Raw genomic sequence first — 143,169 nt, 5'->3', positions numbered from 1 at the left:
GTGTCCATTCCTTTATTCCTAGCTCAGGTATTAAAGAGACAGTGTTGCACTCTTTACTTTTGCATAATAAATGATATTGACACTTGTTGTACTACTACAGGATGTAGAGTGAGCAAGGCCTTAAGGAAAATATATTTTCATACTCAAATTCTGATCATTATTTTGAATTATTTTAATTATCTCAATGGAGTGTTTTTTGGAGACAGACTTATGTGGTACTGCATAATGAAGTTGTAGTCATAGGGAGTTCCCTGGTTGAAGTTGTACTTCATGTCTATAAATAAAGCAAACCCAACCCAAATGGTTAAACATTTCATAATAAAACATTCACTAGAATATATTTTTGTCTGAGAGTGGTTAGTCTTGGAATTGTACCATCAATAATGTTCTCCCAGACAACACAGATGTAGTTGTCATGGTCACTGTAGGTCTGTTCATGGTTGAAACCCAGAGAATGAAGCAGCTCATGCTGGATTGTGCTGAGGTAGATGCAGCCAAAATGAACCATCTGATGGTAATCTTGTCTTCCAACTGAAGAGTAGCATCTGCCAGGTAAACTGTCATAAAAAAATTGCATTCTGAGAAATGTTGCTTTTCAACTATTCTTGATCTATCCTGAAATCACCAATCTAACATTGAGAACTGATAAAGCATTTCAAGATCAGTCTCAGGAGGAGCACCACCTGCATTCAGATGTGTCGCCATTTTGCCAGCTCTCAATAAACTTAATTGTTCAAATCTCTGCAGATTATATGCACCAGTGTTGGGGTCATGTGCAAAATGATCCTCTTGTGGCTGAGGGGACCACTGGGAATCAGTTTGTCGTCTGGGCATGTTAAGCACCTGTAGACAACAATCAGTTTACAGCTTCTGAAGCTTAGAACATGCATTCCAAATGTGTTTGAAAGGAAACAGATAAAAGGCCACAGAACTGAGACAGTTTACCCTCTATACAGGAAAAATTGTGCTTAAGGGCATTATTTCAGAACATTTCTGGGTGAAATCCGTTCTCACAGATTATGAGGCTGCTTGAGGAAGCAGACAAACTGAGAAACATACATCCTGAACCAAAAAAGTCTATAGAAATTAAAAAACCCAACAATGTCTTCACTCTTAGTGATTTAGAGTGCTGTGAAGTTGTTGCAGTCTCTGGTGAGACAGAGCACGGGGACAAGATGTTACTCTGTCGTGTATATGATCGACTTGAGCCATACTTCATGCAACCCTGTGACTCAAGGTTGATTGGTGTCTACACAGCCAAAGACAGTCACACTCGGATGAAAACACTATCTGAGAGGCATTTGGGCAGGCAGGCATTTATGATTGAGGCAGACAATGGTTTGAGGATTGTAGTTCCTGTGCTCTATTCATTGTAAGGAGTATAAATACATAGTTACATAGTTGTTTATGTATGATTCACCAAATATTTTTCTGAGCAATGGATTTCTAATTAATATTGATAGAGGACACATTTGGCTGTGTGGCTTACAACTGCCAGTTGCCATTTTTTTGTGGTGTAAGCCACCCCAGACTTCCACGTAATGCCATGTTTCCTCAAATATACTTTTTGCTCCTGTTTTCCAACATGTGTAAATAAAACAATGTCAAATCCCATAAATCCAAGCGGTAAGTATATGAAAGTATATATGAATATAAATCATGGGTGTGCACGACAGGAAGACTAGAATGTGACAACATGATTTTATTTTCCTTCTTCCAGAACACTGACAAACATTTTTTTGGTTGTGAAAATCCTGAACACCAATACAGTGGATGCTGTGCCATTTAACTGGCTAGAGACAACTGAAAAGGTATTTCATAACTTCTGTATGTAATATATAATGTATGCTTGTACTGTCTTCAAGAAAATGATGCTAACTGATGATCATTTATTCTTCATTAGCATTCACATGGATTCAGCTTAATGTTTACTATGATTTAAGTTTCCTCTAGATGTGACTGTATAATTTTACCTAGCATTATATCGCCACTGTTGGGTAGAACCATCGTATCTCCCTATATCGTCTTTTTTTTTTTTTTCATAAATCATTGCTATTGGTCACGCTTTTTGTCTGTCTGTGGGCTTTACAAATATTTAACCAATAAAAACCATTAAACCTCTTTCCTGCAGTTTTAATGAATATGCCCAGAATGTAAACATTTTGCCAATAATTCTGCAGTTTATACTGATAGGTGGTCAGTTAGCCTCTTTCACAGCAACATTATACTGAAGAATAAATTCTGGAACACCTGCTGCTTGCCCAAAACTGGGATTTAACTTGGCATTTGACATTTCGACTTTGTATTTGACTTGAAACTGACTTGGGACTCAGGTAAAGTGGACTTGGTCATACATCTGATCTATTGTTTATTGTACCAAGATATATATTGTTTTTACAGTTTATATTTTCTGTAGTGTGTGTTTTGCTACTGGCCACAGAAGAATGTTACTGCCATCAAAAGGAGAGAGATGCCAGACAAAACATGTTGGGCTAAATGTAAAGTCTATGTTTTAACATACACAGGTATTGTTCCACGCTGTTTCATCTTGAGAACTAAGCCAACGAACATCTTGTAAAAATGCCCTCATACGTCCACCGAAATTATAGCAATGACTTTGAGGACAGCAAACTTTGTTCACTCTCCTCAAACTCAGTGATCTCTATGAAAAAAACTCAAACGCCAACTCCATGAAATAGCCAGCTGTGCTCCCTGCTTTATTTGACAAAAAAATGTTAAATTACTGTACAGGGTACTTTACTAATCTTTGCAGTATTCTGCAGACTAAACATTACTACACTTTTTTGGCCTTCTGGGAAGCTGGTCTCACTGTGGTGGAAAGTTGGTTTGGTAGGTCAACACCTAAGTCCAGATGGGCATATCTCAAAATCTATTCAGTGGATAGACATAAAATATTTTGACATTTTGCTTAGAGGATGAAACCTGTTAATGTTGGTGACCAACACAATTAATCGCATATATCAATATTTGCTTGAAAAAGCCCCCAAAATGAAGATATTTCAACTCAAAAACATTACATTATTGTGGCACATAAGTAAAGCATTGAATAGAAATATCAAAAGGGGACATTACAAATCAATAAATTGTTTTATTTCCAGTCATTTTTCCAAATATATGTCTTTTTATCATTGAACTATTTCACATAGTATTTACATACGCAACTAACGCAATGACTGGTTGGAATTGTGCAACACATGATCTCAGGGGTGCTTTCGTAAATTCACTCCGGTGGTGTCAGAGGCACCCTGAGTGCTCTCTTGTCATATATATATATATATAAAACGGGTGACATGTGTGTGTGTGTGTATATATATATATATATATATATATATATATATATATATATATATATATATATATGCTGTATATATATATATATATATATATATATATATATATATATATATATATATATATATATATATATATATATGTATGTATATATATACACACTTAATAACTCATATTGTCTGCCTTTCTGCTCTGATCTCTACCCATATTTTGTAGACACCTACAACAAGGTCAGAGACAAGGTCAACCAAGCAACAATAACTTCAAATTTGGAGAGTGATCAGAATGTGCAAACAGGCACTTCCACTTGTAAAATGAACTTGATGGATCCCATTCATTTAGTTGGCCGTACAATGAGAAAAGTTGAAGATGATTTAACTTTATGCAAATTAATATGAAATTCTATTGTACTGACGTACCTCCTATCAGTACTGTAGTCACCTCAACATCTTTAGACGACCTATGCTAGCTCTCATGATCTAACGTTAGGAGTTCTAAAAATTCCAGAATAATCTGGAGGCATGGTCAGCAAAACAATGCTCACTGAGCAAGTGTCACACATTTTGCAAGACAAGAAGTGAACATTACAGCAGTACGTACCTGTAGCTGACACTGCAACAGCACATTAATCAGCATATGGGATATAGCTCTCCTTACAACTTAAATTTCTTTTTAATTGTTATTTTGGTTCCCGAAACAGGCCTTTATGTTGGTGTTAACATGTTTCCAACACAGAGCTTCTGCAGGTCTTAAAAAGTGCTGAATTCAGTTTCCTTAAGTAAAGATCTTAGGAATAAGTCTTCAATAGTCTTGTAAAACTCAAATATATTTAATTTACCTTTGTATAGGACCAAAAATCTTTACATTTCTGCAGCTAAAACCAGCAAGTATTTGACATTTTTGCTTGAAAAATGACTGAAACTATTAATCAAAACAGTTGCTGACGTCCTTTTTTTAATCACTGCAGCCCAAACATGTGATGTAAAAACAAATGATTGTAGGCCTTTGTCACCTGGTTATAGGATATCCTGTAACATTTTTTTGTTTCCGACTTTGGGTAGCACTCGCTTTTTTCACCAGACATGTGTGTGCATACCTGAAAAAAACATAATTTGTGATAAGCAGTGAGCAGATGTGCATAGACGTGGCAAATGTAATGCACAGTGAGATGGCTTCTTGTCAGTAGGCTTGCATTTGGGCTAGTATTGCATGAATTCTAGTTCCAATGAAATAATATTTCGAGCACTGATACGCCACAAATAAGAATGTGTGCAATAGTGCAGCATAGTTTTTTGCTTAGAAGGAAGTTGAGTTTGCAATGTCATTGCAGGTGACTCTGGAGATGATAATGTACATTTAACAAATGACATTTTTGATTTGTTAAAACCAAAGAAACTACTCCTTTGTCAGAAAAATTGCCACCAAAGCTGCCTTGCCCAGGACTAGAATGGAGTTGCCAGTTTTAACTGTTAGGTTCATTTATCCGTCTTTTTTTAGTTGTAAATATAAATAAGTCATTTGTACAGGATTATAAGGAAGAATATGTGAGGAATTATTCACTGCCTTAGTCCATAATCGCTATTGAAGGTTTGTGTGATGTACAGCATACACAAAAGGCAACAGCATCCACTATTTATGCGTAGTACGTGGCACAAATCGTTATTGCACCCTTCAGACTTGAAACTGATAGACAGTAGAACTGACCAACTGACTTGCACTAGCTTTAAAAAAGCTTGGACTAACTTTAAAAAAAAAACTTCTTAGGAATCAGAAATTATACTGATTTTAATTAATGTTTTTGTCATAATGCAGATGGATAATGGAGGACCATCCATGACTGAGGGCAATGAAAGTCCATTGATGCTTCATCAAAAAGATGCAGCAGCACCTGAGGGGAGCGGCCCCTCACTGTTGTCTGAGTCTGAGAGCTTTGACTAAATCAAAAACATGAACACAAATGTTTTAAAATGTTCTTAGAAATGTTCTTAATCTTGTTGTTTCTTCATGTCTTCTATTTTGTAATATCATCGCCCAAGACTATTTTGGGCCAGTTTGTCCTTTTTTAAACATTTATTTCATTCAAAATAATTATGACATATTCTGTCAGCAGTCCACTTCTGTTTGTGATCTTGAACATACAGCCAGTACATGGTTAGAGCATATCTCCTGAGTATCTTTTGTGATTTACATATATACATATATATATAAATATGTAAAATTGTATAGTTCATATGCTAACTGCCCTCTGAGTATGCTAAACTGCCAAATGCATATGCTATGGTTAGACATTATATATTTTGACATATACAGATTCACTCAAGAACCACTTTACTAGGAAGACCTGTTCAGCTGGTCATGCCTGCAATTATCCAATGAGCTAATCACGTGGCAGCAGCACAATGAATAATATCATGCAGATACTAGGCAACAAAAATGCACAGCTGAAGACTGGAAAAATGATGCACGGTCTTTTCCTATTCTTTAATTGTGCCCGCTGAAGCCTTACATTCCTGTTCATGGTCTCAAGGAGCATTTTCTGCTCGTCACAGTTGGAAAGAGTGGTTATTTGAGTTACTGTAACTGTCCTGTCAGGTCAACACTCTCTGACCATTCTCCCCTGATGTCTCTCATCAGTAAAGCATTCATGCAGAACTGCCACTCACTGGATGTTTTTTGTTTTTTGTACTATTCTGTGTAAACTTAACAGAGACTGTTGCACAAGAAAATCCAAGAATCCCAAACCAGCCCAACTGGTGCGAACAACCATGTCACTGCCAAAGTCACTGAGATCACAATTTTTCCCCCCTATTTTGATGTTTGGTCTGAACATTAATGTATCAGTTTTATTTGGCCAAGTATAGATGAGCACACAAGGACTGTGTGAGTCACTGACAGTTACTTTGAACCACTGTGACTACTGTGGTTCACAGTAACTCTAACAGCCATACACTCACTTTCAGTAACCACTTTATCCTTGTTAGGGTCGTGGGAGATCCAGAACCGATCCCCTTATCCAAGTCTTCTTGGACACGTCTCTACTAGCTTTGCACGCCTGGATTTTGGGCAGATTATCCCCTTCTTCATGGTAGATCTTCTCAAGGTGTTTCCCCCTTCCACCTCCTGGGATAGGCTCTGGATCCAACACAATACTGACTATGATTACTGAGGTTACTGCAGATGAATCAACAATATATTGTAATTTTTTGTAATTCATTTAGAATAATCAGTATATATTCAGTTAAATCATGTGTTCCTTGTTTGTGTATTCTGTTCAGTCAAATCAATACATCATCTATAAATACAGCACCAAAAAGTTATAAACAACAAAAATAAAATGAAAGATTATGTGAACAGTCTACGTGAACATTACATTTTTAAAAATCTTTTTGTCCCCTGTAATTTATCACTCCATGCTGATCAGTGGGAAATCTGCACCTGCTTTCTATACAGCAACGTTTCATTTATTTAAACTTGAGAAACTGTTGCTGTATGTTAACAAGTTGAATGATAAGTTTTTCATGATCCAGCAGCTCCTGTTCTACATGTGTTGCACATGTGTTTTGTGTTGTGTACACAGTAAACGCTATAAAACCCCTCTTTCATGGTAGCACTGTACATCGCTTCTTCTTTCTGGAAGTGTGAGGTATGAGCACCTACACGACTAGTTAGTTTAATCCATTTGTTAGTTATGCGAAGAACTTTGACTTTCTTGTTTCTGTGTGATCATTTGTTTCATATCTGATGGTAACTGTGCTGCTGGATTTTGAAAGAGTCATTTCTTATATTTTGTATAATAATGGTGTTACAGGATTTTGGCTTTTCCTACAGAACACTGGCTGTCATGTTTGTGTATAAGGTGACTGTGGGCCTGCTGGCCCTGCTGTTCATCTGCTCTGTTAGAGCTGAGGAGGTGAGATACACACATACACATATGCATTTTCCAGAGTTCAAGAGGCAAAAGTGTGAGCTTACCATTATTCACTGAGCACATTACTCGGTCATTCTTTATCAATCACTGTAAATTAACAAATCAATTTTGTCTCTTTTTTCATGTACTATGTTTCTTCTAATGTGTCCTGGTAAGGAAAATCTAAATATGTTGTACAAACATTTACTACAACTATGCAGAAAAATATATGAGAGAAAAAAGCAATAAAAACTAATAAATTTCTGCATCATTATTAAATATATTGATGTGTTACACAGCTGCTAAGGAGTTGTCTGTTGGGGAGTTGATCGAAAGAGCTAACAGAGCAATCAGTACGTGCATACACATAAACACCAAAAAGTTTTATACAGACTAACTATAATACTAAAATAGTGATGCATATTACACATCTATAAATAATTCAAATGTCTAACTGATATGAAATGTCTTTGAATATTTGTTATTTGCTCCCCCCGCCCCCCATTTTTTAGGTCGTAATGGTGATGGGCCTAAGCTGATTGAAAGAGACATTGTTGTTCCTGATAACAGTGAGAGGAATGCTGATCCCTGTACCTCTGCTGCTTGCCTGTGGCCAAAATCCTCTGATGGCTATGTCTATATTCCCTACCTCATTGCCAACCAATACAGTATGTAATTAATGTGCAAAATAATAAAGTAGCTGATAATGTAGGCTTTGATATTGCAAACTGATATAATCCGTGCTTGTAGATAGTATAATAGTAATAGTGTGCAAATTTTAATAATAATAATAATAATAATAATAATAATAATAATAATAATAATAATAATGGGACTACAGTCTAAATTATACAGTCTAACTTTTACTGACATTTGATCTTTTCACCTTTAGCTTCCAGTGAACTGCAGGCCATCCAGCGTGGTCTGAACTCCTTCTCCTCCGTCTCCTGCATCCGCTTCATACAACGTACCAATGAGAGGGATTACATCACCATTCAGTCCCTTAATGGGTATGTTTTATAAGTGCACCCATATTTCAAAAGCAAGAAGTGAATATCAACTGAGAGTATAATTGTTGTTTACTGTTTACCTGGCAGATGCTACTCTCCAGTTGGAAGACAAGGTTACAGTCAGACGGTTTCTCTGGCCCGTTTTGGCTGCATCTACCTCAGCACAATCCAGCATGAGCTGCTCCATTCTCTGGGTTTCAACCATGAACAGACCCGCAGTGACCGTGACAACTACATCCGTATTGTCTGGGAGAACATTATTGATGGTATAATTCCAAGACTAACCATTGTCAGCTAGTTAATCATTTGAATTTTCATTTGAATTGTTTAATCCTTTGGTTTGGGTTTGCTTCATTTATAGACATGAAGTACAACTTCAACAAGATCAATACTCTGAACCTGGGAACTCCCTATGACTACAACTCTGTTATGCAGTATGAAAAGTCAGTCCCTCACCAAACTACACTCCACACCTTTTTATATATAATATTATACTTGGGAATTAATATCAACTCAGTGTCATGGGTATAAACATCTACAGATTTGATGTGGGAAAATGATAAAATACTCATTTAGTCATTCGTTATTTCAGAACTGCTTTCTCTAAGAATGGCCTGCCCACCATGGTCCCCATCCCCAACAGTAACGTGCCCTTCGGCACGGCGACACAAATGAGCCAAAATGACATTATCAGACTCAACAAACTCTACAAGTGCTGTGAGTATTTGACATCAGGTTACACATTTTATTCATTTTAATATAAAAAGTAGTAGAATGTTTCATGTCCTACCAGACTCATGAGTAGAATAGTATGTTCTAAAAATTATGTCTGGTTTCCCACTAAAGATTCTTTTTTCTTTGTTCAGAGACTGATGAACACTGCAAAGGCCTTTCTTCCTGGTGCCCCTTTAAGACTTTGCCTACAAGGATATAAGAGATGTTTCAAGCAGCTTGACTCTAACAATAAAATTAGCAACTTTATGTCACACTGTGTTGTTATTTGGTTTATGTAGTCAATTATCAATTGTTATCAGAGTGAATAACTATGTTTTGTGGTATCCTGTTGCATAACAGGGTTTTCAAATGAATTAATGCAATACACCATTAATTTTCTCTAACATTCTGAAATTGTTAACAATTAAAAATTGTAAAATCACTGTGGTATAAGGAAAATGACACACTTTGGACCTTGTTGTCATGACAAAACATATTCCACTTCGCTGTGGTGAAGAGGAATTACTTCGGAATGGTTATGAAGGTACTTTCCTAATATTTAACATGAGCACATGAACTATATGCTGAAGCTAGCTAACATAAGATAAAAACTGTAACCACCACTTTAATCTGGTAAACTAAATGGCAAGGCATTATCACTTTCAAGTCAGAATAAGGAGATATTTTCCCATCCTCCCAAATTCTTTTCCCTGATGTGAGTGGCTACGTTTACATGCAGATCCATATTCCCATCGGAATTGGGCAATATTCTAGTTAGTATTGAGTCATGTAAATGCTGCAATCCACTTGCTCTATTCAGATTAAGACAATATTCTGATTACCCAAATTCCCACCCCGAAATATGCCTGGAAATTTGTTGCATGTAAACACCTTATTCAGAAAATCCACTAAAAGGAGAATTATGCGCATACTCAGTCAGCAAGGAATTGTGGGTGCTAACAGATGCTTAGCTGTAAGATAGGTATTTAAGAATGGCAACTCAGGCATACTTAGAACAACCATGAATGCAGGAATATTCCGATGCCTGTACGCATATCGTATTCGAATTTGGCTGCAACCCAAATATAGACCTTAAATGGAATTTGATGTGCATGTAAACGTAGCCAATGAAGCGTAAGGGTACATGTAACTTTTCTTGTCACAAACCCACATTAGAATTCCAATGTAAATGTTTATTAATAGCCGCTTTTTGGAATTTAACTCTAGATTTAAACTGGTAGCAATTTTTAACATTCAAATGACTTTTTTGTTAAGTGTTCTTTTAGTGATATCGTACAAGCCAGAGTGCTGTTGACTGAATATCAGCACGGCTGTGATTCAGCTGCAGGCCGAGTGCTGAGAGCAAATAATCACAGCCATGCTGTTATTCAGTGCAACAGAATGATTGCGACTGTGGTATTGCGTTTATACAACAGTTCTATAAACAAGAAATTAATATCAAGTAACTAACAGTTCAGATACAACTTGGCTAAATATTTTGCGTATTTTTGCTTAGTCATTGAAAATAGTTCCCAAAAAGCCACAATTGCGTGTTTTCATGCAACGCGCAGACTCACTGACAGCCCACTGATAGTAAGTGTAGTAACAGTTTCAACATAAGGACCTACTGCAAAAATGTTAATGTTATGAAGCGAATACAGACAAGCTGAATGATACAAACAGTAAAATATCCTAGCGCAGTTATAATAAATATCAGCACTCTTCAAAATCCGCTTGTCCAGTCAAATTAGTGGACTGCAACTAATTGTTGTATAAAACAACTTTTATTTAAAACTGGTTATTGTTTTCTAAAATCCCACAGGTTTCAGTTTTTTTGTCTCTCAGAAAATCGTGTACTTAAATGTTGGCTGGCAAGAGATGACTAGCTGGTGATATTAGTCCTGGGGTGACAGTCCTTTGATACTGCAGTTAACAAGTTTAAAATTAACTAGCCGGGCCCTTCATCTCAGTGTCTTCACTCTATGACAAACTTATTGCAGACTGCAAGCACACATTGTATACTGGTGGTGATTTGGTGGGTACTTTAATGCAAATTCTGGGCTAATTATTGTTCCCAGTCCACCCCAGTGTCGTCCTTCATTCTTGCACTGAATATGCACATGTCCTCTAGGGGTCAGAAAATTAAAAGCTTGATGAAATGCTTGTATTTCTATGCAGAATGGAGAAAAAGCGATAGTAATAGTAATAGTAGCTGCGATAATGCTGAAGATCACTAAACTTTGGGGAAAATAGTGAATCATTGCTTATAAAGTGCCTTGCATAAGTATTCATGCCCCACATTTGTAGGGTTACAACCTCCCGGGTCAGGCTCTTGCCATGAGGCTTCTCTCTCGGCCATTTCGAAAGTTCAGCAGAGTGGAGCCACAATTGAAGGGCCAAGATAATAGGCTCAGGCTGTTTTTTGAACCTGGCCTATATGACAGGACAAAATCGAACCTGCCAAAAAACAAAGCCCATATTGTTTGCTGGGGTTGAGGCGTTTGGCCTGTTGGATATAGGCCAGGTTCTTGTGATTGGTTCAGACCACAAACTGATGCTTAGCTACCTCCAACTCAAGGTCTGGGTCCGCTCCCTTCCCCTCAGGCAATTATCTACCTGGATGGCAGTTAGTAGAGAACCTCTAAGGTGAGTCTTGGTTAGGGAAAATTACCATGAATGGAAGATGGAAAATTGCCATTAATGTCTCAGAATTCCAGCCAATTACGGTGGTCATGGTGCGGAAGTCCACCATATAATCAGCCACTGACTTGCTCTCCTGTCGGAAGCACAACAGTCGAGGCATCATGGTCGGGGTCATGTATAAGGCCTGGGTGAGCCGAGTCATCAGCTGCACTATTTCTTGCAGCAACTGCTCATGGTGCCCTATGGCCGCCCATGACTCTGGAGGGCGTGCCGGAGAGGATCTGACTCTGATGGGTCCCTGGACTCCGTGGGTCCATTTCTGGTCACACCTTTCTGTAATGGGAACCCTGCTTGCTTATAAATAAATGGGCAAGCAGTTGCAAGTTGCTTTCTACAAAAGAAACCAAAGGAATCTTTTAATTAACCAGCAAAATAATTTTAAAGACAGCAGAATCCAGTATCCATTCCATTATTCCTAGCACAGGTATTAAAGACAAAAGCAGACTGTGTTGCAATCTTTACATTTGCATGATAAATGACACTTTCTGTACTACTACAGAATTCTGAGTGAGCAAGGCCTTAAGGAAGATATATTTTCTTACTCAAATTCTGATCATTAATCTAGCCATGGGGGTCACAGTCCAGTGACTTCTGCGCCGGGCCCAATCCCGGATAAATAGAGAGGGTTGCGTCAGGAAGGGCATCCGGCGTAAAACATTGCCAAATTTAAACATGCGAATCATCAGTACTCTGAATTCCATACCGGATCGGTCGAGGCCCGGGTTAACAACGACCGCCATCGGCGCCAGTGACCTACAGGGCACCGGTGGGAATTGGGCTACTGTTGGTCGAAGAAGTAGAGGAGGGAGGAGAGTGCATAGACAGAGAGAGAAGAGGAAAGGTAAGAGTGTAGGACTGAGAATAGGAACTCTGAATGTTGGTACTATGACAGAGAAAGGTAGAGAGCTGGCTGATATGATGGAGAGAAGGAAAGTGGATATACTGTGTGTACAGGAGACCAGGTGGAAGTGTAGCAAGGCTCGTAGTATAGGAGCAGGATTCAAGCTGTTTTATAATGGTGTGGATAGTAAGAGAAATGGGGTAGGTGTGGTCTTGAAGGAGGAGTTTGGGAGGAATGTTCTGGAGGTGAAGAGAGTGTCAGACAGGGTGATGAGTCTGAAGTTAGAGATTGAAGGGTTGATGTTGAATGTTGTTAGTGGTTATGCCCCACAGGTAGGTTGTGAGTTAGAGGAGAAAGAGAGATTCTGGAGTGGGAGAGAGTGTAGCCAGACAGCATAGAATGGTGGTGTGTAGGATGTCTTTGATGGTCTGTAAGAAGAAAAGGTCAAAGATAGAGATAGAGAAGAAAACCAAGCGGTGGAAGCTGGAAAAGGAGGAATGTTGTGAGGACTTTAGACAGAAGTTAACGCAGGCTCTGGGTGGTCAGGTAGTGCTGCCAGATGACTGGGAAACTACAGCAGAAGTGATCAGGGTGACAGGAAGAAAGGTGCTGGGTGTGTCATCTGGAAGGACAAAAGAAGATAAGGAGACTTGGTGGTAGAATGAGGGAGTTCAGGATAGTATCCAGAGGAAGACGTTAGCCAAGAAGAAGTGGGACATGGACAGGACTGAAGATAATAGACAGGAATACAAGGAGCTACAGCGCAGAGTGAAGAGGGAGGTGTCCAAGGCCAAGCAGGAGGCATTTGGTGAGTTGTACACTAGGTTAGACACTAGAGAAGGACAGAAGGACTTATACAGGTTAGCTAGGCATAGGGATCGAGATGGGAAGGATGTGCAGCAAGTTAGAGTTATTAAGGATAGAGATGGAAGCGTGCTCACAAGTGAGGAGAGTGTACAGAGGAGATGGAAGGAGTACTTTGAAGAGCTGATGAATGAGGAAAATGAGAGGGAAAAAAGAGTAGAAGGGGTGACCTCTGTGGAACAGAAAGTTGATAAGACTAGAAAGGATGAAGTCAGGAAGGCTTTGAAGAGGATGAAAAGTGGTAAGGCAGTGGGTCCTGACGACATCCCGGTGGAGGTCTGGAAGTGTCTAGGAGAGGCAACAGTGGAATTTTTAACTAGTTTGTTTAACAGGGTTTTAGAGAGTGAGAAGATGCCTGAGGAATGGAGAAGTAGTGTATTAGTGCCGATCTTTAAGAACAAGGGTGACGTGCAGAGTTGCAGCAACTAAAGTTGATGAGCCATACAATGAAGCTATGGGAAAGAGTAGTGGAAGCTAGGTTAAGGAAGGTAGTGGAAATTTGTGGGCAGCAGTATGGCTTCATGCCCAGAAAGAGCACAACAGATGCAATTTTTGCTCTGAGAATTTTGATGGAGAAGTATAGGGATGGTCAGAGGGAGTTGCACTGTGTGTTTGTAGACTTGGAGAAGAGCTGTGGTACTGTATGAGGAAGTCAGGAATAGCAGAGAAGTATGTCAGAGTGGTGCAGGACATGTATGAGAGGAGCAGGACAGTGGTCAGGTGTGCTGTAGGTCAGACAGAGGAGTTCAAAGTGGAGGTGGGACTGCATCAGGGATCGGCTCTGAGCCCCTTCCTGTTTGCTATGGTGATGGACCAGTTGTCAGAGGAGGTCAGACAGGAGTCTCCTTACACAATGATGTTTGTGGATGACATTGTGATCTGTAGTGAGAGCAGGGAGCAGGTGGAGGAAAACCTGGAGAGGTGGAGGTTTGCGCTGGAGAGAAGAGGAATGAAAGTCAGTCGTAGTAAGACTGAGTACATGTGTGAAATGGAGGGAAGTGGAACAGTAAGATTACAGGGTGAAGAGGTGAAGAAAGTACAGGAGTTTAAGTACTTGGGGTCAACAGTCCAGAGTAATGGAGAGTGTGGGAAAGAGGTAAAGAAGCGAGTGCAGACAGGTTGGAATGGGTGGAGGAAGGTGTCGGGAGTTCTGTGTGATAGAAAAATATCAGCGAGAATCAAGGGGAAGGTGTACAAGACAGTGGTGAGACCGGCCATGCTGTATGGTTTAGAGACAGTGGCACTGAGGAAGAGACAGGAGTCAGAGCTAGAGGTAGCAGAGCTGAAGATGTTGAGGTTCTCTCTGGGAGTGACAAGGTTGGATAGGATTAGGAATGAGTACATGTTGGAAGTTTGGGGGACAAAGTTAGGGAGGCCAGATTAAGATGTTTTGGACATGTTCAGAGGAGGGAGAGTGAGTATATTGGTAGGAGAATGTTGGACATGGAGCTGCCAGGCAGGAGGCAAAGAGGAAGGCCAAAGAGGAGGTATATGGAGGTAATAAATGAGGATATGAAGCTAGTGGGTGCAAGTGTTGAGGATGCAGAAGATAGGGATAGGTGGAGAGTGATGATTCGCTGTGGCGACCCCTGAAGGGAAAAGCCGAAAGAAGAAGACTCAAATTCTGATGATTAGTTTGAATTATTTTAATAATCTCACTGAGCCAATGTTAATTCACAGATAGAATATTATATGTAAAAAGGAGTGGAGTGTTTTTTTGGAGATGGACTCACATCGTATTGCATAATGAAGTTGTAGTCACAGGAAGCTCCCTGGTTCAGAGAATTGATCAGGTTGAAGTTGTACTTCATGTCTACAAATAAAGCAAACCCAAACAAAATGGTTAAACACATTTTTGTTTGAGAGTGGTTAGTCTTGGAATTGTACCATCAATAATGTTCTCCCAGACAATATGGATGTAGTTGTAACGATCACTGTGGATCTGTTCATGGTTGAACCCAGAGAATGGAGCAGCTCATGCTGGATTGTGCTGAGGTAGATACAGCTATAACAGACCAGAGAAACCGTCTGACAGTAATCTTGTCTTCCAACTGAAGAGTAGCATCTGCCAAGTAAACAGTTATAAAAAGAAACACTCTGAGAAATGTTGATTTTCAACTATTGCTTTTAAAATGCATGTGTAATTATAAAGTGCATCAAGGGACTCAACACTGATGTATCCCTCTTGTTGGTACATGGTATGAATCAGCTGCAGGAGACAGAAGAGAAGGAGTTCAGACTATGCTGGATGACCTACAGCTGACTGGAAGCTTTGTACTGGGTGCAAAGTTCAAACGTCAGTAAAAGTTATCGATCCTTTAGACTGTAGCCACAGTATGATTATCATAATTTGATGCAGAACAAAATGTTAACCATACTTAAGGTTTATTACTGTTATTATACTATCTACAGTATAAGCACTGATGGTTTAGATCATATCAGTTCGCAATATCAAAACCTACATCATCAGCTAGTTTATTATTTCAATCAATTACATGCTTTATTGGTTGGCAGTAGGATTGCCCTGTATTGATAGGGCACACAGACATAGCCTTCAATGAGTTTTGGCGACATGTAAGTAGCAGTGGTACAGGGATCAACATTCCGCTCACTATTATCAGGAATAACAATGTTTCTTTCAATCAGCTTAGGCTCATCAGCATTACAAGCTAAAAAAAAAAGAGGATGGGAGAATTAACAATTACTCAAAGACCTTTCATATACCAAGGACATTTCAGTACGAATATTCTTAAATTTAATACAGAACACTGCAATTACTCTTATTTATTATTTATAGATGTATAAATATGCATCAAAATATTTTATTATTATAATCCATAACAATGAGGTTTTATGTGTATGAACATACCATTAGCTCTTCTTATCAGCTCTCCCACAGAAAAAGTCAGCAGAAGTGTTCTTAGCAGCTTAGCAGCTATGTAATGGTGATGCAGTAATTGCATTGTTTTTAATTCTGTCATTGCTTTTAATATATATCACCATATTAAATTCTGTACAACTGATTTTAGGACTTTAGACATTTAGGACATACCAAGGTACGTGAGAAGAAATGTGATACGTGAAAAGCAGAAATAAACTTAATTTTCTAAATTACTAGGAATAAATGATTGATTGATTGATGGTCCCTGGTGGTTTAGCAGCTAAGGATCCCGTACTCTCACCGCCACAGCCTGGGCCTGTGAACCAACCGAGCCACTGAGAGTGTACTCTCAGTGCCAGTCTCAAGCCCTGATAAAATGGGAAGGTTGTGTCTGGAAGGGCATCCAGCATAAAACCTGTGCCAAATCAAACATTCGGGCCAATGATTCACTGTAGCAACCCCTAAATGAAGCAGCCAAAAGAACAACAACAACAATGATGATGATTGATTGAATAGTATGTACATAGTATCTTGTTAGTATAGTACTATAATTGTACTATAGTGTCACTTCCTCAGCTCTAACAAAGCAGATGAACAGCAGGGCCAGCAGGTCCACAGTCACCTTATACACAAACACAATAGCCAGCGTTCTGTAGGAAAAGTCAAAATCCAGCATTACAAATTGCATTATATGGAGCAAGTTCTCCAAGACAGAAGCAACAGTTGATAGTTACAGTATTGTTGAATTGGATAAGAGTCCAGTTTTTTGAGAAACTGCAATTTAAAGCTTTCAAACAATATAAAATTCACTTCAAAGTTAAAACACAGTTAACTCATGAGATCTGTGTAGGTGTTCTTAGCTCAAATTTTAAAAAATTCAAAGTATAGTGCGTCAAGAAGAGAAGGGTTTTTAATATACTCTACTGTGTACTTAACAAAAAGGGTAAGTGAAGCATGTTGAACAGAATCTGCTGACTCATGAAAAAAAAAAACGAATAATTATCCAAGTTTACATGTAGCAGCACTTTCTCAAGTTTAAATAAATGTAGCCTTGTTATGCAGGTGCAGTGTTCCCTGGTTTAGTACACAGAACAAGTGCACGCACACACACACACACACACACACACAGATTGTTTCACACACAAGTTTCACATATGCATCACTATGGGGTATCACATGTAAAAAGCTTAGTTCTGTTTTCTGCCTGACTGTTTTTGAACATTTGAGCCCTTTATGATACATTTAGATAGTGATTAATGTAAAATAAAATAAAAACTTTGATAAAAATAAGTTTCAGTGAAAATTAAAAAAAAAAAAATCAAAATGTTAAATGCAAATAGTAAAAGTAAAAAATTTATATAACTGTTACATTTAAATGCAAATATTAAATGTAAAATTTTACTGTATAATTCATATGCTAATTGCCCTTTCATTCTAAATTAAGAAATTGCCAAATGCATATGGTATGGTTAGACATTATATATTTTGACATATACAGATTCACTCAAGAACCACTTTATTAGGAAGACCTGTTCAGCTGGTCATTCCTGCAATTATCCAATGAGCTAATCATGTGGCAGCAGCACAATGAATAAAATCATGCAGATACTAGGCAACAAAAATGCACAGTTGAAGATTGGAAAAATGATGCACGGTCTTTTCTTTAACTGTGTCTGCCGAAGCCTTACATTCCTGTTCATGGTCTCAAGGAGCATTTTCTGCTCATCACAGTTGGAAAGAGTGGTTATTTGAGTTACTGTAACTGTCCTGTCAGGTCAACACTGTCTGACCATTCTCCCCTGACCTCTCTCATCATTCATGCAGAACATGCAGCATTCATGCAGAACTGCCACTCACTGGATGTTTTTTGTTTTTTGCACCATTGTGTGTAAACTTAGAGACTGTTGCACATGAAAATCCAAGGATCCCAAACCAGCCCAACTGGTGCCAGTAACCATGAACCATGACTCTCTTTCACAGTAACTCTCACAGCCATACACTCAGTGACTTTCAGTAGCCACTTTATCCTTGTTAGGGTCGTGGGAGATCCAGAACCGATCCCCTTATCCAAGGCTTCTTGGACACGTCTCTACTAGCTTTGCACGCCTGGATTTTGGGCAGATTATCCCCTTCTTCATGGTAGATCTTCTCAAGGTGTTTCCCCCTTCCACCTCCTGGGATAGGCTCTGGATCCAACACAATACTGACTATGATTACTGAGGTTACTGCAGATGAATCAACAATATATTGTAATTTTTTGTAATTCATTTAGAATAATCAGTATATATTCAGTTAAATCATGTGTTCCTTGTTTGTGTATTCTTTTCAGTCAAATCAATACATCATCTATGAATACAGCACCAAAAAGTTATAAACAACAAAAATAAAATGAAAGATTATGTGAACAGTCTACGTGAACATTACATTTTTAAAAATCTTTTTGTCTCCTGTAATTTATCACTCCATGCTGATCAGTGGGAAATCTGCACCTGCTTTCTATACAGCAACGTTTCATTTATTTAAACTTGAGAAACTGTTGCTGTATGTTAACAAGTTGAATGATAAGTTTTTCATGATCCAGCAGCTCCTGTTCTACATGTGTTGCACATGTGTTTTGTGTTGTGTACACAGTAAACGCTATAAAACCCCTCTTTCATGGTAGCACTGTACATCGCTTCTTCTTTCTGGAAGTGTGAGGTATGAGCACCTACACGACTAGTTAGTTTAATCCATTTGTTAGTTATGCGAAGAACTTTGACTTTCTTGTTTCTGTGTGATCATTTGTTTCATATCTGATGGTAACTGTGCTGCTGGATTTTGAAAGAGTCATTTCTTATATTTTGTATAATAATGGTGTTACAGGATTTTGGCTTTTCCTACAGAACACTGGCTGTCATGTTTGTGTATAAGGTGACTGTGGGCCTGCTGGCCCTGCTGTTCATCTGCTCTGTTAGAGCTGAGGAGGTGAGATACACACATACACATATGCATTTTCCACAGTTCAAGAGGCAAAAGTGTGAGCTTACCATTATTCACTGAGCACATTACTCGGTCATTCTTTATCAATCACTGTAAATTAACAAATCAATTTTGTCTCTTTTTTCATGTACTATGTTTCTTCTAATGTGTCCTGGTAAGGAAAATCTAAATATGTTGTACAAACATTTACTACAACTATGCAGAAAAATATATGAGAGAACAAAGCAATAAAAACTAATAAATTTCTGCATCATTATTAAATATATTGATGTGTTACACAGCTGCTAAGGAGTTGTCTGTTGGGGAGTTGATCGAAAGAGCTAACAGAGCAATCAGTACGTGCATACACATAAACACCAAAAAGTTTTATACAGACTAACTATAATACTAAAATAGTGATGCATATTACACATCTATAAATAATTCAAATGACTAACTGATATGAAATGTCTTTGAATATTTGTTATTTGCTCCCCCCGCCCCCCATTTTTTAGGTCGTAATGGTGATGGGCCTAAGCTGATTGAAAGAGACATTGTTGTTCCTGATAACAGTGAGAGGAATGCTGATCCCTGTACCTCTGCTGCTTGCCTGTGGCCAAAATCCTCTGATGGCTATGTCTATATTCCCTACCTCATTGCCAACCAATACAGTATGTAATTAATGTGCAAAATAATAAAGTAGCTGATAATGTAGGCTTTGATATTGCAAACTGATATAATCAGTGCTTGTAGATAGTATAATAGTAATAGTGTGCAAATTTTAATAATAATAATAATAATAATAATAATAATAATAATAATAATAATAATGGGACTACAGTCTAAATTATACAGTCTAACTTTTACTGACATTTGATCTTTTCACCTTTAGCTTCCAGTGAACTGCAGGCCATCCAGCGTGGTCTGAACTCCTTCTCCTCCGTCTCCTGCATCCGCTTCATACAACGTACCAATGAGAGGGATTACATCACCATTCAGTCCCTTAATGGGTATGTTGTATAAGTGCACCCATATTTCAAAAGCAAGAAGTGAATATCAACTGAGAGTATAATTGTTGTTTACTGTTTACCTGGCAGATGCTACTCTCCAGTTGGAAGACAAGGTTACAGTCAGACGGTTTCTCTGGCCCGTTTTGGCTGCATCTACCTCAGCACAATCCAGCATGAGCTGCTCCATTCTCTGGGTTTCAACCATGAACAGACCCGCAGTGACCGTGACAACTACATCCGTATTGTCTGGGAGAACATTATTGATGGTATAATTCCAAGACTAACCATTGTCAGCTAGTTAATCATTTGAATTTTCATTTGAATTGTTTAATCCTTTGGTTTGGGTTTGTTTCATTTATAGACATGAAGTACAACTTCAACAAGATCAATACTCTGAACCTGGGAACTCCCTATGACTACAACTCTGTTATGCAGTATGAAAAGTCAGTCCCCCACCAAACTACACTCCACATCTTTTTATATATAATATTATACTTGGGAATTAATATCAACTCAGTGTCATGGGTATAAACATCTACAGATTTGATGTGGGAAAATGATAAAATACTCATTTAGTCATTCGTTATTTCAGAACTGCTTTCTCTAAGAATGGCCTGCCCACCATGGTCCCCATCCCCAACAGTAACGTGCCCTTCGGCACGGCGACACAAATGAGCCAAAATGACATTATCAGACTCAACAAACTCTACAAGTGCTGTGAGTATTTGACATCAGGTTACACATTTTATTCATTTTAATATAAAAAGTAGTAGAATGTTTCATGTCCTACCAGACTCATGAGTAGAATAGTATGTTCTAAAAATTATGTCTGGTTTCCCACTAAAGATTCTTTTTTCTTTGTTCAGAGACTGATGAACACTGCAAAGGCCTTTCTTCCTGGTGCCCCTTTAAGACTTTGCCTATAAGGATATAAGAGATGTTTCAAGCAGCTTGACTCTAACAATAAAATTAGCAACTTTATGTCACACTGTGTTGTTATTTGGTTTATGTAGTCAATTATCAATTGTTATCAGAGTGAATAACTATGTTTTGTGGTATCCTGTTGCATAACAGGGTTTTCAAATGAATTAATGCAATACACCATTAATTTTCTCTAACATTCTGAAATTGTTAACAATTAAAAATTGTAAAATCACTGTGGTGTAAGGAAAATGACACACTTTGGACCTTGTTGTCATGACAAAACATATTCCACTTCACTGTGGTGAAGAGGAATTACTTCGGAATGGTTATGAAGGTACTTTCCTAATATTTAACATGAGCACATGAACTATATGCTGAAGCTAGCTAACATAAGATAAAAACTGTAACCACCACTTTAATCTGGTAAACTAAATGGCAAGGCATTATCACTTTCAAGTCAGAATAAGGAGATATTTTCCCATCCTCCCAAATTCTTTTCCCTGATGTGAGTGGCTACGTTTACATGCAGATCCATATGCCCAATTCCGATGGGAATATGGATCTGCATGTAAACGTAGCCACTCACATCAGGGAAAAGAATTTGGGAGGATGGGAAAATATCTCCTTATTCTGACTTGAAAATTTCCAGGCATATTTCGGGGTGGGAATTTGCGTAATCAGAATATTGTCTTAATCTGAATAGAGCAAGTGGATTGCAGCATTTACATGACTCAATACTAAATGCTGCAATCCACTTGCTCTATTCAGATTAAGACAATATTCTGATTACCCAAATTCCCACCCCGAAATATGCCTGGAAATTTGTTGCATGTAAACACCTTATTCAGAAAATCCACTAAAAGGAGAATTATGCGCATACTCAGTCAGCAAGGAATTGTGGGTGCTAACAGATGCTTAGCTGTAAGATAGGTATTTAAGAATGGCAACTCAGGCATACTTAGAACAACCATGAATGCAGGAATATTCCGATGCCTGTACGCATATAAATATCGTATTCGAATTTGGCTGCAACCCAAATATAGACCTTAAATGGAATTTGATGTGCATGTAAACGTAGCCAATGAAGCGTAAGGGTACATGTAACTTTTCTTGTCACAAACCCACATTAGAATTCCAATGTAAATGTTTATTAATAGCCGCTTTTTGGAATTTAACTCTAGATTTAAACTGGTAGCAATTTTTAACATTCAAATGACTTTTTTGTTAAGTGTTCTTTTAGTGATATCGTACAAGCCAGAGTGCTGTTGACTGAATATCAGCACGGCTGTGATTCAGCTGCAGGCCGAGTGCTGAGAGCAAATAATCACAGCCATGCTGTTATTCAGTGCAACAGAATGATTGCGACTGTGGTATTGCGTTTATACAACAGTTCTATAAACAAGAAATTAATATCAAGTAACTAACAGTTCAGATACAACTTGGCTAAATATTTTGCGTATTTTTGCTTAGTCATTGAAAATAGTTCCCAAAAAGCCACAATTGCGTGTTTTCATGCAACGCGCAGACTCACTGACAGCCCACTGATAGTAAGTGTAGTAACAGTTTCAACATAAGGACCTACTGCAAAAATGTTAATGTTATGAAGCGAATACAGACAAGCTGAATGATACAAACAGTAAAATATCCTAGCGCAGTTATAATAAATATCAGCACTCTTCAAAATCCGCTTGTCCAGTCAAATTAGTGGACTGCAACTAATTGTTGTATAAAACAACTTTTATTTAAAACTGGTTATTGTTTTCTAAAATCCCACAGGTTTCAGTTTTTTTGTCTCTCAGAAAATCGTGTACTTAAATGTTGGCTGGCAAGAGATGACTAGCTGGTGATATTAGTCCTGGGGTGACAGTCCTTTGATACTGCAGTTAACAAGTTTAAAATTAACTAGCCGGGCCCTTCATCTCAGTGTCTTCACTCTATGACAAACTTATTGCAGACTGCAAGCACACATTGTATACTGGTGGTGATTTGGTGGGTACTTTAATGCAAATTCTGGGCTAATTATTGTTCCCAGTCCACCCCAGTGTCGTCCTTCATTCTTGCACTGAATATGCACATGTCCTCTAGGGGTCAGAAAATTAAAAGCTTGATGAAATGCTTGTATTTCTATGCAGAATGGAGAAAAAGCGATAGTAATAGTAATAGTAGCTGCGATAATGCTGAAGATCACTAAACTTTGGGGAAAATAGTGAATCATTGCTTATAAAGTGCCTTGCATAAGTATTCATGCCCCACATTTGTAGGGTTACAACCTCCCGGGTCAGGCTCTTGCCATGAGGCTTCTCTCTCGGCCATTTCGAAAGTTCAGCAGAGTGGAGCCACAATTGAAGGGCCAAGATAATAGGCTCAGGCTGTTTTTTGAACCTGGCCTATATGACAGGACAAAATCGAACCTGCCAAAAAACAAAGCCCATATTGTTTGCTGGGGTTGAGGCGTTTGGCCTGTTGGATATAGGCCAGGTTCTTGTGATTGGTTCAGACCACAAACTGATGCTTAGCCACCTCCAACTCAAGGCCTGGGTCCGCTCCCTTCCCCTCAGGCAATTATCTACCTGGACGGCAGTTAGTAGAGAACCTCTAAGGTGAGTCTTGGTTAGGGAAAATTACCATGAATGGAAGATGGAAAATTGCCATTAATGTCTCAGAATTCCAGCCAATTACGGTGGTCATGGTGTGGAAGTCCACCATATAATCAGCCACTGACTTGCTCCCCTGTTGGAAGCACAGCAGTCGAGGCATCATGGTCGGGGTCATGTATAAGGCGTGGGTGAGCCGAGTCATCTGCTGCACTATTTCTTGCAGCAACTGCTCATGGTGCCCTATGGCCTCCCATGACTCTGGAGGGCGTGCCGGAGAGGATCTGACTCTGATGGGTCCCTGGACTCCGTGGGTCCATTTCTGGTCACACCTTTCTGTAATGGGAACCCTGCTTGCTTATAAATAAATGGGCAAGCAGTTGCAAGTTGCTTTCTACAAAAGAAACCAAAGGAATCTTTTAATTAACCAGCAAAATAATTTTAAAGACAGCAGAATCCAGTATCCATTCCATTATTCCTAGCACAGGTATTAAAGACAAAAGCAGACTGTGTTGCAATCTTTACATTTGCATGATAAATGACACTTTCTGTACTACTACAGAATTCTGAGTGAGCAAGGCCTTAAGGAAGATATATTTTCTTACTCAAATTCTGATCATTAATCTAGCCATGGGGGTCACAGTCCAGTGACTTCTGCGCCGGGCCCAATCCCGGATAAATAGAGAGGGTTGCGTCAGGAAGGGCATCCGGCGTAAAACATTGCCAAATTTAAACATGCGAATCATCAGTACTCTGAATTCCATACCGGATCGGTCGAGGCCCGGGTTAACAACGACCGCCATCGGCGCCAGTGACCTACAGGGCACCGGTGGGAATTGGGCTACTGTTGGTCGAAGAAGTAGAGGAGGGAGGAGAGTGCATAGACAGAGAGAGAAGAGGAAAGGTAAGAGTGTAGGACTGAGAATAGGAACTCTGAATGTTGGTACTATGACAGGGAAAGGTAGAGAGCTGGCTGATATGATGGAGAGAAGGAAAGTGGATATACTGTGTGTACAGGAGACCAGGTGGAAGTGTAGCAAGGCTCGTAGTATAGGAGCAGGATTCAAGCTGTTTTATAATGGTGTGGATAGTAAGAGAAATGGGGTAGGTGTGGTCTTGAAGGAGGAGTTTGGGAGGAATGTTCTGGAGGTGAAGAGAGTGTCAGACAGGGTGATGAGTCTGAAGTTAGAGATTGAAGGGGTGATGTTGAATGTTGTTAGTGGTTATGCCCCACAGGTAGGTTGTGAGTTAGAGGAGAAAGAGAGATTCTGGAGTGGGAGAGAGTGTAGCCAGACAGCATAGAATGGTGGTGTGTAGGATGTCTTTGATGGTCTGTAAGAAGAAAAGGTCAAAGATAGAGATAGAGAAGAAAACCAAGCGGTGGAAGCTGGAAAAGGAGGAATGTTGTGAGGACTTTAGACAGAAGTTAAGGCAGGCTCTGGGTGGTCAGGTAGTGCTGCCAGATGACTGGGAAACTATAGGGGGATAAAGTTGATGAGCCATACAATGAAGCTATGGGAAAGAGTAGTGGAAGCTAGGTTAAGGAAGGTAGTGGAAATTTGTGGGCAGCAGTATGGCTTCATGCCCAGAAAGAGCACAACAGATGCAATTTTTGCTCTGAGAATTTTGATGGAGAAGTATAGGGATGGTCAGAGGGAGTTGCACTGTGTCTTTGTAGACTTGGAGAAGGCGTATGACAGGGTGCCAAGAGAAGAGCTGTGGTACTGTATGAGGAAGTCAGGAATAGCAGAGAAGTATGTCAGAGTGGTGCAGGACATGTATGAGAGGAGCAGGACAGTGGTCAGGTGTGCTGTAGGTCAGACAGAGGAGTTCAAAGTGGAGGTGGGACTGCATCAGGGATCGGCTCTGAGCCCCTTCCTGTTTGCTATGGTGATGGACCAGTTGTCAGAGGAGGTCAGACAGGAGTCTCCTTACACAATGATGTTTGTGGATGACATTGTGATCTGTAGTGAGAGCAGGGAGCAGGTGGAGGAAAACCTGGAGAGGTGGAGGTTTGCGCTGGAGAGAAGAGGAATGAAAGTCAGTCGTAGTAAGACTGAGTACATGTGTGAAATGGAGGGAAGTGGAACAGTAAGATTACAGGGTGAAGAGGTGAAGAAAGTACAGGAGTTTAAGTACTTGGGGTCAACAGTCCAGAGTAATGGAGAGTGTGGGAAAGAGGTAAAGAAGCGAGTGCAGGCAGGTTGGAATGGGTGGAGGAAGGTGTCGGGAGTTCTGTGTGATAGAAAAATATCAGCGAGAATCAAGGGGAAGGTGTACAAGACAGTGGTGAGACCGGCCATGCTGTATGGTTTAGAGACAGTGGCACTGAGGAAGAGACAGGAGTCAGAGCTAGAGGTAGCAGAGCTGAAGATGTTGAGGTTCTCTCTGGGAGTGACAAGGTTGGATAGGATTAGGAATGAGTACATGTTGGAAGTTTGGGGGACAAAGTTAGGGAGGCCAGATTAAGATGTTTTGGACATGTTCAGAGGAGGGAGAGTGAGTATATTGGTAGGAGAATGTTGGACATGGAGCTGCCAGGCAGGAGGCAAAGAGGAAGGCCAAAGAGGAGGTATATGGAGGTAATAAATGAGGATATGAAGCTAGTGGGTGCAAGTGTTGAGGATGCAGAAGATAGGGATAGGTGGAGAGTGATGATTCGCTGTGGCGACCCCTGAAGGGAAAAGCCGAAAGAAGAAGACTCAAATTCTGATGATTAGTTTGAATTATTTTAATAATCTCACTGAGCCAATGTTAATTCACAGATAGAATATTATATGTAAAAAGGAGTGGAGTGTTTTTTTGGAGATGGACTCACATCGTATTGCATAATGAAGTTGTAGTCACAGGAAGCTCCCTGGTTCAGAGAATTGATCAGGTTGAAGTTGTACTTCATGTCTACAAATAAAGCAAACCCAAACAAAATGGTTAAACACATTTTTGTTTGAGAGTGGTTAGTCTTGGAATTGTACCATCAATAATGTTCTCCCAGACAATATGGATGTAGTTGTAACGATCACTGTGGATCTGTTCATGGTTGAACCCAGAGAATGGAGCAGCTCATGCTGGATTGTGCTGAGGTAGATACAGCTATAACAGACCAGAGAAACCGTCTGACAGTAATCTTGTCTTCCAACTGAAGAGTAGCATCTGCCAAGTAAACAGTTATAAAAAGAAACACTCTGAGAAATGTTGATTTTCAACTATTGCTTTTAAAATGCATGTGTAATTATAAAGTGCATCAAGGGACTCAACACTGATGTATCCCTCTTGTTGGTACATGGTATGAATCAGCTGCAGGAGACAGAAGAGAAGGAGTTCAGACTATGCTGGATGACCTACAGCTGACTGGAAGCTTTGTACTGGGTGCAAAGTTCAAACGTCAGTAAAAGTTATCGATCCTTTAGACTGTAGCCACAGTACGATTATCATAATTTGATGCAGAACAAAATGTTAACTATACTTAAGGTTTATTACTGTTATTATACTATCTACAGTATAAGCACTGATTGTTTAGATCATATCGGTTCGCAATATCAAAACCTACATCATCAGCTAGTTTATTATTTCAATCAATTACATGCTTTATTGGTTGGCAGTAGGATTGCCCTGTATTGATAGGGCACATAGACATAGCCTTCAATGAGTTTTGGCGACATGTAAGTAGCAGTGGTACAGGGATCAACATTCCGCTCACTATTATCAGGAATAACAATGTTTCTTTCAATCAGCTTAGGCCCATCAGCATTACAAGCTAAAAAAAAAGAGGATGGGAGAATTAACAATTACTCAAAGACCTTTCATATACCAAGGACATTTCAGTACGAATATTCTTAAATTTAATACAGAACACTGCAATTTCTCTTATTAATTATTTATAGATGTATAAATATGCATCAAAATATTTTATTATTATAATCCATAACAATGAGGTTTTATGTGTATGAACATACCGTTAGCTCTTCTTATCAGCTCTCCCACAGAAAAAGTCAGCAGAAGTGTTCTTAGCAGCTTAGCAGCTATGTAATGGTGATGCAGTAATTGCATTGTTTTTAATTCTGTCATTGCTTTTAATATATATTACCATATTAAATTCTGTACAACTGATTTTAGGACTTTAGACATTTAGGACATACCAAGGTACGTGAGAAGAAATGTGATACGTGAAAAGCAGAAATAAACTTAATTTTCTAAATTACTAGGAATAAATGATTGATTGATTGATGGTCCCTGGTGGTTTAGCAGCTAAGGATCCCGTACTCTCACCGCCACAGCCTGGGCCTGTGAACCAACCGAGCCACTGAGAGTGTACTCTCAGTGCCAGTCTCAAGCCCTGATAAAATGGGAGGGTTGTGTCTGGAAGGGCATCCAGCATAAAACCTGTGCCAAATCAAACATTCAGGCCAATGATTCACTGTGGCAACCCCTAAAGGAAGCAGCCAAAAGAAGAAGAACAACAATGATGATGATTGATTGAATAGTATGTACATAGTATCTTGTTAGTATAGTACTATAATTGTACTATAGTGTCACTTCCTCAGCTCTAACAAAGCAGATGAACAGCAGGGCCAGCAGGTCCACAGTCACCTTATACACAAACACAATAGCCAGCGCTCTGTAGGAAAAGTCAAAATCCAGCATTACAAATTGCATTATATGGAGCAAGTTCTCCAAGACAGAAACAACGGTTGATAGTTACAGTATTGTTGAATTGGATAAGAGTCCAGTTTTTTGAGAAACTGCAACAATTTAAAGCTTTCAAACAATATAAAATTCACTACAAAGTTAAAACACAGTTAACTCATGAGATCTGTGTAGGTGTTCTTAGCTCAAATTTTAAAAAATTCAAAGTATAGTGCGTCAAGAAGAGAAGGGTTTTTAATATACTCTACTGTGTACTTAACAAAAAGGGTAAGTGAAGCATGTTGAACAGAATCTGCTGACTCATGAAAAAAAAAAAACGAATAATTATCCAAGTTTACATGTAGCAGCACTTTCTCAAGTTTAAATAAATGTAGCCTTGTTATGCAGGTGCAGTGTTCCCTGGTTTAGTACACAGAACAAGTGCACGCACACACACACACACACACACACAGATTGTTTCACACACAAGTTTCACATATGCATCACTATGGGGTATCACATGTAAAAAGCTTAGTTCTGTTTTCTGTCTGACTGTTTTTGAACATTTGAGCCCTTTATGATACACTTAGATAGTGATTAATGTAAAATAAAATAAAAACTTTGATAAAAATAAGTTTCAGTGAAAATTAAAAAAAAAAAAAAAAATCAAAATGTTAAATGCAAATAGTAAAAGTAAAAAATGTATATAACTGTTACATTTAAATGCAAATATTAAATGTAAAATTTTACTGTATAATTCATATGCTAATTGCCCTTTCATTCTAAATTAAGAAATTGCCAAATGCATATGGTATGGTTAGACATTATATATTTTGACATATACAGATTCACTCAAGAACCACTTTATTAGGAAGACCTGTTCAGCTGGTCATTCCTGCAATTATCCAATGAGCTAATCATGTGGCAGCAGCACAATGAATAAAATCATGCAGATACTAGGCAACAAAAATGCACAGTTGAAGATTGGAAAAATGATGCACGGTCTTTTCTTTAACTGTGTCCGCCGAAGCCTTACATTCCTGTTCATGGTCTCAAGGAGCATTTTCTGCTCATCACAGTTGGAAAGAGTGGTTATTTGAGTTACTGTAACTGTCCTGTCAGGTCAACACTGTCTGACCATTCTCCCCTGACCTCTCTCATCATTCATGCAGAACATGCAGCATTCATGCAGAACTGCCACTCACTGGATGTTTTTTGTTTTTTGCACCATTGTGTGTAAACTTAGAGACTGTTGCACATGAAAATCCAAGGATCCCAAACCAGCCCAACTGGTGCCAGTAACCATGAACCATGACTCTCTTTCACAGTAACTCTCACAGCCATACACTCAGTGACTTTCAGTAGCCACTTTATCCTTGTTAGGGTCGTGGGAGATCCAGAACCGATCCCCTTATCCAAGTCTTCTTGGACACGTCTCTACTAGCTTTGCACGCCTGGATTTTGGGCAGATTATCCCCTTCTTCATGGTAGATCTTCTCAAGGTGTTTCCCCCTTCCACCTCCTGGGATAGGCTCTGGATCCAACACAATACTGACTATGATTACTGAGGTTACTGCAGATGAATCAACAATATATTGTAATTTTTTGTAATTCACTTAGAATAATCAGTATATATTCAGTTAAATCAAGTGTTCCTTGTTTGTGTAATCTGTTCAGTCAAATCAATACATGATCTATGAATACAGCACCAAAAAGTTATAAACAACAAAAATAAAATGAAAGATTATGTGAACAGTCTACGTGAATGTTACATTTTTAAAAATCTTTTTGTCCCCTGTAATTTATCACTCCATGCTGATCAGTGGGAAATCTGCACCTGCTTTCTATACAGCAACGTTTCTTGAGAAACTGTTGCTGTATGTTAACAAGTTGAATGATAAGTTTTTCATGATCCAGCAGCTCCTGTTCTACATGTGTTGCACATGTGTTTTGTGTTGTGTACACAGTAAACGCTATAAAACCCCTCGTTCATGGTAGCACTGTACATCGCTTCTTCTTTCTGGAAGTGTGAGGTATGAGCACCTACACGACTAGATAGTTTAATCCATTTCTTAGTTATGCAAAGAACTTTGACTTTCTTGTTTCTGTGTGATCATTTGTTTCATATCTGATGGTAACTGTGCTGCTGGATTTTGAAAGAGTCATTTCTTATATTTTGTATAATAATGGTGTTACAGGATTTTGGCTTTTCCTACAGAACACTGGCTGTCATGTTTGTGTATAAGGTGACTGTGGGCCTGCTGGCCCTGCTGTTCATCTGCTCTGTTAGAGCTGAGGAGGTGAGATACACACATACACATATGCATTTTCCACAGTTCAAGAGGCAAAAGTGTGAGCTTACCATTATTCACTGAGCACATTACTCAGTCATTCTTTATCAATCACTGTAAATTAACAAATCAATTTTGTCTCTTTTTTCATGTACTATGTACTATGTTTCTTCTAATGTGTCCTGGTAAGGAAAATCTAAATATGTTGTACAAACATTTACTACAACTATGCAGAAAAATATATGAGAGAAAAAAGCAATAAAAACTAATAAATTTCTGCATCATTATTAAATATATTGATGTGTTACACAGCTGCTAAGGAGTTGTCTGTTGGGGAGTTGATCGAAAGAGCTAACAGAGCAATCAGTACGTGCATACACATAAACACCAAAAAGTTTTATACAGACTAACTATAATACTAAAATAGTGATGCATATTACACATCTATAAATAATTCAAATGTCTAACTGATATGAAATGTCTTTGAATATTTGTTATTTGCTCCCCCCGCCCCCCATTTTTTAGGTCGTAATGGTGATGGGCCTAAGCTGATTGAAAGAGACATTGTTGTTCCTGATAACAGTGAGAGGAATGCTGATCCCTGTACCTCTGCTGCTTGCCTGTGGCCAAAATCCTCTGATGGCTATGTCTATATTCCCTACCTCATTGCCAACCAATACAGTATGTAATTAATGTGCAAAATAATAAAGTAGCTGATAATGTAGGCTTTGATATTGCAAACTGACATAATCCGTGCTTGTAGATAGTATAATAGTAATAGTGTGCAAATTTTAATAATAATAGTAATAATAATAATAATAATAATAATAATAATAATGGGACTACAGTCTAAATTATACAGTCTAACTTTTACTGACATTTGATCTTTTCACCTTTAGCTTCCAGTGAACTGCAGGCCATCCAGCGTGGTCTGAACTCCTTCTCCTCCGTCTCCTGCATCCGCTTCATACAACGTACCAATGAGAGGGATTACATCACCATTCAGTCCCTTAATGGGTATGTTGTTTAAGTGCACCCATATTTCAAAAGCAAGAAGTGAATATCAACTGAGAGTATAATTGTTGTTTACTGTTTACCTGGCAGATGCTACTCTCCAGTTGGAAGACAAGGTTACAGTCAGACGGTTTCTCTGGCCCGTTTTGGCTGCATCTACCTCAGCACAATCCAGCATGAGCTGCTCCATTCTCTGGGTTTCAACCATGAACAGACCCGCAGTGACCGTGACAACTACATCCGTATTGTCTGGGAGAACATTATTGATGGTATAATTCCAAGACTAACCATTGTCAGCTAGTTAATCATTTGAATTTTCATTTGAATTGTTTAATCCTTTGGTTTGGGTTTGCTTCATTTATAGACATGAAGTACAACTTCAACAAGATCAATACTCTGAACCTGGGAACTCCCTATGACTACAACTCTGTTATGCAGTATGAAAAGTCAGTCCCTCACCAAACTACACTCCACATCTTTTTATATATAATATTATACTTGTGAATTAATATCAACTCAGTGTCATGGGTATAAACATCTACAGATTTGATGTGGGAAAATGATAAAATACTCATTTAGTCATTCGTTATTTCAGAACTGCTTTCTCTAAGAATGGCCTGCCCACCATGGTCCCCATCCCCAACAGTAACGTGCCCTTCGGCACGGCGACACAAATGAGCCAAAATGACATTATCAGACTCAACAAACTCTACAAGTGCTGTGAGTATTTGACATCAGGTTACACATTTTATTCATTTTAATATAAAAAGTAGTAGAATGTTTCATGTCCTACCAGACTCATGAGTAGAATAGTATGTTCTAAAAATTATGTCTGGTTGCCCACTAAAGATTCTTTTTTCTTTGTTCAGAGACTGATGAACACTGCAAAGGCCTTTCTTCCTGGTGCCCCTTTAAGACTTTGCCTACAAGGATATAAGAGATGTTTCAAGCAGCTTGACTCTAACAATAAAATTAGCAACTTTATGTCACACTCTGTTGTTATTTGGTTTATGTAGTCAATTATCAATTGTTATCAGAGTGAATAACTATGTTTTGTGGTATCCTGTTGCATAACAGGGTTTTCAAATGAATTAATGCAATACACCATTAATTTTCTCTAACATTCTGAAATTGTTAACAATTAAAAATTGTAAAATCACTGTGGTATAAGGAAAATGACACACTTTGGACCTTGTTGTCATGACAAAACATATTCCACTTCACTGTGGTGAAGAGGAATTACTTCGGAATGGTTATGAAGGTACTTTCCTAATATTTAACATGAGCACATGAACTATATGCTGAAGCTAGCTAACATAAGATAAAAACTGTAACCACCACTTTAATCTGGTAAACTAAATGGCAAGGCATTATCACTTTCAAGTCAGAATAAGGAGATATTTTCCCATCCTCCCAAATTCTTTTCCCTGATGTGAGTGGCTACGTTTACATGCAGATCCATATTCCCATCGGAATTGGGCAATATTCTAGTTAGTATTGAGTCATGTAAATGCTGCAATCCACTTGCTCTATTCAGATTAAGACAATATTCTGATTACCCAAATTCCCACCCCGAAATATGCCTGGAAATTTGTTGCATGTAAACACCTTATTCAGAAAATCCACTAAAAGGAGAATTATGCGCATACTCAGTCAGCAAGGAATTGTGGGTGCTAACAGATGCTTAGCTGTAAGATAGGTATTTAAGAATGGCAACTCAGGCATACTTAGAACAACCATGAATGCAGGAATATTCCGATGCCTGTACGCATATAAATATCGTATTCGAATTTGGCTGCAACCCAAATATAGACCTTAAATGGAATTTGATGTGCATGTAAACGTAGCCAATGAAGCGTAAGGGTACATGTAACTTTTCTTGTCACAAACCCACATTAGAATTCCAATGTAAATGTTTATTAATAGCCGATTTTTGGAATTTAACTCTAGATTTAAACTGGTAGCAATTTTTAACATTCAAATGACTTTTTTGTTAAGTGTTCTTTTAGTGATATCGTACAAGCCAGAGTGCTGTTGACTGAATATCAGCACGGCTGTGATTCAGCTGCAGGCCGAGTGCTGAGAGCAAATAATCACAGCCATGCTGTTATTCAGTGCAACAGAATGATTGCGACTGTGGTATTGCGTTTATACAACAGTTCTATAAACAAGAAATTAATATCAAGTAACTAACAGTTCAGATACAACTTGGCTAAATATTTTGCGTATTTTTGCTTAGTCATTGAAAATAGTTCCCAAAAAGCCACAATTGCGTGTTTTCATGCAACGCGCAGACTCACTGACAGCCCACTGATAGTAAGTGTAGTAACAGTTTCAACATAAGGACCTACTGCAAAAATGTTAATGTTATGAAGCGAATACAGACAAGCTGAATGATACAAACAGTAAAATATCCTAGCGCAGTTATAATAAATATCAGCACTTCAAAATCCGCTTGTCCAGTCAAATTAGTGGACTGCAACTAATTGTTGTATAAAACAACTTTTATTTAAAACTGGTTATTGTTTTCTAAAATCCCACAGGTTTCAGTTTTTTTGTCTCTCAGAAAATCGTGTACTTAAATGTTGGCTGGCAAGAGATGACTAGCTGGTGATATTAGTCCTGGGGTGACAGTCCGTTGATACTGCAGTTAACAAGTTTAAAATTAACTAGCCAGGCCCTTCATCTCAGTGTCTTCACTCTATGACAAACTTATTGCAGACTGCAAGCACACATTGTATACTGGTGGTGATTTGGTGGGTACTTTAATGCAAATTCTGGGCTAATTATTGTTCCCAGTCCACCCCAGTGTCGTCCTTCATTCTTGCACTGAATATGCACATGTCCTCTAGGGGTCAGAAAATTAAAAGCTTGATGAAATGCTTGTATTTCTATGCAGAATGGAGAAAAAGCGATAGTAATAGTAATAGTAGCTGCGATAATGCTGAAGATCACTAAACTTAAAAAATAGTGAATCATTGCTTATAAAGTGCCTTGCATAAGTATTCATGCCCCACATCTGTAGGGTTACAACCTCCCGGGTCAGGCTCTTGCCATGAGGCTTCTCTCTCGGCCATTTCGAAAGTTCAGCAGAGTGGAGCCACAATTGAAGGGCCAAGATAATAGGCTCAGGCTGTTTTTTGAACCTGGCCTATATGACAGGACAAAATCGAACCTGCCAAAAAACAAAGCCCATATTGTTTGCTGGGGTTGAGGCGTTTGGCCTGTTGGATATAGGCCAGGTTCTTGTGATTGGTTCAGACCACAAACTGATGCTTAGCTACCTCCAACTCAAGGCCTGGGTCCGCTCCCTTCCCCTCAGGGATTATCTACCTGGATGGCAGTTAGTAGAGAACCTCTAAGGTGAGTCTTGGTTAGGGAAAATTACCATGAATGGAAGATGGAAAATTGCCATTAATGTCTCAGAATTCCAGCCAATTACGGTGGTCATGGTGCGGAAGTCCACCATATAATCAGCCACTGACTTGCTCCCCTGTCGGAAGCACAACAGTCGAGGCATCATGGTCGGGGTCATGTATAAGGCCTGGGTGAGCCGAGTCATCTGCTGCACTATTTCTTGCAGCAACTGCTCATGGTGCCCTATGGCCGCCCATGACTCTGGAGGGCGTGCCGGAGAGGATCTGACTCTGATGGGTCCCTGGACTCCGTGGGTCCATTTCTGGTCACACCTTTCTGTAATGGGAACCCTGCTTGCTTATAAATAAATGGGCAAGCAGTTGCAAGTTGCTTTCTACAAAAGAAACCAAAGGAATCTTTTAATTAACCAGCAAAATAATTTTAAAGACAGCAGAATCCAGTATCCATTCCATTATTCCTAGCACAGGTATTAAAGACAAAAGCAGACTGTGTTGCAATCTTTACATTTGCATGATAAACGACACTTTCTGTACTACTACAGAATTCTGAGTGAGCAAGGCCTTAAGGAAGATATATTTTCTTACTCAAATTCTGATCATTAATCTAGCCATGGGGGTCACAGTCCAGTGACTTCTGCGCCGGGCCCAATCCCGGATAAATAGAGAGGGTTGCGTCAGGAAGGGCATCCGGCGTAAAACATTGCCAAATTTAAACATGCGAATCATCAGTACTCTGAATTCCATACCGGATCGGTCGAGGCCCGGGTTAACAACGACCGCCATCGGCGCCAGTGACCTACAGGGCACCGGTGGGAATTGGGCTACTGTTGGTCGAAGAAGTAGAGGAGGGAGGAGAGTGCATAGACAGAGAGAGAAGAGGAAAGGTAAGAGTGTAGGACTGAGAATAGCAACTCTGAATGTTGGTACTATGACAGAGAAAGGTAGAGAGCTGGCTGATATGATGGAGAGAAGGAAAGTGGATATACTGTGTGTACAGGAGACCAGGTGGAAGTGTAGCAAGGCTCGTAGTATAGGAGCAGGATTCAAGCTGTTTTATAATGGTGTGGATAGTAAGAGAAATGGGGTAGGTGTGGTCTTGAAGGAGGAGTTTGGGAGGAATGTTCTGGAGGTGAAGAGAGTGTCAGACAGGGTGATGAGTCTGAAGTTAGAGATTGAAGGGTTGATGTTGAATGTTGTTAGTGGTTATGCCCCACAGGTAGGTTGTGAGTTAGAGGAGAAAGAGAGATTCTGGAGTGGGAGAGAGTGTAGCCAGACAGCATAGAATGGTGGTGTGTAGGATGTCTTTGATGGTCTGTAAGAAGAAAAGGTCAAAGATAGAGATAGAGAAGAAAACCAAGCGGTGGAAGCTGGAAAAGGAGGAATGTTGTGAGGACTTTAGACAGAAGTTAACGCAGGCTCTGGGTGGTCAGGTAGTGCTGCCAGATGACTGGGAAACTACAGCAGAAGTGATCAGGGTGACAGGAAGAAAGGTGCTGGGTGTGTCATCTGGAAGGACGAAAGAAGATAAGGAGACTTGGTGGTAGAATGAGGGAGTTCAGGATAGTATCCAGAGGAAGACGTTAGCCAAGAAGAAGTGGGACATGGACAGGACTGAAGATAATAGACAGGAATACAAGGAGCTACAGCGCAGAGTGAAGAGGGAGGTGTCCAAGGCCAAGCAGGAGGCATTTGGTGAGTTGTACACTAGGTTAGACACTAGAGAAGGACAGAAGGACTTATACAGGTTAGCTAGGCATAGGGATCGAGATGGGAAGGATGTGCAGCAAGTTAGAGTTATTAAGGATAGAGATGGAAGCGTGCTCACAAGTGAGGAGAGTGTACAGAGGAGATGGAAGGAGTACTTTGAAGAGCTGATGAATGAGGAAAATGAGAGGGAAAAAAGAGTAGAAGGGGTGACCTCTGTGGAACAGAAAGTTGATAAGACTAGAAAGGATGAAGTCAGGAAGGCTTTGAAGAGGATGAAAAGTGGTAAGGCAGTGGGTCCTGACGACATCCCGGTGGAGGTCTGGAAGTGTCTAGGAGAGGCAGCAGTGGAATTTTTAACTAGTTTGTTTAACAGGGTTTTAGAGAGTGAGAAGATGCCTGAGGAATGGAGAAGTAGTGTATTAGTGCCGATCTTTAAGAACAACGGTGACGTGCAGAGTTGCAGCAACTAAAGTTGATGAGCCATACAATGAAGCTATGGGAAAGAGTAGTGGAAGCTAGGTTAAGGAAGGTAGTGGAAATTTGTGGGCAGCAGTATGGCTTCATGCCCAGAAAGAGCACAACAGATGCAATTTTTGCTCTGAGAATTTTGATGGAGAAGTATAGGGATGGTCAGAGGGAGTTGCACTGTGTGTTTGTAGACTTGGAGAAGGCGTATGACAGGGTGCCAAGAGAAGAGCTGTGGTACTGTATGAGGAAGTCAGGAATAGCAGAGAAGTATGTCAGAGTGGTGCAGGACATGTATGAGAGGAGCAGGACAGTGGTCAGGTGTGCTGTAGGTCAGACAGAGGAGTTCAAAGTGGAGGTGGGACTGCATCAGGGATCGGCTCTGAGCCCCTTCCTGTTTGCTATGGTGATGGACCAGTTGTCAGAGGAGGTCAGACAGGAGTCTCCTTACACAATGATGTTTGTGGATGACATTGTGATCTGTAGTGAGAGCAGGGAGCAGGTGGAGGAAAACCTGGAGAGGTGGAGGTTTGCGCTGGAGAGAAGAGGAATGAAAGTCAGTCGTAGTAAGACTGAGTACATGTGTGAAATGGAGGGAAGTGGAACAGTAAGATTACAGGGTGAAGAGGTGAAGAAAGTACAGGAGTTTAAGTACTTGGGGTCAACAGTCCAGAGTAATGGAGAGTGTGGGAAAGAGGTAAAGAAGCGAGTGCAGGCAGGTTGGAATGGGTGGAGGAAGGTGTCGGGAGTTCTGTGTGATAGAAAAATATCAGCAAGAATCAAGGGGAAGGTGTACAAGACAGTGGTGAGACCGGCCATGCTGTATGGTTTAGAGACAGTGGCACTGAGGAAGAGACAGGAGTCAGAGCTAGAGGTAGCAGAGCTGAAGATGTTGAGGTTCTCTCTGGGAGTGACAAGGTTGGATAGGATTAGGAACGAGTACATGTTGGACGTTTGGGGGACAAAGTTAGGGAGGCCAGATTAAGATGTTTTGGACATGTTCAGAGGAGGGAGAGTGAGTATACTGGTAGGAGAATGTTGGACATGGAGCTGCCAGGCAGGAGGCAAAGAGGAAGGCCAAAGAGGAGGTATATGGAGGTAATAAATGAGGATATGAAGCTAGTGGGTGCAAGTGTTGAGGATGCAGAAGATAGGGATAGGTGGAGAGTGATGATTCGCTGTGGCGACCCCTGAAGGGAAAAGCCGAAAGAAGAAGACTCAAATTCTGATGATTAGTTTGAATTATTTTAATAATCTCACTGAGCCAATTCACTGAGTGAATGTTAATTCACAGATAGAATATTATATGTAAAAAGGAGTGGAGTGTTTTTTTGGAGATGGACTCACATCGTATTGCATAATGAAGTTGTAGTCACAGGAAGCTCCCTGGTTCAGAGAATTGATCAGGTTGAAGTTGTACTTCATGTCTACAAATAAAGCAAACCCAAACAAAATGGTTAAACACATTTTTGTTTGAGAGTGGTTAGTCTTGGAATTGTACCATCAATAATGTTCTCCCAGACAATATGGATGTAGTTGTAACGATCACTGTGGATCTGTTCATGGTTGAACCCAGAGAATGGAGCAGCTCATGCTGGATTGTGCTGAGGTAGATACAGCTATAACAGACCAGAGAAACCGTCTGACAGTAATCTTGTCTTCCAACTGAAGAGTAGCATCTGCCAAGTAAACAGTTATAAAAAGAAACACTCTGAGAAATGTTGATTTTCAACTATTGCTTTTAAAATGCATGTGTAATTATAAAGTGCATCAAGGGACTCAACACTGATGTATCCCTCTTGTTGGTACATGGTATGAATCAGCTGCAGGAGACAGAAGAGAAGGAGTTCAGACTATGCTGGATGACCTACAGCTGACTGGAAGCTTTGTACTGGGTGCAAAGTTCAAACGTCAGTAAAAGTTATCGATCCTTTAGACTGTAGCCACAGTACGATTATCATAATTTGATGCAGAACAAAATGTTAACCATACTTAAGGTTTATTACTGTTATTATACTATCTACAGTATAAGCACTGATGGTTTAGATCATATCAGTTCGCAATATCAAAACCTACATCATCAGCTAGTTTATTATTTCAATCAATTACATGCTTTATTGGTTGGCAGTAGGATTGCCCTGTATTGATAGGGCACACAGACATAGCCTTCAATGAGTTTTGGCGACATGTAAGTAGCAGTGGTACAGGGATCAACATTCCGCTCACTATTATCAGGAATAACAATGTTTCTTTCAATCAGCTTAGGCTCATCAGCATTACAAGCTAAAAAAAAAAGAGGATGGGAGAATTAACAATTACTCAAAGACCTTTCATATACCAAGGACATTTCAGTACGAATATTCTTAAATTTAATACAGAACACTGCAATTACTCTTATTAATTATTTATAGATGTATAAATATGCATCAAAATATTTTATTATTATAATCCATAACAATGAGGTTTTATGTGTATGAACATACCATTAGCTCTTCTTATCAGCTCTCCCACAGAAAAAGTCAGCAGAAGTGTTCTTAGCAGCTTAGCAGCTATGTAATGGTGATGCAGTAATTGCATTGTTTTTAATTCTGTCATTGCTTTTAATATATATTACCATATTAAATTCTGTACAACTGATTTTAGGACTTTAGACATTTAGGACATACCAAGGTACGTGAGAAGAAATGTGATACGTGAAAAGCAGAAATAAACTTAATTTTCTAAATTACTAGGAATAAATGATTGATTGATTGATGGTCCCTGGTGGTTTAGCAGCTAAGGATCCCGTACTCTCACCGCCACAGCCTGGGCCTGTGAACCAACCGAGCCACTGAGAGTGTACTCTCAGTGCCAGTCTCAAGCCCTGATAAAATGGGAAGGTTGTGTCTGGAAGGGCATCCAGCATAAAACCTGTGCCAAATCAAACATTCAGGCCAATGATTCACTGTGGCAACCTTCACTGTGATTGAATAGTATGTACATAGTATCTTGTTAGTATAGTACTATAATTGTACTATAGTGTCACTTCCTCAGCTCTAACAAAGCAGATGAACAGCAGGGCCAGCAGGTCCACAGTCACCTTATACACAAACACAATAGCCAGCGTTCTGTAGGAAAAGTCAAAATCCAGCATTACAAATTGCATTATATGGAGCAAGTTCTCCAAGACAGAAACAACGGTTGATAGTTACAGTATTGTTGAATTGGATAAGAGTCCAGTTTTTTGAGAAACTACAACAATTTAAAGCTTTCAAACAATATAAAATTCACTACAAAGTTAAAACACAGTTAACTCATGAGATCTGTGTAGGTGTTCTTAGCTCAAATTTTAAAAAATTCAAAGTATAGTGCGTCAAGAAGAGAAGGGTTTTTAATATACTCTACTGTGTACTTAACAAAAAGGGTAAGTGAAGCATGTTGAACAGAATCTGCTGACTCATAAAAAAAAAAAAAAGAATAATTATCCAAGTTTACACGTAGCAGCACTTTCTCAAGTTTAAATAAATGTAGCCTTGTTATGCAGGTGCAGTGTTCCCTGGGTTAGTACACAGAACGAGTGCACGCACACACACACACACACACACACACACACACACACACAGATTTTCACACACAAGTTTCACATATGCATCACTATGGGGTATCACATGTAAAAAGCTTAGTTCTGTTTTCTGTCTGACTGTTTTTGAACATTTGAGCCCTTTATGATACATTTAGATAGTGATTAATGTAAAATAAAATAAAAATTTTGATAAAAATAAGTTTCAGTGAAAATTAAAAAAAAAAAATCAAAATGTTAAATGCAAATAGTAAAAGTAAAAAAATTATATAACTGTTACATTTAAATGCAAATATTAAATGTAAAATTTTACTGTATAATTCATATGCTAATTACCCTTTCATTCTAAATTAAGAAATTGCCAAATGCGTATGCTATGGTTAGACATTATATATTTTGACATATACAGATTCACTCAAGAACCACTTTATTAGGAAGACCTGTTCAGCTGGTCATTCCTGCAATTATCCAATGAGCTAATCATGTGGCAGCAGCACAATGAATAAAATCATGCAGATACTAGGCAACAAAAATGCACAGTTGAAGACTGGAAAAATGATGCACGGTCTTTTCTTTAACTGTGTCCGCCGAAGCCTTACATTCCTGTTCATGGTCTCAAGGAGCATTTTCTGCTCATCACAGTTGGAAAGAGTGGTTATTTGAGTTACTGTAACTGTCCTGTCAGGTCAACACTGTCTGACCATTCTCCCCTGACCTCTCTCATCATTCATGCAGAACATGCAGCATTCATGCAGAACTGCCACTCACTGGATGTTTTTTGTTTTTTGCACCATTGTGTGTAAACTTAGAGACTGTTGCACATGAAAATCCAAGGATCCCAAACCAGCCCAACTGGTGCCAGTAACCATGAACCATGACTCTCTTTCACAGTAACTCTCACAGCCATACACTCAGTGACTTTCAGTAGCCACTTTATCCTTGTTAGGGTCGTGGGAGATCCAGAACCGATCCCCTTATCCAAGGCTTCTTGGACACGTCTCTACTAGCTTTGCACGCCTGGATTTTGGGCAGATTATCCCCTTCTTCATGGTAGATCTTCTCAAGGTGTTTCCCCCTTCCACCTCCTGGGATAGGCTCTGGATCCAACACAATACTGACTATGATTACTGAGGTTACTGCAGATGAATCAACAATATATTGTAATTTTTTGTAATTCACTTAGAATAATCAGTATATATTCAGTTAAATCAAGTGTTCCTTGTTTGTGTAATCTGTTCAGTCAAATCAATACATGATCTATGAATACAGCACCAAAAAGTTATAAACAACAAAAATAAAATGAAAGATTATGTGAACAGTCTATGTGAATGTTACATTTTTAAAAATCTTTTTGTCCCCTGTAATTTATCACTCCATGCTGATCAGTGGGAAATCTGCACCTGCTTTCTATACAGCAACGTTTCATTTATTTAAACTTGAGAAACTGTTGCTGTATGTTAACAAGTTGAATGATAAGTTTTTCATGATCCAGCAGCTCCTGTTCTACATGTGTTGCACATGTGTTTTGTGTTGTGTACACAGTAAACGCTATAAAACCCCTCGTTCATGGTAGCACTGTACATCGCTTCTTCTTTCTGGAAGTGTGAGGTATGAGCACCTACACGACTAGATAGTTTAATCCATTTCTTAGTTATGCAAAGAACTTTGACTTTCTTGTTTCTGTGTGAGCATTTGTTTCATATCTGATGGTAACTGTGCTGCTGGATTTTGAAAGAGTCATTTCTTATATTTTGTATAATAATGGTGTTACAGGATTTTGGCTTTTTCTACAGAACACTGGCTGTCATGTTTGTGTATAAGGTGACTGTGGGCCTGCTGGCCCTGCTGTTCATCTGCTCTGTTAGAGCTGAGGAGGTGAGATACACACATACACATATGCATTTTCCACAGTTCAAGAGGCAAAAGTGTGAGCTTACCATTATTCACTGAGCACATTACTCAGTCATTCTTTATCAATCACTGTAAATTAACAAATCAATTTTGTCTCTTTTTTCATGTACTATGTACTATGTTTCTTCTAATGTGTCCTGGTAAGGAAAATCTAAATATGTTGTACAAACATTTACTACAACTATGCAGAAAAATATATGAGAGAAAAAAGCAATAAAAACTAATAAATTTCTGCATCATTATTAAATATATTGATGTGTTACACAGCTGCTAAGGAGTTGTCTGTTGGGGAGTTGATCGAAAGAGCTAACAGAGCAATCAGTACGTGCATACACATAAACACCAAAAAGTTTTATACAGACTAACTATAATACTAAAATAGTGATGCATATTACACATCTATAAATAATTCAAATGTCTAACTGATATGAAATGTCTTTGAATATTTGTTATTTGCTCCCCCCGCCCCCCATTTTTTAGGTCGTAATGGTGATGGGCCTAAGCTGATTGAAAGAGACATTGTTGTTCCTGATAACAGTGAGAGGAATGCTGATCCCTGTACCTCTGCTGCTTGCCTGTGGCCAAAATCCTCTGATGGCTATGTCTATATTCCCTACGTCATTGCCAACCAATACAGTATGTAATTAATGTGCAAAATAATAAAGTAGCTGATAATGTAGGCTTTGATATTGCAAACTGATATAATCCGTGCTTGTAGATAGTATAATAGTAATAGTGTGCAAATTTTAATAATAATAATAATAATAATAATAATAATAATAATAATAATAATAATGGGACTACAGTCTAAATTATACAGTCTAACTTTTACTGACATTTGATCTTTTCACCTTTAGCTTCCAGTGAACTGCAGGCCATCCAGCGTGGTCTGAACTCCTTCTCCTCCGTCTCCTGCATCCGCTTCATACAACGTACCAATGAGAGGGATTACATCACCATTCAGTCCCTTAATGGGTATGTTTTATAAGTGCACCCATATTTCAAAAGCAAGAAGTGAATATCAACTGAGAGTATAATTGTTGTTTACTGTTTACCTGGCAGATGCTACTCTCCAGTTGGAAGACAAGGTTACAGTCAGACGGTTTCTCTGGCCCGTTTTGGCTGCATCTACCTCAGCACAATCCAGCATGAGCTGCTCCATTCTCTGGGTTTCAACCATGAACAGACCCGCAGTGACCGTGACAACTACATCCGTATTGTCTGGGAGAACATTATTGATGGTATAATTCCAAGACTAACCATTGTCAGCTAGTTAATCATTTGAATTTTCATTTGAATTGTTTAATCCTTTGGTTTGGGTTTGTTTCATTTATAGACATGAAGTACAACTTCAACAAGATCAATACTCTGAACCTGGGAACTCCCTATGACTACAACTCTGTTATGCAGTATGAAAAGTCAGTCCCCCACCAAACTACACTCCACATCTTTTTATATATAATATTATACTTGTGAATTAATATCAACTCAGTGTCATGGGTATAAACATCTACAGATTTGATGTGGGAAAATGATAAAATACTCATTTAGTCATTCGTTATTTCAGAACTGCTTTCTCTAAGAATGGCCTGCCCACCATGGTCCCCATCCCCAACAGTAACGTGCCCTTCGGCACGGCGACACAAATGAGCCAAAATGACATTATCAGACTCAACAAACTCTACAAGTGCTGTGAGTATTTGACATCAGGTTACACATTTTATTCATTTTAATATAAAAAGTAGTAGAATGTTTCATGTCCTACCAGACTCATGAGTAGAATAGTATGTTCTAAAAATTATGTCTGGTTTCCCACTAAAGATTCTTTTTTCTTTGTTCAGAGACTGATGAACACTGCAAAGGCCTTTCTTCCTGGTGCCCCTTTAAGACTTTGCCTACAAGGATATAAGAGATGTTTCAAGCAGCTTGACTCTAACAATAAAATTAGCAACTTTATGTCACACTCTGTTGTTATTTGGTTTATGTAGTCAATTATCAATTGTTATCAGAGTGAATAACTATGTTTTGTGGTATCCTGTTGCATAACAGGGTTTTCAAATGAATTAATGCAATACACCATTAATTTTCTCTAACATTCTGAAATTGTTAACAATTAAAAATTGTAAAATCACTGTGGTATAAGGAAAATGACACACTTTGGACCTTGTTGTCATGACAAAACATATTCCACTTCGCTGTGGTGAAGAGGAATTACTTCGGAATGGTTATGAAGGTACTTTCCTAATATTTAACATGAGCACATGAACTATATGCTGAAGCTAGCTAACATAAGATAAAAACTGTAACCACCACTTTAATCTGGTAAACTAAATGGCAAGGCATTATCACTTTCAAGTCAGAATAAGGAGATATTTTCCCATCCTCCCAAATTCTTTTCCCTGATGTGAGTGGCTACGTTTACATGCAGATCCATATTCCCATCGGAATTGGGCAATATTCTAGTTAGTATTGAGTCATGTAAATGCTGCAATCCACTTGCTCTATTCAGATTAAGACAATATTCTGATTACCCAAATTCCCACCCCGAAATATGCCTGGAAATTTGTTGCATGTAAACACCTTATTCAGAAAATCCACTAAAAGGAGAATTATGCGCATACTCAGTCAGCAAGGAATTGTGGGTGCTAACAGATGCTTAGCTGTAAGATAGGTATTTAAGAATGGCAACTCAGGCATACTTAGAACAACCATGAATGCAGGAATATTCCGATGCCTGTACGCATATAAATATCGTATTCGAATTTGGCTGCAACCCAAATATAGACCTTAAATGGAATTTGATGTGCATGTACCCTAGCCAATGAAGCATAAGGGTACATGTAACTTTTCTTGTCACAAACCCACATTAGAATTCCAATGTAAATGTTTATTAATAGCCGCTTTTTGGAATTTAACTCTAGATTTAAACTGGTAGCAATTTTTAACATTCAAATGACTTTTTTGTTAAGTGTTCTTTTAGTGATATCGTACAAGCCAGAGTGCTGTTGACTGAATATCAGCACGGCTGTGATTCAGCTGCAGGCCGAGTGCTGAGAGCAAATAATCACAGCCATGCTGTTATTCAGTGCAACAGAATGATTGCGACTGTGGTATTGCGTTTATACAACAGTTCTATAAACAAGAAATTAATATCAAGTAACTAACAGTTCAGATACAACTTGGCTAAATATTTTGCGTATTTTTGCTTAGTCATTGAAAATAGTTCCCAAAAAGCCACAATTGCGTGTTTTCATGCAACGCGCAGACTCACTGACAGCCCACTGATAGTAAGTGTAGTAACAGTTTCAACATAAGGACCTACTGCAAAAATGTTAATGTTATGAAGCGAATACAGACAAGCTGAATGATACAAACAGTAAAATATCCTAGCGCAGTTATAATAAATATCAGCACTCTTCAAAATCCGCTTGTCCAGTCAAATTAGTGGACTGCAACTAATTGTTGTATAAAACAACTTTTATTTAAAACTGGTTATTGTTTTCTAAAATCCCACAGGTTTCAGTTTTTTTGTCTCTCAGAAAATCGTGTACTTAAATGTTGGCTGGCAAGAGATGACTAGCTGGTGATATTAGTCCTGGGGTGACAGTCCTTTGATACTGCAGTTAACAAGTTTAAAATTAACTAGCCGGGCCCTTCATCTCAGTGTCTTCACTCTATGACAAACTTATTGCAGACTGCAAGCACACATTGTATACTGGTGGTGATTTGGTGGGTACTTTAATGCAAATTCTGGGCTAATTATTGTTCCCAGTCCATCCCAGTGTCGTCCTTCATTCTTGCACTGAATATTCACATGTCCTCTAGGGGTCAGAAAATTAAAAGCTTGATGAAATGCTTGTATTTCTATGCAGAATGGAGAAAAAGCGAAATAGTAGCTGTGATAATGCTGAAGATCACTAAACTTTGGGGAAAATAGTGAATCATTGCTTATAAAGTGCCTTGCATAAGTATTCATGCCCCACATCTGTAGGGTTACAACCTCCCGGGTCAGGCTCTTGCCATGAGGCTTCTCTCTCGGCCATTTCGAGAGTTCAGCAGAGTGGAGCCACAATTGAAGGGCCAAGATAATAGGCTCAGGCTGTTTTTTGAACCTGGCCTATATGACAGGACAAAATCGAACCTGCCAAAAAACAAAGCCCATATTGTTTGCTGGGGTTGAGGCGTTTGGCCTGTTGGATATAGGCCAGGTTCTTGTGATTGGTTCAGACCACAAACTGATGCTTAGCCACCTCCAACTCAAGGCCTGGGTCCGCTCCCTTCCCATCAGGCAATTATCTACCTGGACGGCAGTTAGTAGAGAACCTCTAAGGTGAGTCTTGGTTAGGGAAAATTACCATGAATGGAAGATGGAAAATTGCCATTAATGTCTCAGAATTCCAGCCAATTACGGTGGTCATGGTGTGGAAGTCCACCATATAATCAGCCACTGACTTGCTCCCCTGTTGGAAGCACAGCAGTCGAGGCATCATGGTCGGGGTCATGTATAAGGCGTGGGTGAGCCGAGTCATCTGCTGCACTATTTCTTGCAGCAACTGCTCATGGTGCCCTATGGCCTCCCATGACTCTGGAGGGCGTGCCGGAGAGGATCTGACTCTGATGGGTCCCTGGACTCCGTGGGTCCATTTCTGGTCACACCTTTCTGTAATGGGAACCCTGCTTGCTTATAAATAAATGGGCAAGCAGTTGCAAGTTGCTTTCTACAAAAGAAACCAAAGGAATCTTTTAATTAACCAGCAAAATAATTTTAAAGACAGCAGAATCCAGTATCCATTCCATTATTCCTAGCACAGGTATTAAAGACAAAAGCAGACTGTGTTGCAATCTTTACATTTGCATGATAAATGACACTTTCTGTACTACTACAGAATTCTGAGTGAGCAAGGCCTTAAGGAAGATATATTTTCTTACTCAAATTCTGATCATTAATCTAGCCATGGGGGTCACAGTCCAGTGACTTCTGCGCCGGGCCCAATCCCGGATAAATAGAGAGGGTTGCGTCAGGAAGGGCATCCGGCGTAAAACATTGCCAAATTTAAACATGCGAATCATCAGTACTCTGAATTCCATACCGGATCGGTCGAGGCCCGGGTTAACAACGACCGCCATCGGCGCCAGTGACCTACAGGGCACCGGTGGGAATTGGGCTACTGTTGGTCGAAGAAGTAGAGGAGGTAGTAGAGTGCATAGACAGAGAGAGAAGAGGAAAGGTAAGAGTGTAGGACTGAGAATAGGAACTCTGAATGTTGGTACTATGACAGGGAAAGGTAGAGAGCTGGCTGATATGATGGAGAGAAGGAAAGTGGATATACTGTGTGTACAGGAGACCAGGTGGAAGTGTAGCAAGGCTCGTAGTATAGGAGCAGGATTCAAGCTGTTTTATAATGGTGTGGATAGTAAGAGAAATGGGGTAGGTGTGGTCTTGAAGGAGGAGTTTGGGAGGAATGTTCTGGAGGTGAAGAGAGTGTCAGACAGGGTGATGAGTCTGAAGTTAGAGATTGAAGGGGTGATGTTGAATGTTGTTAGTGGTTATGCCCCACAGGTAGGTTGTGAGTTAGAGGAGAAAGAGAGATTCTGGAGTGGGAGAGAGTGTAGCCAGACAGCATAGAATGGTGGTGTGTAGGATGTCTTTGATGGTCTGTAAGAAGAAAAGGTCAAAGATAGAGATAGAGAAGAAAACCAAGCGGTGGAAGCTGGAAAAGGAGGAATGTTGTGAGGACTTTAGACAGAAGTTAAGGCAGGCTCTGGGTGGTCAGGTAGTGCTGCCAGATGACTGGGAAACTATAGGGGGATAAAGTTGATGAGCCATACAATGAAGCTATGGGAAAGAGTAGTGGAAGCTAGGTTAAGGAAGGTAGTGGAAATTTGTGGGCAGCAGTATGGCTTCATGCCCAGAAAGAGCACAACAGATGCAATTTTTGCTCTGAGAATTTTGATGGAGAAGTATAGGGATGGTCAGAGGGAGTTGCACTGTGTGTTTGTAGACTTGGAGAAGGCGTATGACAGGGTGCCAAGAGAAGAGCTGTGGTACTGTATGAGGAAGTCAGGAATAGCAGAGAAGTATGTCAGAGTGGTGCAGGACATGTATGAGAGGAGCAGGACAGTGGTCAGGTGTGCTGTAGGTCAGACAGAGGAGTTCAAAGTGGAGATGGGACTGCATCAGGGATCGGCTCTGAGCCCCTTCCTGTTTGCTATGGTGATGGACCAGTTGTCAGAGGAGGTCAGACAGGAGTCTCCTTACACAATGATGTTTGTGGATGACATTGTGATCTGTAGTGAGAGCAGGGAGCAGGTGGAGGAAAACCTGGAGAGGTGGAGGTTTGCGCTGGAGAGAAGAGGAATGAAAGTCAGTCGTAGTAAGACTGAGTACATGTGTGAAATGGAGGGAAGTGGAACAGTAAGATTACAGGGTGAAGAGGTGAAGAAAGTACAGGAGTTTAAGTACTTGGGGTCAACAGTCCAGAGTAATGGAGAGTGTGGGAAAGAGGTAAAGAAGCGAGTGCAGACAGGTTGGAATGGGTGGAGGAAGGTGTCGGGAGTTCTGTGTGATAGAAAAATATCAGCGAGAATCAAGGGGAAGGTGTACAAGACAGTGGTGAGACCGGCCATGCTGTATGGTTTAGAGACAGTGGCACTGAGGAAGAGACAGGAGTCAGAGCTAGAGGTAGCAGAGCTGAAGATGTTGAGGTTCTCTCTGGGAGTGACAAGGTTGGATAGGATTAGGAATGAGTACATGTTGGAAGTTTGGGGGACAAAGTTAGGGAGGCCAGATTAAGATGTTTTGGACATGTTCAGAGGAGGGAGAGTGAGTATATTGGTAGGAGAATGTTGGACATGGAGCTGCCAGGCAGGAGGCAAAGAGGAAGGCCAAAGAGGAGGTATATGGAGGTAATAAATGAGGATATGAAGCTAGTGGGTGCAAGTGTTGAGGATGCAGAAGATAGGGATAGGTGGAGAGTGATGATTCGCTGTGGCGACCCCTGAAGGGAAAAGCCGAAAGAAGAAGACTCAAATTCTGATGATTAGTTTGAATTATTTTAATAATCTCACTGAGCCAATGTTAATTCACAGATAGAATATTATATGTAAAAAGGAGTGGAGTGTTTTTTTGGAGATGGACTCACATCGTATTGCATAATGAAGTTGTAGTCACAGGAAGCTCCCTGGTTCAGAGAATTGATCAGGTTGAAGTTGTACTTCATGTCTACAAATAAAGCAAACCCAAACAAAATGGTTAAACACATTTTTGTTTGAGAGTGGTTAGTCTTGGAATTGTACCATCAATAATGTTCTCCCAGACAATATGGATGTAGTTGTAACGATCACTGTGGATCTGTTCATGGTTGAACCCAGAGAATGGAGCAGCTCATGCTGGATTGTGCTGAGGTAGATACAGCTATAACAGACCAGAGAAACCGTCTGACAGTAATCTTGTCTTCCAACTGAAGAGTAGCATCTGCCAAGTAAACAGTTATAAAAAGAAACACTCTGAGAAATGTTGATTTTCAACTATTGCTTTTAAAATGCATGTGTAATTATAAAGTGCATCAAGGGACTCAACACTGATGTATCCCTCTTGTTGGTACATGGTATGAATCAGCTGCAGGAGACAGAAGAGAAGGAGTTCAGACTATGCTGGATGACCTACAGCTGACTGGAAGCTTTGTACTGGGTGCAAAGTTCAAACGTCAGTAAAAGTTATCGATCCTTTAGACTGTAGCCACAGTACGATTATCATAATTTGATGCAGAACAAAATGTTAACTATACTTAAGGTTTATTACTGTTATTATACTATCTACAGTATAAGCACTGATTGTTTAGATCATATCGGTTCGCAATATCAAAACCTACATCATCAGCTAGTTTATTATTTCAATCAATTACATGCTTTATTGGTTGGCAGTAGGATTGCCCTGTATTGATAGGGCACATAGACATAGCCTTCAATGAGTTTTGGCGACATGTAAGTAGCAGTGGTACAGGGATCAACATTCCGCTCACTATTATCAGGAATAACAATGTTTCTTTCAATCAGCTTAGGCCCATCAGCATTACAAGCTAAAAAAAAAAGAGGATGGGAGAATTAACAATTACTCAAAGACCTTTCATATACCAAGGACATTTCAGTACGAATATTCTTAAATTTAATACAGAACACTGCAATTTCTCTTATTAATTATTTATAGATGTATAAATATGCATCAAAATATTTTATTATTATAATCCATAACAATGAGGTTTTATGTGTATGAACATACCGTTAGCTCTTCTTATCAGCTCTCCCACAGAAAAAGTCAGCAGAAGTGTTCTTAGCAGCTTAGCAGCTATGTAATGGTGATGCAGTAATTGCATTGTTTTTAATTCTGTCATTGCTTTTAATATATATCACCATATTAAATTCTGTACAACTGATTTTAGGACTTTAGACATTTAGGACATACCAAGGTACGTGAGAAGAAATGTGATACGTGAAAAGCAGAAATAAACTTAATTTTCTAAATTACTAGGATTAAATGATTGATTGATTGATGGTCCCTGGTGGTTTAGCAGCTAAGGATCCCGTACTCTCACCGCCACAGCCTGGGCCTGTGAACCAACCGAGCCACTGAGAGTGTACTCTCAGTGCCAGTCTCAAGCCCTGATAAAATGGGAGGGTTGTGTCTGGAAGGGCATCCAGCATAAAACCTGTGCCAAATCAAACATTCAGGCCAATGATTCACTGTGGCAACCCCTAAAGGAAGCAGCCAAAAGAAGAAGAACAACAATGATGATGATTGATTGAATAGTATGTACATAGTATCTTGTTAGTATAGTACTATAATTGTACTATAGTGTCACTTCCTCAGCTCTAACAAAGCAGATGAACAGCAGGGCCAGCAGGTCCACAGTCACCTTATACACAAACACAATAGCCAGCGCTCTGTAGGAAAAGTCAAAATCCAGCATTACAAATTGCATTATATGGAGCAAGTTCTCCAAGACAGAAACAACGGTTGATAGTTACAGTATTGTTGAATTGGATAAGAGTCCAGTTTTTTGAGAAACTGCAACAATTTAAAGCTTTCAAACAATATAAAATTCACTACAAAGTTAAAACACAGTTAACTCATGAGATCTGTGTAGGTGTTCTTAGCTCAAATTTTAAAAAATTCAAAGTATAGTGCGTCAAGAAGAGAAGGGTTTTTAATATACTCTACTGTGTACTTAACAAAAAGGGTAAGTGAAGCATGTTGAACAGAATCTGCTGACTCATGAAAAAAAAAAAACGAATAATTATCCAAGTTTACATGTAGCAGCACTTTCTCAAGTTTAAATAAATGTAGCCTTGTTATGCAGGTGCAGTGTTCCCTGGTTTAGTACACAGAACAAGTGCACGCACACACACACACACACACACACACAGATTGTTTCACACACAAGTTTCACATATGCATCACTATGGGGTATCACATGTAAAAAGCTTAGTTCTGTTTTCTGTCTGACTGTTTTTGAACATTTGAGCCCTTTATGATACACTTAGATAGTGATTAATGTAAAATAAAATAAAAACTTTGATAAAAATAAGTTTCAGTGAAAATTAAAAAAAAAAAAAAAAATCAAAATGTTAAATGCAAATAGTAAAAGTAAAAAATGTATATAACTGTTACATTTAAATGCAAATATTAAATGTAAAATTTTACTGTATAATTCATATGCTAATTGCCCTTTCATTCTAAATTAAGAAATTGCCAAATGCATATGGTATGGTTAGACATTATATATTTTGACATATACAGATTCACTCAAGAACCACTTTATTAGGAAGACCTGTTCAGCTGGTCATTCCTGCAATTATCCAATGAGCTAATCATGTGGCAGCAGCACAATGAATAAAATCATGCAGATACTAGGCAACAAAAATGCACAGTTGAAGATTGGAAAAATGATGCACGGTCTTTTCTTTAACTGTGTCCGCCGAAGCCTTACATTCCTGTTCATGGTCTCAAGGAGCATTTTCTGCTCATCACAGTTGGAAAGAGTGGTTATTTGAGTTACTGTAACTGTCCTGTCAGGTCAACACTGTCTGACCATTCTCCCCTGACCTCTCTCATCATTCATGCAGAACATGCAGCATTCATGCAGAACTGCCACTCACTGGATGTTTTTTGTTTTTTGCACCATTGTGTGTAAACTTAGAGACTGTTGCACATGAAAATCCAAGGATCCCAAACCAGCCCAACTGGTGCCAGTAACCATGAACCATGACTCTCTTTCACAGTAACTCTCACAGCCATACACTCAGTGACTTTCAGTAGCCACTTTATCCTTGTTAGGGTCGTGGGAGATCCAGAACCGATCCCCTTATCCAAGTCTTCTTGGACACGTCTCTACTAGCTTTGCACGCCTGGATTTTGGGCAGATTATCCCCTTCTTCATGGTAGATCTTCTCAAGGTGTTTCCCCCTTCCACCTCCTGGGATAGGCTCTGGATCCAACACAATACTGACTATGATTACTGAGGTTACTGCAGATGAATCAACAATATATTGTAATTTTTTGTAATTCACTTAGAATAATCAGTATATATTCAGTTAAATCAAGTGTTCCTTGTTTGTGTAATCTGTTCAGTCAAATCAATACATGATCTATGAATACAGCACCAAAAAGTTATAAACAACAAAAATAAAATGAAAGATTATGTGAACAGTCTACGTGAATGTTACATTTTTAAAAATCTTTTTGTCCCCTGTAATTTATCACTCCATGCTGATCAGTGGGAAATCTGCACCTGCTTTCTATACAGCAACGTTTCTTGAGAAACTGTTGCTGTATGTTAACAAGTTGAATGATAAGTTTTTCATGATCCAGCAGCTCCTGTTCTACATGTGTTGCACATGTGTTTTGTGTTGTGTACACAGTAAACGCTATAAAACCCCTCGTTCATGGTAGCACTGTACATCGCTTCTTCTTTCTGGAAGTGTGAGGTATGAGCACCTACACGACTAGATAGTTTAATCCATTTCTTAGTTATGCAAAGAACTTTGACTTTCTTGTTTCTGTGTGATCATTTGTTTCATATCTGATGGTAACTGTGCTGCTGGATTTTGAAAGAGTCATTTCTTATATTTTGTATAATAATGGTGTTACAGGATTTTGGCTTTTCCTACAGAACACTGGCTGTCATGTTTGTGTATAAGGTGACTGTGGGCCTGCTGGCCCTGCTGTTCATCTGCTCTGTTAGAGCTGAGGAGGTGAGATACACACATACACATATGCATTTTCCACAGTTCAAGAGGCAAAAGTGTGAGCTTACCATTATTCACTGAGCACATTACTCAGTCATTCTTTATCAATCACTGTAAATTAACAAATCAATTTTGTCTCTTTTTTCATGTACTATGTACTATGTTTCTTCTAATGTGTCCTGGTAAGGAAAATCTAAATATGTTGTACAAACATTTACTACAACTATGCAGAAAAATATATGAGAGAAAAAAGCAATAAAAACTAATAAATTTCTGCATCATTATTAAATATATTGATGTGTTACACAGCTGCTAAGGAGTTGTCTGTTGGGGAGTTGATCGAAAGAGCTAACAGAGCAATCAGTACGTGCATACACATAAACACCAAAAAGTTTTATACAGACTAACTATAATACTAAAATAGTGATGCATATTACACATCTATAAATAATTCAAATGTCTAACTGATATGAAATGTCTTTGAATATTTGTTATTTGCTCCCCCCGCCCCCCATTTTTTAGGTCGTAATGGTGATGGGCCTAAGCTGATTGAAAGAGACATTGTTGTTCCTGATAACAGTGAGAGGAATGCTGATCCCTGTACCTCTGCTGCTTGCCTGTGGCCAAAATCCTCTGATGGCTATGTCTATATTCCCTACCTCATTGCCAACCAATACAGTATGTAATTAATGTGCAAAATAATAAAGTAGCTGATAATGTAGGCTTTGATATTGCAAACTGACATAATCCGTGCTTGTAGATAGTATAATAGTAATAGTGTGCAAATTTTAATAATAATAGTAATAATAATAATAATAATAATAATAATAATAATGGGACTACAGTCTAAATTATACAGTCTAACTTTTACTGACATTTGATCTTTTCACCTTTAGCTTCCAGTGAACTGCAGGCCATCCAGCGTGGTCTGAACTCCTTCTCCTCCGTCTCCTGCATCCGCTTCATACAACGTACCAATGAGAGGGATTACATCACCATTCAGTCCCTTAATGGGTATGTTTTATAAGTGCACCCATATTTCAAAAGCAAGAAGTGAATATCAACTGAGAGTATAATTGTTGTTTACTGTTTACCTGGCAGATGCTACTCTCCAGTTGGAAGACAAGGTTACAGTCAGACGGTTTCTCTGGCCCGTTTTGGCTGCATCTACCTCAGCACAATCCAGCATGAGCTGCTCCATTCTCTGGGTTTCAACCATGAACAGACCCGCAGTGACCGTGACAACTACATCCGTATTGTCTGGGAGAACATTATTGATGGTATAATTCCAAGACTAACCATTGTCAGCTAGTTAATCATTTGAATTTTCATTTGAATTGTTTAATCCTTTGGTTTGGGTTTGTTTCATTTATAGACATGAAGTACAACTTCAACAAGATCAATACTCTGAACCTGGGAACTCCCTATGACTACAACTCTGTTATGCAGTATGAAAAGTCAGTCCCTCACCAAACTACACTCCACACCTTTTTATATATAATATTATACTTGGGAATTAATATCAACTCAGTGTCATGGGTATAAACATCTACAGATTTGATGTGGGAAAATGATAAAATACTCATTTAGTCATTCGTTATTTCAGAACTGCTTTCTCTAAGAATGGCCTGCCCACCATGGTCCCCATCCCCAACAGTAACGTGCCCTTCGGCACGGCGACACAAATGAGCCAAAATGACATTATCAGACTCAACAAACTCTACAAGTGCTGTGAGTATTTGACATCAGGTTACACATTTTATTCATTTTAATATAAAAAGTAGTAGAATGTTTCATGTCCTACCAGACTCATGAGTAGAATAGTATGTTCTAAAAATTATGTCTGGTTGCCCACTAAAGATTCTTTTTTCTTTGTTCAGAGACTGATGAACACTGCAAAGGCCTTTCTTCCTGGTGCCCCTTTAAGACTTTGCCTACAAGGATATAAGAGATGTTTCAAGCAGTTTGACTCTAACAATAAAATTAGCAACTTTATGTCCCACAGTGTTGTTATTTGTTTTATGTAGTAATTGGTAGCTTTTTTATCATGGATAACTGTGAAAAAAGTTTTCAAATGAATTAATGCAAAACACCATTAATTTTCTCTAACATTCTGAAATTGTTAACAATTAACATTGTAATTTTGGCAAATTGCTGTGGTATAAGTTGAATGACACACTTTGGACCTTGTTGTCATACCAAAAATATTCCACTTCGCTGCTGGATAAGATGGACGGTTATAAAGATACTTTGCTAATATTTAACATGAACACAGATTTATTCTAATGCTATCTAATATATGATAAAAACCGCAAACAACACTTTAATCCGGTAAACTAAATGGCAAGGCATAAACGCTTTCAACTCAGAATAAGGGGAAGTTACTCATCCTCCCAAATTCTCTTACCTGCTGTGAATGAAGCCTAAGGGTACATGTAACTTTTCTTGTAACAAACACATTAAAATTCCAATGCAAATGTTTATTAATAGCCACTTTTTGACTTTTTAATCTAAAATTATATTAAAGAGAATATATACGTGGGGAGTTTGGTCAGAAGAGAGGATGCACTTAAAGCATATACAGATGCGTATTGGTTTAATTACAACTAACTGTTAATTAATTAACTGTTTCTCCATCTAAACATAGTTTTTATTAAATAAATTACAAATCGGCTGCTAGTTATTGTTATGATGATCAGCATTGAAAAATCAGGAACTCAGTGATATACCTTAACTATGTTAAATGTTCTTTTATTTAAGTGATATTGCACAAGCCAGAGTGCTGTTGTACTCAATATCAGCACGGCTGTGATTCAGCTGCAGGCCGAGTGCTGAGAGCAGATAATCACAGCCATGCTGGTATTCAGTGCAACAGAATGATTGTGACAGTGGTATTGCCTTTATACAACAGTTCTATAAATGGTAACAGTTCAGACACAACATGGCTAAATATTTTATTTATTTTTACTCTGTCAATGAAAATAGTTCCCAAAAAGCCACAGCTGGGTAGAGCATTGTGTGTTTTCATGCAACGCACAGACTCACTGACAGCCCATAGTAAGTGTAGTAACAGTTTCAATGTATCGACCTATTGCTAGAATTTGAATTTTATATAGTGAACACAGACAAGCTGAGTGATACAAACAGTGAAATGTCCTAGCGCAGTTATACTAAATATCAGCACTCTTTGAAAGCCACTTGTCCAATCAAATTAGTGGACTGCAACTAACTGTTGGATAAAACAACTTTTATTTAAAACTGGTTTGTGGTTTGCTAGAATCCCACAGCTTACATTGTTTGTCTCTCAGAAAACTGCGGACTTAAACGTAGGCTGGCAAGAGATGAATAGCTGGTGATATAAGTCCTGGGGTGACAGTCCTTTGATACAACCTGTTAAGAGTTAACAACCTGTGCAAGCTTAAAATGAACTAGCCATCTCAATGGCTTCACTCTGTGACATACTTATTGCAGACTACTCACACACATTTTATATTGGTTCCCAAATACCATGATGGGAGCTTTAATGGAAATTCTGGGCTGAGTTTTGTTCCCAGTCCACCACAGTGTCATCCTTCATTCTTGCATTGAATATGCACATGTCCTCTAGGGGGCAGAAAATTAAAAGCTTAGGAAATTCTTGTATTTCTATGCAGAATGAATGGAGAAGATGTAAAATAATAGCTGTGATAGTGCAGAGGATCACTAAACTTTGGGGAAAATAGTGATTCATTGATTATAAAGTGCCTTGCATAAGTATTCATGCCCCTTGGAGTTTTCCGCATTTGTAGGGCTACAGCCTGGAAATGAAATGGTTAGGAGGGCTACAGCCTGGAGGGCTACAGCCTTAGAATTACTGCTTGTTACTAACACAGCTGCATGTCTTCTGGGATATGCCTCTCTTAGCTTTGCACATCTGGATCCTGATATTTTGAACTTCTGGCCCAGTCTCGAGTCTCAGGTATCTTGCAAAGTGGAACAGGTATTTTTTTAATTCTAGGATTGCCAACCTCAACTCTGATCAGTTTCCCAGTCCATGCTGACTAAAGAATCTACACCACCGCTTCACTGTGGGGATGGTGTTGTTCATTGACAGTTGACTGTCAGATGAACAGTGTTGTGTTTTTGCCAAATGTAGCCCTTTGAGCCAAAACTGAAACGTTCAGTTTTGGTCTCATCCAGCATGCATGTTAAGTCCATGTTAACTTCATATGGCTTGCCACTCTTCCATAAAACCCAGTTTTGTTCAGTCTATGTTTTGTTCAGCCTCTTGAGTACTTCTCTGCCTAATGTCCTCCTAAATCGTTCACTGACTTTTGGTGAGTGGCCTCTTCTAGGCATGTTTGTGCCATATTCTTTCAGTTTTTTAATAGTCGATTTAACGGTGTTCTATTGAATAGCCAAAGTTTCGTATATTTTTATAACCAATTCCTGGTTGAAACATTTCCTGAACTTGTTTTGCTAGCTCTTTGGTCTTCATGATGCTGTGTGTTTAGGTATGTTCTCTGGCAAACTCTGGGGCCTTCTCAGAACAGGTGTATGTATACCGATTTCACGTAACACTTTAATTGCACATAGGTATATTCCATTCAACTAATTATGAATGGTTGGTATGGTTGTACCATGACTAATTTAAGGGTTTCGCAGAAATGGGGGTGAATACTTTTTATGGGGGGTGAAATCATTTTTTTTTTACTTTCCTTAGTTGTAAATAATTTTGCAAAATGTACTGATGCCCTCAAACAGTTTTGTTTTTGATATTTAATATACTTCCTTTGTATATACCCACTTCAAATTTACATAATGTTGTTTGACTTTGTACTTATAAATATGAACAAAAATATATTCATAAGTATAAACAAAGATATGTTTAAAAATGGAATTGGTAGGAAAAAAGTATTCAGACACTAAAAATCACCAGCATTAGTCCTTTTTCGTTGCAAAGGTGTTGTTGGCAATTACAGCTTTGAGATGCAACTGTTATAAGTAATGAGAATTGTGGTTCATTTTAGAACTCTTTCTACTTGGCAATTGATTTCAGTTCCCAGTTACGATGGGAACTGAAATCAATTGTCCAGTTACGATGGGCCCGTCTTTGCTCACTACAATTGTAAGGAGTGGTTGGGTAAGTAAACTTAGCCTTAGTGAGCTCGAAAGTGTCTGGCCATTTTCCTCTAACCTCTGAAGTGCAGCTCACTAGATGTGTGACACACATTACCATGGGGACCATATGACTAATGAACATGCGTCATTTCACAATGTTACAGCACATTCTGTACAACAAACAGGGAGGACAAGGACTTAATGTAACCCTTTAAAAGTATAGTAAATCTGTTAGGAATAGCTTCAATTACCACAGCAAATTCTCTTTTAGTATTATTTTAATGATTTAATGACACTACTAAGATAAAAATATTAAACGATATATTGACCTATACAGCTGAGAAACTAAGAAAATATGGTTCACCTATTTTGGAATATAGATTTATTTTTAATTGATGATCCTGGTCCTTCTCCATATATGAGCAATATAGAGAGCGTTTTTCAGCTCTGAACTCTCAGCGTGTGCTTACAAGCTGGCCTGGTTTCCATTGTCACTTGCAGTGCATCAGTAGTGGCCTTGCCAGATAAAGCACTATGCTCAGAAACACAACACCAAATGCTATATATCAGTGTATTGCCGATATTCTGGTAAGCCGAATGTATCAGCCAGATGGCACCTTTGAATGGCCACAACCTCTCCTCCATCTCATTAAGCTAGTTAAGCTAGTTGAGGTGGCTTAGTGGTTAAAGCTTTGAGTTAAAGGGCAGAAAGTCATGTGTTCAAATCCTAGTACCACCAAACTGTAATGGTTGGGTCCTTGAGCAAGACCCATAACCTTCAGCTCAATTGTATCCTGCAACAATTGAAAGTCAATTTTAAAAGCATCAGCCAAATGAGCAAATGCACTGTATTATGTGCTGTTTTATATTATGTAAGATATTACAGTACTTTACTGTAAATATGTTTGCAGTTGTTTAGTGTAAAAAAAAAAATACAGTACTTTATTGGCAACCCTGTTGCTAGTAAATTATTGTAAATTTTGTAGTAAATTTTTTACAGTGTACTTAGGGATTGCCATGCACCTCTCCATGAGTTCATTTAAAAATCAGCCACCTTAAATGAACGTCCTGCAAGTCAGTCTTGTGGTGGCTTGGTTCGTTGTGACCTTCTGTTACACATTATCCAGGTGTTAAAATCCATAGCAGTTACGAGGGATGAAATAAAATGTTATGTTACATATGTAACCCTATTCTATGAACTCCGTGAAACCATACTGCAATAAGAAGCCTCATTGAGAGGCTTGGATGCTGTATATTTTGTAATTGATTTATTTATGTCTCTGTCAATTTTGGGGTTTTGCTTGGTACAACTCAGTGTAGGCACTGAAGGTATTCTTCATGTATTTTCCTTTTTCTTTATTATAATTTGTCCCTAGTTCCCACTTGCCAAGTTGGCTAAACCTCCTCCAGTGTATGGAGTTGAGTGCAGCCTAGTGCATAGGCTAATCTATTGTATGTAGCACCCCTTCCCTGCCTTCACTGTGTTTATTGTCACTGTCTTGCTGTGTGTACAAGAATGTAGTGTGGTTTGCCCTAAACAGCCTGCATCCCAGTGAAAGGCCGCAGCCCTGCTTGGTAGTGTGTCTTGCATTTGGATTGTTCTTTTTGTTTTGTTCTTTTGTGATTCCTTTTGCTTGGGTATGTGTTGCATGTCTTTGTGTGTATTCCACTGCTTGTGCTTGATACTGTCTTAACCTGACCAGTAAGTGTGTGTATTATTTCATGTCTTTTTTTGCCTGGTGGCTTACAGTTTCTTTTTCAATAAAATACTACCCTGCATATTTCAATTAATTACCTGCAATAGTAATTATATTACAATAACATGTGATCACTCAAAAAAAAAGGAAAATTAAAAATGGTCAAGCAACCTGCATTGGACCACTTGAGATGGAATGACCCTGTTTTTACAGTATTTGTAGCAGAAAAAGTAAACAGTCTGGAGGGCACTGGTACAGCTGATAACATTATTAGGTTATTGACTCTAACTTTTAGCATTTCTAATAAGGTGGGTTTAAAGAACTGCCGTAAAATTTCAAGACTAGTTGCATTTTTGAGCTCTTTAGACAGAGTCAAAGAACTCTCAAAGTCATTTCAAAGTCGTGGAACTCTACAGCAAAAGGCTCTGTCACCCATCATTTTCAGCCTGCTACAGGGTTGGTGCTAAGTAGATAGGCTGGCTGTGCAAAGTGGCTGGTAATGGGGTGCTGAGCCATGGACAGCTTTGTAGGTAAGTAGGAGGATTTTATAATCGATTTGTGAGAGCGAACAGAAAGCCAGTGTAAGGTATAAAGAATATGAGTTATGTGTTGTTGTGGGGAGGTGTGCAACAATTTTGGAAGTATTGTAACAGTTGTTGAAAAACCAAAGAGTAATTCATTACAGTAATCTATCCTGGAAATGACAAAAGCATGAATTAAATTTTCAGTATCAGACAATGACAAATTGGTCTAATTTTAGCAATATTACAGAGATGAAAAAAGGAGGTCTTGGTAATGTTGTGAATATGCAATTGCAATGACAGCGCGCTGTAAAACATGACACCAGGGTTCCAATCTAGACAGGATGGAGATATAGGAGAGGGGTCTAAGGATAGGTTAAAATTGTTTACATTACAAATGGATGAGACTGTCCCAATAAGTATATGCCCCCAGTGTGACAGAATGAGAGCAGTCAGATAGATTCCGTGCTGTTCTTGAAATGCCCAGAATTTTATTGTGACCACAAAATAGAAAAATACAGCAAGTCTGCTATGTCACTCTCGAAATAGCAAGAAAAAAAATAAAGAAAAAAGATCAGTCCAGACATAACTCACCTTATAATAGGGCAGAAAAGAAGCAGTTTCAGTGTATCTCATACTGTGGAAAAAATGCATAACACATAATCTTCTGCATGACCTACTTCTACCCATGAGAAAAAAAAAAAACTCCCATGAACATGCTGTAGCTGCACCTGTAAGACAGTTTCTTTATATACCTAAAAGACATAAGCTTTCTGTCTTTTTACTTTATTCAGTCTTACACATTTTGCTAGAGATAAGGCATGGTGGATGATTAAAAAACACCTAAAAGGGTGATGTATTTGGATTTAAGGTGACAGCAATGCAGTGCAGATGACAGCTTTATTCACTATGGATGGTTTCACGTAGAAACCATAAAGATGGCTATGGATGTTCTTACTTGGATAGCCGTAGGACTGCAATTGCTAAGAACAGTTTGCACTCAGGTCTCCATCACTGAACACTTAATAACTGCAGTTCAATACAACATACTTTAAGTTAAAACTATACTGAATTCAGAAATGACTCTGATGTTTATATTCATAAGCTCAAAAGTTCCTGTTTAAACTACTGCACTTTTTGACTATATAGTATATAGTTAAAGAAGAGAAATTATTTATAATCTCACTATCCAGTATCACCCAGACGAGGATGGGTTCCCTTTTGTGTCTGGATCTTCTCAAGGATTCTTCCTCATGTCGTCTCAGGGAGTTTTTCCTTGCCACTGTCACCTCTGGCTTGCTCATTAGGGTTTAACATAACTTTAAATTTATATCTGGAATTTATATATTTCTGCAAATTGCTTTGTGACAATATCCATTGTTAAAAGCGCTATACAAATAAATTTGTATTTAATTGAATTGAATTGACTCCAAAACTGCTTGTAGTTTGAATTTTGGTGTAAAGAAAAGATAAAAGATCAAGAATTCAGAATTCAGATAGGAATAAGGAACAAATTAATGAAGTATTATTTCTAAAATATTTCTAAAAATGTTACTTAGTGTTTAGATATTTATGTGTGATTATTAGTATAGCTACAGTATATTGCTAAAAGAGAATGTGTAATTCTGCATTTAGGGAGAAGTCATAATATGTAATTATGTAATATGTCATCTAAGACAATGAATCTATACATCAGTGTATATCATACACTGAGGACAGATCTTTTTTTGGAAGAGGTTTGTACTGTGCTCTTCAGAGAGGACATCCTACGATATGAGGGAATGTACATATGGGTGTGTTTGGTATAAAAGGAAGGTACACATTTTCTCCAGGAAGAAGGTGTGAAACTCATGTGCACTGAGAACGTGTGAGATTCTATGTGGTAGACAGTCAGTTTCTTAGCAACAGCCCACATACAGCCCACGAGGAAAAAGAGGAAATAAGGAAACCGAGAATCCTCTAGTCTGATTCTATCTTCAGGATGACATCCCCCTGCAACTGATGCACTGATACCATCATGATATATTTCTCCGGCAAAAACCTGTAGTAGGAAAAAAAAATCTTTTAACAATGACTTATACCCTTGAAATATACTCTGCAGCTATTGTGTGCTGGCATTAAGTCCCACTGCACTAACGTTACGCGCCGTATCAAGAATGGAATTTCTTTATTGATTTTCTTAAGAAAAAAAAAAGTGTGTTCAGGAGGACCATCAAAATCTCCTAACAAATCATTACTTTAATCTTACCATGCCATTGTGAGGACTAAAAAAAGTTCTTTTACTTTCACACCACACACATATACATTTGTGTGATGTAGCCTATTTACACCTTTATAGCATGTATCACACAGTCTTTCCTCACCTCTATTCAGTGAAAATCAACCATGATAATTCAGTCTTCCTCTTCACTGCCTCAATGGTCATTGCTTTCTGAACAACCCTGTTTGCCAGATTGTTGGATTCCGCTTCCTTTCCTCTCCCCCATCTGTCTCCATGCTCATCGGGAGGTGAGAATGGATTTGAGATCTCCCTCGGGCTTGGCACCACACCCTCCTTCTCTCATGCTTGCTCTTTTGCTCTTTCTCTCTCTCTCCCTCTCCATCGCTTTCTCTGTGCCAGATGGCAGTTTATCAGAAAGAGTATCAGAGCAGGACTCAAACAAATGTCCATTCACTTTCAGGCCTTCGAACTCTGTTTTGCTACACTGAGCCTGAAACTATCATTGGTTTTAAGGTCATTCCCTTGTCTTTTAGGAGAAACATTGTCAAAGCTTGTAGCTAGAATCAGTTATTTTGTAATAGAATCAGAGAATATGTCAGAATCTGAGAGTATGTCAGTTGGCCTTTTAGAGTTCCCTCAGATTTCAAATATTACAGTTTTATTTGGCTTAAAATATATGCTCTTCTGTAACTGTGTGCAAACATATTCATTCAGTTAAGTAATTACATCTAATAGAATTGGAATGGAGTTGTTCTCTATATTATGACACTAAAAAAATGTATCTCATGTTAAAAGTGACCAATGACTCTTAGTATCAAATCACAATAAACTTGAAAATTTCCAGGTTTGAATCCCCCCTGATTTTAATTATTATATTATACTTATTATATTATACATTATATTATACTAAATGTTTATTCACATAGTGCACATGAATACATACATGTCAAATAATATGTTTTGTGCAGGAATTGTGGTATAATGTTGTTCAAAACAGATCAAAGAAGTCATCATTACAGTTCCATTTTTAACTACGAACATCAAGTGCTTGCACTCCTTAGTGTGTTTAACCACATTTTACTGCTTCTACTACTATCTACTACAGCTCACACAGTGTTATTTAGCTTATACTAAAATTCCTGGCTACATCACTGCAGTACAGAGATAAAAATGATCTTGGAGGGAAGGGGTATGGGGGGTTTATGTCTGCTTCTCCTCCTCCTAAATCTATTCATTCTTACTACTGTATATTCTGCTCTTATTACTGCAACATACAGGTATGCAATGATATACACACACCCACACACACACACACACACACAAACACACACACACACAAAATTTGTCAATTTGTCACAGATGTCTCAAGGTTGCAAGTTTGTCACATAGTGTCCCACAGCAGCTTGTCAGGAGCTGAGCATGAAATTGCATGCATTCTTGATTTCATGTGCTTCAGTTAGCTTCTGGCTAGGCTGCCAGACACATGTCACAGTTACGCTGTCATTACTAAGGAGCTAAACTCTGCTTTAATTCCACGCCAACAGCTAACCAGCAACAGTTTCGCTCCTCGCCACAATCCAAGAAATTTGCCTTTGCTTTCTGAGGATTTATAAAAACAAAAATTATAAAAAGAGCATTCTTTACCCTGTGGCAGATGATTACTTATAACAGGTATATTTTGATGTTTTACTCTTTCTATATGCTGTGCTTTTCTTTTTATTCTTGTTGTACGATTTTTGTTACGATTTAAACATACCAATGACTGTTTAGGTGGATTTAAGGGATGGACGAATTAGGTAGAACTGGACGTATTGAATTAGGTGGCTTATATAACCTCATTAGGGGTGGGTGGATGTGGTTTTGAATGTAAGGCTGTGTGTTTCGTGTTTGTGTGTGCTTGTGTGTGTGTGTGTGTATATGAACAGGCAAACAACTGATCTAAAAATAGCCACAATTATGCCTACCCACTGCCGCACACACAAACACAACGCAACAAATAAAATACATCATGAAAGGCGTCTGAACATTATGGCCGTGCTTCTATATTATCCTTTAAATATACAAAATGTTTTGCTAGTGCACATCATTGTATTATCATCCTACGTCTCTTTCCCCATTAAAAAAAAATCTATACTTCAATTATAATATTTGCTGAGGCATAGCACAGCACAATGCAGGCACAGCACAAAGCAATAATGGAATCTAGGATCTGTTGTTTCTTGCCAAATTAATTATATTCAATTTGAGATGAGAATAATCTGGGAAGCAAAATCTAATTATTTATTAGTAGTCACGATTTTGATACATAGTTCTTCAGCACACAGTCATTTCAATCTGGATGCACAAAATGTTCTCAGTATAGTCAAATGAGATTATTTATGTCTTAGAGCTGAATATATTTACATAAACAGCTCAAATGAAAGATTTGCAAACTGAACTGGAAAAAAAAATCTGTTAAATTGATGAGCTCTGTCAACAGTTGCAGTATCACCGTTGAGACACCTGTCCAAGAATAATACCTTACCCTTGAGGGACATTACGATTAAAGCAGCACAATAAAAAAAAAAAAAAACCTTCTAAATTCCTAAGCACAGAGATTTATTGGAATAGCATCTCATTTCACTCTGTCACTGAATCTCAGACTGTGGCTGGGGACATTCAGTGTGAGGAGGATTCAACGGATTACGTTTCACACAGAACATGCCTGTGTTTTCCCATATTGGAGACTGAGAAACAATGAGATGCAAGCAGAGCAAGAGCTTTCACCATGAGATTTGTTGATGAAGGTCATTTAAGTCTTGATTAATTCAACAGCAATTCTCTCACAGGATGTCAGAACAGCACATTAATGGTCTGCAAGACAGGCTGCTGAGCCATTGATTTCAGCATCATTTTCCAAAATGCAATAGGTGAAGACAGTTGACCACATGAGAAAGAGAAGGACAGAGATTTAAATGAGAGAGTGAAAGATACATTGATATCATACAGGAAGTGATGGATGTTAGTATACTGTTAGACAGCTGGAACTGTGAATTGAAGTGCACTTATCCAGCTTGCCTCTTTAACATCTTTCACCTCAGGGGTTGGTAATGACTGGATAGTGTGAAGAGGTGTAATGCTGTCATATTCCTTGTGATAAAAAAAAAAAAACAATTGTGCCTGAAAGATACTGTTTACTTTTGATCATTTCATGTTTCAGTATTATATCCAGATGAAGATTATAAGCATAAAAATGAAAGAGTAAATGTGTGTTTGAAACAGACAGTCCAATCCACTTCAGGAGCTGGTCTGAGATGCGTTTTAGTCACATTATACAGTTGTGAATGCATCTGACAAGCAAAACCCATACTAATAGATGACACACTTCCTCTGTGAATGCTGATGTCAGTGCTTTTAAAAATGTTACCAAGATTACAAACAGTACACAAAATCATTATGTTTGACGCAGCAACCATCTTTTTCATGAAGTAGGTACAAATAAAGGAACACCACTGGAAGATGGTGTTTGAATGTAATGAGCTGATTTGCATATTAATAGGAATACATCTATCAGATTTCAGTCTGGCCAACTGGAGATCCATTTGGCTATGTGCGTAAATGTATGTGCAAGATGCATGATATAGCCAGGTGTGAATGAGGTTACAGTTTCCTCTATTCCTAGAACAAATGCAAATGATGTCAATTAGTTATCTGTAGTTTGCTTGCAAAATGCCATTAGTGTAAACCAAATGAATCAGTTTAAATATAAAGTACTGTTTGGTACATATGTGTATCTTGGTAACAATACACACAATGTCAGTATTGTATTTTTTGCTAATGCTGAATATCCACTTTCAAACTGTAAATTTTTTAATGCTCATTCCTGTTCATTTTAATCTGTACATTCTCATCTGCATTATACTCATCTGCTTAAGAAAAGATGAATTTAATCTTAATATGTGACTCTGTACACATACACATTCTCCCCCTGATGTCACCCCAGATGGCCATTTCTTTTGTTCGTCCTCTCCAGAGTCCCCCGATCAGCTCGTAGCCCCCGATTTCTCTTAGATCCTCCAATGAATGTATGACTCTCGGTGCTTATGTGCGTGTGTGTGTGTGTGTGAGTGTGTGCTATGCCTGCAGTTTGCCAGACATCAGCAGCAGGTTGAGAACAAACACGCAGAGAAGAGAAGAGAGAGAAGGAGAGAAAGAGAAGGACAACACACAATACGACTAACAGAACTTTATGCAAACCTCCTTCTAACTACAAGTCAGTGGTAAGCAAAAAACAAAGAATATAATCTCTCTATCTGTGTATCTGTGAATCTATGAATCCATCTTTTCATGTATTTGTGAATCTATGTATCTGACTCTATGTGTTTCTCAGATCTGATGCGATGTGGATCACAGCATTGTGTGCATTTTTGGATGGTCTGCATAAACATACAATCAAAGCAATTACCTGGTCATGTATTCTTTTTAGCACATTTAATTCGAACTGTGAAGCTGATTAGAATCTCAAACAGCCATACGATGACAGGTTATCTGTAGACCTGTTTATGTCTCTGCATGCTATGTGATCTCCACTGCTTCTTTATCTCAACATCTTCTTTTCTTCCTTTCTCACAGTATCTCTCATGTGTAGTACTTAGTTGCCCATATTAAGTACTATATTAGAAACCAGGTTGAAGCACAAGGTGAACCTGGGCTTTGTAATGAAAGGGATTTGAACATATACACGACATGTATAGGGGTGATATTAACAAATGTGATACACTCTCATCTCTTCTATCCCTCAGGCAAGACAATAAAATTGACCTAAACACCACAAAGAAGCCTGCTTAGCTCACAGGTGTGTGTGTGTGTGTGTGTGTGTGTGTGTGTGTGTGTGTGTGCGTGTGCGCACGAAAGATGAGACAGTGTGAGACTGCCAGCTCTCAAAGGACTGATGCTATTTTTAAACAGCAGATATTGTGTTGCATCTTTTTCAGAGAAATTGTGGCTTTGGTTAATAATCACATTACACATGTGCTTAGTATATATTGATCTAAATGAGGAAGTGGAGCGGGAGGCAGAAAAGGATAACTGTATGTGATCTATGTCTCATTCCTTGTTTCTACTCTACTCTGCTTTTCGTTTTCTTGTTCTATGATCCAACCCTCTGTACCGTTAATATACAGTCCAATGAGGTATTAACTGCATTGTGCACTAAAGATGAGGAGCAGTTGTTACGTATTACTTCCCAATATTTGGGTCATTCAAAACAAGAACAAAATAGTTCTATGCCTAATAAATATGAGACTATCCTTAATTTTCCCCTAGGAAGGGGTTAACCATGAGAGGAAAAAATAATACAATTTGATACAAATAATACAAATAATACAACTGTGAATAATAAAATTAGTGAAGCATATTTATTATCACAAATTAGACCATTAGAAAGCATACTGCTCTGGAAAATTAATAGCTGAATTGAAAATGTGTGGTTGGGTGGGTCGCTAAGTGACTGTGTGTGAATGACTTTAATGACTCCATTTGTCTAGCTCAAACTCTCAGAGGATGCACTTGTTGCTTGATCATGTTAGCACTGCCTTTTTTTTTTCTTTAAATAAGGGCACATCCACTGCAGTTACCAAAATTGACCATATCAAAATATATATATATACTTTTTAATAATAGTTTGGGATTTGACTGGATTTATAGTTTATTGAATGGTCTGCTTTAGAGGTTTATACAATGACCAGCTTGCTGATTTATATAGAATTATAATTATATTCTGGTTTTCTACAAAAAAAAATATAGACTGTATTGTATGTATATACATTTATTATTCATGAATGGTTCTCAATGGTACTGGGATTAGAGCTGTATTCATTTATGGTGAGATGCATGAAGTAAATTTTATTTAACTAGTCATTCTAAAAAAAAAAAAAAGTGGTGAGGTGGGCTTTATTGTTTGTCATTTGATTGACTGTTTATACAACCAATGGTGCATCCAAGGAAGTGGATGCACCACTGGTTATCTTTGTGAACCTGAGCAGTTCATCCTCCCTAAAAAAAAATCCCTCTGGAAATGCATGGCTGTAGCTGTTATACAAAGATGCAGGCTGGGAAGATGTTGTTTTACACCACAATGCACTTTAATTAGTTTGCCCCATTGATTCTATTATTTGTCATACCAAAGCAATATCAGTTTTGGATGAAGACACTAAATAGAGAAACTAGATATCTGACTGCTTAGCTGCATAGTGGCTGGTGAGAGCCAAGCCGTGCTGTCTTTCTCTCCTAATGAGAGTATAGTCAATTGCATAAGGTCAAATGTGAGTGTATATTGGATCATGTAATAATTTTGATGAAACAGTGGGTTACAGTGTTATGCTTTTTGAGAATTACTGATGGTTTCTTTATAGCTACACCTTTAAGATCTTACATACGAATCTGTTCAAGTTACATGTTAAGCAATGCAGCAAAATACGTCTGCTGTAAACAAGGACTGGCATCGCATCCAGGTTGTGTGATTGTGTGAATGAATGAATGAATGAATGAAAACAAATAGGAAGTCAACACTCAGCTGCACAATGAGACTTCAGAAAGCTTATCTTTAGAGTTATATTTGCAACATGACCACCATAATGGTGTAGCAGCAGTGTAGTAGCAGCAGTTGTGTCAACGGGTCATTAAAGCTGTCACAGATGACAGATACCGTGACATCTTCCCTGAATGACAGATAGCCTGAATCTACCACTAGAGCAGCTTGTAAAACCAACAGAAGCACAGCCAATTTCAGAATGAACACAACCACTTCATCTGCATGGCTTCCAAAATTACATTCATTTGTCACATCTGTCAGAGACTATTCATTCCCATTATTTATATCTCCTTATTGTATAAGTTCTGAGCCATTTCTTGTCATGTTCTTTGTCATGTTTTGACCCTTGCCTAGCTCTTGACTATTCTTTGGATTGGATTTGAGTGTATATATTGATATATATGTATACAGTGATTCCATATGATTAAAAAGTCAAGATGTAGGCTATAAAACTAAAGCAGTAATTTCAACTGGTTGATAATGAAAATATGCCAAAACAAAAATAATTCAGGCGTGTACTTGCACATCTTCCTTCTTCTGTTCTGCTCTCTGTTCAGGCTGGGTATTTTCACCATGAACATTTTCTGATTTTTGTTTAAGCCACGTTTAGAAGCTTATTAATAGCGTTTTATACTCTGAGCAGCTTTGAAATGTTTGGGGGGACGAGGATTAGAGTGGGATAAAAAATAGATAAAAATAGAACTCCAGCACAATGAATGAGAAACAGGTTACTATGACAACCCTAAGGTAAACAGACTATGTAGTACAGTCACTTTTTTTTTTTTTTTTTTTTTTTTTTTACAAAGGAATATCATCATAATTCTACTGTGGAATTAGTGATTTTTTTTTTTTTTATTTATAATGCACAATCAACACAAAAAATGCAATTTTTAAAAGTGTGTAGAACTGCTGTCACTGCTCAACATTTTTATGCATGTTCTCCCTGTGTCTGTGTGGGTTTCCTCTGGGTTCTCTGGTTTCCTCCCACCTCTCAAAAACATGTCGGTAGCTGAATTGGCAACACTAAATTGCCCCTAGGTGTCAATGAGTGAGTGAAAGCGTGTGTGGATGGTGCCTTGCTACACTATATGTCCAAAGGTTTGTGGACACTTGACAATCACACCCGTCTGTGGGTCTTCCCCAAACTGTTGCCACAAAGCTGGAAGAATGCAATTGTAGAGAATGTTTTCGTATGCTGTAGCATTACAATTTCCCTGCATTGGAAGTAAGACGCCTAAACCTGTTCCAGTATGACAATGTCCTTGTGCACAAAGCGAGTGTCGTTAAGTACTGGTTTGCCAAGATTGGAGTGGAAGAACTGTAGTGACCTGCACAGAGCCCTGACCTCAACCCCTCTGAACACCTTTGGGATGAATTAGACAGTTGAATATTGAAAAAAAAAAGCCAATGATTTTCCAATATTCAGTTGTCCAGTTTTGGTGAGCCTACGCGTCCTGTAGCCTCAGATTCCTGTTCTTGCCTGATGGCAGTGTATTTGATGTTATCTGCTGCCTCAAGGTTCAAGCTGAGCGGCTTTTCTTTTCACTATGGGTGTAAAGAGTGCTTATTTGAGTTACAGTAGACTTCCTGTCAGCTCAAACCAGTCTGACCATTTTCCTTTGGCCTCTTTCATCACCAAGATGTTTACGTCTGCAGAATTGCTGCTCACTGGAGGTTTTCTGCAACAACAAAAAAAAAAATGTCAAATACAATGGATCCAGCAGAGTTGAGCCACTGTCCAAACAATACCCCTTTCTCCTTAACAGCTAAGAATGTACAACTGTTCCAGATTTTCCGATTGTTCTGACAAAGAGAAAACCATCCTTTGCAACTCTCCCAGTGTCAGTCACAGGACCGATTTCCTGCCCAGTGTCCTGTTCCCTCTTCAGGGCCAGAATCAGTCACTCATCCTTCCCCTGTCTCAGTATCAGCCCATGATACTTCCCTAAGGTCCATCATCAATCCTGAGTCTATATTTATTTAGCCTTTCAGAGCAGATAAGTCCTACTCTTACAGAGTAAAAGGAAGTTATCAAGGGTCCTAATGAGTGCTCAAAGTCAGATACTGAACAGAGACTCAGAAACAGAGAATCTTTGGACAGATTCAATGATAACAGGCTCTTCAAGTGGCACTGTGTAGATAGAAAGAGTATATTTGTTCCTCATGAAGGACTCCAAAAGTTGTTGTGTTTCTTGGCAACAGGGAAGATGCGACAGCACAGCAGTGCTGATTTGAAACCATTAGGCATCCATCAGCAGATAAATCAAACCGTGTTAGCAGATATATCACCTTACATCATCTGCAGATTTATTTCCCTTCCAATTATCAGGAAGTAATAAACAAAAGGGCTGCCTTCATGTGGAGGGCCAGCTTGCCAGGGTTCAAGTAATTGGTAGCACAGTTCTCTCTCTCATACCATGAGCTGTTCATGCATATTAATAATTTTCTGTAAAATCAAAGAGTTTCCCTTCAGAAACAGTTCCAACTAGAGCCTTTTTAGAAAGTTAGGACCATCCAAAGTTCATTAAGGAACTTTTTTTTTTACTGTGTGTGTGTGTGTGTGTGCTTCTTTCACAGTGTTTGCATAATATATCTCAGCAAATCTGTAATGTGGCAAAATATAGCCCACATTTGAATATGTTAAATACACTAAGTAGGCAGAACTGTCTAGAGAACTCCAGCCAGCAGTTACATTATGGTATGATGTTTTAAAACATGAAAAATTTCATTCAAAAATATGAAAATAGAACTCAATTGGTAATGTAACTTCAGGAGGCTCACAATCAGGAGTCAATAAATTACAGGAAAAGATGCTTAATGCCCTTTGATCAAGGATTTCCCCTTGAAGCAACTGAAAGAGCTGGGGACTGAGTGGTTTCTCAGTAAAATGTGATCTGAAAAACTTCATAGTTAATCTCATATTGCTGAGCTCTTCTGGCAAGGTGCACAATCCAAAAATTTAAATCCAGTGGCAGCTCGTCCTGTGGCGCAGAGCCTCACTACGTGCTATAACAGATGTTCAGCAAACGTTAATCTTTATAAAATCATCATTCACAGCTCCATAACTTTTAAATTCCACTGAAATACTAATTATTTGCTCAATAGGTTGAGTAAAAGAAGAAAAATTTGTTTGAAATTTTTGGGGCTGGTTTCGGGTGTGGTTTTTGAGATGTAGTTGGGCTGGAAATTTTGTCGAAACCTGGAAACACTGGATAATATTAGCTCTATTGTGTGCACCTTGCACACTGGTAACACACAAATGCTATATTGAACACACTTGAAAAAGTTATGTCTAAAATGCTACAAACAGGCTGGAAGTTATCGACTATTAAATGCTTATTATGGGGTTACTCTAAAAATTCAAGCGCCTCTTGACTTAATTCTGTTAGAGACTATGTCATTACTAACATTGTTCTGCCCCACCAAAATCTCTGATCACAAGCTGTTGCTGGTTAAAACAGCACAGTGAAACCACATCAGGAATTAATAGCATAACTTCTGTGGGAAAGAGTAACAATAAACTATTAGAATGAGTCAGAAGGATAGAGCCCTTGGCCCTTTGTGCTAATGATGAAATTTTTGATGAATGGTACAGTCTGTTATGCGTTTCATGAGCAAATCTGCAGAAGGCTCAGATAACAGCATTAGCAGAGAACAAGGAGTAAACAAATTCAAAATCTAATTAGCTGTCAAAAATCCTTTAAAATACATTACAAATCAATACATTTTAAACAGATATGATATTGCTTTTGTACCTCAAATAATGCTGTTATGTGTGTAATAATAATATACTTTAGTAATTCTATTTAAAAGTATGCCATCTGATTTAATGTATAAGTATTTGCTTAAAAACAGAATTGGCAGGCAAATATCCTACAGCATATAGCTCCTCCAGAATCCTGGGTTGTCCTAGATCTTACTGACTTTATTTAACTTGATCTTGCAGTCTGAAGCAACGGTTGTGTTTATCTATGTGGTCGCTTGTTCGTGAAATATCCTCAGCTGGGCTACCCTGTGCATGCCTTTACCCTACAGTAATAAATAGCAGAACCACCCCTACTGGTCCCAGCCTCTTTCCTCTTGCCTCATGTCTAGTCTTTATTTAAGACCCAGATTCTATCCCTGCCTTAGACCGAGATCCAGTTCCTGTTTCATTCTACTTGCTGACATCTAACAAATTAAAGGAAAATCCTAAATAAATGAGTGGAGAAACATAAGTGCAAATCCTTTATTCATTTGTACTGCATTATACAATTAAACAGTTAATATCCACACTCTGTGGCATGTATGAAAATGCTGAGAAGGCCCAGTTGACCTTGATTTTGGAACAAGATGGCAGGAGGAAACTATCCAAGTGACTGTGAAAGAGGGTTAATTATTGGGGCATGTGTTGGAGCAGGCACTTCAGTCACTGTTCAGCTGACTGTGTTTCAGTTGGAATAATGGCTATGTTTACATGCACATCAGTATTCCATTATTAACCACAATTTGGCTATATTCCAATTAGTATTGATTCATATAAACACCACAATCTGTGTGATTAAGACAGTATTCTGAATCCCCAAATTCCAGTTCCCACACCAGGATTATGCTTGTCTTAATCAGAAATGTAGACACCTTATTCAGAAAATCTACTGAAAGGAGATATATGCATATGCTCAGTCCCCAAGGAATTGTGGGTGCTAACAGACGCTTAGCAGTAGGCTAGGTATTTAGGAATGGCAATTCAGGCATACTTACAACAACCATGTACACAGGAATACTCCAGTGCCTGTATGCATATAAACATAATTTTCGGAATATGGCTGCAACCCAAATATAGACTTCTCTCTCCTGTCCCAACACTCAACAAACTCATTTTTCTAGAAATACAGAAGTAAGATTTATTTGCAAGTTCAACACACAAAAGGGAAGCTTTCAAAGGGGCTTCAGGAGGGGATCAGCCAAAATAAAGTTCTGACTTTTAGGAGTACTTCTATCAAAAATAAAATTCAAATAAACAAACCTCTTACCTCACTCCCTTTCTAACCAAAAACAGGAGAAAGCATGAACAAAATTGGCATCCACCTCCCTACATCTTCCAAAAACAATCATAACTTAAACCTCTCACCTAGAAGGAGCAATACACATCTAGCAAGTAAAACAGGGAAAAGAAACAGTCATACTTAATCTACTTTAGTACACTAGCAGAGGCAACAGAAAGAACATAACCACAAAGGGCACCAACAGCACACTTGCTAAAATCTGGGACAGGAAAAAAAACATCTCAGCAGCCTGGAGACAAAAGGCCTCTCCAAACTGAGTTTCCTCTCCAGATTTTTCCACAGGCTCTACCTCCAGCAGCCAATCAGAGCAGGCCAGCAGTTGACGGTAACTAGAGTCAGTTGGTGTCCATTAAGCTTCACGTTGGAGAGAGAGAGAGAGAGAGAGAGAGAGAGAGAGTCAAACAGCAAAACAACACCAAAACACTGCCACAATACCCATCACATAAATACAATCATTATTCAGTCCATTACTGCAGAAGTATAATAAACAAATAAAGGAATTATGCCCTGGGACGTAACACTCCATACAGAGGGATGTAATAGTAGTGTTGCAGTGCGTAAACACCTCATTAGTTCAGTTCAGTGGTGCAAAACCATTGGGCTACAGAGATATGAAAAAATTATGCGGTCAGATTTGTCCTCCACCATATTCTTGGACAGAGAGAGAGTGTTTGTGTGGCAGTAGAACAGTCAGAATGCTTAACCGCTATAGTGAGGGGGGTTCAGTGGCTCTGTTATACTGTCTGAGGCATTTTGCTGGCATGGTTTGGGTCCACTTGGACAGTTAAAGGGAGGAATCAATCGAGTTATTCTGACTGATCACCTTTATCCTGTGAAGAAACTTTTTTGTTGGAGAATTTGGAGCAATGTGTTAGACAGCAGTCTCCACCTCCATAATCAAAACACCAATCGCAGGAATATATTTGGAAGAATGGTGTTCATCACTCCAGTACAGCTCCAGACACTTGTAGAATCTCTGCCAAATGCACCTTTTGGTGGCTTGTGATGACCCAACACTTTACTAAGACACTTTATGTTGGTTTTTTACTTTAATTTGTCACCCATCTGTATGTACAGCTCTGTGTATCTGTCTTCCTCTGTCCTATTTGTCTCTGTCTCAATGTATCTGTATGCTCTTTCATGTTCGTAGACTTGCACTTATGTCTTTGGTTGTGATAGAACTTGTGGTATTCCCTGGACTAAGATATTTCATCTATCCTAGTGGCATATGTCTTATCACCACAAAGTCCCTGACACTTAAGTAGTGATCTGTTGTCATGGTAACTCAAGTCTTTCATCTTTGTCTCAGCATTAGTCTTGTTAACCTGTGTGTTTGTTCATGTACCTTGAAAAGCCTTGCAAATGTTTTTCAGCAGCAAGTCAGGAGCAAAATTTTGGTAGTAACATGTAAAAATCTTACATGCCTTTCCCTCCTATATCCTTCTCTTCCAGTCCCTGTGAATGTGTCTACTGGATACTGTCTCTGACATGCATACCTTATTTTCACTAAAAAAAAAAAAAATGTTCACCTAATGTTCATGGTAGCTACCCAAACACGTTAGCTATCTAATTAACATAACGTTAAACAAAATATTGTTATATGTGAGCATGCATTTTGTGCCCATGCTGACACGAAATGCTGACATTACATTAAAGCACTGCATCACCATAATGCTGGTTTGCAGTCAGTACAAAGAATTACCCAGTTTTTATGAGCACATTATTAGTGCGGGATCATGAGACGTGCCACACAATTTGTGTAAAGGGGACAAGTTTGAATTCTTCAAAGAGAAAAAAAAACCTGGTTTAGTATTGGTAAAATTGGATGCATGATTCAATTGTATTCAAATAATCACACAGGCAAGTAGTGAGGTGACTTAACTCAAAACACAACCAAGACACAGGAATGCATTTTACAACACAGAGGTAGGGCTATAAACTCAGCCTGTTAGACTCAGTGAAAGAAAACACACTACTGAGAAGCTCTATGGCAGAAAGAGTTGATAGAATCATAGAAAGAGGGAGATAAAAAAAAAAAAAAGTTAGAGGAAAGAAGAGAAAAAGAGATAGAAAAAAGAAAGTGAAAATGGGTGGGTGGGGCAAATGTCCCCACAAGGATTAAGACACTATTAACTATTTGACACTATAACACACTATTTGGCTTGTCTCTTTTTTAAACTGAAGCTTTTATTTTATTTAAATTAATATTTTCTATGGTTTAGGTGTAAGCCTAGTATTTATTAGCTGCATTAATAATTATGTCAATAGAAGGTCCTCATAAGGACATGCATGTGATAAATAGTCAATTGTATGTGTGTGACAGAGAAAGAAAGAGAGAAATACTGTAGAGGCCCTAGACTATGGTGCAGTGTTCTCAGTACAGAGACCTTTTGTAAACCTCCATCCCCCACAAGCCCAAAGACACAGACATACACAGACACACACACATACACATACACACACACACACACATACACACACACACACACACACACATACACAATATTTTCTGTAGGAAGGCCATTATTAAATTACTGCAGGTGTTTAGACATAGTTATATCAATAGCTATTGTTTTATCAATAATCATACTCTTGACATAATTGATATGCACAAAGCAAGCCATCAGTGCAACACTGTATTAACTCTACCTGTAATGCTCAATTGCCTGAACCCACAGACACACTTTAAATTACTTTGAAATAACTGTTTTTTGCCAGGTACTGAGCTATTTCAGCCTCAATTGATTTTTTTCTCATCAAAACTCAGCCTGGGTGGAAATATTTCTCTTTTTTCCTCTGCCACTGTTTCACTGCCTATACTGTATGTTCTCTCCATTATCTCATTTAATTGACTACTTTGCGTTTCAGTAGAGCTTGGACATACACTGAATTCACATTTTGAAAAATAAATCCATGTTACCTAAAAAGGGGGACGTTTTGTATACATCAGACAGAGCAGCTCACAGCCCAAAGTTTTCAGCAGTCCACAAGTGTCATTGTGAACACTGAGAGCCGAGATGTATTTTTTTTGTAAATGTAAGCAATACTGTTAGTCGAACAGTGTAATAATGTTTCTATGGAAACCTCTTTCAACATCTGAGCTGTTTGTAGCTTGAATGGTGATTCATTTGTTTGACTATCAGCTGTGCGTATGAGACAGATTGTCTGGGATGGACAAGTGCACTGTTGCTTGTTGATGTATTGTATGTAGTCAAGTCTAAATATCAGTTATCAGGATGAATGGAAGTGCTTCTTTTTTTTTAAAGCACAGACAGTGCAGGCACAATAACATGAATGCAGGGATGCTTACTGTATCTGTCAATGCACAGTTGTAGTGCGTTGCTGATTTTACAATCAAATAATTTAAATAATTTTGATAATTTTTAGAATGCAATGCAATGTAATGTTATTTTGTTTAGTAGAAGCTGTAGATTTCATTGAACAATCTCTGCTGTAGATCAGTAGAGTAATCACTGGTCAAAATATTGCAAAACTTGTCCAGTTTAAAAAAAAAAAAAGAAAAAGAAAAAAAAACTGGTAGCTAGCCTTGAGAGTTGAAAGAGTCAGCTCTTATGTTGAGCTGAGGCAAATGATCTGACTCACTAAAAAGAGCTGAATTCCCATTACTACAGGCCACACACTGAATGATTCCGTAGCTGACCTTGACTTCAACATGCACATAAATCCAGACAGCTCTGACCAGTAAAACTAAAAAATCTTATGGTAGAAAGAGGTATACACTATATGGCTAAAAGTATGTTGACACCTGACCATCACACCCATATGTGCTTGTTGAACATCCCTCCACTCTTCTGGGAAGGTTTTCCACTAGATTTCAGAACACTATGAGGATTTCCTCATTCACCCACAAGAGCATTAGTGAGGTCAGGTACTGATGTTGGGCGATGAGGCCTGGAGCGCAGTCAGTGTTCTAATTCATCCCAAAGGTGTTCAGTGGGGTTGAGGTCAGGGCTCTGTGCAGGACACTTGAGTTCTACCTCCCCAACCTCAGCAAACCAGGTCTTCATGGAGCTCGCTTTATGCACAGGGGCATTGTCATGCTGGAACAGGCTTGGGCCCCTTAGTTCCAGTGAAGGGAAATTGTAATGCTACAGCATACAAAGACATCATATACAATTGCTTCCATCTTTGTGGCAACTGTTTGGGGAAGACCTACATATAGGTGTGATGGTCATATGTCTATATATTTTTGGCCATATAGTATACATTCAGAATGGATTCAGATTTGCACATACATTTAACATGTCAGTTAGGTATTTTGTTAATTTAGACAAAACCTCAATTAAATAAAACACAGTAACCACATTATTATTGTGACATGCTCCAACTCCCCCTTACTTTCCTGGAATCTCAGGAGAGCTCATTATGAGAACCTGATCTCCATTATTATTCATAATTTTTTGTGCATGCTTTCAGCCTCTGTGCTTACGGGAAGCAATTCTTGGTGTTGTCTCATGGCTGACTGAAGCTGTGGCAATTCTAAATGTTTATCTGATTAGAACAGAGACTCAGGTGAAGCTTATGCACACATTGAAGTGGCAATAACTTCAATCTACATAACTGCCTTTATAATAGTTTAGAAATGACCCTGATTTCTCTGATGGTTAGACTTCTGTGATGTCTTGACACCTCTGATGGAAGAAAAATCATTTTAAAATTCTGTTCTCTTTAAAATGATTACACAGCTGAGATAACACACATTATGCAATGGTGTTGAGTCAGCTTCTGCTACCCTTTATTACTCTGATCCAGCATGTATCTCATTAAACTCCTTTCTGCAGGCGAGAGAAGGAGGCTGAGCCTGCTATTAGTGTTCTGGTAGTACAACAGTCACCAAAGGCAGTAATATATTGTGTTTTGATCTTACCCCCTGCCGGCACTTGCTTCTATAATAGCTGTTATTATTGGGATACAAACACACAGTCTAGCTGCAAATCCTTGGTGTATAACATAAAGTCTTTTGGTTCATTTGTATGTTTAGAGGAAATTCAGTTTAGTCTACATAAGGATGTATCAATAATCAAATCCCAATTAAAAGCAGATTAAACTGTTTGCCCATTCTGTAATGCTGGAACTTATTTTTTAAAAAAATCTTTCTTGATAATACTGTAGTTTTGTGATTATTTTTCATGCATTAATAACAGAAAAAGGTTTATAATGTTTGATTGTTCCTTTTCGTATGGTCACTTCTTAAGTGTCTCATCCTTTGCAGTCTAGAGTAATGACCATCTCGAGTCTGACAGTTTTAAGGTATTGAGTCATAAAGACTTGGTCTTCAAAAGGATCAAGGCAGATAAATAAAAGGCAGATGGTCTGGTGTGTACATCTGCATTGAGAACAGTGTTCCTGGGTAATCTATGGATCTACTACAAACCTGGTCAGGATAAAGTGGTTACTGAGGATGAATGAATAAATGAATCATCATTAAGTTCATCAATAATCTCCTGTATACCACATTAAAATTCATACCAGGAGTTTGTTACTGATATTCTGCAAGAAAATTGTGCATTGTCCTTGCTCCATTGAAGTCAAATTTATGGTTTAAATTTGTGACTCAGGGTGATATTCCAATAAAACAAATACAAACATAATTACTTGTAATTAAAGCATTCATTGCATATCATATATGTGTTTAAAAATCCTGTTTCTGACTCTGATATGTTTCTCTTCTTTCCCAACAGGAGTGATGCTGCCAGGTGCCAGGTCATTGCTGTTGTGTGTTTTGTGCCATGGGGTGGCCGTGTGGGCTTTTGCACGCATGCCCGATGCGGTGGAGTTGCGTTCTGCATTTTCCGTTGCTCGTACTACTAGTATGGAGGGTGGGCCCAAGATGGTCATCACCTTTGACAAGGTCTATGTGAATATCGGCGGTGATTTTGAACCAAAAACAGGCTTATTTCGCTGCCGGATCCCTGGAGCGTACTACTTCTCCTTCACTGTGGGGAAGTTCCCACACCGGGACCTGTCAGTGATGCTGATGAAGAATCGGAATGAGGTACAGGCAATCATCTATGATGACAATGGCGGTGAGGAACGCAAGGTCCAGAGTCAGAGCGCCATGCTGCAGCTTGACTTCGGGGACACTGTCTGGCTACGTCTCCATGGTGACCCACGTTATGCAATCTATAGCAACACAGGGCACTATACTACGTTCAGTGGATACCTGATTTACCCAGATATATATACATTCCAAGAACACAAAGAACAGATCAGGGATGACCAAGCAACTATACTCACCCACCATACACCACAGCAAGTGGACATAGAGGAGACTGTAACTGAAGAAAAGAAAGAGGAAGAGATGAACCAAGAGAGGAGGGATGTTGAGGAGGAGGAGGACCAGAGGTCTGCTTTCTCAGTTGGTCGCACCCAGAGCATTCTGGGCATAGACAAAGGCTATCCTGAGCACAAGCCAATAACTTTCGACACTGAATTTGTCAACATTGGCAATGACTTTAACGTGAGTTCAGGTGTATTCATATGTCGCGTGCCCGGGGCCTACTACTTTTCATTCAATGCTGGCAAGCTGCCACACAAGACCCTCTCTGTGAAGCTGATGAAGAATCACTTGGAGGTCCAGGCAATGATATATGATGACAGCGACACTGAGAAGGCCTTGCAGAGTCAAAGCCTGATGCTGCAACTGCAAAAAGGAGATACAGTGTGGCTCTACAGTCACCAAAGGGAAGGATTTGGTGCATACAGTAATCATGCGAAGTACATCACCTTCACTGGATTTCTGGTGTACCCAGAACTCCCCCGCAGCCACCTCCAGCAGCGAAAGCAGGGCAGGGGGGTTTAAGAGGAACCAAGGCACAGTTCTCTGTCTCTGTCTGTGATCAGAGGTCAGAAAGACAACAGGTTTGTCTGCATGTGGACTGCATCCAAATAAATTCTTTCACTCTGTAGGCTCTTGTGAACTCATGCAGGGAAACCTGAAGTTGTGATCTTTTGGGCCTGTTCTGTTCTGTTTGGACTCTGAATGTTTGCAGTTTCTCCTGCTTTATCATTTTTGTGGAGAAACAATGTAATAAGCACAAAAGCTTAATTAAAAATATTACAAAACATCATTACAGATATTGTGGGCAAAAAGTTGTTACATGTAGTGTCACCGATCCTCAATGAGATCTATGCACTGAAAATGCCTTGATTTTTCAGTATTGTCCGCTATAGGTTCATAAGCAAAAATTTTAAAACTAGTGACACTTCATTCAGTGTTCATAGCTAATAGCACAATATCAAAACTAATAACAAATGACAAAAGTGTAGAGCCCTGGGGCTGTGTTCACAATAAGCTAAAAGGAGTTCACAACAGGTGTAAAGCAGGCTAAAAGTGAACAATTTAAGAATTTTTTTTAATGGATGGCTTTGATCCTACTTTTAAAACCTCTATTATAGTCTAAAAGTATTGTCTAAAGTCTCAATAAGTTATGAAATAACTGAAGTCTGGGCAAAAGACTATGCCTGAAGCTCTATCTCCTTCTCTCTAGTTAACTGTGAAGTCCCACTTCTTTGTTTCTTTACTGATTTTCACTTTACTCCCCTCTTCCCTTCCTTAATGTTCCAAAATTACTTTCCATTCCATTTAGTTGAAGCTGTGCATTCATTCATTCATTCATTCATTCATTCATTCATCTTCAGTACCTGTTTAATCCTGGTCCCTGTGAATCCTTAGCCTATCCCAGAAACACTATGCATGAGGGAGGAATACACCCTGCATGTTACACCAGTCCACCGGCACCATGCACACACATTCACACACTCATTCATGCCTAAGGGCAATTTAGCATAGCCAATCCACATAATGGCATCTGTTTGGATGGTGGTAGGAAACCAGAGAACCCAGAAGAAACTCACACAGGTAGCGCAGAATCTTTACCTCGAATCCAAACTCATAATCCAAAATCAGGATTGAACCAGGAACACTGGAGATGTGATGCTACACTGCTACCTGCTGCACCATCATGCTTTTGTTTGTTTGTTTGTTTATTGTTGAGGTGATGTGCAATTTGAATTGTATTTCATTTCTCAGTTCTCCATGCAGCCCTCTGCTATATCAGACAATCATTGCCATCACATACGATCTTCTATAGTAACAAGCTCAGTCCCACTCTTACAGTTTGATTCCATAGTAAATGTTCACCTCAGAGTTAATAAATAGTTTTCAAGAAAAAATCTTTAGATAAGATCATTTTTGTGAATACAGCCCCTTATCCAATTAAGGTTTTCCATGGAAATATCCATCAACAATGCAAAAGTATGAGAAAAGTGGGAAAATTGCATGCAACTTTAGTTCACTCATGAGAAAATATTGTTCACAGTCCTTGTTTTGCATGTGGCATATTGTTGACTTCTACGACACAGTTGTTTGGAGTCTTGCTGGTATTTCCCTTGCACATAGTGTGTACACATTTTTGGGCAACTTAAAAAGTGACAGTTATAGGTGTTATTGCTGAGATCACCAACTCGCTGTGAACATTGTAGACGTTTTGCTAGTGTGACCACAGTAATAATCTGCCCAAGAATACATTCCTTATCACTATTAAAAATGAGCAGTTATTTTAAAACCATATTTCACAAGTTTTGCTTGACTTACTAGTGCATGCTACTATTGAGAACTTGTTAATATAAAATTAAAAAAGCACACATGCCACATGTGCACAATTCCACACTGGGATATACTTAATTTGTTTGATTTCTATCCATTTATATTCTTGTGAATGTTCACATTTTTATTCTGTAATGTCATAGTGATTCACAATGTAATATGCGATCATAAAAGGAAATGTTGTGACTATCCTGGGATTTACCCTAACTCTACAGTCTTTCACTAGCAGTTTCTGTTTGTGTGGTCTGAGTTCAGGCTCCGTGAGATTGTATCTCTTTTTCTGTGATCTGTGGATGTTTTTGTGACTGACACCAAAGTGAATAAAAACTGGCTGTAAACAATTTCATGTTTGAGGTCCTATACATTAGCAGTATGTTATTTGGTACTAAAGATGTTAATCTAATAGATCACCATGTGTACTTTATGCATTATAGAGCCTTAAGAACATATTAGCTATCAAGAACAACGTACAAAGGGTTAAGTAAAACAAATGGCAAAATTATCACATACACAACTAACTGCTATTGCTAAATTAGTTAAGGTAAAGAAAATCTGTCTAAAACATAAATAAACATTATCTGCAAATTTCTTATTTAACGCCAAAACAGGGTATCCTCATTCTGTCATTGTAGGACTTTTATGGACTTTTATTTCTGTGTGGAAAAAAAAACTATCAAAAGAAAAACATATTTTCTTTATTAGTGGACACATACTACATGTCTAGAGTGTGTGGATGCTTCCAGACTGCTGTAGTGCATGAAACAATTAAGCAGTTAACATCTTACCATAGTCTCTTAAGTGTAGAAAAATGCTGAGCAGACTTTGAAAGAGGGATCATTATTAGGGCACAAAGACTGCTCAGCTAGCAGTGCTTCAATAGGAACAGTGATTAATATTACACCTGCTTTTAGATCTGTTAGACATTATGAAATAAGGCTGGAAATTATGGTCCAAAGCACACATTCAATAAGCCTGATGCTCATGCATTAGTGTAACTGTTGTTCAGGTGACTAAGAATGTTAACACAGGATGCTAACATTAATGCAGCAAGTACAGACCATCAACAACTACATAGAACAGGTTATTATAGCAGGGTTGCAGTGAATAAACATCTCATTACAAAGACAAATTCACATTTGAGAGTTCAGTCGTACAAAAACCACAGGCACTGGCCTACAGAGAATAAAGGCATCTGGTCAGATGAGTCATCCTTCACCACACAAGTGTGAGTGTGACGTAGACCAAGAGAATGGTACAGACCTGAATGCTTGGCCGCTACTGTGAGGGGGTCTGATGACTCTGTTATGCTGAGGGGGCATTTTGCTAGCATGGTTTGGGTCCACTTTGTAAACTAACAGTTCTTCTGGCTGATCACCTTTATTCTATGATGAAACATTGCTATCTTCATGGGAGTGGTCTCTTCTAAAATGACTCCACCCCCATCCACAGGGCACAAGGACTCACTGAATAATTTGAGAAGGATGAAAATGATGTAAATCATATGCTATGGACTTAATATTCGCTAGATCTCAGTTTAACTGTACACAGTTTTAGATTTTAGAGCAACGTTACACTGTGCACTCCACCACTGTCACCAATAGTGGAAATATATTTTGGACGTGTATAATCTGTGTCAGTGTGCACTGAAGCTGTTGTAGTGGTTTGTGGTGAATCAACACCTTATTAACACACTTTATTCTGTTGAGCTGCACACTTCAACAATGGACCAAAACATTTACTCTAGGTACAGTTTACAAGTTTATATTCCCTATGAGTCCCCAGGATTTACAGAACATGCTCTGCATGAAAGACAGCCGTTCGTCTGATTTCCACGGAAATCTAATCAGATCATCTTCAGACCATGCCCACAAACAGTGATGGAATTCAAGTTGATTAGTCAAATCGTTCTTGTTATTATTCTTCTGCTTCCTCTTCTTCTGGCTAGGGTGTCTATGGCAGACCATAGATCTGGTTGTGAAATACAGCACACTGATTGAGGAGGGTCTATGGAACATTCTGACCAAACATGGCCCAAGTGCTGCTAACGTTCTAGCGCCACCATCGGGTCAAATTTGGGCCTAATTTGGAAGTACGTTTATGGTCATAACTTTTGAATCGTGTGTCCAAAAAGCCACGCATGCCTGGATTTACTCACTCTAAGTAAGTTCAACTCACACTATGATGTCAACTTCTGCTTAATTAAATTTTCCGCCATCTTGGATTATGTGAAAATCCATTTTTTCGCTACTCCATCTACACATTTTGTCCAATCATCACCATTTTCCAAGCGGTTTACCCGTAATAGGCCAATGAATCTGACAACAAATTTTGCCCAATCTTCACCAAATTTGGCTCACATCATCTTGAGACCTGTCTAAACAAAATGTATCAAAGGAACTCAATTCAAAACCGTTCTTCCATAAATTTTATGTAACCATGCTCTGATGCTTGCTTAGCTCCTTACTTTGGCTCTGTTGTGCTTGGCCCTGTAATTGTTGCTTGCAGCTCTATTATTATTATTATTATTATTATTATTATCATTACTATTTTCAACATTAGAGCTTGCACATTTGCAAAATGATTAGTTACATGCTTCTAGTTGAGAGACCTTGGTGCTCTAGCGCTCTTATAACAGTTACATATCGATCGCGCTAGTGCTCTTATAATCCAAAAAGGATTCAGGACTAATGGGGCTTTAGCTTTTTTTTTCCTGAACAGGTAAGGCATATACAGTACTTTGTTGCACAGTTGTGAAGTTGTGAGCTGATAGGCAGCTAATGACTAATGGGAGGTGTTGGTGTATTTCTATGTATTTCTGTACTATACATCGAATGGCATTTAGTGATTTGAGGCATTTACTTGCCCTTGCTGTCTATATTTTTTATGGATCCTTTGCTCTTGCTCTTGTGCCTAATATTTTTGACAGGCTGGAGAACAAAATGCACAGATTAGATAACTAAATACATGAACACAGCTCGGATAATAAAAACATTGTGATCAGATGCGTCAGTTATTATCTACACTGTATTAATCTAAAGTTATTAGATTCAGAATTAGATTAGAATGCATATGTCTGAACAGATGTCTCTATTCTACTTGCCTGTATCCTGCATACAAGCCATGCTTCCAGGGCAAATTTATGGGCAATAAAGTATTTCGAATTCTGCATAATTTTTGAATGGTTACTGTATGCGTGTGATTTCTAAATGCGTATTTTTCCTACCACAGCACTTTCGTTTGTGTCAGGCAGGGATATGTATAGAGTAGCATCATGGAGGAGAGAGGAGGAGGGGGAACATCACAGCTCTCAAGCAGTGAAAAAGTCAATGAGGAAGCACAGTAGTTCTTTTGAAATTCACTCTTTATTCAGATGCTTGAGAGGTCTCTGAAATAAAGATTGAAATACATAAGTCAACACATGGTCTCATATTTACATAAACACGGCCTACATCACCCACAGCAGAAATAAAACGATGTTACTTTGCAGGTTTGTCCCCAGCCTCTAGTTTGGGTGCATCTTTGGGCTCCCTGTATGCAGGAAATGCCTCCCATGGACTGTTCAGGTCAAACTTCCTGAACTCCTGTGCAAGTTCCACAGGCTCTGCCACAACCCGTTTCAGCTCATCATCATAGCGCACCTAAGAGACAAACACATGATTCATGAGATATACTACATTACAAACACTCTTCATATTCTAATGCACATCAAACAATAGTTGTCAGCACAAAAAAAATTACAATAGATAAAGGCTGATTAACGAATATTATATCACAGTGCTGTTGAATTCTTGAATCTGATTGGACGTTGATCAGTCTTCTCTACAAGCAGTTCTGACAAACACGCTTGATGTAATTTATAATCACAGGTTTATATTAATGCTTTCTTTCTATACGTTTTCATTTCTCTAGTAACAACTCATTCACTGGGACGTGTAATATGGACACACCACAAAATCTAAGGATAATAATAAATGTAATCATTGACACTTTCTGTAAGGTGACATTTCTTTATCGTTTAACGCAAAGGAAGAAGTCTCGGGAAGTCAGGAAGTTCTCCTCCACAAGAGAGTCTTCAGAACAGGGGACTCTGGGTGTAAAAACTCAATACATGAGATGTCGCTTGCCTGGTGGTTACTGTAAAACTGTGTGTGCACACACACTTCAGTTTCTGCCGCAACGGGATTGATGGTAGTGTTTAAATGCAGCTGCAGAGAGCAAACAGCAATTTAATTATTTTCTATTTATCATTACCATTAATGTGTGTTGGATTTCACACTTTGATGTAGGCCTATTTAATCTTTTTTATTTTTTTTACTATTTTGGACAAGATTTTTGTGTGGCATTTTTAATAAACATAGGTAACTGATGCTAACTACATACTTATCTAATGTTAGCCAAGTTGAACATGAACTGATAGATTTTATTTCACATTAATGAACTCGAAGCATTCTCCATTTACCCTGGCAGAAAGTGATGGCACTGTGTCAATGCATCTTTCAAGCAGGAAAATTAAGATTAGATGAGATTACTAATGTGAGATGAGGGGAAGAGGTGGCACTTACATGTTGATTGGCTCATCTGCTGGTTTTTTTTGTGGAAAAATGAAGACTACTCATTTTGCATATTTTTGAGTGACAACTTGTGACAACTTGTGTTAAAATGTGGCGCATCCTACGCAAATTGCATAAAAATTGGCAGGTCTACATTAAACATAACTATAAACTGCTAAAAAGTATGTCATTCATTCAAAATTACACCATGCCATTGTTTTACTATAACACCATTCATTGTCGTGTGTTATTCCTTACATATCACAAAGAAGAAATGACTGACCTACTGCTTAGATACTGAAATGTCTTGTGGAAAGTGCCAATATTTTTACCTCCACGTATCCAGACAGAGGGAAATCTTTTCTAAATGGATGGCCTTCAAAACCATAATCTGTTAGGATTCGTCTCAGATCCGGATGATTTGCAAAGAACACACCAAACATGTCCCACACCTAAGGAGAAGAGGAAATGTAGCATGATCTATGATACAAATGACACATCTACATACAGTATGTCTTTTGAATACTTAAGTGTGTATCTATAAATGGGTGGATAAGGTGAGAAGATTACATACCTCTCTTTCATACCAGTTGGCTGCTTGATAGACAGGGACAGCAGAGTCAACGGGGGTCAGCTCATCTGTGTAGGTCTTTACTCGAATGCGAGAGTTGAAGCGCAATGACAGCAGATTATACACAATCTGGAAAAGATTGACAAGATTGGTTTTGTTTAATCTGCAGCCACACATACACATTACGCCAGCGTAACATGATTACAGAGACTGCACAAAGCACTGACTTCTTCTTCAGAGATATTTGAGACTGCCGTATTTGTTTAAGAGCGAAAAGGCCCAAGTCGTAAATATTTTTTATGCCCACCTTTCGAAATTACTTTCATAACTAAGCACAATGATCTGTTTTTGCCATGAGCTAATATTTAGAATTCAAGAGCACAAGGAAGTAAAGTCCTGATTAATAGCAGGAAAACAACATTATGTTTTCAATGGACAGCCGAATCCTCCCAATATTAATAAGAGGTACGTCAGCTCTTAAACATGTCAGTTAAACATTTCATTATGTATAAAAGAAAGAAGACGAAGGGCAAAAATTCTCACAAATTCCATTCACTGGGTTCTCAATGTTAAACAGCCTTAAATGCATCATGTCAATTAAGGTCATACTGTGACAATATAACAGTTAAAAAAAAATAAATAAATAAAACTCAGGATTAACTTTACAATTCCTTATTGCAGTTCTTCTACTTGTATTTGTTGTACTTCTTCCAATTAACAACATTTAGTACAGCGATGTAGATCTGCCAGCCTGTCTGTAAATACAAGTAATGCAGATGAGTATAATTGTGGTATTTCCTAAAATATTACAATTTTAAAGGAAGATTCAATAGTTTTGCATAAAGAGTATTCTTTCCATTATGTTTAAAATTATTCTTTATATAGCTGAAGTTGCAAAGTCACTTCACGTATTACTGTTATATATTATGTAATAATGATATAATAATATTATTTACTTTCGATTAAAATAAATGCAATTTCAACATATTAAAAATGTGTTTTACTTAGTGAGCAATATCAACTGTCACAGTTTATTTATATTTCATCTTTTTAATTAACAAAAATGGACTTCTGCTCGAAGAGAATGCTTTTATTACTCCCCGAATCAGTTATCAATCATTTCATATCAAGTTTTCATATCAGAAAAGAAATACAAATGTTCAAAGGTATTTTAAAAGTGGGAATGATTTCCACCAACAGCAATTCAATCAGAAAGCATGAAGATGATTACTAATTTCCTTCAGGCTACTTGTGTTCTGACCTCAAAGCGGTTTTGCCTAGTGGGAACATCAACTGCGGTGAGGTCGATCACGTTGCGGAACTGGGCGTTGGTGTGATCCCGAAGGAAAGTCAGCACAGGTATGACTCCATCTGGGTGGATCATAACTTCCAGCTCATTGTAGCATGTTACCTAAAGATACACGCATCTCATATTAGTTGAACAAACATTGTGATCACATGCCAAATAAGAGATGTTTACAGCAGCTTAGGAAACAGGACGCGCTGCTATGAAGGTCAGTTAAAACGTAAGAATTAATGTTGGTATATGCTCAATGGTTTTGAGCATTGCATTATATGAAGAAAACCAGTGGGACAAAAAGTTGATTTGAGAAGGATACCTGAACTTGTTGCACATATTTGGGAAGAATTTCAGCCACGTATTCCCCAAACTGGGACAGCTGGTTATGAGTCACTGCATCCTTGGGCCTAACTGTAGCTATAAAGCACAGTACAGCTGAGTTAGAAAATTAAAACCTAATAAACTGACATGAACTAAGAACTGTTTTATAGTTCTTCTGTTACATTAACAACCCTAACATAAGAACTCTAGATATTCTAGTGTCAAAATTATTAGGCAAAAATGTGCCAAATGCAGGGCTTTGTTTCTAGTTTGCTGAAAAGGTTTTTTGACAGCGATACAACTTCCTATGTAGAAATTATTTTAGTCCAGATGGTCCACCAATAAGTTAGGGCTACTCACGTCTTGTCTCAGTTGCTGTTGCTTCAAAACGCGCTGGGATCAGTGCAGCATTCCGACTCACAGCTATAACAGAGTGACAGAGGAAATCAAGAATAATCACTGACCAACTAACTTAACACAACATACAAATAAAAATGCATAAAACCATTAACTTAGTAGACAACACTTCTCGATGTGCACACACACACACACACAAAACACAGCCCATGTCCACAGGAATTTTAATTACTTGAAAAGATGCAGTGTACTTAGAAGCATTTCTAAATTAATTAGTCTAATCCATATAATAAAACAATAAACTTAGCAGAAGGCAGGCCATTTTTTAAAAATAAATTCACAATCAATTCAGGTTATAAATATGCTCATTACGTTGGCTTTAAAAGCATTTTCGAAGCTGTGTAGTGCTCCATATGCAGTGCTACTTTAGATTTACCCCTAGAAAAACAGCAAATCTAATAAGTGCCTGTTGTTAACAACTTACATGTAACATGTTTAGGACACATATTTTATTTGCTTATATACTTATATACTTAGTGAATCGTTTCCTGATATCTCTATATACCTCTACCCAACTGCTCTTATCATCCTTATGTCTTGTTATATAAGATGTTTCTTTGTGATGATTATGTGATGATTTGATGACTATTAATCTTGGACTTTAAAGGTAAATGCAAGGCGTGATATAAATTAAACAATATATATATATATATTCAAATGATGATGATTTCAAAGTGAAGTAATGAATAAATGCAAAATACATTGAACTATAATATTCCATAAATGACAGACATTTTCTGTCAGGTGACCATCGTCATTATCCAAAACATCTAGGAAACACAAAAATAACCACTTTGTTTGGCAACTAAGACTAGAACCTGGGTAAAATTTTATGCTTTTGAATATGTAATGCAGAACCTGACAGCCCACAGTTCCACTGTAGCTGCTTATTTTAGTAAGGTGTTGGGCCAACACAAGCCGTCAGAACATCTTTAAAGCTCCTTGTCATAGATTCTACAAGTGTCTGGAACTGTACTGGAAGGATGAACACTGTTCTTCCAAAAGATATTCCCTGTCCAACACATTTCTACTTCTCAAGCATTTCAATGAGCCCAGGGGATGGGGAAGAAATCATCCTGGGAAAAAAAAACTCTCCCATTAGAATAGCAATGATTTCTAATAGGATAAAGATGATCAATCTGAATAACTCTGTATTCCCTCTAAGGAGCCAAAGAATACCAGCCAAATAAATGCCCCAAAAGCATAATGGAGTCACTGATTTTCCTTTAATTTGTCACCCATCTGTAGATTAACCAATGGAACTTCACCCTTGTATTCAGACCAATAATCAAGACCAGTGTTGTAAGTGAAAAGAGCCGGGTTACAGGTCAACCTTAAGATTATGTTATTTTTAGTCTAACCACTTTGTAGTACTCCACTGCATTAACACTTATGCCAGCTATTGTGCTTACAATGGATATAAAAAAAATCTACACACCCCTGTTAAAATGTCAGGTTTTGGTAAAAGAATGGCACGAAGACAAATCATGTCAGATCTTTCTCCTGCCTTTAATGTGCAACAGCAAAGTATACAAATAAAGTCAAAAACAATCAGAAACCTTTTAGGAGAAAAAAAAAAAAAAAAGAGAAAAATAAAAAACTTACTACAACAACTAGACAACTAGAATAACCTAGTTGCATATGTATGCACACCCCTAAACTAATACTGTACCATTTTATTACTTCACTTTTTGGCTAAGAGTCTATCAGTGTGGCACATCTTGACTTGGCAATATTTTCCCACCCTTTCTCACAAAAACATTCTAGATCCATTAAATTATAAGGGCATCTCCTGTGCACAGTTGGCTTCAGGTCACTCCACAGATTTTTAGTTGGATTCAGGTCTGGGCTCTGGCTAGGACATTCAAAAACCATTGCTCTTTTGGTTAAGCCATTCTTTTGTTGATTTGGATGTATGCTTTGCATCACTGCCATGCTTAAAGTTGAAATTCCTTTTCATCTTCAGCTTACTAGCAGACACCTGAATGTTTTGCACGGAAATCGACTGGTATTTGTAGCTATTCATGATTCCCTCCACCTTGATAAAAGCCCCAGTTCTGGCTGAAGAAAAGCAGCCCCAAAGCATGATGCTGCCACCACCATGCTTCATAATGGGGATGGTATTCTTCTGTTGATGTGCTTTTTTTGCCAAACATACCGTTTGGAATTATGGAATTTTTGAATGATTATACCTTTTGGAATTGGTCTCATAAGACCATAACACATTTTACCACATGGTTTGGGGTGATTTCGTTGGGCTTGGATGTTTTTTGTGAGAAAGGGCTTCGGTCTAGCCGCCCTGCCCCATAGCCCAGACGTGAGTAATACGAGAGATTGTTGTCATGTACAGAGAGTAATCAGTACTTGTCAGATATTCCTGCAGCTCCTTTAATGTTGCCGTTGGTCTCTTGGCAGCTTCCCTGTTAAGTTTTTGTCTTGCCCTTTTGTAAATTTTGGAGGGATGTCCTGGTCTTGGTGATGTCACTGTGGCGCCCCATTTTTTCCACTTGTTGATGATGGCCTTCACAGTGTTCCATGGTACATATAATAATTTTGGATTTTTTTTTTTTATTTTGTATCCCTCTCCTGATCGATTCCTTTCGGCAGAGAGACCCTGTACAGACTTTGTCAGCTCTGCGGACCAGGGCTTCCGCAATCAGATGAAACTAAGAAGATGTCAAGAAAATCCTACAGAAACAGCTGTGCTGCATCCCAATTCGTCTACTTATACTATGCACTAAAAATATGTACTCTTTTTGTCTAGAAAAAGTACATATGTTTGAGTGTGTAGCAAAAGATTATGAAAGTACTGGGACATACTTTCATTGATGATGATCACTTTTGAATTAGATTGAATGCGATTGGTTCATTCTGAACACAGCCACATCCCCAATTATAAAAGGGTGTGCACGCTTATGCAACCAGGTTATTGTAACCCTAAAATGTTTTGATTGTTTTTCACTTAATTTTTTGCATTGTAATTTTACAGTGAGGGTGAGAAAATGTTCTGACATGATTTATCTTGGTTTCATTTTTTTTTTTTTTATCACAAAAACTTGCCATTTTAACAGGGATGTGTAGACTATTTATATCCACTGTAGATGCAGAACCCCCTGCTTGTCCTAGAATTATCTTACACTTGTTTCTGGTCAGTTGGTTGGTACTTTAGTTCTGCAGCACTTGTACTGAGCTCAAAAAACCTCTACATGCTTGGATCGTACAGTGCCTCACATGTCACAAGATGCATTGGATAAGAGCATGACATTATACGGTTAAACAGATCACGGAAATAGAAATAGTTTCACAGTGGTTGTGTATTTTTTTCCCCAGACATGTGTGTAGATCTGCTATAGCTTGCCTAAACTCAATAACCTCCACCCCATAGGAAGCTCTGCTAATCCATCCCTACACTGTCACCTTCTGTTCTGAAGGTATTAAAAGACTGTCAAAAGCATGAAGTACACAGTGTACACAAGTCACATAGTGTTGTGCCAGTAATTACATTAGAAATGTATTATCTTCATGTTCAATTATTATGCATTAAAGTCTATTTTTGTCGTCACAACTTTTTGTTATTTTCACATCCTATATATCATAATCTGCAGATTTTTCAAGGCCACTGCATTTCATAGTCTTCACACAGACGACAAAACTTCACTGGAAATCAATCATCAGTTTTTACCTCTCCAAGTGTCCAGGTCTCCATGTCCAGTGACACTACTTTTTATTTACAGACAGCCTTCAGAGTTTAGATAAAACAAGACCACCACTTATAAAACTACTTGCTATCTACTAATAATCTCTTCTCTCGTTTCTCTAGCAGTAAAAACTGCTGACATTGGTAAATCTGTGAACATTTTTCCATATCTGAAACACCTTTCACGTCTGTTTTGCCACTTTTGTCATGCTAGGCTACGGCCAAATCCCAAACGCCTCCCTATTAGACTATACTGTACACTATATAGCGTGAAGACGCCATTTCCTCATACACTTCGTAGTGCACTTATATAGTTAGCACAGATCAATTTAGCATTCAGCCCAACCTTACGATGAGCAGTTAGCTTTGGAGCTAGGAGAAAGGTCACTAGCAGTGGACAACACATTATGAAGGAGACTGGTCGAGGAAAAGTACACAAACACCTATAAACTCGGGAAATCAAATGTTTATCAGGCAAAGTTGTTATATGCACTCGTCACTTACCGTTCAATGTTCTACCTAAAGTCCCGCGGGCGAGCCTGAGCAAGGAAGCCGCCATCTTGACTCAATCGACCAGCGTCTTCTTCGCTTTTTTTCGTGTTTATTTCATGCTGCTGAAGCGGCGATGGCACCCTCATCAGGCGAAACAGCGAATAACAACTAATATATAAAAACACAACTCTTTCCCACTCCTACACACTTGTTTCTTTTATTTTAATATGCAAAATACACATTACTGTGTCATGAACTGCAATTATGCACAGCTACTATGTACATGAAGAGTTTATAGTAGAACATGTTCTAAAATATTGAATTGGTTTGACATTTAAGAGATGAGTACAAAAAAAAAAAGACAGTCTACAGTCATCTTTGTTTTGTTTTTTTTTTGTTTTTTTTTTGGTGTGGACAGCACATAAAGACATAAATACATACACTATATGGCCAAAGGTTTGTGGACACCTGATCATCACACCCATGTGTGGTTCTATCCCAGACTGTTGCCGCAAATTGTGTTACACACAATTGTATAGAATGTCTCTGTATGCTGTAGCGTTACAATTTCCCTTCACTGGAACTAAAAAGCCCAAACCTGCTCCAGCATGATAATGCTCTGGTGCACACACCGAGCTCCATGAAGCCATGGTTTGAGAAGGTTGAAGTGGAAGAACTCTGGTGTCCTGCACAGAGCCCTGACCTCAACCCCACTGAACACCTTTGGGATGAACTGGACCACCGAATGCACCCCAGACCTCCTCACCTGACATCAGTGTCTGACCTCACTAATGCGCTTGTGGCTGAATGAACAAAAATCCCCACAGCTACACTCCAAAATCTAGTGGTAAGACTTCCCAGAAGAGCAAAGAAGAGACTAAATCTGGAACGGGATGTTCAACAATCACATATGGGTGAGATGGTCAGGTGTCCACAAACTTTTGACCATGTGCATACGTGAACATAGTTTCAGAAAAACCTCTTTAATGCAGAAAAAAGACTAGCTTAGACCAGAAAAAAAACATGCTGACTGCAAACAAGCCACCAGCTAGACCACAGGAACACACATCTCTTCTATTATACACAGCATGAATCTTATCCACACACTTGCTGGTGATACTTGTCTAGCATGTCACGCTGAGCAGAGCGGATCAGGACATGCGGCCGGACGGCTGCCAGCATGTGACAGGCCTTGTCTGGGCTCCAGCAGTGGATCTACACAGAGAAAAGACAACATAGAAATGATAGTGATAATATACATCATGTCACATACAGCACTGTGGAAGTGTACTTCAAAGAAAATGAGAAATTATGTAAAAACGTGATCTAGAGTGACACGAAACTGATTAGTATGTGAATTCTTTAGTACTTATACAACAGTCCACTAATCTGATTGGCCGAGCGGTGTTCCCAGAGTGCCTATATTTCCTGTAACTGCGCTGGGATGTTTCACTGTGCATATCACTCCACTCGTCTGTGTTCGCCACGTAAAGTTCTACTTCCTAGTTCGAAACCGTTACTACAGTAGCGTTAGCGACATCATCAGCAGACATGCAAACTGTACTTTTCAGGAATATAACTTCTAACTTACAATATAAAAGCTCATCAGCTGAAGATGAAAAGGAAGAAGGGATGCCAGTTTTATCGGAAGCACCTTCAACAGGAATGTACAAATCAATGGGAGCTAGCCAGCTATTCGCCATGCTATAAAGCGAGTGTGGCTTCTTCAGAATCTATTTCCTCTAGCGGAGCAAAAATAAACATAGAACATAGAACATTTGCCATATTGCGTCCAAAATGTCAGTTACTCGATATTAATTTCTTGTTTATAGAACTGTTGTTTAAAAGCAATATCACACTTGCAATCCTGCGGTTACTCTGAATATCTGATTATCGAATCACAGCCATGCCGATATTCAGTATAACTGCACTCTTGCTCATGCAATATTGTTTAATTATAGCGCAGTACTGTTGAATTCTCTAACCTGATTGATCAGAATGTGTCTCAGTTAATGCCAGCTGCAAGGCAAATCACAGGCTTATATTAATGCACTTGGTCCAATTCGTTATTGTTTTTATACTAACAATTTAAACAGGGAACTGTATGGAGGACAATCCAGATATGGATTATAACCATGTGTAATTGTTGATATGCAAGTTTTCAGAATAGATGACTCTGTAGTTTCACGGTAACATGACAAGCTGTGTTTTTGACTTATAAACATCACAAGAGTGAAAGTGAGAGGCTGGTAAGGGAAAAAACTGCTATAACATAAGTGATAACACAAACTTGTTTTGCAGATGTTCCAGGACATTAAATATGGATAAAAAGTACAACATGTCAGTCTTTAATTGGCAAATTGCTGTAAAAGGAAGGGAAAAAAAGTTGATATAATGTTATTAGAAAATAATCGACTTTGGGTTATAACAGTAATTCTGCTCTGGGTTTATCTGCAACACACCAACCTGGTTTTGGTTGTTTTCCTATAATAAATTCCCCAAGTGTTTTGTTCCTTATGTACAGTATAGTTATGTATGCGCATAACAAACAGACATTGTGTAGCTATTACAGTGATTTTTATACACAGTCGAAGAGGATTCTAGATATGCCACTCTGAAGTCTGATAAATCAATCATAAAGTATAATAAAACAAAATTTAAAAAAAAAACATAAATCACAGACTTACTCAAAGCATTAGTTGTTTCAAAATCATCTGTCTGGTACACTGATAATACTGTAAGTAAAAATGTGGTGGCCCTCCCAAAAACAGGATATGCTTATCATAAGGACATTAAAATCTGTATTTAGAACAGCCTAAACACATTCACTGTGAGAACCTAAGCCTATCCTAGGAACACTGATCCCGAGGCAGGAATACACCCTGAACGCACATTCACATGCTCATTCGCACCTAGGGGTAACATAGCATAGCCCGTCTACCTACTGGAATGCACATGAGGAATGGAGGAATCTCATGGAGAGAACATGGGGAGAACATGAGAAACTCCACACAGACAGTAACCTGAGCTCAGGATCGAACCCAGAGACCCCAGAGCTGTGAGGCAGCAAGGCTACCCACTGACAACAATGAAACACATCACTAAATTAAACGGATACATTTCCCCTGATTATAGGTATAAAAACAGACATATAAACAAAATAAGCTAACTCAGAAATACACACAATCTGAGTATTCAGCGTCATCATGATGAATCAGTACTGGATTGGAACTTAAACTCTGGCCAAAAGTATGTGGACACTTGCCCATCACACCCATACCACACCCTACACTGGAACTAAGCAGCCCAAACCTGTTTCATCACAACAATGATGGAAGAACCCGCATGGCCCGAGCCCTGATCTCAGCCCCACTGAACACCTTTGGGATGAATTTGAAAGCTGACTACGCCCCAGGCCTTTTCACGTGACATCAGTCACCAAGCTCACTAATGCTCTTGGGGCTGAATGAGCACAAACTCCCACAGCCACAATCCAAAATCTTGTAGACAGCCTTCCTAGAAGACTGGATGCTGTTATAGCAGCAAAGGGGGAACCAAGTCTGTGTTAATACGCATGGTTTTGGAATGGGCACATATGGGTGCTATGGTCAGGTCTCCATATACCTTTGGCCATATACAGTATAGTATTTAACATAACATATTTACTATCTACTCCACTGAGATATAAGATGAATAAGTGTGGTATTGACTGATGCAATATAGATAACGCATGTGAAAATAGGACAAAAATGTCCTACAGCATGCCACCACTTTCCTCATACCTTGGCAACTTGCTGAGAGTCAGGAAGTTTACTAACTATTTATATTACACCCTAAATAGGTTTACACTAAAAACCTGAAAATATCATTTTCCACTGCTGAGACAAATTACCTCATGATCTTTGGATTTCACATTCCAGCGACTGTTTTTTTTCTTTCACTCTTTCACTCTTTCACTCGTCTGCATTCCTGCAATCTGTCACTCACCCTGATGAGGTATGCAGCAGCCAGGGTGGCACTGCGCGAGCGTCCTGCTTTGCAGTGGATGTAGACACTGGTGCCCTGCTCACGGTGTTTCAGAACAAACTCAACTCCTCTGTGAATGTGTTCCAGACTGGGAACTCCTGTCAGATCCACTGTGCTGAGTCTGATCTGCTCGACACCTTCTGCTTTCCACTCCTACAAAACCACACGCACAGTTAGTAAGGTAGTACTTTAGTTAAAGTAAATATTTATGTCTTTAGATAAATATTTATGTCCTTAGATTACTGCTGGGACTTGCGTATTACTATAATGTGATGATGTCAGTCTATAATAACTACACCTATACTCACACACGCACTCGGATTACTGCTTATGAAGACCTAGATCTTATGCTAATTAAATCTTTAATCTTTAAACCTTGACCCTGATCCAAGGCCTGAGCATAACATTAACATGGTCCAATATTGAACAGTATTCACTGCTATTACCTACTATATAACTACATAATAATGGCTAGAAATGATTATTTAGGTGCCATTTGTGTCTCACTGATATTACATTTACAAAACGCATGTAAAGGTAAAGCGTTCATTACAACAACCTATGTGCATATTTCAGATAAATAACTTTAAACATGAATAAAACCTCTACAGCACTTTTGCCTGTCCCAGATAACCTTAACTGCACTTTACCTTGAAATATAATCATTAAAATACTTCTGAAATCATATTATTTTTAGAATTAATGAGTGAATCTGTTTAACATCTCAGGCCTGAAACATTGTTTTCCAAGAGTCATCCACTCTTATGAACTTTTAGTTCTGTTCCTCAGAATTCACTCAACCCTGTAACCTGAACACATTCACCCATATGAAATATACGGACTTTTCCAAAAGTCACATGTTCAACAGGAAGTTACATCATCCAAAATTCCTGAAAATCATGGGAAGTACATTCTCTCATTCCTTTTTCTTTATTTTCATTTTCATTATATTTTCATATTGACTGACAACCCTGTTACTCAAATAGACTAAAGTAAGTTATTAATTTAAAAAAGTAAACAAATTATTGTCCTTAATGTCCACTTAGCACATTTAACCGCATTTAACATATTTGTTAAAATCTTATTACTTTCAACCCTGCTCTTCATTTAAGAGTAAAATGTGACCAGTTAATGAAAGAGACCTTGATTGCGAAAAAAAAAGAATTATATATTGTTTCTTCAGATTGGTTAACATATTTTTAACAGTTAAATAAATGTTTTTTATAATAGAGATTTTCTTTTTAAATTTATGGTTTATGAGTTATGGTAACTCACACATGCACACACACGCACACACACACAAACTCACCTCTGGTGAATTACAGAAAAACTTTGTCTCGTATTCTTCGTTCATCGTTATCACCCCTCGAACATTTTCCACTTGAACCAGCTGCATTAAAGCAGAGAAAACATTTATAAAACTGATTTTAAGCAGAGAAATCATTTATAAAACTGATTTTAAAGTAGATTAGTCATTTATAAAAAGGATTATAAAGCAGAGAAATCATTTATAAAACTTATTTTAAGCAGAGAAAACCTTTATAAAACTGATTTTCAAGCAGATTATTCATTTATAAAACTGATTTTAAAGCAGATTATTCATTTATAAAACTGATTTTAAAGCAGATTAGGTATTTATAAAACTGATTTTAAAGCAGATTATTCATTTATAAAACTGATTTTAAAGCAGAGAAAACATTTACAGATTAGGTATTTATAAAACTGATTTTAAAGCAGATTATTCATTTATAAAAGTGATTTTGAAGCAGATTAGGTATTTATAAAACTGATTTTAAAGCAGATTATTCATTTATAAAACTGATTTTGAAGCAGATTAGGTATTTATAAAACATTTGATTAGTAGAAGAGCCTGAATATGAGTCTTTTTACTTCAGAAAACATGACCTCTATCCAAAACCCTGATGCTCGCCTTTTCTTTCGTACAGTACTGTGATCCTGAAAAGCTCAATAAACGCATCTACACTTCCAGCTCTGTGAACTTCTCAAAGTTTGTACGGAAGACTCGCACCTCTTCAGTCATGGATCTGAATGGAAGAGCGCCGAGGATGACGGTCTGGTCCACGCGATCAAACCATCGCCGAGACGAGATCTTCTCCATCACCACATTGTAAGCCAGAGTGGGATAAAATAAAACCCTCGCCAACAAACCTGACATTGTAGCTGTTATTCTGCCCCAGTAACATGCTTCTTAAAAATACCTGTCATTTCTTATCCGTGGCGTCATCGGACCACTTCTTCGTCGAGAAGCGCCGCATGTGAGGAGCCTCACTATCGCCCCCTGCTGGACTGGAGGGAGTTCAGCTCCTACTGCTGGCTGGACACACAATCAACACTGATGCCCACAAACACACACACACACACACGGATGGATGGATGGATGGAGCAGGTGAACACACACAATGCAAAAATAAAGTACACTAAAAATAGAAATGAAATAATAAATAGCTAAAACTTACCAAACTCAAATAAATATAATCAAAGGAATACATTTAAGGCAAGACTCTTCAGCTCCAAATGACAAGCTTGCTAATCTGTTTTCTCTTAAACTTTCTAAATATATATATTTTTTCATATTAACATCCATAAACCTCAGTTTCTAGAATACCTGCATTCATGAAAATTTACATGTTCCTTCCTATCCTTAATTATAAGGATATTAAAGAGGAATTTCCTAAAAAAAAATTATGGTACATTTTATATTAATAATATTATAAAATAGCTTTTTTTGGAAGAGTTTATGGTGTTTCTTGATTAAACATTAAAGAAATTATATCTCTCTAACTTTTTGTGTCTTTCCCTTAAACGTCTTTCCCTTGAATATTGTTTTATTTAGTATGCAAATTTATTTAACTGGACGAGGCCTTATTTGTATTAATAAATAAATAAATAAATAAAAAATCCATTATAAAAATACTTGTAAGAATGTCAGCAATCAACTATGAAACACTGATTGTGGTGTCTAAAATTGGTTTTAAAAATTGTTCACCTGTAGAGTCTTGCCTTAAATAACAAACAAACAAACAAACAAATAAACAGGTATCCAGACTTGACACAGTTTTGTCTCCTCCTGTGTTGTTATCTAGTTAACAGTAAGTAATCGGGTTGCTTTATAACAGCCGGGAGCTCACACGGGTTTAAAGCAGAAGTTAACACACCCCAAGTGTTTTCCTCACATGTCACTGGCAAGCCTTCTTTGAATTTTATTGATTGTAATAAACACGTGACCAAACGGTCCATTGTAGCGTGGGGGGAGGGGGGGCTCGATATGCTTCATACTCGATCTCATATAATACTTCCTTTTGTTTAGAGTAAATTAAATCAAATATAGGTGAAATAATCGTAAACAAGACCTGACTTTGCATCTATGTTGCTAAATGATAGCATTTAGGCTCCCATTTGATCAATGGCTCCACCCCACTCCCCTTTTAGAAGTATTAATGGTAAATGCAGGAAAGACAGCCATTTTACACTGTCCCTGGTAGAAAGTGGGCTGTCGTGGGAAGCCGTGCTGAGGAAAAAAATAATAATTAGCTGAAACAAATCCCACAAGTGAAAAACTGTTCCACTGTGTCAGCGCACTTGTTAATTCCAGACAGTTAAAAAGTGGACTTCAAGGGTAAGTCTACAGTTTTTTTCCTGCTTGTTAAGCATGCTCGCTTTGGGAAAACGCTGACTACCTCTATCACCAAATTAGCTCGTTAGCAGGTTAGCTAGCTGCCCAGGTTAGCCGCTAACTTGTTTACTGGAGTGCTCTGGTAGCTTGCTAAGTAACATACGTCACTGTAAAGGCGAGTTTAACGAGCTGCTTGGAAATGAAGGCAAAATTACTTATGGCCAGTTGAACACAGCAGACTTTAGTTTGTCTTAGCGGCTAAGTCATGTCTCTTTGAGAGAAAAAGGTCTGAATTTTATTCTGTAATTGTGAACGAACCAGTTTATGAGACAAAGATGACTAGTGAGCTGTAGCTAGCTCTCTGCCTGCTCCTGCAGCCTAACTTAGGATCTCGCCAACTCCATGAAATTCCCAATGTGTCCGTTTAATTTGAGTCTTAGAGCACGAACAGGAAAAACGCACCGTCATTCACCACTTTTTTCCCCCTCTCCAGGTAGATATTATAAATAAATGAGCAGAGACGTTCAGTTGGTCAACAGCTAGCCACGAAGCTAAGCGTTACTTGCTGCAAGGCCTGTGTCTTGTGATGTCGCTACACAGGCGCCTGCTGTCGTTTCTGGACTCCATGCTTTTAAACCAAGAAAGACCCGAGGAAAAAAAAACGAATGAAGACGAGTTTTAATATTAAACTTATTTGATAAGTTAGGTTTGTAATTTGCTGGTGCTGCGCATGGTGTAAACAGCGCTAGCGTGCTAGCTAACCGAAAGTAGCCACACACCCCATTCTGGTCTTTAACATTGTCTAAAGGAGCTGAGCCTTCAGGTTGCTCTGGTTTCGTATTTATTCAGCTAATATACTTACCAGAATATAAAACTAGGCTTTTAAGGGTTCGGATTTTTGTCTTTTTCGAAAAAGTGGAGGTCCTTGGCCTGCTTTCTTGAGCCAGGCCTTCTCACCAGGTATAGAGGATCACAGGAGCTATATGTCTTTATAATATCCAGATTATTGAGTAATCTAATCATGAAGTTACACTGATGGTGTAAAAGTGATGAGATGTTTCCACCAAGACACTGAAACTTCCAGGAATTGGCACTAGGTGTATATAGTATGTATAATGTGTAGACTTAATGGAGTGATATGGCCATGTGGGGTTTGCTCTTTACACAGTGTGACAGGATATATTAACCCTGTGGAAAGCAGAGGGTCTCAGACATCATGTAGCCAGGAACCGCTCCAAATGCAGACAAATCCCATGGATCCCACATCACAGATTTATTTCACAAACATTATTTAAACATGTCTTTATCAGAGCTATAAATCTTCAGGTTCAGGTAGATGAGATCCACAGACCTGCTTGAATTACTGAGGTTTGAGTTCGAAAGACCAGAACATGCTACTAACTATAAGAATAACAAATATAACTTATAATGTGCAGCTAAATTTAAAAAACAACAAATAACCAACCACTTCACACTTCACACTTTGAAAACCACTGATATAAAGACGTGCGTGCTTTGAGCACTAGAATTAGAAATGCCATTATTAGTGTGATCTTAAATCACAGTCTGCTTATGATTGTTAAGATAATCAGACGTTAGGATTTGAGATGATATGAGCTCCACTTTTTAGCTTCTCTTGTAGATGAGTTGACGTGTAAGTAAATTTAAGTAAGTTTAGTTTGAGACAGATGCCAGAGAGAGCACATTACTGCTGAACCTGTGTAACTTGATCAGCTGTTGTCTATATTTATACCTAAAGAGCACTTGAACAGTTTGTTTAAAGCATTAAGTGAAGCATTTTTATCCTCTTCTAACCCAGAAAAAAAAATATTAAACTTGAGTGGTGCAAGAATTGGTGAACAGAGGAACATCTGTACTGGACATTTTGAAGTACATGGTAGCATTTTCTATTTAAACGTTATAGGGAAACCCAAAAATGTTGGCCGTTTTCATAAAAGTATTTTTCATAATGCAACGATCGACTGTTTTAGTGAAGTTACTACTAAGTGTTTTTTATGTTGGAATAAGATCAGTTCAGTAACCTGTGACTCCACTTTCACCCCCTAGTATCTGCAAAGCTGGCAGCGTGGACTCTCAGTCGCTTGGTAATGTAGATAGTGTGATGGCTTGGTGTGACAGGAAGTCTTATATAGTAAATATAATATAAGAGGTTATACTCATGCTGCTTTAAATAGAGATATGTTTTTCCCTCTCTCTCAAAGTAATTGTTTTGTAAAACAACACAAAGGAACTTATCATTTTAAAATGATAGAACACGTACCTCAGTTAGCAGCATGGCGACATTTCAGGTCCTCAGTATTATAAGATACTGGCATTTTGGTAGAAAATGAGCTAACCACATAGACTTAACCTCTGGGGAATACTTTATTCTTCTGTGCGCTTATTTGTTTTTATTTTGCTAATTTCGCTAAACTAATTAGAGAACAAATAAGTGGCTTACCTGGAAAAATGATAATTTTTAGAGTTAAAAATATATTTTTAAATGTTTTAACTCTTAGATAATCTTTGTACTACAAAGTGCTAGCCAATCATCGTCCAGCTTGCTGTGGCCAATCACAATCCATCTTCTATATATGCACTGATAAACGACAGCATACTCGAAGCTGCTGGATTTAACATTTTAGAGTATCATCTTCTCTGTCACTTGTGGAAGAAAAGTTCAAAATGTAGTTTGTGCTTCTGCACTTGTCCACTGCACAGATTCATCATGGCTGCTCATGTCAAGTCTGTACACACTCGAAAATTTCAGGACTGTCCCAAACTGAATAATGTGCACTAAGTAGCATGCTTAAATAGTAATGCCACCACTGGTGTAGCCTACTGACAAATTATGTAGTAAGGAAATATGCTGTTTGGAAGGCAACCCAAATATTCATGACTCTGAGGATATAATTATCTGCTTACCTCAATAACTTTATTGTGCATGTCAGTGTGACTGTCACAGTTACTTAGTACCAGGTGAAAGAGCAAATGCGTACTACCGTTGCTACTGTGCAGACTCACGTCCGGCTCCATCGGAGACGGTTATCATGAGTTCTGGCGGTCTATCAATGTCTCAACATCTGAGTTACCATACAAACTCCACAAAGAAGAAAAGTCTGCTGATTGTAATCCATCTTTCACTAACTTCCTACTAATTAAAGAACAAATAAGTATCGTTAAAAAAAAAAAAAACAAAAAAAAAAACGATTTTTACAAAATCGACTCAGCAATGCATACGAGCAAAAACAATATCTCCATTTAAGTGATTTGCACCATTGGAGTAATTATCTTGCTTTGCTTTTCTTACTTTGTACACTTACACGAAATGAAGTTAAAATGCTTTGCAGACTTTGAGCTGATTGTCTGCCGGTGTTTAGGCCTCAGCGTAGTCGCTGTGTTCCCAGTCATGTACAGGAAACAATCGTATTGAGCAAGCAGAATGTTGGCATACCAGTGTATTTGAAGGTTGAGATTTTTTCCTGTTCTCACTGTCGTTTGTTTGGTAGCCATCATCTCGTGTGTGCTGGTGAAAGTGAAACTATGTACCTCCACGAAGCCCTAGGCGTCTGACCTGGCTGTCTAAAGATACAGTAAATAAACGGCCATTGTTTTAGCTAGTGTGTATATTATAAAAAATGACTAGGTGTTATAAAAGCCAATTGGAGAAATTATGAGCAAAATATCAGGAGAAAAAGTGAAGACGTTTGATCATGTGTCTGTGCATAGCATCACCACGTCCACCACAGAGACGCATAGTTTATAACTGCAGGAGGTTATGAATGACCCTCTGGAGAGAAGAGGTGGAGATGATACACTTTTGATATATGTTAAAACAAATATGTTGTGAAATCATGTGTTTGTGCTGCATAGGAAAATTTTTAAATAAATGCAAATTCATTCTTGAAAAACCTTTTTTTTTTTTTTTTTTTGGAAGGAACTCGGTTGTTGCCTCTAACCAGGACTTGTTTTCCTGGGGTATAAATAATGAGGTTGCACAAATGTAAACTCCCTTTGTCATGGGGGGAAAAAGCAAAGAATAGTGAAAACTTGTGTGTGTGTGTGTGTGTGTGTGTGTGTGTGTGTGTGTGTGTGTATATTTTAAAACAGGCACTGAGTGTTGTCTTCAGATGACACCAAAATCAGTCTTTTTGGTCATGCACACAATTAACATGTTCAGTGCTCTAAGTATTATGAGCTCTTCAAAATATTATTGTGTTTCATTAGTTAGCCTTAACAGGGGTTGGTGAATTCGCTAGCTCTGGTGGTCAGTTTACTTTTTGAAACAAGAACAACACGTTTATTTAAAAAGCCTTGCGATTGCAAGTAAACAAGTGGCCCTCGCGTAGTGCACTATATATTATGTATTTTTATGTTAAATGAAAACAAACAAGCATATACTCATTTCTGCTGTTTTAATGCACCTGAGAATTGGCAGAGAATCTCCTTATCATAGCTAAACCCGTTATTGGGTGCAGCAGAGAGCTGTAATGTGATATTGTCTAATGCATGTGGTGATGGCTGCTCTGTTTACTCAGATTCTGTTCTTTTTTTGCAGAAAAAAAGTGAAATTCCATTCAGGAAAACGCCAATTGCAGGGTGAGTGATTCGTTTCTTTAAGTCTAGATCATTATTGTTAATTGTTTGCATGCATATTATCATGCATTATTGCAGACTGTGTGTTCAAACAACCACTTCAAAACCTTTGTGTGGTGGGTTATATGATGTACAAATATTTTAAAGACACTTTCCCAAGTTATAAATTATATAGATAAATGCATGTGAATGCATATAAACAGAAATCTGGCCAAAAGAGTTCTACATCCTGTTGATTACAGCTCACTGTAGTGACGTACTTCATCCCTACACACTTTTACCCTGCCGTAATATTCAGTGACGGAAAGTTAGTAAATACACAAGTTTCCCATGAAACTTATAGAATTTAGGGCTGTGAGATTTTTGATTGGATAGGAAACATTCATTTTTTTTTGCTTAGAAATGAAATCATGGTTCTCACTTTCTTTGACCAGTTTTTTAAGGAATGACATATGTATATTTAATAATTCTTACCGTTAATGTAGAGCCTGGTAGCTACATTTTCCTAGCGGATATTTGTAAATAACTTCTTTTCACAGCGAATGAATTACTGATTTACTGCTACACTTGTACTACAAAAGCCTAAATCCTGAGCAAAAATAACTTCTGTTTAGAATATGACTTTAATCATACTGGAATGCCAAGAGCACAGATGCCAAGAGCACAGCGTGTCCTCCCAGAGTTAAAAGGAGACCAGCACAGACATAGCTTATGCTGGAGACTTGTCCCCATCACCCAGTTTTGTCCCCACCACCAAGTGTAGTCTCTTTAGATATTCAATATAATATTTTGCATCAGAAACTAATCCAGACATTTTCTAAAAATATCTGTTTAGTCATATTCACTATGATGGAGGCATCTGTAGTAAAATGTGTCCACTATGATAAAATACAGGCATCCAGATGACTACTAATTAATGTGGCACCTATAAGCCGAAGCTGTGGTATCAGGAACATATAATTAAAGTTTCCTGACCTATTGATGGTTTGGGTGTTTTGTTTAAAAATGTGTGTAATGACTGAAGAAAGAATTTTTTTAAACATTATGTACATAAAAAAAAACCAACCTTTATATGTTGTTGCAGTTGTTTAAACACTACATGGCCAAACCTCTGTGGACACTGGACCCTCTTATTTTTTTCGCCTTCTTTTTGTTTGAACACCCCATTCCAGATTTAGTCCGCCCTTTACTGTTACAACCTCCACTCTTCCACTAGATTTTGGAGCGTGGCTGTGGGGATTTGTGCTCATTTCCCCACAAGAGCATTAGTGAGGTCAGGCACTGATGTTAGGCGGTGAGGCCTGGCGTGCAGTCAGTGTTCCAGTTCATCCCAAAGGTGTTCAGTGGGGTTCAGGGCTCTGTGCAGGACACTCGAGTTCTTCCACTCCAACTTTGGCAAGCCATGTCTTCATGGAGCTTGCTTTGTACACGGGGCACTGTCATGCAGGAACAAGTTTGGACCTCTTGGATCCACTGAAGAGAATTGTAATGCTAAAGCATAAAGACATTCTGTACAATTGTGTGCTTCCACCTTTGCACCAGCAGTTTGGGGAAGAGCCAGGTACGGGTTCAATGGTCAGGTGTCCACATACATTTGGCCATATAGTGTGTATCTATAAACCAATCGAGACACTCAACAGTGCTATATGATGCTTTTTAGGGCATCTCTTGTGAGTTACAACTTTCAAGATATTAATATTTCTTCTAGTGCAAAATTTGTTTTCCCTTTTCTACACACTAACACTATGAAGTCGTTGGTAATTAGCTAAAGAAGTAAAACAGGTGTGTTGCTGAGCTCCTGTGCTGGGGTCTTGACACCTCTGATGTAGAGCATCAGAAGCTGTTTGATAAATTTACAGTGCACTTTCATTTTATATTTGCCTCATGAGTTGCCTGTAGGTTTTCACTTGTATAGCATGAAATAAACCTGTGTGCAGTGAATCTGTTTAAAATCTGGAAGGCCTCTAAATTAAAAGATGAGCCGTTTCCCTGGTTACATGCTAACCCTGCACACACACCTCCACACACACCACTTATGTGTGGCTGCTTGTCTGTGGGTGGATTTTAGTCCTGCATGGCAACACCTCCATTATCTGGCACTGCAGGCAGGCTGTGCTCATTGACTTTGTGTGAGTCTGTATTTCAGTAGTGATGATTGTTTAAAAGACTGTATGTAAATTACTTTTTTTTTTCTGGTTATTTATATGTTTGAGAATGTGTAGTTTGGAAAAGGTGTCATTGACATGGATCAAGCTTTTTGTGTGCATCAGGAATAGAGTTTTTGTCTGTTTCTAAGAAAGGAGGCAAATTGTGTGGGTTTTTTTTTTTTCCCCCTTCAAGAATGGATGCTAAAGTGCATGCCATCAGTCACATGATGCTTTACCATTTAGAGACACACAAAGCTCCAGAAATATTTACTGACTAAGGAAAAACTGTACCTAATGCATAAATGTAAGCATTTAAGTGGTTAAATGGTTGACTTCCATCTTGGAATGATGCATCTCCAGTGTGCAGTTGTTATATGGCTATGGGGCCCAGGTCTGGTGACTGGTTGTTGATGCAGTAGAAGTAATGATTACTGGGACACTGGGGATGTAGTGTCCAAATGAAGTATAAGTATATTTTTGATGGAAACAGATTTTTCTATTGACATCGACAATTTATACATTTTCTAGCGAGCAAGATGGATGGTATTCCTTGATTTTTCTTCATTTCCAGATCTTATTTTGTATGCTTATTTCAGGTGGTTGCAGGTCAGACATCTCTCTGCAGTAGGGAAGGCTTATCTTTTATTTTATTTTTTTTTTTGGGTGGAACGCTGCTGACCATATGCTAACACTTCTTTCCTCATACTATAGCCACCCCCGCCCTGGGTGCAAGCAACCTTTCATAGTCAAGCCGTGAATAACACGCACACCATGCAGCTGTCTTTAAACCATTAAGCCACTGTGGTGTTTTTGTAGTTGTGTTTCTTGACTCAATGTCATTTTCATTACAGGTTCATAAATTATTGATGGCAAATTGTCACTGGTAAATGTAACAATAAACCACTTATACAGTCTCAAAGTTCTTGGATTTCTTGTGTAAAGATGTTCAACCTTCAAAATCCAGCCTGAATGACTTGCATATTAACCTTTATAATTAACATGTGATCTTCTGTGGCATCCGCAGTTTATTTTACAATGAAATTCGGAGTGCACTTTGGTTACAAGTTTCCTACATTACCCACAATGCAGTTGGACTACTTGCTGATAGAGGTGCCAGTGGGATTTTGGTCCTCACTTCATCTCTACTTACAAAGAGTGATCTTAAACAGATCAGCTTCCAGACATTCAACATTCAGGCTAATACGTCCATCATCGCCAATGCGCTCATCATCTCTCAATAAATTAATAAAACATTTGCTGAATCAAGTCTCTGCCATAAGAGAATGTGTTGCATTCTGGAACTTTCTGGAGTCCAACGTTTGCTGTCCTCATTAGTTCTGCACTGGATTTCTCATTAATATGACATTTAATGTCACTGGAAAATGGTGAGGAAAAAAAGCTCGTTCTCTTTTGTTTTGTGGCGCTAACAGCCAATCTTGACCGTTATCCCTTATGTTTGAGATTGACATCTTTGTAACTGCACTAGCAGTGCTCTCCATGACATGAGCTTTCCATGCAACCACTGACTTCCCAAAGCAATGACTAAAATGCAGCATCAACCAACAGATTCACACCAGATTGACTAAACACATCACACACACTTCACTGTAAATGTATAAGGGAACACACATTGCCATATTGAGTTATCAGTGAGGAAAAGGACTTTGCAGCTGCATTTCTTTTGACTTGCACATTTTAGTTCTCTGGAAACTATAGTTCTGTGGATTCTGTATTCATTGAGCCCTGGGGTTTTTGATGGAGGATTTCACCCCTTAAAATGGAACGGACAGAAATTTTGCCAACCTCTAATGCCTCTGATGGTTCATATTTAAAATTTTTGTCTCCTAATATGCTGGCCTGTGCACCTCCAGCAAGCTTCCCAAAAGGGAGTGAAGTTATTTCTTTGTCTGGCTGTTGGACAAGAGAAGGAGAAATGCTGGTGACCACCACTACATCATCAGCACACTGGACCTACTTCTCCACTGGGCAACTATGATTAAAAAAACAAATAGCACAGACACGAAATCTGCTTGTGCACACAAGCTAGTGATTTAATCCACCAGTAAGCCCGTAGTCCAATGTAGGCTTGTGCAATAGGCTTGTCTAGAACCGATTACCTAAAAAAGATGGGAAAATGAGAATTTTCATATCGTGTTTAAGGAGAGTAGAGGTGCGCATAATATCAGCTGTGCAGTCGGGATCTGCTTGCGGGCAGCGGCAGTCACGAAATTCGGGTTGTGGAGTTTTAGGGGATTGGGTAGTAATGTATAGTAAACAGTAAAACAACAACATAGCAGTGCTGTTTCAATATAATCCTTTTACAAATCAGTTATCTAATGTCCACATTAGTGTTAATTTCGTTAATGAAAACTATAAGAAATTTTCGTCGACGACCTTTTTTCCATGATGATCATTAAACACTAATTGTGACCATATCAACATGCGATATTGTTAACGAAAAAATACAAGACTAAACTGTAGTTTAAAAAATAAAAACTGCCAAAATTTCTCTTTATTTTCATTGACAAAAAAGAGGAGACAAAACCTTTTTTTTTTTTTTTTTTTTTTTTTTTTTTTTAAACAAATTACAATCCAAGTATTCTGTGGTATATCAGGACTAAGCATGCACAGTGGGGAGTACCTGTCAAGCTAACCTTTGTTAAATAGTGACAGCAACAGTTGGACTTGGGAGAAAGAGAAGACCTGATATTTGGGCACATTTTCTCTGTAATGAGTCTGAGAAAAACACAAATGCCTTGCTATATTGGAAGGGAAGCAGTGTGGACACACAGTATCTGGAAAGAATACAACAAACCTCAAGTGGCACATTAGGGCTAACCATAAAGAAACTGAGATAGGTTAACGTCTTAGTAGTAACATTAGGGTTTGGTTTGGTTTGGGTTTTTTTTTTTTTTTTTTTTTTTTTTCCTTTTTTTTAAAAGCTATGTTAAGACAAATAGTAATGTTTGGTTTCAAAACATTTCGTTGTCTGTACCGTACTGGTTGTTTTAAAGAGGGTATCAGGCCTCAGTTGAATCGTGTTGGTTCAAAATAAATATGCAAATCAGAACATGTTCCATGTCTGGATGTATTCCTTAAATGGACACCATCAGACCAGACACTTTCTGCAAAGATGCACTCTTAATCATTCAACCTGTGTTTTTCATCAGATAATAAGATAAATCTTATGTGAAATAAGACTAAAATGACAATAAATTATTGGTTTTGGCTAGACTAGATTGACTAAAATGTTAATTAATAATAATCTTATGGCTAAAATGTCTACAGTTTTCAGTGACTAAAAATAGCTGACAAAATGACCACTAGTCCACATGGCTAAAATTTTTCTCTGTTGATCTGCTGCTTAGTGTTTGAATGCATCTGATTACTGACCAGTGAATGTTTGACCACTTTCTATTTATCATCACTATTAACTCTATTTGTAAAGTCTCAAATCTATTTAATTAAATAAGCCTATTTAATTTTAGGCATAAACATTTTAGGTTGAAATTTACATCCTTTTTTTTTTTTTTTTCCCCTCCAAAAATTGACAGTGCTATTTTTCACAATTTTTTGGACAACCTTTTTCAGTGGCATCCCTAATTTTAGCCAAGTCAAGCATATTAATGAACTCAAAAATGACAAAGTCATTTGACAAATAGTCATCAGACTGATCACTGACAGTGTTTGAACAATAGATAGACTGTTTGTATGTTTGACACAAAACTATTTTATCACTTTTGTGTTTCAAACTTACCACACTTGCAGCTGTGTGGAGGTGTTTGTTTTAACTTTACTAACCCATGACAACTTTACCAGCCTACACCATGCCTGGTTTGAATCTGTCTGCTGCATGTGCGCACTGTCAGAAACAGGGCCAGTGAATCACTGCGGCTTCCACAGAACAGAACAAAGGAGGGAGTCATTGGTATTGTTGTTTAAGGCACTGGCTTCATGTTGTAGTTCAGCAACAACTGAAGACTTGGCACAGTGGAACGCTAGGCACCTACTTACAGCATTTTTAGCATATGATTTTTACTTTTTTTTTTTTTTTGCTAAACCTATCCAAGAACCGCCTACTTTCACAGTAAGAAATCATTTGACTGACTTAGCAAACAGCAAGCTGCTTTTACTTGCCTTTTCAACTGTTTCAAACTCTCCAATAACTTTTGATATAATCCAGCGACTATATCAAAACTCGTTGTGTTGTGGTGTTCAAGGTTGTTTTCTAGTCGGAAACTGGTGTACGAATAGGATGCAAATGTAGATGCACAGAAGGATATGGCTAGTGGCCATGGAGAACACTCAAGCAGACACAATGCTCATCATCAACCTGCCTTTGTATTCTAATCAGTGCTCTTGGTCAAAAGCTTTCATGCGCGCTTAGTTTATTTACAGTAGACCTGTGAAATTGTGTGTGTTATGGCTTTGTCCTGTTGTGCCCCCTAACTATAGCCAAAAGACGGTAGTACTGCCTATGTCTTTGAGGAGGGAAAAGGAGGAAGTATGTACGCAATGTGTGTCATTTACACTTTATTTCTTCCACTGTAATGATGTAAAAGAAACTGGCCTTGAGTCAGCTGAAGCTGTAATAGCTAGCATTAGCGTTTAGACAATTTTTTTTTTTTCTTAATTACTTGTTAACAAGGTCAGGAATGCTTGCAAAACTGTAGTCGGCACTGTACCGTAAATAAACCAAACAGGTTAATAGCTATAACTAAGCGCACTATAATATGTAAATAATATTACATCCAATACACAAGCAGGTGCTCTGCAGTGAACAGTACAGAGAAACTTGTATAGTGAAGTCGCCCTGATAAACACTACATCATTTCTTAATTTGATTCTCGATTCATGTTTTGAGAAGCTAGCATGCATCAGAGAAACATGTTTTGTTGCTCTGCTCTATAGTTAGACAGCAGGTTATGGCTCAGGATACAAAATGGGCTAAAAGGAAACGTATGTTTCCATTTGCAATTTATGTTTGTCTATCTTAAAGCTGCAGACATCATGTTTTCTGGCAGACATTTAAATCGTCCAATTTGATAGCGATCGCTATAGTTGGAATCTGTCACCTATTTCCGATACTATCTTCAGTTGTCCCAAGCCTGAGTTGCAAGGCTATGTTGTTCACATTTTGTAATAGTGTTAACTTGTCCAGTACTATAACTAGGATTTGCGCTAATCTGCACAGGATTGGCGTAATCCTACACAAGTGTTTGATTTCTTCTCTCATTATTTAGATCTTTTGTTTTTGAACAGCTGTTGTATTCTACAAATTAAATATTTCCATCCTGTAGTTTCTCTTAGTTTGTCTAACTATGATCCAGTGAGTTATAAGACACAGTCTTGTGACCACAAATAGCCAGTCTCATCACTGGAAAAGTGCATGGATGGTGGCATAGTGCTGGAACCCGATTGTGCCCTAGGGTGCATCCACACAGGGATTACCAGCGTGTTACCGGTCTCCATTCATGCTTGCCGATCAGCGGCTTTTATCAGCATCAATCTGACACTCTGTTTACCTGACGCTGCACTCTGTTCTGCTTGGCTAAGAGAAAAGCTCACAAAAAAGTCCCCATCCATCAGCACTTTTCATTGTGGGATCAGGGGAGTGGTTTTTAGTGGTTTGTCCAGCCCTGGCCCAATTAGCAGACCCTGCCCCGTTAGCTGCTAAAGCTTGTGTTAATCACAGAGTGCTGTGTCTTTTTGCCCCATGTTGATTTGAGTTTGTCGTCTTCAGGTACTGTTTTTTGCGGTTTGTTTTCCCTCGGAGAGTCCTGATCAGCCTTAATGAAGTCAACTTATCGTCTTCTCTCCCAGCCCCTTCGAGCTCTCTGTTTACAAACACTGAATCTTGAGCACTTTACTTAGCAGGCCCTTCCCGTGGCATTTTTGTCGTTTGTACATGACAGGAAAGCTGCGTTGCGTGGATTTGGTTTTTACTTTTGAGGCTTAACTCAAAGATTGCCTGTTGCTTTGCGGCGTAGCTTTGTGGAGAAGCAGTATTGGATTTGTGTTTGAGAAAATGGCTTCGTTTAAGCTGGACTTTCTGCCAGAGATGATGGTGGACCACTGCAGTCTGAACTCAAGTTCAGTGTGAGTACAGCTACTCTGTACTTGTTAATTATTTGTTTGTGGTAAGTTTGGTGATTTTTTTTTTTTTTTTTTTTTTTTTTTCCTCTCCCTCCTGTAGTCCACATCCTCCAAATATTTTTCCGTTCACCAGTTCTCAACTGGAAAACACACTTGACCACCACAACACAGTGAGCTTTTCAAGGCACGGTATAGTCACTTGTTTAAAAGTTATTGGAGAGTTTTATGTGTACATAAACTTTTAAGTATCTGCCTTTTTTTTTCCTCCCCGTTAGTAGCCTAACATGCCTGAAACAGTCATGAAGTAGCCCTGCAATGCCCAGGAATTAGTTTTGAATACTTGCCCCTTGCTTTGACAGGTCTAATGTAGCTTTTGTTGCTAGACGTAGTTCTTCCCCATGTCTGCTTTACCACTACCATGAGAACAATTTAATCCTTATTAGGAAAGTAACTGCAAACCCAGAAGCACAAAATAAATAAAAAAACACTACTAAATAAAACACTTTGACTGTACACTACGTACAGTCAGCAGTTTTACAGTTCTGAGAGGAATGGTGAAATACTATTGTCATTTTTGCCTTGTTTCAATGCTCAGGGACTACTTTAAAAAAAAAATGCTAATGACCGTGTGCGGAATTGCTTGAGACTACTGAGACCAAAAAAAAAACAAAAAACACCTGCAAGTGCTTGTAGAATCCAGCCGTTAGATCACAGATATCCAGATATGTCCCACAGAGCACCATTAAGAGGCTGTGTGTGTTTGTATGGGAGGAGGGGGTACTCTGTGGGACTGGGAACAGAAAGTGTCCTGTTCAGTTGTAGTTTGTATGATGCTCATTGGGGAAAGCGCCAGCCTTAAAACAGTGCTTAAGTGATATATGATTTTGCTGCGGTTTTGCTATATATATTTTACAATCTACAATTTTTCTGAACAAAGCCAATAGGGGCCATGATGGGTGTATTGATGTTTGTCTAGCATTTACAACAAATTAATTTAATTTACTATTTCATGAATTATGAAAATGTGAAAATTTAAAAGCTATTTAAATGTGTGTGTCTGTGTGTGTGTCTGTGTGTGTGTCTGTGTGTGTGTCTGTGTGTGTGTCTGTGTGTGTGTCTGTGTGTGTGTGTGTATATATATATACAGAAAGTAATTGACTGCACAATTAAAAAAAAAATAATTATATATATATATATATATATATATATATATATATATATATATATATATATATATATATATATATATATATATATATATAAATTATTTTTTTTTTAATTGTGCAGTCAATTACTTTCTGCAGTAATAAAGGAGTTGTAAAAGCACTGATGCCTGACAGTAATGATGATTGTTTTATTATTTTACAATATATGAAATTATGTTGTCATAATGCCCACTCTGCTCAGTCCCATAGGATTTGATGTCAAAATCTTTTCCGGTCACCCAGCACCCTTTAGCACCTATCTGCATAATTTATAACTCTTATAATCGTCTTCAAATGTTTTTATAAATCTGAATTTCATAATTCACGATAAATAAGCACTGGTGCTGATTTTTAAACATCCCTAAAATACAGCAACCGATTGATTTTGGTTACTTCGTTGATTTTATTGTCTTCTGTCTGTGTAGTCTCCTTGTTTGAACAAGTAGGCTAGTGAAAGACAGTGCTATTTAAAGCCTGGTGTTACACCATTTAGGTAAAGCAGCCCTTTGCGTCAAGGCTGAGTTGCTGAAGACTAATCACGAGAAGTACATCAACACTGTTCAGCAGAATAGGTCTCTTTTTTACACACTTTGTGCCGAATTTTATAAGATGGAACAAATACTGATTGGCATTATTTTTCTAATGGATCAGAGCTATGCAAATCTCATGATTTGGTGTTTTGTGGTCTGGTAAATCATATAGTAATTTTGCTGTTTTGAAAATGTATCATATCGATACACTGCTGTGTCATTAGTGAGGATTTTTACATTTTAATTCTACCATGGTAGTGAAAAAGTACAGCTGACTGATGTATCTGTCTTAATGTATTTGTCCTAACTTCTTGAAAAATTGTTGCACATGTAGCACTGGTTTCTGAACTCCTTAAGACTTTTTTCCCCTTTCTAAGAGATTTACGTACTGTTTACTTGAATGCTGAAAGTGGCATGCTTTTGCACTTACTGTTGAGTAAAACACCCTCAAGCAATATTGCCGCACACACGTAGCAGACCTTACTTTGTTTACCAGTCAGATTCAGCCAGGCCAGAATGTGCGGCGCTGGCTTCTTTTGAGGATGCTGGTACTCCCGCAGGCGGGAGGCTTGCTGGAGCTGCAAGTGGTGTAACTGCCTATCACTGCGTACCAAACGACACAAACATTTTCTTTCTCTGAGCATGAGGATGAGGCTCTAGCTTGCTGCAGATGCAGCACTTTTTAAAGAAAGGGTTCTGCTTGGGGCTCTATCAAAGAGAGAATCACGACAGACCACATACTGGTTCTCTCAGACAGCTACATCAACCATCAGGATAACACGAGGTTGAATGGCTGCCTCCACCATGCATGAGATTTCCCCAGGTGGGCCAGTCCATGGTTAGCCTCACTGAGGGCAACCTCTCTGTCAGTAAAACCTAATTTTAAATATTATTCCAATTTAGGTAAGGTATGCTTGAATGTGAATTGAGTCCTAGTTCCCATATAAAAAATTTGCCCTGTTGAGTGCAGTGCTGTTTTCTAGTGTCTGTACCTACACGTGGACGTCAGTGGATGATGTCGATGCTTTAGTTACTGTATCAGTAAACTTAAATGAATAAATATTCCTGGCACATTACAGCCACAATGTGTATATCAGAAAGGCTCCTTCATTTTCCAATGTTATTTTCAGTCTTGTAAATACAGCACATCATATACCCCATCCATACTTAACTAATACAAGATGCATAGCTAGTTTTAGACTACCTTCTAATAAGAATTGAAACAAGCCATTTTTTAAAATAAATTTAGCTTGGTATTGCTCCACATTATTTTGAGTAGGATTTTGTTGTTCCTTTTCAGAACCAAGAAGATGAATGGGACACTGGACCATCCAGACCAGCCTGACATTGATGCTATAAAAATGTTTGTGGGTCAAATCCCTCGTTCCTGGTCAGAAGAGCAGCTGCGGGAGCTCTTTGAGCCCTACGGTGCCGTCTATGAAATCAACGTCCTCAGAGACAGGAGTCAGAATCCCCCACAAAGCAAAGGTCTGAGACTGGTCTTTCATAGGTCACATAATTTGTTGAGCTGAGCTACACAAATTCTCAGTTTTTTTCTTTGCAGAATAAATTGTGATATTAACTTAATGTAAAATTTGTAAGAGACTGTATGTTACTAGCATATAGCTCATACACTTAATCATGCAAGCATCATGTTAAGACTATCTGGTATTAATCTTCATGTTGTTGGTGATATGAGAACAGCTCGAGTTAATGACATGATGATGGTGCTAGCATTGTTTCACTTCTTTTTCTTCCCACCTTATTTGCAGGTTGTTGTTTCATCACATATTACACACGCAAATCAGCATTAGAAGCACAAAATGCCCTTCACAATATGAAAATTCTTCCAGGGGTGAGTAGACTATAAGTGGACTGCGATTGAATTGAGAAATAGCTGTAGTGTATGTGTGTGAATAAAGTTTAGAAAGTCTGATGTGTGCTTTTATGTGCCAGATGCATCATCCCATTCAGATGAAGCCAGCAGACAGTGAGAAGAACAACTGTAAGTATTTAATGGGTTTATTAGTAGTGAGGGGGTTAACGATGGGATTAAGACATGGTCCTTAATTCTGTTTTTGAATCTGATTTGTCAGCCACATCCACTCCAGTTGTTGACCGAGGTGTACTTTCTTTCCCTCAGAACGAGAATGCAGTCAGTACTGAGTCTACCACTAGGGCTTGTGAATCTTATTTTGCACCACTGTGATGTGAGAGATCATATATCTAGTTTTCCTTTTTTCTTCTTCCAAAATTCAGTGTTATCTGTGATCTTGGATATGAAAAGATTTTACAAAAGGTTTTTAGCAGCAAGACCCAAAAAACGATGTTGACCGCAGCATCTATAAAATCTATAAGTGTGTTGCTTTGAATGCACATGTTCATTTCTCTCTCTCTCTCTAACTCTGAGTCAAATTATTTAGCTGGCTTTGAATGAGCTTGTTGGTTTATTTTGCATAGTGTGTGTGTGTGTGTGTGTGTGTGTGTGTGTGTGTGTGTGTGTGTGTGTGTGTGTGTGTGTGTGTGTGTCTTTCCTACTGTGGCTGCCATGTGATCACACAGCCTAGACAGCGCTCTGGTGATGTCAGCAAACCTGTGGTTTGCCCTTGAGTCTATGAGAGGGCATGGATTTAAAAACTGAAAGATCTGTGGGTTTTTTTTTTTTTTGTGCTGCAGTTTAATTCAGTAGCTGTGCAAGTTGTACAGATGGATAGACATAGGATAAGAAAAACATGGCAAAACATTTAATATTGGGCAGTGTTAAACACAACCTTCTCTAAAAAAAAAAGATACTGGTAGAATTTTAATGAGGGAAACTTTTACTGGACCAAAAGGGGGGGGAGAAACAGTCCTACTATGCAACACTCCTATTGTGCAGCGTGAAGTGACGTGAATTGAAAAGTGACATGAAGTGCTACACCATGGCAGGAGATCTCTGAAACTGTAACATACTGCATTGTCATTTGGGGAAAAAACGCAGCATGGTGTGTTCTGCCAATCAGCCGTCTCTGTTGGTTGTGGCTGTTGTATGATGGAGAAACCACATTGTTAACTGTTTATATTTGGAAATAAAAGAATAAATACTAAACACTTACCTTTTCTCTCTGTCTCAGCGGTAGAAGACCGAAAGCTCTTTATTGGGATGATCTCTAAGAAATGCAACGAGAACGACATTCGGCTCATGTTCTCCCCTTACGGTCAGATTGAGGAGTGTCGCATTCTCAGAGGACCTGACGGACTGAGCCGTGGTGAGGCAGCTTCAGTGCCGCTTTAAAACACATGAACTTTAACTTCACAAGACTACACATTTATGCATTTAAGCATTGCTTAAATAAAGTCCAGAGTTACAGTTCACAGTTCTGTGAAAGTCAAAGTACTCAAGTATTGCTGTTGTATAGCAGGGTTTCTTGAATTGATCTAAAGATCCCTTAGAAATGATCAAATAGCTCCACCCCAGGCATAACAGAGCTGCTTGGCTCTGCCTCTTAAAAGGCAACTAGCAAGACATGAATACTTTCAGAACCTGTGGTGTTGGTTGGGAATGACTTGTTGATATTTTTCATTGCAATTTGCTTCTCAAAAGATTTTTGGAATTGGAAAATTACAAAATGCACTCTAATTATTCATATTATACTTTAGTACTTTAGTAGAATTATTAGTGGTTTTAGTTTCCTGAAAACGCTTTAAAATCGCTAAAATACAGTAATTCTGTGCTCTTGTCTATATTGCCTGCTGCATTTTCTGTAGATTGACTACTTAAAACTGCCCAGCTTTGGCATGACCTTTAAAAAAAAAAAAAAAAAGCAAAAGGATAAGGGCAGAGGACACTCAGAAAAGGAAGAAACGGTTTACCTGTACAAACCTGTCTTTCTTGCTTTTACTCCATCTAGGTTGTGCCTTCGTCACATTCACAGCCAGACAGATGGCACAATCTGCCATTAAATCCATGCACCAGTCACAGACCATGGAGGTACTAGAGTACAACACTATCTGTAATGTTCTTGTCTTCCCTGTGTCTACTTTCTTTTTTTTCTCCTTCTTTCCACCATAATATCCGTCTTTGCTACCCTGTATGTGTGTGTGTGTGTGTATGTGTGTATGTATGTGTGTATATATATATATATAATATGCTTAAAATGTTTATGTCGTTGATCAGGGTTGTTCATCCCCAATCGTGGTGAAGTTTGCAGACACACAGAAGGATAAGGAACAGAAGCGCATGGCCCAGCAGCTGCAACAGCAGATGCAGCAACTCAATGCTGCCTCCATGTGGGGAAATTTAACTGGCCTCAACTCGCTAGGCCCACAGTACCTCGCAGTGAGTACAGCTAAGCACTGCACCCATTCACTTGTATAAGGCCTGGTTTATACTTCTGTCTCTAGGTATTTGTGATTATTGGTAATTGTGGATATCGCTGATTTACAAAGAGAATATACACTCACCAAACACTTTATTAGGACCTGTACTGTATAAGACCTGTACACCATACTCATTCATGCAATTATCTAATCAGCCAATCGTGAGGCAGCAGTGCAATGCATAAAATCATGCGGATACGGGCCAGCAGCTTCGGGTAATGTTCGTCAACCATCAGAATGGGCAAAAAATGTGATCTCGTGATTTTGACTGTGGCTTGACTGTTGGTGCCAGATGTTCTGGTTTGACCTAGACCACTTTGGGTTTTACTTCTGTCAGCCAAGAACTGAAAGCTGAGGCTGCAGTGGGCACAGGCTCACCAAAACTGGACAGTTGAAGTCTGGAAAAATGTAGCCTGGTCTGATGAATCTTGATTTCTGCTGAGGCACACAGATGGTAGGGTCAGAACTGGGTGCAAACAGCATGAATCCATGGACCCAAACTGCCTTGTGTCAACAGTCCAGACTGGTGGAGGTGGTGCAATGGTGTGGGAAATGTTTTCTTAGTACACTGTGGGCCTGTTAATACCAATCAATCATCAACTGAATGCCACAGCCTGTTTGAGTATTGTTGTGGACCATGTGCATCCCTTCATGGCCACAGTTTACCCATCTTCTAATGGCTACTTCCAGCATGTTAATGCACCGGGTCTCGAAGCAAAATCTCAAATTGGTTTCGTGTACATGACAATGAGTTCAGTGTTCTTCAGTGTTCTTCCCAGTCACCGGCTGTGAATCCAGAAGAACACCTTTGGGATGTGGTAGAATGTGAGATTTGCAGCATGAAGGTTCATCTGAAAAATCTCAAAAATAAAGTTTTGTGATGCAGTCACGCAGAATCAAATGCCAGTAGAAAATGTTTGTTAATGTGAGAGGTCAGAATAGACTGGCCCGGCTGTTTTGAGCTGACAGGAAGGCTTCGAGTAACACTCTTTACAACTGTGATGAGCAGAACAGCATCTCAGAATGCACAACACACCAAGCATTTAGACAGATGGGCTACAACAGCAGAAGGGCGGTTCCTCTCCTGACTGAGGATACACTAAGCACAGATTCACCTAAACTGTGCTTGAACATTGGAAAACCTTCGCCTGGTCTTTAGCCCATCTGCCTCAAGGTTCGACATGTTTTACATTCTCAGAGTTCAGAAGTTTCTGAAATACTCAAACCAGCATTACAGATTAAAGAATTATATTGTCAATATTACTCTGAAATCCATGGTCAACCCTGCAGAAGAGGGGTCACGAGAGGGGTCATTTACAGGTACACAACATTTTATAGGTACACAACCAGACAGATCCCTGCCTCAACCAATCAATACTTGCTTGAAGGCTGGTGGAGAAATTGCACTGTAGATATGCATCATGTGCTGTTAGGATTTTGGAGGGGGGCCATGCCTCTGTGTGACACCACAAATTAGCAAACATACTTCAACACAGAAATATAAACCAGGTTTTGTTTGCTGCTTTGCCCTGTATAGTGCGTATAACAAATGTGCTGGGTATCCTATCTGTGTAAATTTTTTTTGCCATGGGGAAAAGCAGCCTGTATTATTACTGACATTAGACACTATCTATAGAATTGCATGGGCTGTAATGGGCACACAGCTTAGTTTAAATCTTTCTAGATTTTGGAAATATCTGCAACAACTGACATGCTGCTATATTATCTGAGCAGAGCATGCAATTTCTTCTGAAATACTTACATGGTGTGCCTACCAATGATTTGAAAAAGCTGTTAAATTACCTTAGAATAGTTTTAATCTTTGGGTTATACACCATTTCTTTGTGCTGTACTTGATAATTTTTGCACCTGGGCAACAGATCTATGTTTGGTCATTCAAACCCCACTTAGACCAATTTGACCATGAAAATATCTACTGGTTGGTTTTGATTGGCTTATTTGAAGTTCCTAGAGCATTTTGATGGCATTCTCCATCTTTTAGGCCAACATAGATGTGGAGCCCTATTGTGAATGTGTTAGTGCTGCTCCATGGGTGTGCTGTGAAAATTCTTTTCTTTCCCTTATTTTTAATCTCTCTCTTATTACTCTCTTTTTTTCTACTCTCTCATTTCATTTATTTATTTATTTCCCCCATACTGCTGCTGAGCCTTTCTGTAGGGATGCAACAAATATTTATTCGTCAGTGTCTGGACGAATATTTTGACTTAACATGTCCATGCAAATTACAACAGAACAACCCTCTGGGTGCATAGTAACACCTACGTCTGATATTAGAACAGCATTTGATGACAGCAGCATCATGCTCCATATTGCAGCAATATAACAGTACAATAACTGACAAAACAACAGTAGAACAAGGCGTCCTGAACAAATGCGGATGCACATTTAAAATTCAGTGGAACAGCTTCATTTCTATTGGAAAAATCTGTGACTTGTCAAAAACATCACAACAATAACTATTAGATGTTCTTTAATAATTGATTTAAACTGGTTTATACTTACATCTGTGAATATGTGAGGGCATCGTGCACTGGTGGTTGTATGGGAGTCTGCCATCATGCTCACCCTTAAGGTGAACTTGCGTGCATTCTTGTGTCTCACTGCAGAAAAATACGAGAGCAAAAGCAAATAGTGGATGTGATAATGTTGAGGATCACTATTTCTTACTTCCAGGTTCTAAATCACTGATATTAGGGGAGGACAATAAGGACAGATTACAAAAAACAGTCATGTGGACATTGTGTATTAAAAGAGAGTGATATCAACCTTAAGCTCTTTCACTTCCGACTTTGCATCGCTAGTAATATGAATTATTGTTATATGATGTAATACGGATGTATCAAGTTATATCCATTTTTATATGGATCGATAGATTGATAGTAAAATATAATTGTGTGAGCATGCATTTTGTTAACCCCGCTGAGTAGCGGCTATAGCCTTTCTCCTTTATCTTGCTTCTTTTTTGCAGCACTGCATACTGGGTTTGCAGTCAGGTTAAAGATATATACTGGACAAAAAAGCAGTGTTTACTATCTGTGAGCACATTATTGGTGTGCAGGAGCATAATAGGCAGTGTTTAATTTGTAAGAGGCTCATTTTGAATTCTTCAAGGAATAAAAACCCATATTTAGAATCTCTAAAATGGCGTGCATCATTTTAAGTTTATTCAAATAATCATGTAGACAAGTAGGGAAGTGACTTTACCTAAAATTCACACAACGAACAATGTGGGAGGAAAAAAGTATGATTGCTTGCTCTTTGATTTTGAGGGCCTGCCTTGTTTGACCTCTCAGTGTTTGCCTGATTTGCTGCACCTAATAAACGCACAGCACAATGTTAGAATTTAGGGGGTGTGCAAGTCAGTCATGTCTGTGCTTTTTTGTGTGCTAGTCATAAGCTTCTGTGTGTTCAGACACGGATATGTTAATGTGCTTCAGTGTACTAGTATAAACCAGCATATAGACACTAATTTCACATTGCAAAAGTGTTTTGTAGTGGCATTTGGTCTATTGTTTTGACTCCGGCCACAAGTTCTCATTTCAGTGCATGTTTACTTTTTTGGACTCCGTCATGGACCATTTTCATCTTTTTTTTCCCCCCATTACTTGAACTTTCTTTCTCTCCCTCTTTCCCCCTCTCTCACTCCTCTTCTCTCACAGTCCTGGAAGCAGTCCTGACTCTCTCTGTGTTCTCTGTTTTGGTGTAATGTCTAGCTTTATTTGCAGCTCCTGCAGCAATCCGCATCCTCGGGGAATGCTCTCAACAATCTCCACCCCATGTCAGGTGAGATCAGTGCGATGTGTTGTACTGCAGAGTAGAAATCTTTTTATAGATCATATGATTAAAAAGAATTTTTTGGTGCATCTATATAAGTATTGGTTTACATGTAAATATGGTAGGTGATTTTGCTTGCCCCAATACACAAAAGGTCCAGAAAACTCACAGCCTGATTTGATTTGAAGAACACAATATGCTTATATAATTTTGGAGCTAAAATACCCTTTCAATTTCTTGATGTTTTCATTGAACTAATAATTAAACAACAAGTCTAATATTGTGAAAGTAAGCAGATAGAAATCATTTGTTTCAGATTCCATGACAGAGTTACTCATTTGTCAGTTTTTTCTACATTAGTTATTTAGCTGTTGACTGGTAATTTGTATGCAAGCTTCAGAGAGTTTAATTTAACAAAGTAAAATTGAACATTAAACTGAAAGGTACATGATGTAGTAAGGCCATTAAAGCATACCAGATATAATTTTATTCATTTTTGTTTGATTAATTTCTTTCAGCATTTTTGTATTTATAAATATGAAATAATGATTTGTTGTCAGAATGGAAATGGAATGGACTTAGCCTACCTATATTTAGAAATGAAGCTTTAATTCTTACCAAGTCTGACCTATTGGAGTCCTAACATTTAACAAAAATCTTCACACAGCAACCCACAGGTGAGGTTGGAAAACGGTTCAGTATTCTACTGAACTTAAACAGCTGTATATTAGAAAAGGCAAACTTCTATAACTATGTATTTCTACATCATGCCATTAATTTCAGTGAAACCCCAGGATTGGGTGAGGGTGAATTAGCAGGTAGAACCTTGTTCTCATACAGATGGAGCTGATTCATCAATTGTGCTCTAATCAGCACTTGGTTTGAAGTTGACAGTTGAGGTGCTTTTTGTAGGAATTAAGCTAACTCAGTGCATATAAGAACACAGCTGTTATTGCAGAAATACTGAAGATCCTGTGAACCTGTTACTTATGCCAGTATTGCATAGATTAAGGTCTTACTATTAGGCGCTTTATTTCTGTTGCAGAGCTTCAATTCTGGCAGTAGTTTCTTCAAGTATCATCACAATCAAAATCTTTTTCTATATTCATATCTATGTATATATGTGCAGGTCTGAATGCCATGCAGAATCTGGCTGCATTGGCAGCAGCGGCGAGTGCCACCCAGGCAACTCCAAGCGGCAGCAGTGCACTGACCACGTCCAGCTCGCCACTCAGTGCGCTTACTAGCTCAGGTACGGCCTCTGGACAACAGACTCTCTCTGCCTGGGATGGCTGCAAGGGTTCGTTCTGCTTTTTTAATCTCTCTTACCCAATAATGCCAGCAGTCCATCAGTAGCCAGTACTGTACTGTAACATTAACACTAACATTTGTGTTTGTTATATCTGCACTGAGCATTCTGATCTTCATTTTTTCCCCGTTAAAGCATCCCAGTGGAGTCAGCAAGCTATTTTAATGTGGAAAAATGCAATATTTGTTTAATGTTTTTTTTTTTTTATTTATTTTTTTTTTAATTTCCTCTTAGACCCCTAATTTCTAAACCACATTTATTTTATTTGTGGAAATTGCCAGGGAATCTATTTACTTGCAAAACTGCCACATACAATTTAACTCTATGCACATTTCCACTATACTTAAGCACCTGAAGACAGCTTTGTCTCTGCATCATTTCAATTACTTAGACCTTGGACAGATTTTTGCACACTTGCTGAAATTAATAGGTGACTGGTGTTCTCTGTCTGTTGCTAGACGGCCTTTGGCTTAGTGCCAAATAAAATGCCCATGTTTGCTATAATGTTAATTGAATGCATGCTTATGAAGGAAACTCCTTGTTGCCTTAGCACTTAGAAACAATCCAGAGATCTGAGATTTTTTCTCTGTTGTCACAAATGTTTTTTGTTTATTAAGTTAGCTTTTTTTTGTAATCCTTTGGAACTTATCCATCTGCCCTTCCTCTTCTCTGTTCTCTCTCCACAGCAGGTTCCTCTCCCACCTCGAGTACTAATTCGTCTGTGAATCCCATGGCTTCTCTGGGTGCACTGCAGTCTCTGGCTGCAGGAGCTGGCGCTGGCCTCAACATGAGTTCACTGGCAGGTAAGAAACTACCAGAACATATATGCTTTACATAAGCATGCAAACACAAACACTTGCCATGTACACAGCAAGTGCATGACCCCTACTACGGAATTTGTACCGCTGTACTCATTGCCCAGGAGAGAGAGATCTTTTAATTAATAAATATTCAATATAGATTATTAGGAAATGACAATGCTAAGTATTTTTAAATTGCTGTTCCATGTCACTGAAGAGTCAATAAATCAGCCAGACACTCGTCAAACTTCAGTCATGCTTTGTTTTTGGTTACTATAGTGCTTCAATCAGCAGGACACAGTGACCAACACTGTGAATTGTTAGCAGAATATGATTAATATATTAGTGTTGCCAAAAAAGGAAAGGAAAGGGAAATTCTGGCGAGTCTTAGTATTAGGATTTAGTACACTAAAATTACAAACTGAATTTTTTCAACGCCACAGGCAATCATCTGTTCTGTGTTTCTGTAGGTATGGCTGCGTTGAATGGTGGCTTGGGCAGTGGAGGCCTATCTAATGGCTCCGGGAGCACTATGGAGGCCTTGACACAGGCAGCTTACTCGGGGATCCAGCAGTATGCAGCCGCTGCCCTACCCAGTCTTTATAACCAGAGCCTACTTTCTCAGCAGAGCATCAGTGCTGCTGGCAGCCAGAAAGAAGGTCAGTGTTGGGAGTAGCACAGCTATCCCAGAATGAACAATTCAGTATCTTTTTATGAATTATTATTACTGTGGTGGTAATTATCCTGTTGCAGTGGATCCTGTTTTGATTTTAATTTAATACTAAGATGGCTAAGCTGTAATGGCCACTTTGGTTTAGTACTGATGCAGAGCTAGTCTTACTGTTTTGGTGTATTTTATTATTATTCTCAGTTGAGAATTCTGTTGGGAAAGAAGTATTGGTGAAAGATCATAATCACCATCATGGTAGTCTCTCAAGCCGAATGTGTAATCCCCCCCCCCCCCCCCCCCCCCCCCCCCCGCAATAACAGCAGAAACATGGCCTGTTTGGCCAAAATGGGACTATCAGCAATATCAGTGCATAGTCTGTCAGATGTGTTATCTGACACTGTTGTTAGCAGTGTCATCCTTAACAGTGACGGTGGCTGAAAAGCATACAGTTTTAGATCTGGCCAGTGGTGTGCTAATGCATCCTGGCCCAGAGCCTCTATCTCCCCAGTGTATTCCCCGCAATTTTCTCCCCAACACCCTCCAGTTAGGTCTCCCCTATCACGCAACAGCTACCAACACCAGGGTGAATGCTTCCTCCAAGGCACATGAAGCCAGCCAATTGTATCTTTTCGGACTGCTGCTCATGCAACGCCTACTTCTGCATGCATGAGCTCACCAGACACCCATGATTGGCTAGTGTCACTGTGATTGACGGGGGAGATGGGAGCGTATGCCACCACTCCCTCTCTCTGGATTCCTGGCCATGGATGGTTGTGGCATTGCTGGGATTCGAACTCACGATTTCCAGATGATAAATGAACGCTTTTCAGTTGCGCCACTCGGGAAGCTGTGTGCAAAATACACAGATAACAAAATACACATAGAATGCATATTGGGTTAAAAACAGTTTAGTTTTGTGTTCTATACTACATTTTTGCTGACTACCTAGAGTTAGTGAGCTAGCTGTGTCTGTCAGCTCCAGAGCAGTGCAGAGCTTTGGGGAAAGCTCCTACATTCAGCCAACGAGTTGGCTTTGAGCAGCTGTGAGATTACAGCTGAGCAACCCTTTTTCCTTAAACTAGAGTTTATATTTTAGCTAGCTAATATTAGATGATTAGTTCATTCTGTAAGTTACAAGCTGTTTCTGATACTGCAGAATGAGCAAAGTTACACTGCAGCAATGCACATGCACTACTGCTGGATCAGGCAGTCACACTGAGAGCTAACCGGCTGACAGTGGGTAAAACACAAGCTCTTGTTGAGAGGTTTTGCTCATACTGAGTACATGTCACTGTTACATTGATGAGCACAACAATATTTTATTCTTGTAACAGAATAAGATTGTTATCTTATTAGATAACATATCTAATACTAGTAATAGTATTACTGTTGTAATACTGAGCAATAGTGTCTTGACTATTTGGATTGCGTCCCAGATTGCATACTACTGTATTAAGTAGTATGCCTTTATACCATTGGTGTCGCTATTTAGGTATACTACTTAGTTTGCATTATGTAGTTTGGGACACACATTTGAATTCTCACCGATTTTGTATTATTTTGAGGATTCCGAAGTGGAGGGTCTGAGGCTAAGACTTCCATTATGGTAATGCAGCCCAAATGAGTCTATCTGTACCATATGTCCCCTGCACTATCCGTCTGTTATAAGGTCAACAGGAGCTGAGTTAGGATTATATATTCATCAGTTTCGTTTCTTTTTTCACTACCCACTCTTCATTCTTCTCTCTTACTTCCTCTGTATTTTCTCCATAGGTCCAGAGGGTGCAAATCTCTTCATTTATCACCTGCCACAGGAGTTTGGTGACCAGGACTTGCTTCAGATGTTCATGCCTTTCGGCAATGTTATCTCTGCCAAGGTTTTCATAGACAAACAGACTAACCTCAGCAAATGTTTTGGTAAGCTGTTAATTATTAAGCTATGTTGATCAGTGACTTTTTAATGCTAATTATTTTGGGCCATTGATTTACATTTTTGGTAACGCTTTATTCAGACTACACTGTTCAAATACTATTTACACTGTAGATAGTAGAACTTGCATGTAATTAAACAAACTATTATTGTCACCATAAGCACAACAATAATATCTTGAATATTTCCTGAATATTAACATGATGTTTCAAGTTCAGATACAGGGTTCACACATTTTTATTAAAAAAAAAAAATATATATATATATATATATATATATATATATATATATATCTCCTTCGACTGTTTTTTCTTTTTAAACCGTTTTGTATATTTTTTTATATTGGGGCTAATGAGACATTCCAGATCCATAGGTGTCATGGATATTTAATTATTTGCCAAAACCTATCCAGGTCTGAAAAATAATTAAAAGATTTCGCTCAAAAGGATGCGGAGGTTGCCTTCACATGTCTTGGAGGAAGCACCTGTGTGGTCCACCCTCCCTGATTGGTAGCTGTCATGTGATAGGGGAAATTTAGCTAGTGGGTGGGTCCTGGCAGGTGACCAAATTGGGGAGAGAAAATGAGGGGAAAATTTCAGACTTTTTAGGGTTTCCAGAACACAGATAGAACCTTAGGAAAAGGATTAGCATAAGTATTAGCTGATGGAGACTGATTTTCTTTTTATGCTCACCAGTGATCTCTCGCCATAACTAAAGAAATGTATTTATTAATTTATTTATTTGCAGGCTTTGTGAGTTATGACAATCCCGTTTCATCCCAGGCGGCCATTCAGTCAATGAACGGTTTTCAGATCGGAATGAAACGACTGAAGGTTCAACTGAAACGATCCAAAAATGACAGCAAGCCATATTGAGTGCTTTTACTCTAAAATGGACTTGGTTTGAAAATGTGTTTCTGGTAAGTTGAGTGTGACACTGGAAAAGTTCAAACGCCTGCCCCACCCTTAACCCTCTCCTACTGTTCCTTCACTCCTGTTTACCTTTCCTACATATCTTCTTTCTTAAAAACATCACAAAGAAAAGGAAAAGCAACATGCAAAATTGAGGTTGTTCAGCTAAGAAATTTTTTCAAATTGTTAGGCTTCATGTTTTGGATATTATTTCTTTTCTTACCATTTTGGTGCCATATTGATCTTTTGCTGTGTACAAATCGTTCATCAAAGGATGTTGCACAATGAAAGCCAGTCACTGACTGCTCTCAGTTTCACAGTCATTATCTCATCCCAATCATGTTCCTGCAGATTTACCTGTTTACACTATTGACTCGAATCGTATACTTGGATAGTCAAACTGATGCCTCCTTGTAAGCTGCCTTTTAAATAGAATTTGGAGGTCTGCTGCATACATGCAAACGATAATCGTTCTTTCACCATGATTTGGAGCATCTTGAATGTTAGATTGCTCTTCATCAGACTCTGTTTCCATAGATGCCTTTTTATTGTTTTGTCTATTTATTTCAGTAATTTATTTATTTATTTATTTGAAATACTGCTAATTTATCTAAAATAGGTTGATGTGAAAGTTTGTTTTTGGCTGACAAAAATTTATTTGTTAGTGGTTTTCATTAAATGTATTTTTCACCTACCAAAAAAAAAAAAAAATTCATAATATTTTGTATTTGGTATACTTTCAATAATTTTGCCTATAGTTTGTTAGCACATACAACTATGTTGCTCAGCACAAGCTGGTCAGTTGACAGAGACGTAGGGAAGTCATGTTTACTCTCAGGATTGCCTCATTTTTGATCAGTCAAATTAACTTAAATTTAACCTAAAGCGTAATAGCTGATTAGTATCGAATGAGCGTCCTTAATATCATTTACGTTGGGTTGGGAAGATTAAAGCTATTTGTATGCATTTCACATACAGTCATTCCCTTATTTGTCACCTCAAGGACACAAGCCACTTTAGTTTTGCCCAAGGCATTTTAATTAATTACTATCCACTGCTGAAGTCACTTCGTGCCACGGAAATGACATTCAAAGTATTATGTAGAAGTTTTGGAAAGACGACATTCAAGTTGCCTGATTTTTTTTTTTTTTTTTTCTGTTTTCTTTTCTGTTTTTTTGTTTGTTTTTGTTTTGTTTTGTTTTTTTTTTTTGGTTTTTTGGTGATGTGAGGGTGGTTATTTAGAATTTTTTTTCACCTCAGTCCAAGTGGTTGTTGTATGCGTTCAGCAATAATTGCATCCTGAGTGTGATGTCTGTCTAAAATTACAGATAGTGCTTAAAAAAAGGAAAAAAAGACTATTTAAAGTTATTTTTTTTCTTCCACTCCAACATATTCTTGTGAATTAACCAAGTAATTACTTGTCTCATTTTTAGCCCTTTTGTTTTCTTCCTTCCTACTTATAGTTTCGCATGTCTAAGTTACTCTGTACACTTAAAATTGTACTCATGATCAATTATGATTAGTAAATATTTATCATAACAAGGAAAGATTAATCATTTCATTAATACTTGAGGCCTACAGGGTCTTGGTGTTTTTATGGACATGGAAGAGAAACCATTGACCAGATTGTGTATATTACTTAACTATTATGCCTTTTTCTATTTTTATAGAGGTTTTATAATATTGCGTAAATTATTTCTCTGAATTAAAATGTTTAATAATCACTTAGAAAATTCAACAGTATTTTGTAGAATCCTGATGTAAAGTTTTGTGAATACATTCACAAATTGTTAAAGCAACAGGCATGTGGCCCTTTTTAGCTAAGTGTATTGTCTTTGTCCAACACTAAAAATTGTATCAAGAGTTCATGCATAGTTCTTGGGGTGCTGAAGTCTCTCTGATGCTCTTCCAGGGTTCAGTTAAAGTTGTTGTACAAGTGGAAACAGGTCCCTGTTTTCTCTCTCTCTCTCTCCCTCTCCCTCTCTCCAGAACCAATATACAGTGTGAATGCTTTTGAAATGTAGCTCCTACATAATGACAGGAACAACAGCTTTTATTTCTTGGCTGTTTCACGGAGTATTGTAGCTGTTACTATGTGCTGCCAGGTAAAAGATTTAAATTTAGTTTATCTAAATGCTCACTTAAATCTTTGACTGAATATAGCATCATAATATATAAAATAAATAAGTGATATTCTGTAGTTTGCTTGGATTTTCCTTGAATTACACCTGGTATTGCCAAATTACTCTGTGTGGTATTATCCGCTGCATGATGTCAGTCAGAACGTACGAGAAAATACTTAGTTTTTAATACGATAATGAGTATTAATCAATGACTAAAATTATAATTTTAACAAAAGAACTCTTAGATTGAAAGGTTGCAACTTCTGAGTATTCATATAACCGTATTAATGTATTCATGAGCCACAATAGCTTTAGTCTGAACCCTGGAACGCTTTCAATGTTTCGATTCTGGTCCTGTGAATGCTCAATCCATGGTCTGTGCCTCTGTAAAACAATTCACATAAACCGTAATTGTACAAACTAGGTCAACCCTAAGGGGTGTTCTAGTGTAATGTCCATTTCTGAATCCAAAGATTATTTTACATGTGGACTCTGCCCATACCTTATTCCTACTTGTTGGGGGAATCATTTTCGTTGTAATGCTGATTTATAGTACAAGGAGAAGTCATTGTGTAGAAGTGCTGGGTTAGGCACCGTACAGAAAGCAGCTGCACACTGACAGTATGGTTGCGTAGTTTCACTGATGTGCCAAACAGTCCTATACAAGCTGCTTGTGGATACATTTGTCTTAATTTGTGCAACTTGAATATACATACTGTGGCTGTTTGCCATTAGTTATTAACTTTCCGTTTTAGACTATAAATGTAATTATTTCTACCACTTTTGCCCATTATAGGACCTATATGCACAACTAGTAAGCTGCCTTCATGTTGTCTACTGCATTACCCAATATGATTAAGCGATCAAGCACAAACTGAACTCATGTACATTCAAAGAGGTCTAGAAAATCTTTAAAGCACAAGTTTTTTGAGTCTGAAATTACAGCTATTTGAGTTGACACTTAAAAATGTGAAGTCCTGAGCTGATACAATGTCAGCTTAGGGTTGAATGTTGCTGATGGCAATTGCTTTTTCATTTTCTTATTTTTAGAAGTATATTGAAAACCCTAGCTACCTACTAAAATAAACCCTGTTTTTGTTGTTTAGCTGTGGTAGACACTGTTTGTTGTCTCTTGGTGTTGGATGTAAATTTTCCCCTTAACTCCTTTTGGCATGTTGCTTGTCTCTCCTTTCCACTTTCCTTCCTCTTATCCCCTGTGTTGCATTCAATGTTCTATCCAAAGTAAGTAATGTGTACCTGTGACCCCCAACCTTCTCCATGCAGAGATAATCATTTACATGATTTTCTGTTTCTTCTCCTCTCCTTTTTTCTGTTGTGGCTTTAACCTAGTTTTGTTGTTCGTTATTTTTTGTTTTGTTCTAGATATCTTCGTGCCCGTTTGTTCATCGTTTCCCTAGCATGTCGATGTGACGTCAAAAGTTCATCGTCCAGTCCGTTGTCCTCTTCGCTTCTCTGACGCTTGAAATTTTTCACCCTTGACCTTTTTTGTTAACTTTTGACGCTTAGTGGTCACTTATTTTGTTTGTTTTTGTGTGGTGTTCATTTCTGTTTGTGCTGCCAATAGGGGGCACTAGAAAGACTGCTGTTATTAACTAAAATGTAAAAAGTTTCTTGAATATTGTTCAGAACAGAGTCTATTTTTCTAGAACTTGCAAACATAACCACTAGATTGTGCAAAGTCTTTTAATTTTCATTTTCATTACCCAGTTAAATTTTTTGTTTAGCAAATTTTATTTTTCACTGTTTTAGAGCAGTCTTTCTAGTGCACTCAGTTTTACTCATTTGTTTTCCTCTAAAAGCAGCCAATCCATTTATAGAATCACTTTGTGTGTGTGTGTGTGGGTGTGTTTTCCTCTTTCTCTCACTTGTTGTACACCTTTTTAGGGTTTTTTGCAGTCACATTTTGCTGAAACTGAGGATAACCTTGTAATATTGTGCTAGGTTAGTTGGCATGATTTTTGATGGCATAATTTTTGGGAGTTCCTTAACAGTGTGACATTACAATAGACACTTGAATTGCTTTTCTTCCTTTTTTCCATTTAGTGTGTCAAGATACCATAGGCACATGTTTTTCATTTTTTTTATTGTGTGAAAATCAGGATTAGTCTGAAATAAAAAAAAAAAGCATAAAATAAGCAAAATTGAGTTTCTTGTCACAGTTAGTATATATATGAGAGTATGCATGTTTTGTTTTTGTAACTGCACTGACATCCTCAGCAAAATGTGATTTAGTTCTGTTAAAAAGACAAAATTATAAAATGAATAAAATGGTGCCAAAAGTTTTGCATGTTGCTGTTGGTCACATTTTATGTATTTTTCATGTCTGTCTACTCTTCCAATGTGGTCCCATTTTTAATAATTGATTTTAAATCTAGTCATAACCGCGTGTTGAAACCATGTTTGAAAGTGAACTTTGTAGATGGACTTTGTAATGATTTCTCATATCAATCCAGTCCTTACAAATTTCAGCTGTTCTGTTTAGAAATTTTGTGGCATGTTGAATGGTTGGCAGAAAGGATCCCAAGTTCCCCCCCAATCTGACAAATCTGTAAAAGTCTCAGTTCTTTGTCATAGTCTAGCCACAGCCCTTTTTTTGTAGTACTGCCTTTACTATGTCTTCTATTTGAGGAGTAAAACCTTCTTTCCGTAACAAGGCTTCCCCCTCTTCCTAATAACAAACTATATTTGGGGTTTTTCAAATTGCCCTCTTTTGAAAATTTGGCACCCTGTTTTCACTAGCTTTTATTTCAACAGTAGATTGCTAGCAAAAAGACCTATTGTTGGCGAATTTGGTTTAACGTTGCAATTTTTGGCATTTTATATCTAGATTTTAAGCTGCTGTTTGTTTAAATGTACTCTGAAAAACTTACCTGTGGGATGTTTGTCATTACTGGTACAGAGTGATTGTATTTAATAGTAAGAAATTGTACAGTTTTTGCCTTTTTCTACTTCCAAGTTCTGTTTCGCAATGTGAATTTGAAATCCTAAAGTGGAGCCATGTAGAACTTGCCACCATGACCAAACCATAAGTCTAAACAAATTAAGTAATTCTATGAAGCAGCCTTCAGTTGAATTAAAAGCTGATATTTTTTTTTTTTTTTTTTTTTTCTCCTTTGTCATTTAAGTTATGGTTTTCACTGGAATTGTAGAGTGAGGAGTTCATTAGATGTCTAGAGGAGTGTTATTTCTGAATGTTTTCTGTTGAGGTTTATTTAAATTGTGATGGAAGTTAAAATTTTCATGCTACTGTCTCCACAGAAGTATAGCAACGTGCATACAACACGAAGTCATTTTGTAGTTTCTTTGGTCGGGTTGTTTGTCTGATTAAACTGAAAAGATTCACACCCTTTGTGTCTGATCTCTACTTACGTTTTATTTCTTACACTTTCTAGTTTGAAATGAATGGTTCCTTATTGCTTACGTTTTTTTTTTTCTCTATTCTTACCACAATTTGTATAGCTTCAGCTCACAAGGACCTGAATTATGACTGCCGGAGTGCAGTGATCCTGCACAATGATCCTATTTATAATGATTAATATGTTGTCTAATGACACTTTCACAAATTCTACTACACTCACTTGGAGAGGTAATCAGCCTGTTTGAAAGGATAACTCGGATAAATATTGCATATGTTAATTTACTTTATTTAAGCATATTGGCTCAATGACTGAATTCAACATCACATCCAGATTCAGTAATTTCCAGAACCAGTAACTTTTATATCACTCATATTGTACAATATTAAACCATGTTAATACATCTGTAAGGCTTTTACCTACCTATATTAGGTTAATTGTACCCTTAGGACGCTGCCATAAATGCAGTGTTAGAGCTTGCTGTCATGCTTGGACTCGGACGTGATAAGAGGAGGTAGATGCTTGTATTTAGGTGTGATGTTAATGTAGACAGAGCTTTGGTAAGGATTGTGTATCACAATGCGATGCAGATTTGGACTGTCCTTCTGCAGCTCCTCCAAACACTTCTCTGTAGACACACTGCTATCAGTTTTCTCTGGGTATAAACTGTCACCTGTGGATTCACAGACAAGGCAAAAAGACATTTGACCAATGTTAATTATACATAATAGAAAATCTGGAATCTCTCCAGTCTAAATAATTCTGGAGACATGTTTCACAAGCACTGTTTCAAAGCCAGGCAGAGGCTTGTAAACAGATTATTTTTAATAAATCTCATGTAAGCAAACCAACAGACATAAGGTAGTTGTCATTTGTTGTCCTTTGCTACATACTATGGACAAATAATGCTAGTTATGGATAAATATAGCTTGCAATTTCACTATTAAAAGACTGTATAACTTTGACCAAAAATGCAAAAGGCAGTATCTGGCAATCCTGTTATGCCTGAATACTGGTTGGTGGTGTTGTTTTATTTCAAAACAACATGAAATTGAAATTCAAATGCATTTCTCTTCCACAGCGCGGTGTATTTCCAAGTGAAACGGCATATTTTGGTAGGCGGAACTTTGAAATTTGATTTAAACGTACATGTGCCATGGAATATGATCTACATGCTAACCTGGAGGCAGAGATGGAGGAAAAGGATGAAAATTTTGTCCCAGGAGTGAGGCCATAATTAGGATTGCAGCCGGGATCTGAGAAATTGCAAAATTCGTACATTTATAGCATTTGGCAGACGGCCTTATCCTGAGTGACTTACATCTATCTAATTTTATACAACTGAGCAGTTGAGGGCCTTGCTCAAGGGCCCAGCAGCGGCAGCTTGGCACTTAACTTACAACATTCCAATAAGTAGTCCAAGGTCTTAACCACTGAGCTACCACTGCCTGTTTATTCATACTCAGCCCTGTGAGCACACCAATGTGTTACAAATATTAAATTCAATTTTTAAGGTTACATAATTTTTTTTTTTTTTTTTTTTTTTTTTTTTTTTTTTTTAATCCTGCCTGTTTTTCCCACCTCCAAAAATCGTTCTGGTAGGTGGATAGTGGAGTGCATTGTGCCCTGTGGTGAACTGGTACCCATCCAGGGTGCATTCCCACCTCACATCTAGTGTTCCCAGGATAGGCTCCAGACCCTCGCAGCCTTGCTTGGGATAAAGCATTTGATGAATGAAGATGATAAATTGTGGTAAAGCAGAAAATGGATGAATGAATTGTGCACAATCTAACCAAGGTCGTGAGCTAACAAGATTTAAAAAGTCAATTTAGATTTTAGGCCATCTTTAATGTTTTAAAAATAACTTTATTATTCATCAAACATTTTGTCTAATTATCTAGCTACTACTGGTTTGACTTTACATAAACTAATCGATGTCATTTTTCTCCGTTTCACTTTAATAAGCAGTTACTGCCTTCTGCAACAAGTCACTAATGTTAGCCAAAGACAGAGAAAAACCTTGCTTCCCCACTCTCAAAACTGTTCACAGTTAAAGCCGATTCTGCTCATTTATACTTCAGCTGATTTTGATTTGTGAATATGATTTCTTTGAGAGTCTTAATATTTGTAAATCCTCAAAACAAATTAAGCCTAGTCCTAGATCAGGTTCCGTTACATACAATCTAGTGATGCACTGATGCTAATATTATTAAATATCATATATAAAATTCTGGCAAGCAGAAGTGGTTTTCCTTTGATTAACTTCTAATCCAAACCTGGTAAGAGTGATATGTTGCAGTCAGTAGCCTTCAAGATAACAGGTAGGCACCGCTCACAGCCTTCTATCGATCTCTGTTCGGCAAAGTCGTGAAGGTCACTTAGTAAAGGAAAATTGCACACTCGTCCAATATCATATAACTGAGGTGATGCAATCCAAACTTTTCTTTCCCGGTAGCTGTGAAGTATTTCAGGTGGCGTAGACCACTGTAGGAGAGGGGAATAAGAGGGTACATGGTCACTTCCAAGCACAAAACATTCACTGGATTGCATCCCAGAAAGTGGTTAAAACTGGTTAATCTATAGGTAATGCAGTTCATAAGTCATTGTAGGATTTATCATATAGATTTCCTATTGGTATAGAGTAACAGAGTGGAAATTGTGCTTCCAGTTCTATTCTCTTAGCCAAAACTCAGTAAACCTGCCATTTTGTAATGAACACTGGCTGTGTTCACACCCCACCGACCAAACTGCCATACACGGGTGGTGAATGATACTCTGGTGACAAGGTGGTAAAAACAAAAATAAAAAATTAAAGGCCAACTTATGTTCTTTTTGGATCCAGGAAATGGAGGGGATGCCAACAGCTTTGGCAGAAGCATGAAAGCAATTCTAGCGTTACTGATGTGACGTGTGAACTCCTACAGACATGCAAAGTGTCTCCCTGCTGCCACAAGCTTGGCATCAGTGAGACAGTGCATATCTGGTCATGTGACCTACCAAAAAGAGAATGCATGTCAATATTTAAAAGTAAGATATTAATTTACACTCATTGGGCACTTTATTAGGAATACCTGAACACCTGCTAATTCATCCAATCATGCTGCAGGGCTCTGCCCCACCTGCCCCTGTGGAGGGGCTGCCACTGGTGTTTTGCCACCACAAGCCACAAAAAGAACAGCCTCAATGTGCCTTGACCTTTTGCTGGCATGGTTTGAGTGCACTTGTCCCATCACTGCAAATCAATACAAAGTTATTCTGACTGATCGCTTTTACCTCTGATGAAACATTTCTATTGTGGTGGGAGTGGTCTCTTCCAAGATGACCCCGCCCCCATCAGGGATCACTGAATGATTTGAGGACTATGAAAATGCTAGAAATCAGATGCTGTGGCCTAACAAGTCCCTGTGAAGAAGAAACTTTAACATATTAGAATGAGCACATTATTATAAACCTGTCATTTGAATTTCAGCCGGCACTACTGTCAGAGCTGCCGTTAAAGAAAATTAATTAATCACCACCTTCTGACTAATCAGATTGGAAAATTCAACAGCGCTGTAACATGATTGGTCTTAATACAGCGACAGGGGCTAGTGGTGTCACTTGTAGTTTGTCTCTTGTGGGTGTGGAGTGAGAGCTCCTGTGCTGCGTCTCACTTCGCTTACTTATGCTATGCACTAAAAGTATGTACTCTTTTTGTGAAGAAATAGTACATACTTTGAGTGTGTAGCAAAAGACTATGCAAGTACTGGGACATAATAAAGGGGCGGTCACCCTACACTTTTCATTCCATTGGTGGCGGCAGTGGGGGGTGTACCCTCCGTCCAGCTCCGGTCTAAAACAGTCACAGTCTAAATGTAGCCTTCAGCACATGATTTACTAGTGTCTATGATTTATTTGTCTTTCAAATGTACTTAAAATCAGTTGTAACATTTTAATTCAGTGAAAATGTCAAGCAGTACACAGAAACTAAACTCAGTACACAGGAACTAAACTCAGTACACAGGAACTAAACTCAGTACACAGGAACTAAACTCAGTACACAGGAACTAAAGTTGTGATGGGGCTAATTTGCATAAGGTTGAGAAAATCTCTCTCTTCAGGCCTCCTGTAACAAGTGTGAACACGCCTTAATTAACAAGGGCAAATGGACAAGGGCATGTCGAGAAATGGACTGAAACTCACCCCACACACACACACACACACACACACACACACACACACACACACACACACACACACACAGAGGTCACCTGATAATGCTGTATCTCCTTCTGGTCCTGCAGTGTGTCCGGGATGTCCTGTAAGCAGCACATGTAGAAGGCGGTGTCATACCTCCTCTGCCGGAGGGACGCGCCCGCAGCAGGAGTCAGCCAGTTGCCCCACTCGTACAGAGCCCATATGTTGGGTAAACACTCGAGCTCTCTGCACATGCGCAGAAAATTGGACGAGTTCTCGAGGACCAGTGATCTCCATTTAGCGATCAGACTTCTGTCCCACCGATCAGACAATGTTGTAAGCGCCGAATGAGTGACGAAATGATCCTTTTCCTTATGCTCATCAGTGTACAGTGTGTTTGCCTCCTCACTGGGCAGCACCAGAAGCACCCCTGATTCCTCAAATGTCTCTCTGACCGCGCAGATCCTGAAGGCGACGTCCCCCGGGATGGGAGAGCCGAGCCGCTGCCGGTCAGTCGCGAATATCGGCGGTCTCGTCTCCTGCGGCTGCTTCACCGTCGCTAAGCCAAACCTGGGCAAGTGTCTGAAAGCTTTAAAAAGCTCTAACCACTCACTGGAGAAGTCCGAAGGTTCCACTAATCCACCCGGAAACACACAGGCGTTGGGCATGAAGCCGCTTTTCCCGCTCCGCTTGAGCAGCAGCACTTTATAGTCGAAAGCTGCTTTCTGCGGTAGATTTGCTAAACCTGCCGTTTCTCTCCACACACACTCAACACTTCGATTGTACTTTATCCCAGCAGCCAAGATCACAGTGGCCGCCTCTTTCCAGTGCTTTAGAGCCGTGTTCATCTTGAGTCTGCTTTAAATATTCACATTTGCTAACATTTCATGCTAGCACAAACAACACGACAACACTGAGGCTGAGAGTCGGGTAAAAATGATCCGATTCACAGACTCCGGGCCTAGGGAATCGAGAGTCGTCCACAAGGAGTCGATTCCGCACAGTGAAACTGATTCAGCTCACATTCGTTAATTCAGCTTAATCAGCAGCTGTTCATCGCCAAAGTTCAAATTAGGACTTCAAATTAGGCTTCCGACGTGGGTCACAATATTAATAAACAATGACATGCAGCCATTAAAATGTGTAGAGTCGAATTCTGGAATCGACTCCTTCAATTCCCAACACTGGAATAAGAGTCGACTCCGTCAATTCCTATCACTGGAATAAGAGTCGACTCCGTCAATTCCCAACACTGGAATAAGAGTCGACTCCGTCAATTCCTATCACTGGAATAAGAGTCGACTCCGTCAATTCCTATCACTGGAATAAGAGTCGACTCCAAAACTTCGGGGAATCGAGCAGATCTACTTGACAAACAGGAAGCACACAGGAGTTCATCCAGCCCCAAACCATAGACTGGTCTACTAATTACGTCACTATGTGCATAGCGGTACATGGCGTACTTTTCACCTTCTCTTACATAGTCGGTATGTGCGGATTGGGACGCACCCTTACTTCTTCTTCGTCGCCCTTTTTGTTGTAGTTCTGCTTCTTTAGGCTTTACTTACTCACTCCCCGACTAATGACAAATGCATTATCGCCACCTACTGTGCACAGGGTGAAGCTGAAGAGGCTCGATATACACTCCTGGGGGAAAAAAGGGGGGCCAAGCCCAAAATGGCAAATATTAAGCTTTTAATGGTCTTAATAACAAATCATTGGTCAGAAAATTAGCAAGAATGAAACAAACACACTCCTGAGAGCTCCTGTGCCACCATTTGCTCGTTTACTTTTGCTGTTTGGGGAAAAGCTAGAAACAGGGAAATTCACTTATATAGTCTTCTTGTACACGAAGCTAAAATCATGACAATGATTAAAATGTCTGATGTAAAATTCATGTCTGGGTGTATACATTTTTCAAAAATATCAAAATAGATAATTTTTGACAAACAAAAATAAATAGATAATCCTTGATCTACCATTAAAAGCTTAATATTTTGCCTTTTTTTTGTGCCCAGGACTGTACAAGAGGTACAGTATGATTTAGCCCACACTCCCCCTCTTATATTAATATATCAGTTATGTGACTTATAATAAAGATAAAATAATAAAAGGAAAATAAAAAATGTATGGTGTATAATTTGTGAGTAGCATATTTTTTCAGCCATCATCACTTTTGGTGGTTATTTTATTACTTGCCTGTGGGAAATCTGTAATTTACTTCAGCTGTAATACACATAAATCCCATCCATGAACTGTATATTTACTTTCAAGCCAAGTAGCAAACATGCAAGAAAAACATTTTATCAGAAAGGCTAAGAGAAGAAATTATTTAATTTCCCCAAAAAGTTTAATACATAGGGTGAATTCAGATATATTGGGACAGTTTTTAAAACTTTTCCAAATTGTCTAAGCTTTCTTGCCATTAATAAAACCTGTACCTC

General features: G+C 38.5%; 10 protein-coding genes across 22 annotated transcripts; 7 read left to right on the top strand and 3 right to left on the bottom strand.

Annotated features, from left to right (window-relative positions):
- Window positions 1-6,898: 6,898 nt before the first annotated feature.
- Window positions 6,899-9,210, top strand: LOC113546710 (high choriolytic enzyme 1-like). 2 transcript variants are annotated; one of them, XM_026946699.3, is made up of 9 exons: window positions 6,899-6,955; window positions 7,121-7,222; window positions 7,527-7,572; window positions 7,732-7,887; window positions 8,112-8,229; window positions 8,317-8,495; window positions 8,591-8,672; window positions 8,822-8,946; window positions 9,096-9,210. In XM_026946699.3, coding segments are annotated over exons 1-9 (852 nt in total). In that variant the 5' UTR covers window positions 6,899-6,913; the 3' UTR covers window positions 9,098-9,210. The 2 variants fall into 2 exon arrangements, with proteins under 2 accessions (XP_026802500.1, XP_053085458.1); XM_053229483.1 differs by having other exon boundaries at window positions 6,927-6,955; window positions 7,141-7,222.
- A 9,662-nt stretch (window positions 9,211-18,872) lies between these two features.
- Window positions 18,873-21,181, top strand: LOC117596084 (high choriolytic enzyme 1-like). 2 transcript variants are annotated; one of them, XM_053229472.1, is made up of 9 exons: window positions 18,873-18,929; window positions 19,095-19,196; window positions 19,501-19,546; window positions 19,706-19,861; window positions 20,083-20,200; window positions 20,288-20,466; window positions 20,562-20,643; window positions 20,793-20,917; window positions 21,067-21,181. In XM_053229472.1, coding segments are annotated over exons 1-9 (852 nt in total). In that variant the 5' UTR covers window positions 18,873-18,887; the 3' UTR covers window positions 21,069-21,181. The 2 variants fall into 2 exon arrangements, with proteins under 2 accessions (XP_053085447.1, XP_053085448.1); XM_053229473.1 differs by having other exon boundaries at window positions 18,898-18,929; window positions 19,115-19,196.
- Window positions 21,182-30,317: 9,136 nt separating this feature from the next.
- On the top strand, window positions 30,318-32,630 carry LOC128317033 (high choriolytic enzyme 1-like). Of its 2 annotated transcripts, none has more exons than XM_053229290.1 (9): window positions 30,318-30,374; window positions 30,540-30,641; window positions 30,953-30,998; window positions 31,158-31,313; window positions 31,532-31,649; window positions 31,737-31,915; window positions 32,011-32,092; window positions 32,242-32,366; window positions 32,516-32,630. In XM_053229290.1, coding segments are annotated over exons 1-9 (852 nt in total). In that variant the 5' UTR covers window positions 30,318-30,332; the 3' UTR covers window positions 32,518-32,630. The 2 variants fall into 2 exon arrangements, with proteins under 2 accessions (XP_053085265.1, XP_026802501.1); XM_026946700.3 differs by having other exon boundaries at window positions 30,334-30,374; window positions 30,560-30,641.
- Window positions 32,631-42,305: 9,675 nt separating this feature from the next.
- LOC128317436 (high choriolytic enzyme 1-like) lies at window positions 42,306-44,621 on the top strand. 2 transcript variants are annotated; one of them, XM_053229285.1, is made up of 9 exons: window positions 42,306-42,362; window positions 42,528-42,629; window positions 42,941-42,986; window positions 43,146-43,301; window positions 43,523-43,640; window positions 43,728-43,906; window positions 44,002-44,083; window positions 44,233-44,357; window positions 44,507-44,621. In XM_053229285.1, coding segments are annotated over exons 1-9 (852 nt in total). In that variant the 5' UTR covers window positions 42,306-42,320; the 3' UTR covers window positions 44,509-44,621. The 2 variants fall into 2 exon arrangements, with proteins under 2 accessions (XP_053085260.1, XP_053085261.1); XM_053229286.1 differs by having other exon boundaries at window positions 42,315-42,362; window positions 42,548-42,629.
- An 8,970-nt stretch (window positions 44,622-53,591) lies between these two features.
- LOC117596085 (high choriolytic enzyme 1-like) lies at window positions 53,592-55,904 on the top strand. 2 transcript variants are annotated; one of them, XM_053229278.1, is made up of 9 exons: window positions 53,592-53,648; window positions 53,814-53,915; window positions 54,227-54,272; window positions 54,432-54,587; window positions 54,806-54,923; window positions 55,011-55,189; window positions 55,285-55,366; window positions 55,516-55,640; window positions 55,790-55,904. In XM_053229278.1, coding segments are annotated over exons 1-9 (852 nt in total). In that variant the 5' UTR covers window positions 53,592-53,606; the 3' UTR covers window positions 55,792-55,904. The 2 variants fall into 2 exon arrangements, with proteins under 2 accessions (XP_053085253.1, XP_053085254.1); XM_053229279.1 differs by having other exon boundaries at window positions 53,614-53,648; window positions 53,834-53,915.
- A 9,072-nt stretch (window positions 55,905-64,976) lies between these two features.
- c1qtnf4 (C1q and TNF related 4) lies at window positions 64,977-84,034 on the top strand. The gene is made up of 3 exons (XM_026946675.3): window positions 64,977-65,119; window positions 67,556-67,707; window positions 80,767-84,034. The coding sequence occupies exon 3, from the start codon at window positions 80,772-80,774 to the stop codon at window positions 81,885-81,887; it is 1,116 nt and encodes a 371-aa protein (XP_026802476.1). The 5' UTR covers window positions 64,977-65,119; window positions 67,556-67,707; window positions 80,767-80,771; the 3' UTR covers window positions 81,888-84,034.
- Window positions 84,035-87,036: 3,002 nt separating this feature from the next.
- On the bottom strand, window positions 87,037-95,201 carry ndufs3 (NADH:ubiquinone oxidoreductase core subunit S3). Its single transcript, XM_026946676.3, has 7 exons — window positions 95,054-95,201; window positions 90,796-90,858; window positions 90,434-90,531; window positions 90,076-90,225; window positions 88,818-88,943; window positions 88,576-88,695; window positions 87,037-87,331 (listed from the first exon to the last, which is right to left on the bottom strand). The coding sequence occupies exons 1-7, from the start codon at window positions 95,106-95,108 to the stop codon at window positions 87,170-87,172; spliced, it is 774 nt and encodes a 257-aa protein (XP_026802477.1). The 5' UTR covers window positions 95,109-95,201; the 3' UTR covers window positions 87,037-87,169.
- A 30-nt stretch (window positions 95,202-95,231) lies between these two features.
- Window positions 95,232-101,405, bottom strand: ptpmt1 (protein tyrosine phosphatase mitochondrial 1). 2 transcript variants are annotated; one of them, XM_026946759.3, is made up of 4 exons: window positions 101,097-101,405; window positions 100,377-100,457; window positions 99,029-99,220; window positions 95,232-96,256 (listed from the first exon to the last, which is right to left on the bottom strand). In XM_026946759.3, the coding sequence occupies exons 1-4, from the start codon at window positions 101,241-101,243 to the stop codon at window positions 96,137-96,139; spliced, it is 540 nt and encodes a 179-aa protein (XP_026802560.1). In that variant the 5' UTR covers window positions 101,244-101,405; the 3' UTR covers window positions 95,232-96,136. The 2 variants fall into 2 exon arrangements, with proteins under 2 accessions (XP_026802560.1, XP_053085542.1); XM_053229567.1 differs by lacking the exon at window positions 101,097-101,405 and adding an exon at window positions 100,998-101,055.
- Window positions 101,406-102,340: 935 nt separating this feature from the next.
- celf1 (cugbp, Elav-like family member 1) lies at window positions 102,341-136,537 on the top strand. Of its 7 annotated transcripts, none has more exons than XM_026946799.3 (15): window positions 102,341-102,704; window positions 107,260-107,300; window positions 118,576-118,763; window positions 119,048-119,130; window positions 119,232-119,280; window positions 120,389-120,523; window positions 121,166-121,245; window positions 121,432-121,593; window positions 125,369-125,438; window positions 126,559-126,681; window positions 127,428-127,541; window positions 128,009-128,197; window positions 129,982-130,125; window positions 130,886-131,057; window positions 134,556-136,537. In XM_026946799.3, exons 3-14 carry the CDS (start codon window positions 118,586-118,588, stop codon window positions 131,011-131,013), a joined length of 1,455 nt encoding a protein of 484 aa, XP_026802600.1. In that variant the 5' UTR covers window positions 102,341-102,704; window positions 107,260-107,300; window positions 118,576-118,585; the 3' UTR covers window positions 131,014-131,057; window positions 134,556-136,537. The 7 variants fall into 7 exon arrangements, with proteins under 7 accessions (XP_026802600.1, XP_026802599.1, XP_026802596.1 ...); XM_026946798.3 differs by having other exon boundaries at window positions 127,425-127,541; XM_026946795.3 differs by having other exon boundaries at window positions 126,559-126,729.
- Window positions 136,538-136,821: 284 nt separating this feature from the next.
- nudt19 (nudix (nucleoside diphosphate linked moiety X)-type motif 19) lies at window positions 136,822-142,586 on the bottom strand. Its single transcript, XM_026946802.3, has 3 exons — window positions 140,800-142,586; window positions 138,826-139,033; window positions 136,822-137,222 (listed from the first exon to the last, which is right to left on the bottom strand). Exons 1-3 carry the CDS (start codon window positions 141,571-141,573, stop codon window positions 137,020-137,022), a joined length of 1,185 nt encoding a protein of 394 aa, XP_026802603.2. The 5' UTR covers window positions 141,574-142,586; the 3' UTR covers window positions 136,822-137,019.
- Window positions 142,587-143,169: the final 583 nt, after the last annotated feature.

This window comes from Pangasianodon hypophthalmus, chromosome 25, assembly GCF_027358585.1.
Source record: "Pangasianodon hypophthalmus isolate fPanHyp1 chromosome 25, fPanHyp1.pri, whole genome shotgun sequence".
NCBI classification, from domain to species: Eukaryota; Metazoa; Chordata; class Actinopteri; order Siluriformes; family Pangasiidae; genus Pangasianodon; species Pangasianodon hypophthalmus.
The sequence above is the reverse complement of the archived record's forward strand: the minus strand, read 5'-3'. Positions and strand labels throughout refer to the sequence as shown.

Excerpts from the sequence above, each read along its gene's own strand:
- LOC113546710 (XM_026946699.3), top strand. The coding sequence starts at position 6,914 with ATGGTAGCACTGTACATCGCTTCTTCTTTCTGGAAGTGTGAG. Across the intron at positions 7,223-7,526 it reads GCTCTGTTAGAGCTGAGGAG|GAGTTGTCTGTTGGGGAGTT; the intron begins GTGAGATACACA and ends ACAGCTGCTAAG. Across the intron at positions 7,573-7,731 it reads AAGAGCTAACAGAGCAATCA|GTCGTAATGGTGATGGGCCT; the intron begins GTACGTGCATAC and ends CCCATTTTTTAG.
- LOC117596084 (XM_053229472.1), top strand. The coding sequence starts at position 18,888 with ATGGTAGCACTGTACATCGCTTCTTCTTTCTGGAAGTGTGAG. Across the intron at positions 18,930-19,094 it reads CTTCTTTCTGGAAGTGTGAG|GATTTTGGCTTTTCCTACAG; the intron begins GTATGAGCACCT and ends ATGGTGTTACAG. Across the intron at positions 20,644-20,792 it reads TCTGTTATGCAGTATGAAAA|AACTGCTTTCTCTAAGAATG; the intron begins GTCAGTCCCCCA and ends TCGTTATTTCAG.
- LOC128317033 (XM_053229290.1), top strand. The coding sequence starts at position 30,333 with ATGGTAGCACTGTACATCGCTTCTTCTTTCTGGAAGTGTGAG. Across the intron at positions 30,642-30,952 it reads GCTCTGTTAGAGCTGAGGAG|GAGTTGTCTGTTGGGGAGTT; the intron begins GTGAGATACACA and ends ACAGCTGCTAAG. Across the intron at positions 32,093-32,241 it reads TCTGTTATGCAGTATGAAAA|AACTGCTTTCTCTAAGAATG; the intron begins GTCAGTCCCTCA and ends TCGTTATTTCAG.
- LOC128317436 (XM_053229285.1), top strand. The coding sequence starts at position 42,321 with ATGGTAGCACTGTACATCGCTTCTTCTTTCTGGAAGTGTGAG. Across the intron at positions 42,363-42,527 it reads CTTCTTTCTGGAAGTGTGAG|GATTTTGGCTTTTTCTACAG; the intron begins GTATGAGCACCT and ends ATGGTGTTACAG. Across the intron at positions 44,084-44,232 it reads TCTGTTATGCAGTATGAAAA|AACTGCTTTCTCTAAGAATG; the intron begins GTCAGTCCCCCA and ends TCGTTATTTCAG.
- LOC117596085 (XM_053229278.1), top strand. The coding sequence starts at position 53,607 with ATGGTAGCACTGTACATCGCTTCTTCTTTCTGGAAGTGTGAG. Across the intron at positions 54,924-55,010 it reads ACCATTCAGTCCCTTAATGG|ATGCTACTCTCCAGTTGGAA; the intron begins GTATGTTTTATA and ends TTTACCTGGCAG. Across the intron at positions 55,190-55,284 it reads CTGGGAGAACATTATTGATG|ACATGAAGTACAACTTCAAC; the intron begins GTATAATTCCAA and ends TTTCATTTATAG.
- c1qtnf4 (XM_026946675.3), top strand. The coding sequence starts at position 80,772 with ATGCTGCCAGGTGCCAGGTCATTGCTGTTGTGTGTTTTGTGCCATGGG.
- ndufs3 (XM_026946676.3), bottom strand. The coding sequence starts at position 95,108 with ATGGCGGCTTCCTTGCTCAGGCTCGCCCGCGGGACTTTAGGTAGAACA. Across the intron at positions 88,944-90,075 it reads CTAGGCAAAACCGCTTTGAG|ATTGTGTATAATCTGCTGTC; the intron begins GTCAGAACACAA and ends AATCTTTTCCAG. Across the intron at positions 87,332-88,575 it reads CTCTGTCTGGATACGTGGAG|GTGCGCTATGATGATGAGCT; the intron begins GTAAAAATATTG and ends TTTGTCTCTTAG.
- ptpmt1 (XM_026946759.3), bottom strand. The coding sequence starts at position 101,243 with ATGTCAGGTTTGTTGGCGAGGGTTTTATTTTATCCCACTCTGGCTTAC. Across the intron at positions 100,458-101,096 it reads TCAGATCCATGACTGAAGAG|CTGGTTCAAGTGGAAAATGT; the intron begins GTGCGAGTCTTC and ends GCTTTAATGCAG. Across the intron at positions 96,257-99,028 it reads CTGCTGCATACCTCATCAGG|ATCCACTGCTGGAGCCCAGA; the intron begins GTGAGTGACAGA and ends TTCTCTGTGTAG.
- celf1 (XM_026946794.3), top strand. The coding sequence starts at position 118,586 with ATGAATGGGACACTGGACCATCCAGACCAGCCTGACATTGATGCTATA. Across the intron at positions 119,281-120,388 it reads AGACAGTGAGAAGAACAACT|CGGTAGAAGACCGAAAGCTC; the intron begins GTAAGTATTTAA and ends TCTCTGTCTCAG. Across the intron at positions 120,524-121,165 it reads ACCTGACGGACTGAGCCGTG|GTTGTGCCTTCGTCACATTC; the intron begins GTGAGGCAGCTT and ends TACTCCATCTAG.
- nudt19 (XM_026946802.3), bottom strand. The coding sequence starts at position 141,573 with ATGAACACGGCTCTAAAGCACTGGAAAGAGGCGGCCACTGTGATCTTG. Across the intron at positions 139,034-140,799 it reads AGGAGATACAGCATTATCAG|TGGTCTACGCCACCTGAAAT; the intron begins GTGACCTCTGTG and ends CCTCTCCTACAG. Across the intron at positions 137,223-138,825 it reads CAACATATCACTCTTACCAG|GTGACAGTTTATACCCAGAG; the intron begins GTTTGGATTAGA and ends GTGAATCCACAG.